This window comes from Vipera berus (genome assembly GCF_964194415.1).
Source record: "Vipera berus genome assembly, chromosome: 4".
Classification (NCBI taxonomy): Eukaryota; Metazoa; Chordata; class Lepidosauria; order Squamata; family Viperidae; genus Vipera; species Vipera berus.
The window spans coordinates 13753019-13874914 of NC_138206.1; the positions used below are offsets into that span (position 1 = coordinate 13753019).

At 42.1% G+C, this 121896-nt stretch overlaps 3 protein-coding genes across 8 annotated transcripts; 1 reads left to right on the plus strand and 2 right to left on the minus strand.

Annotated features, from left to right (window-relative positions):
• Nucleotides 1-17004: 17004 nt before the first annotated feature.
• FAM76B (family with sequence similarity 76 member B) lies at nucleotides 17005-37294 on the minus strand. Of its 4 annotated transcripts, XM_081326872.1 has the most exons (11): nucleotides 36917-37294; nucleotides 33807-33871; nucleotides 32972-33026; nucleotides 32272-32427; nucleotides 30506-30717; nucleotides 29211-29258; nucleotides 28547-28627; nucleotides 25339-25474; nucleotides 23823-23924; nucleotides 20352-20478; nucleotides 17005-19728 (listed from the first exon to the last, which is right to left on the minus strand). In XM_081326872.1, exons 1-10 carry the CDS (start codon nucleotides 37070-37072, stop codon nucleotides 20389-20391), a joined length of 1101 nt encoding a protein of 366 aa, XP_081182998.1. In that variant the 5' UTR covers nucleotides 37073-37294; the 3' UTR covers nucleotides 17005-19728; nucleotides 20352-20388. The 4 variants fall into 4 exon arrangements, with proteins under 4 accessions (XP_081182998.1, XP_081182999.1, XP_081182997.1 ...); XM_081326873.1 differs by having other exon boundaries at nucleotides 17005-20478; nucleotides 25339-25471; XM_081326871.1 differs by having other exon boundaries at nucleotides 17005-20478.
• Nucleotides 37295-37366: 72 nt separating this feature from the next.
• CEP57 (centrosomal protein 57) lies at nucleotides 37367-71588 on the plus strand. Of its 3 annotated transcripts, none has more exons than XR_014026320.1 (11): nucleotides 37367-37717; nucleotides 47982-48138; nucleotides 52469-52648; nucleotides 54591-54712; nucleotides 56319-56435; nucleotides 57329-57406; nucleotides 59012-59128; nucleotides 60483-60563; nucleotides 64049-64234; nucleotides 66694-66838; nucleotides 70328-71588. XR_014026320.1 is itself a non-coding variant. In XM_081326869.1 (11 exons), the coding sequence occupies exons 1-11, from the start codon at nucleotides 37382-37384 to the stop codon at nucleotides 70523-70525; spliced, it is 1758 nt and encodes a 585-aa protein (XP_081182995.1). In that variant the 5' UTR covers nucleotides 37367-37381; the 3' UTR covers nucleotides 70526-71588. The 3 variants fall into 3 exon arrangements, 2 of the variants coding, with proteins under 2 accessions (XP_081182995.1, XP_081182996.1); XM_081326869.1 differs by having other exon boundaries at nucleotides 64049-64275; XM_081326870.1 differs by lacking the exon at nucleotides 37367-37717 and adding an exon at nucleotides 37931-38039 and having other exon boundaries at nucleotides 64049-64275.
• Nucleotides 71589-77808: 6220 nt separating this feature from the next.
• MTMR2 (myotubularin related protein 2) lies at nucleotides 77809-121313 on the minus strand (the record flags this gene model as incomplete). Its single annotated transcript, XM_081328073.1, has 15 exons — nucleotides 77809-78307; nucleotides 80161-80337; nucleotides 80650-80763; nucleotides 82308-82400; nucleotides 83950-84156; nucleotides 88703-88888; nucleotides 91314-91502; nucleotides 91788-91937; nucleotides 92816-92899; nucleotides 98216-98317; nucleotides 98898-99008; nucleotides 101361-101455; nucleotides 103838-103913; nucleotides 110596-110701; nucleotides 121228-121313. 15 exons carry the CDS (start codon nucleotides 121311-121313, stop codon nucleotides 78146-78148), a joined length of 1938 nt encoding a protein of 645 aa, XP_081184199.1. The 3' UTR covers nucleotides 77809-78145.
• Between the last annotated feature and the right edge of the window lie 583 nt (nucleotides 121314-121896).

The window sequence follows — 121896 nt, forward strand, 5'->3', positions numbered from 1 at the left end:
TTTAGATTACCTTGCTAGGCCCCAAACATGGGACAAATCTTTATTTCTTGTTTCAGCCTAACCGAAGGCCATCGACAGGCAGTAGTCACAACAGTGACAGCTCATATTTGTGTAAATTTTTTTAGATTGCTAACAAAGAATTAAAGGGAGACTGATATGCATTTCAAACTTATTTGTTTTCATCAGTCAGCCATACCCTTCTGAGATTCGAACCTGGGCTGATTGCACATTAGGCAGTTGTTTTTACCTCTAGGCCACAAGCTCTATCTCACTTTGTTAGCTGATCAGAAGGTTGGCCGTTTGGCGGGTCAAATTTCGAGTGCCGCGTAACAGAGTGAGCGCCTGTTACTCGTCCCAGCTTCTGCCAACCTAGCAGTTCGAAAACACGTAAAAATGCAAGTAGAAAAATAGGGACCACTCCGGTGGGAAGGCAACAGCGTTCCGTGCGCCTTTGGCGTCTAGTCATGCCAGCCACATGACCATGGAGACGTCCTCGGACAAGCTCTGGCTCTTTGGCTTTGAAACGGAGATGAGCACTGGCTCCTACCTTTTATATATATATATATCTCCTCCTTCACCTTTGCTTGCCAGGGGAAGCTTTTCTCACATTCTAAATGGCAATGGTTTGGGAGGAGAAAGTTGCTGAGAAGGGCCAAGGGACAAAGCCTTTGCCTCTTCAGATCTGGTTCCCTTTTAAATTTGCAATAGGAAGACATTTCAGAGCGGAATTGGGAGAGACAGATGTTACAGCCTCATCAAGGAGCCACCAAGAACACTTCCACCAACACTGACAAGGCAAGCCACTAGTACAGGTAGTCCTTGACTTATGGCCACAATTGAGCCCAACACTTCGGTTGTTAAGTGAGACATTTGTTCAGTGAAATTTGCCCCACTTTACCACCTTTCTTGCCTCCGTTGTTGAGTCAATCACTGCAGTTGATAAGTTAGTAACCTGGTTGTAAAGTGAATCTGGCATCCCCCATTGACTTTGCCTGTCAGAAGGTCGCAAAAGGGGATCACATGACCTTGGGACACAGCAACGGTCATAAATATGAACCAGTTGCCAAGCATCTGGATCATGGGGATGCTGGAAATGCAACTGTGAAAAATGGTCGTAAGTCACTTTTTCCGGTGCTGTTGTAACTCTGAAAACGGTTACTAAGCGACCCGTTCTACGTTAAGGACTACCTCTATATAAACAGAGAACAAATCTGACTCGTTTTTGCCACTGATGATGTTTGATAATGAAATGTCTGCAAGAAAACAACCAAGCTCAGAGAGCACCAAGGACTCCTCATTTCAACCCTGAGCTACAAATATTCTCTTCTGTGTATTTGGAAATGCATTGCATCGTATTGCAAATCACATCACATTTGTAAAAGAAGCACGTAAATCACCTTTCACTACCCAAGCACATTTCAAATTTTAGCAGGGAATCAATCCTGTCAGGCCTAAAAAACATGGAGTGCACTAAGACAGAAGAGACCCATTTAAAGGGGTCCCTTTCACTGAATACAGATAGCAACTTTCGTTTTTAATTTAAGATTATAAGCAGTGCCCTGCTGGTAAGACCCCTGGACCATCCAATCCAGCCATCAATATTCACAGTGGCCAACCAACTACCCCAAATATCCTACTATTCTTCCAGCAGCTTTTTTGACTCTCTACCTTGAGGGTCATGCCTGTTCATTCTAGTTTGCAGCCAACTGTTCCACATAACTTTCTCTTTCTGATACTTGGCTGATTTCAGCTTTTCTTAGCACTTATTGCTGGATCTGCTTGTCTGCACTGTGTTTATCTAGTTCTCCCAACAAACTCCTCAATGCATGATGTGAGGAGTAGCTGGGCTTTGCAGATGTAGTTTTTTTTTCTTTTCTTTTCAGAGCCTGATGCTGTTTTGGAACTGAGAAGGAGTGACTGGTTAATGTTAAACTTAGCTGGTTTCCATGCCTCAGGGAAGATCAGAACTTGGCAACTCTCCTTCAAGTCCACATGGGTAACCATTACACCACACTGGTGCTCATACATACATACATACATACATACTACGTACGTACGTACGTACGTACGTACGTATGTATGTATGTATGTATGTATGTATGTATGTGTATGTGTATGTATGTATGAGCCCTCTGGAACCAGCTGCCTGCGGAGATTAGGACCGCCCCCGACCTTCGATCATTCCGCCGAGACCTGAAGACCTGGCTCTTCGAGCTTTCCGGCTCAGGCTGAGTTTTAATTGGGGTTTTAACTGGGGTTTTACATGTTGCAGGGACTTAGTTTAATCTTTTTTAAATTGGTCTTAATTTTTGTATTAATGTTTTAAAAATTATACCCTGTAAACCGCCCTGAGTCCTTCGGGAAAGGGCGGTATATAAATTCAATAAAATAAATAAATAAATAAATAAATAAATAAGACACCAGCCTGAAGATGATGAGTGGGACATCGTCGAAACGACGCCAAGACACCCTCAATCTTACACGGGAAAAGACCCAAATACGCCAAGACCTACATACCTGTACCTGTGAAAATCTACGAAAACAAATATATATATATATATATATGAATGACATCATATTTTCCTGAAAGCAAGGACTACCCCGAAAATAAACCCTAGCTTGATTTTGGGGGGTGAGCCTAATATAAGCCCTACCACAAAAATAAGCCCTAGTTTTGGGGTGAGGCACACACCTAAAAATCAAGCTAGGGCGGGGATGGGAGTGTGAATCTGCTCCATGCCCCCCACACCCACTTACCTTGCAGCCAGGCCTCTCCTCGCAGGCCCACGTCTTCTGTGACGTCTTCTGCAGCCAGGCCTCTATTTCTCAGTCACAGGCCTTTCCGCAAGGCCACTGTAGCTGAGAACTGAGCTATGAATTCAATCCATAGCTCGGTTCTGCGCTGAGAACTGAGCTATGAATTCAATCCATAGCTCGGTTCTGCAAGAACACTGCCTGGGAAATGCAAGCCGTAATGCAGCTGCAGAATGAAGCTGCTTCTTTGGCTGCAGAAAAAGTGGGCCAGCTGGGCGGTGCCGGAGGTGAGTATAAAAGACACCCCCCAAAAATAAGACCTGTGCCTCTTTTGGAGGCAAAAAAAAGACCCAGTCTTATTTTAGGGGAAACACGGTATTATACAGGTAGTCCTTGACTTACGACCACAATCAGGCCCAACATTTCTGTTGCTAAGCAAGACAGGTGTTAAATGAGATTTATGACCTTTCTTGCCATGGTTGTTACAGTTAATCACCGCAGGTTGTTAATGACTGTAACATGCTTGTTAAGCGAATCTGGTTTTGATTTTTCCTCCCTGTTGTCAGAGGGCCACAAAAGGTGATTACATGATCCTAGGATACTGCAACCGTCATAAATACATGCCAGTTGCCAAGCGGTCAAATTTTGATCAAGTGACCATGGGGATGCTGCAATAGTTGTAAACGTGAAAAATATTATAAGTCCCTTTTTCAGTGATGTTATAACTTTGAACGGTCATTAAATGAATGGTTGTCAATCAATGACTTCTGGTACTAGTTGCTCTTTTAAAAAAAACAACTTCCAGCACAGGCCACTGTTTATTGCCATAGATCAGGAGTCCTCAACCTTGGCAACTTTAAGACTTGTGGACTTCAACTCCCAGAATTCCTCAGCAAGCTGGGAGTTGAAGTCCACAAGTCTTAAAGTTGCCAAGGTTGAGGACCCCTGCCATAGATCACCCCAAATATATTATTAATGTATATTCTTTTGGAAAATTTCAAAAACTATGAAGATAGTCCTTAAGTGTTTTTGTCCTATATTTTCACTGTTTGCATTACTTGAATAATTATCTTATTCCTGCCCCCCCACCCTCCCTGGCACGCCCCCCAAATAGAAAAATACTTGAGAATTTGCCATGAAAAAGATCGACTCTCAGGCAGTTGTTTATTCTAAGAGGATTGTGTATCGTTGTGTGGGTTGGTCTTTGTACATGCTGCGATGGGTGCCAGAATTGGTCTGGCCCCATGCCTCAGATGTTGCACAGAGGTAACCACAAAATATATTTCCTCCTAGTCACCAGGACTCGCCATATTCTGCTCTGAATAAAATAACATCAACAGTTCACAGAGCATCATGGGAACTTAGTGGCATTATTTTTTTTAAAAAGCTTGATTTTTCTCTTTCTTTCTTTCTTTCTTTCTTTCTTTCTTTCTTTCTTTCTTTCTTTCCTTGTTTCTTTCTTTTTCTTCCTTCTTTCTTTCTTTCTTTCTTTCTTTCTTTCTTTCTTTCTTTCTCTTTTTCTTTCTTTCTTTCTTTCTTTCTTTCTTTCTTTCTTTCTTTTTCTTTCTTTCTCCTTCCTTCCTTCCTTCCTTCCTTCCTTCCTTCCTTCCTTCCTTCCTTTCTTTTCCAACTTACAACAGTTCATTTAATGACCGTTCAAAGTTACAATTAGCTCTTGGAGATTCATGCTTTTGGATTCATGCTCTTTCCTCTCTGGAGGAAGAATTCAGAAACTTTTGATTTCAGCTAGCTATGGTTTGTTTCGTTGTCCAGACAACCAGCAGTGGCTAATTTTAAAGTGGCTTGGCCTCAGTTTAGCCCACTTTGGGCTAAATGGATGGTGTGTGATCTCCTAGAAGTTGTTGGACTGCAACTCCCAGCATTCCTCAACACCAGCTATGTTTACTAAGACCAGTCGGAATATGAGTTCGAAACCAAACTAAAGGGCCATGATCCATTAGCCAACACTGGGTTGCCTCAGTGTAGCCAATAAATTCAGGACAGTCTCTGAGTGGCCATTTTGGGTTGTATGTTATATCTCGATAACTTAGGAAAGTGATGCAGATGTTTACAAAAGATGGGTTTGGGCCTGCATTTTTAACACAAGCTACAACAATGAACTCATTTCTGGAAAAAGTGTGTCGTCTTATAATTGAGGAGCAGCTGACTTTGTGGGAGGGAGATGCCCATGGAACAGCAGCATTTAGAGGATGTGGGTGTTGTTGTTGTTGTTGTTTCCCCCCTCAAAAAGTCTTTGCAAACTTTGAAAAGATGCTTTAACAAGTTAGGACACTATCTTTTCTAGGCAATTATTGAGCAGCATCCTAAACATGCACCTGGAGTTATTTAAATTCTTGTGGAGGGGGTTTCTGCATCACTGCTGGGGCTGGTGGCTATTCCCTGTTGATTAGTGATACTCAAGATGTCCTACACGTACAAAATCACAACTCCACCATTCCATGATAACCCAGTACAGATAATCCTCGACTTATGACCACAATTTAGCCCCAAATCTGTTATTGAGACAGCTGTTAAATGAGCTCGGCCTCATTTTATGACTTTTCTTGCCACTGTTGTTAAGTGAATCACTGCAGTTGATAAGTTAGCAGCCCACTTAATAGTTGTTAAGTGAATCTGGCTTCCGCATTTGCTTGTCAGAAGGTCGCAAAAGGGGATCCTATGACCTCGGGACACAGCAAGGTCATAAAAATGAACCAGTTGCCAAGCATCTGAACTTTGATCACATGATCATGGGGAGGTGCAAAGGTCGTAACACTGAAAAAACGTTCACATTTTTCAGTGCCGTTGTAACTTTGAATGGTCACTAAACGAACTGTTGTAAATTGAGGACCACCTAGAGTATTTATTAGTTAAAATAGTAATGTATTAAATTATTTTCATAAAATAAATGTTTGGGGCTGTCAATGAACAATCTGAAATTTTATGATTGGGTCGATGAGTTAAAAAATTTGGGGACTCCCCATATATTGTTACCTCTGTGGCAACTGGGGGGTGGCTGGGAATTAGAATGGTTGACCTCTGTGCAAGCCTCCGTGAAAGTTTTAACCAGAGCAAGTCCTAACAGTTTGAATTTGTCATGATGATTATATAACTTTCAGATCCCAAAGTTTGAAAAAAAGAATAGAAACCAATGAAACGTTTTGTCTCTTCAGTCTTTTTATTTATACAATTGACATGTATTCCCCCTGTGAAGTAAATCTACTGGTTTTATAAAAGCATTCAAACGAAATTTAAAAACAGCATCACAAATATAGCAAGATCACTTTAAAACACTTAACTATAACCGTTGCTCTGGAGTTTTCTTGGTGAGATACAAATGCATACAAATAAAGTATGCTTCTCTCTTTTTTTTTAAAAAAAAGATGCATTTTTCCCCCATTTATTTTCCTTATCAAACAGCAGATACATATTTCTGGAGCGAGTGTTTATACCAAAACCCTGCTTATCTTTTTTGAAAAATAAACATTAAATTCACTTGGACAGAAAAAAAATAAAAATAAACTCTTACTTCCTTTAGTTACCCATGTCCTAACCAACTTCTGGAAAAGGTCTCCTTTGAAATTATTTTGCTTGGATATCTTTCCTTGGCATATGACTAGATTATGGGGGAAATGGTGTGGGGGGAAAACAGTTAAGTTGCCTTCTCTCTATAGCAGACGTGTCAAACACAAGGCCCGGGGGCCGGATCCAGCCCGCAAAGTGGTTTCATGTGGCCCGCGAAGCCATCCTGGAAACAGTGAGGGAACGGCCCCCACTGCCTTGGCCCTGGCCCAGAGACCCTCCTTCTGCCAGAGACCCTCAGTTCTGTCCCACTCCTGCCCAGGCCCCCATAGGCACCCTTGATGCAAACGATGTAGACCTGGCCACGCCCACCCAGTAGGCTATACGCACTCTAGCCACGCCCACCCAGTAGGCCACGCCCACCCTGGCCATACCCACCCAGCCCCTTGAGGGCAACCGCAATGCTGATGCGGCCCTCAATGAAATTGAGTTTGACACCCCTGCTCTATAGCCTCCAGACATTTTGGAGGCTGATGGTACAACCAATGACACAATGTCCTTCAGATATGTTGAGGTGACAGCTCCCAGATTCCCTATCCATTTGTGGAGTACATTGTGGAGACCCTGGAGTCCCAGCACACTGGAAAGTACCGCATTGGTGGAGGAAAGTTTTCAGAGATGGCTAAACCAGTTATTGGTTTTGCTCTTTGAGACGGACAAGCAAAACAAGGAGGAGTCAAGGCACAGAATAAGCTCTGGGTCTCACATGTAGCTGGTTATATTTGTCCCAAAATCGCAAGACGAGTCTTGCCCTTTCGTTTGTGTGTTGTGGTCTTGCAGACTTTGAATCACAACAAATGTTTCATTGCTTGCCATCCCCTGTGGATGCCTCTGTCCTGTTGGATCAGATCGGCAGTGGCCAAGCAGATTTTCAAGCAGGAAATGGAGACACAGGCATCTCTTGCTCTTTTCTTTCTTGCATGATAACTCTAGCTTAAAAGGGAGCATATACAGGATGGAGGAATTTGGCACACGTGGGAATACACTTGGGTGTATTTGTGGATAACAAGCTCAACAAGACCCAATGGTGAAATGCATCTTGAAAAAAGGCCAATGATATCTTGAAGAGCATCTTAGAACAGAAGTCCCCAACCTTTTGGGCACCAGGAATCGGTTTCGTGGAGAGAGGTTTTTCCATGGACCAGAGGGTGCGTGGTTTTGTGTGCTGCCTGCATCTCACAGATGGTTGTTTGTGCTTGTTTGTGCAGACCGGTTGCTGGCATCCCACGGCCCGGTACTGGTCCACAGACCGGGGGTTGGGGACCCCTGATCTAGAGGAGCACAGAGTCCAGAAGATAATTATCTATGTATACTCTGCCTTGTTCAGACCTTACTTGAAGTATTGTATCCACCTCAGGTTAAAAAGGACACTAATAAACTAGAGCAAGATTGAAGAAGGTTCTTCAAGCAATGGTTTAAAAACCTACATATGTTTAGTTTGTAGAAGAACAAGTTGAAAGGGGACATGATGACTGTCTTCAAATATCTGAGGGGCTGCCACATCATGGAGGGTTGAAATTTATTCTCATTAGCTCCAAAGGTTAAGATTAGGATTAATCAGATAAACGTCAAGGATATAGATACACATTTTCATATTTTTGTACCTTCAAATCAAGGACTGCAGGGACATGTCCAGTCACCAGAGGTCAACATTGATATAAATGAATAGGAATAATTACTCTTTTTCATTTAGGTTGTTGGTTTTATTAATGGTTCCTTGCATGCATCATCAAGGGATATTTTGGTGATATAGCATTATTCTAGCATTATGATAAATCTTAGAAGTGGAATATCCTGCAAAATAATGAAATCAATACTGTGGTGCTTACTCTTATTCATTCTACTAGCGGTTCCCAATCTTTTCAATACCCCGCACCCCTAGAACGCTTCTGATATATCCTTGCACCTCTTATAAAAGTTCAAAATGATGGCAACGTATTATGCGTGTACACTATAATTTTGAAAACCCAAGTTTTCGTGCCCCCTGGGGGTGTGAGCACCCTCGGTTGGGAACTCCTGTACTAATGGGATATAATGGGGGGAGTTTGCAGGCCGGAAATGTTCAATAGTCTTCCGTGTTCTTGAACAATGTATTTGGGGAGTTGGATATACAAAGGAAAGATTGCTCTTTGCAAACAGTCCCGAGTATTATTGCTTTTTATTGCACAATATAATGCCTCATATAATTAGGTTAATTACATGGTTTTGTTTTAATTTAGATTTGTTTGCTTATTGCTCAAAGCAATGATTTTTATTAATCAGAGGCAAATCTGGTGTCATAAAGTTACAAATGGATCTTAAACGTTGCACTAGAGAGGGCTCCTGTTCACAACTTGGGTCACCCAACCTGCTCTTCCAGACTTGTTCATATTTTCCTCTAGAACTTGAGTGATAACACAAAGGCTACATAAAAATCTGTCCTCTGCAAGTGGATACCATGCCATGAACCAATAACCGAAAATCCTGTTTGCTTCACTGTCCACATTAGAAGGGAAATATATTGGTCTGGTAGATATTTGTAGCATAGGAAAAGTATCTAGACAAAATTAATTCCAATGGAAGAGAAGATCTCTAGCCCAGGGTTGTATTATGTAGTCCTTAGTGCTCTCTCATGTAGCACTGATGAAGTTACCTAGCCAGGTAATGAAACATTTACAAGTAAATAACTAAGCTCAGAAAGCACCAAGCACTCCACAAAATTCATTGCAATATAGTTTATGTTTACATATGATGTTTATCTTGCATTATGCTTACATGTTATGTTTAATATAGTATATGTTTGCAACATGAAAGCTAGAAGCTATATTAGATGTGTCATCTAGTAGTAAGTCATGTGCTAGTGTACAAATTGCACATTTTTTTTAACAATGCAAATCACCCAATATTTGTTGCTTGATACATGATTTTTCTGATGGAAATTTTAACACAAATTGCACCACTTTTGAACTCTTTTTTCAGGGTGTCTTGAGCATACCCAAGCTTTAGAAGTGTATGTTCTTTTGTAGACTTTATTCCTTTAGATATTTGATACAACACAAAATGCTAACTGGACATTGTTTGCAACCGGAATTCAAGGCACAGTGTAGTAATTAATATGAGCATACAAATTAACTCCTGTTGTTGCTGAACCCAGCAATCTTATACTGACACAATCTGGAAGTAGGTCCCACTGAATCCCATTTGATTTACTTCAAAGCCAAAACCCCATTTCTAAAGGACCTGGGTCAACATCAAAATATTCATTCAGAGATCAGCGGAATTATAGAAGTATTTCTGTGGAAAGATTATTGCATTTGAGGTGGAGAAATTGAAAAGCCCAAATGGATTTAAGTTCAAGTCTGCCTTTCGGAATTATAATGGGATATTTGTCATTACATAACAGATAATCTGCCAGGCGAGAGATGCTTTTTGTCAGCCCTACCCCAAAGCTTTCAAATTGCACAAGCAAATAAATACTTCAGCCTCACCGTTCTAGCTGTCTCCTTCAGACTTCTGTTGGCGATAAATCCAGATTAGCTGGGCCTTTGTTGTTGCCAGTGAAGCCTTGAAGGACTCTTTGTTGGTGGAGAGCTAATGAGTTGCATAAAATAACCTGCTTCTAAGTTCAGCAGAAGGTCTACATGAGTGCACGCTGATTAAGGGTGTATGTGGGAGGCAGTGCAGATGGCTGAGAATATGTTGCTGGTGAAACAGCAGATGAGGCTTCTCCCAGGACAGAAATTGTCATCTACAAGGATTCAGCATCACCAAATGCTGCGTTGCCATCAACACTGAATTATTATTCCTTAGGGATGATGTCCGTACATGATAGGGTGCCAACTTTGGATCTCATCCCTAGAGAGATCCTGTGGACTTTTGTGCTGCCCTACCTGCAACTAAAGGGACGCGGTGGCTCAGTGGGTTAGGACGCTGAGTTTGTCGATCAGATGGTCGGCAGTCTAGCGGGTCGAATCCCGAGTGCCGCGTAACAGAGTGAGCGCCTGTTACTCGTCCCAGCTTCTGCCAACCTAGCAGTTCGAAAACACCTAAAAATGCAAGTAGAAAAATAGGGACCATTGCGGTGGGACGGTAACAGCGTTCCGTGCGCCTTTGGCGTCTAGTCATGCCGGCCACATGAGATGTCCTCGGACAAGCGCTGGCTCTTCAGCTTTGAAACGGAGATGAGCACTGGCCCTTAGAGTCGGAAACGACTAGCACTCATGTGCGGGGGAACCTTTACCTTTACCTTACCTGCAACTATTTATAACTATGTCCATGTTCCTAGTGCTATTTTTTTCAATGAAAAATGCCTTTAGTTCTCTGGATAAAATGTAGAATGCACCTCTATCTTAACTTCTAGAGATACTGGTAAACTTCTCGTGCCTGTAACCTTTGCTGGGCAAAACGGTGCATCCTACGGCACAAATTTTTGTGGTTACAAAAATATAAAATGCAGAAAATATAAAGAAACATGAGAGTAGTGGGGGGGGGGAAGCGAAGGGAAAGAGGTAAAAGTATAGGATAAAAGGGAAAGGGAAGCATTGACTTCCGACTCTTTTTGGTGCAGTTTATTTATTTATTTTATACGTCATACATTTGTCGGGGAGATCTACACTGCCATATTACAGAGTAGTCCTGGCAGCCTAATTGCTAGTTTATTTGGTTTTGCACTTGTGCACATATCCACAGAGCATCACGTGGTGTGTGTGTGTGTCTCTCTGTGTGTGTGAACTAGCTTGTTCCAGCTGGCTAGCAAAAATGTTTGAATTGTTAACATCTTTTGGGGCCTCTTCCGCTGATCTCACCTCGAGTCTGAGCAGGTCCAGTACTGGCTCCTGTTCTTCTCATGCAACTAGCCTATCCCACTGGAGTGGTACCCATTTATCTACTCACAATAATGCATCCGAACTGCTGGGTAGGCAGGGCAGGAGCTAGCAGCGAGTGACAGGAACTCAATCTGTCCTGCAATGCTGCCAGGGCTCGAACAGCTGGGCTGTTGACCATTTCGGACTGGCAGGTCCAGCGTCCTTTAAGTCACGGCGCCACTGCGTCTCCTTTTGGTGCAGTAGAACAAGGTAATAACATGCAACCTCAACTTTTACTTTTACCTAAGAATATATGCTAGCCATTTCTATAACAGCAAAGCCCAAAATTAAAGCTTCATTTTGTCCACCTCAAGCACAAAGTCCAGAAACGAATTCCAAGTAGAAACCAAATTAATTGTATTCTTTTCTTTAATCAAAGCAGTCAGTTTAACTGCTTCTGCTAACTCCATCAACTTTTACAGCCATCCGCCCATTGTGGGAATCAAAATATCTTTCCATTTTTGTGCAGAGTATTCCTGCTGCTGTCAGCATATATTGGAGCATCAAAGGTCCAATTTTTTTTATGGCAATAATGTTTGAACCAAAGTATCTCAAATGGCAATCCTAGGAAGAAGCAGATGTTTCTCTCTCAGGAGAAAATATCTGCTGCCAACTTTGCAAAGGCATCAGGAAGGGCATCTGTTCAGTAAATGCTCAGCATGATTCAGTCACTTTGACTGTACCCTTTCTTAAGGGATTATAGGATCATAAAAAGAAAAAAAAAAGGAAATGTTAGGACAGGAGGTTCCTTGGCCCAGCTTCCCCCTCCTCCACATCCTTCAATAATAGCAGGAAGTAATGTGTTATGCAAATGAACTTGGGATACAGCTGTAATAGCCACAGCCTCCACGGGTAGGGAGCCTTGGCTCTTTTATGACTTGTGGACTTCAACTCCCAGAATTCCTGATTCAGCATGGCTGGTTCAGGAATTCTGGGTGTTGAAATCCACAAGTCATAAAAGAGCTAAGGTTCCCTACCCCTGAAGGCTGGGGAACTATGGCCCTTTTATGACCGGTGGACTTCAACTTCCAGAATTCCTGAGCCAGCAATGAATCCAGAATTCTGGAAGTCCACAAGTCATAAAGGGGCCATAGTTCCCCACCTCTGGCCTAGACAACAGTTTTGACAAAAAAACAAAACTCAGTCCACAGAAGGAACGAGGACGTGGGGAGCATCTCCAAAGGGACCTTTTCCCATCTTCTGGAAAGTAAAAGTAACGGAGGAGTGAATTACTTTTCAAACTTGCAAGATTCTGTTACTGTAACTTAAAGGTAAAGGTTCCCCCGCACATGTGTGCTAGTCGTTTCCAACTCTAGGAGCCGGTGCTCATCTCTGTTTCAAAGCCGAAGAGCCAGCGCTTGTCCGAGGACGTCTCCATGGTCATGTGGCTGGCATGACTAGATGCCAAAGGCGCCCAGAACGCTGTTACCTTCCCACCGTAGTGGTCCCTATTTTTCTACTTGCATTTTTACGTTCTTTCGAACTGCTAGGTTGGCAGAAGCTGGGACGAGTAACAGGCGCTCACTCTGTTACGCGGCACTCGGGATTCGACCCGTCAAACTGCCGACCTTCTGATCGACAAGCTTAGCGTCCTAACCCACTGAGCCATTATTAAAGTAATAATAAAGATTTGTGCTTCTTGTCAGGACTACCTTGAAGGGAGGCACAAGAGCAGAGGGTTTTTTCCCCCCGGGGCAGATTGCCATTCCAGTTTGCTGCAGGGCATGCATGAATTACCCACAACCAGTGGGTCAGCAGTCATGCATCCTCTACAAGCTTTCATTTTTCTGACACCGTGTCCAAAGTATATTTGCCCTTTTATGCTGGCATGGCCCATGCAATCTGGCTTGCATGCCACCACCCTTCAGTTCCTTGCCAACAACTCCTATCCTTGCGGTAAGAATGCCTCCCTCCCTCTGATCACTGGTTGCTGCCCTCCACTGCCATTTTTTAAAATGTGTTTTTATAAGCTCACCAATGAAGGAGTGAAAAGCTTTTTTTGCCCCCAGGTTTGTTAATGAAGCAATGCACCTGCCTGTTGTTACCTATAAAAAAGACATAGACCCCCGTGGCCCTTTATCCATCCCTTCAATTTGTGACTCAGTCCTAGTCCCTAAAAACCCATAGGATTGAAAGCAGTTTTGGATACAGGCTTAGAATTTATCATACTGAATTACTCTGATGCCTTGCACGGGATTTAAGCAGCATCTGGTGGCCGCTTGTATTAAAGCACTCATTTAGAAAAGGAAGAGCTGGAGGTGGGTAAGCAAAATGGCACAGCAAATGGTTAATACTTGGCTAGAAAATCACCAGAGAAAGACCAGAGTCAAAGGTTAGTGTAGAAAATTGGGGGGGAAACAATTTGGGAGGAAAATAACAGAAAATCAGAGTTTCCTGGCAAGAAAACTTCATGGAGACGTTCAGATTGACTCAAAGGAGTCACTGCCTTTTTTCCCCACAAAAAAGTGGTACAGGTGAAAAATCAAAGTCGATATAAGTCAGGCAATAATATTACCATCTGCCTGAATTAATTAAAGGTTGCCTTTTGGCTTTTTGCACAATATATCAGCCTGGAGTAGGGTTTCTTTTATAAAGACACCTACCTACTCAAACTTCATAATCTACATTGGGAAATCTCTCAGGATTATCAAACAACATTGAACAGAACTATATTTGTGGACATTTGAATGTAAGGTTGAACTGTGTAATCCTTGGTGCTCTCTGAGCTTGATTGTTTGCCTGCAGATGTTTCATTACCCAACCAGGTAACATAATTGGTGCTGGAGGGTGTGTTTTTCTCCTTGGTAGATCAACCTAAGCCCAAAAACAATAAGAGAATTCCTGGAAGCTTGGCACTCAGTCACATCAGTCATCAATGGACACATAGAGATAAACCACATTTACATACCATTCAAGAGATAATAAAAAAGCTAAGACCAGAACACATCCTCTCCTGCAGCCTACTCTCAGACAAGCAGGGATTAACACCAGACAAACAACCAAGCAGAAAACAATATCCTTATTGAGGAATTACCAGGGAGAAAACCACAGCCCCATCAACACTGGCAGGGCAAGCTATTGTAATATAAAACAAGACATTGTAATATAAAAACCACGCCCGCTAGCATCCATTGTACCTGGTCAGGCAATAAAACATCTGCAAGCAAACAGCCAAGCCCAGAGAACACCATAATACTGTAGAATTTGACTCTGGACATGACAACAGCTGCTTGAATGTTTCTTACCAGAAACAACACAAATGATGCACCTATAAAGCCCTTAATGGCTTGGGTTCGGGATATCTGAGGGAACACCTGCTGCCGGCATCAAGTTCCCTTCGTCCAGTGCGCTCTCACAGGGAGGGCCTTCTCAGGGTGCCGCCGGTTAAAGATTGCCGGCGGGTAACACCCAGGGGGAGGGCCTTCTCGGTGGGTGCACCTGCCCTCTGGAACCAGCTGCCCGTGGAACTTAGGACTGCCCCCGACCTTTGTTCATTTCACCGGGACCTGAAGACCTGGCTCTTCGAGCTCCCCGGCCCAGGCTGAGAGTTTTTAGTTTTTAATTGGGGTTTTATTCTCAGGGATTAAATTTAATTGTTTTTAATTGTTTTTAATTTTTGTATCACTGTTTTTAAGTACCCTGTAAACCGCCCTGAGTCCTTCGGGAAAGGGCGGTATATAAATCCAATAAAATAAATAAAAATAATAAATAAATAAAATATGTCAAGAATCTTTAAAACCAAGACCTATACTGAATGTCCAAACAATTTATAGTCTATCACTTTGCACATGGATTTGTACTGCAACCAAAGTGTGACTTTGTCTTAACATAGCTTTAGATCTTCCCTGATTTGTGGTATGGATAGATTTTCTCAGAATAGTCAGTTCAATCAGAATACAGCAGGAAGGGACCATGGAGGTCTCTAGTCCAGCCCCCTGCTCAGGCAGGAGACTCACAATTTCAGGCAAGTGGCTGTTGAGTCTCTTCTTAAAAGCCTCCAGTGATGAAATTCCCACAACTTCTAATGGCAAGCGTCTTCCACTGGTTAATTGTTCTCACTGTTAAGGAGGTTTCTTCCTTAATTCCAGGTTGCTTCTCTCCTTGATTAGTTTCCATCCGTCGTTTCTCGTCTTGCCTTCTGGTGCTTTGCAAAATACACTGACCCCTTCCTCTTTGTGTCAGCTTCTCAAATACTGGAATTTATTTATTTATTTATTTATTAATGGGATTTATATCCCGCCCTATCTCCCGAAGGACTCAGGGCGGCTAACAACAAAACATATAATAAGTACAGAAATTAAGATAAAAATAAAATTAAAATCATCTGTGCAATAAATTAAAATTAAAAATAAATTAAAAATTGTAAATATAATTAAAATGCCTGTCAGTCCAGGTCAGCCAGGTGGAAAAGGAGTGTTTTGAGGCCGCGGCGAAAGGACTGGAGATTTTGGGCCATCCGAAGCTCAGGGGGGAGCTGGTTCCACAGGGCTGGCGCTCCCACAGAGAAGGCCCTCCCCCTGGGGGTAGCCAGTCGACATTGCCTAGCTGACGGTACCCTGAGGAGGCCTTCTCTGTGTGAGCGTACTGGGCGATCCCTAGTCCCTTTTCTTCCATACCCAGTTCCTGCAACTGTTCCATGTTTTAGTCTCCAGGCCTTTAGTTGCTTTTCTCTGCACTTTTTCCAAAGTCTCAACATCTTTTCTGGAATGTGATGACCAAAACTGGATGCTCTATTCCAGATGCGGCCTTACTAAGGTTTCACAAAGCAGTACTAATACTTCACACGATTTTGATTCTATGTTGGATTGTATTAAGTTTTCAGTGCTGCCACACTGCTGGCTCATATTTAAGTGACTGTCCTAACAACTGTGTGTTCTGATTATTTTTATAATATTAGCTTCCTTTGCTAATATTGATTTGATTTTATCAGTTTTAAATTATTACTCTGATGTAAGATCATTTTATATGCAGAGCAAATCTAATGCTATTTTGAACATTCTTATACGTTTTATGTAGCTTTGTAAATCTTTTTTTTTGTACTATTTTTTTCTTTGTTGCAATTTCAAATGTTCAAATAAAGTAAAATGAAAAGGCGTGGGGAAAGATAAATCAGAGAACTAAATTCTAAGTCCTATAAAAATTGGTTAAGAAGTCTAAGCATAAGATAATAGCGCCCTTTAAAAATCTGAAAGGATGCTATGGGGACAAATGCAATTGCTCTAGAGTAGGGGTGTCAAACTCTTGGCCTGCGGACCAGGTGCGTCATGCGGTAGCCGCGCCCACCCCTTTGCCGCCAATGGCAAAACCGTCCCGAAACGTTGTGCGTCACGTGACCTCGTGAGTTTGACGTGTCTGCTCTACTGGATCTGACATTAATAGATCTTAACTTATACAGGCAAAGCAATTTTGACTGAATATTGTAAAAAAAAAAAAACTCCCAGCAGTGAGAACAATTAGTGGTGGAACCTATTATCCCAATGTGTGTTCCTCTTCTTTGGATGTGTTCATACAAAAACTAAGTAGCCATCTGTTGTAAATGATTTTAAATTAAATTCCTGAGCATCGGACTAAATAAGGGCTAAATGGTACCTTCCATCTATGTGAAATCAGCTCATATATGAAAATCATTTTTTGCAGTTCAACTGCCAGAATGTGATCAAATAAATCAGGCTTTTTCAACCTTTTTCAACCACACATAAGGTTTATGGACTTCAACTCCCAGAATGCTGGCTAGGGAATTCTGGGAACTGAAGTTCCGACAACTGAAAGTTTCAAGGTTGAAAACTACTGAACTAAACAGAATACTAGGAACAGCTTGAAATCATAACGTCAAATCTTTTTATTATTTTAAATGTTTATTCATTACAGGCAATCTGTGAAACACACAAACTATAGAACAGTAAAGATGTTGGCTAGAAAGGATAAGGTTTATAGGCATCAGTTTGGAAAAGGCTGGTGAAACCCCCAGATTAAAATTACCCCTTTCCCCAGTCTTGGAACCCAATAGGCAGACAGGCATACTTGCTGGTTTAAGAAGCTTTTATTGTGAAATATTGGATTTAGAAAAAGTACAAAAATGTCAAATGTGTGCCAGTACAGAATTTCAACACAATATACAAATGTAAGTAAGATGAAAAGCTTCACCTCAAAATGGAGATAGACATTCTAACTAAAAAAAACTGCAATTATTTACAGGCTAAATGTATATAAATAATTCAAGCCCAAGGGTTTTTTTTTCTTGCTTGATGCCAATTATTAAAAAAAACTGATTTAAATGCAAACCATAGTGTATCATCTTGGGTCTACATAACATCAAGCTCTTTTTGAAAGCCACCCAAATCTCCAGCCTTTGAAAGACTCCAATTAAAAATAAATAAGTTTCTCTTTAGACATAGTAAACTCTTGTAAATGTTCTGAAAAGGGATGTTCCACAGCTCTGGTACTTAAAAGCCAGACTGTTGGTTTTCTTCCTCTATATAATGTTCCTATTGCAGCATAAAACAGGTTTCAGTGACAATGCCTTGATCAGAAAGTCATTACGTTTCTTGTGAAAAGTTTTGACCGGTTTCTTTTTAAACAAGTCCACCAATGACAGGTAGTCATTTAATCAGAAAAAGTTATCAAAATACTCTGAAATGGAAGTCAGCAATTAAAAAAAAGTCTGAATGATAAAGCAATTCAACAGGATAGCAAAAGAGTATTCTACCCTATCTATATAATCATGTAATATCTGCAAATAGTATTTATAAATTTACAAAGTTCATCTTTAGTATACAAAAAATAAAAAAATTCTCAGTATTGTAGAAAGCAGCTTTTTGTGTGTGTTCAAATTACAAATTATTCAGTAGTCTCTTGGGAACAAACCCTCCTAAAACCGGTAGCTGGAGGCCCCAACACGGCTAGCTGATGTGCAATCCATGTGATAATAAATTGAGCACCCCTTTTATCAACTGGATTTTCCATTTAATAGAAACAAGTTTAGGTTAATAAATTTTAGGTTAATGAAACTATTTTCTGGAATGCCAATGAACTTTTCTAATGTCCTACATCGGGGGTCCCCAACCCCCAGGGCCGCGAACCTCCAACGGTTCGCAGCCTGCCAGCAATCGGGTCGTGCAGGCATAGGATGCGAAACTGACCCCTGGCCTGCGGAAAAATCGCTCTCCACGGAACCGGTCCCTAGCGCCCAAAAACGTGGGGGGGGGGGCCTGCTCTTTTGTATCATTCTCCTATAAAGAACCTTAAAAAATATCGAAGTGTTACTGGTTTTTTGTTTTTAAGCTTTACACCTCCAAATCATGATCTCCAACTTAACTTATTTCAGAGTCACTTCTTGCTTACCTGCGGGAGCAGTCTGTCTTTTTTCTTTTTCTTTTTTTTTCTTTTTCCAAATCTGGCAACTTTTTAAAGATGTGCAGGCTTCAAATCCCAGGAATTTCCCGGGCAGCACGCTAGTCGCCAAGCGGCCTGAAGTCGCCAAGTTTGAAGAACACTGTGCTAGAAACCTCTGTGCGTTTACACAGAAAGTTTGGAGAGAAACGTTCCAGGGTGCACTAGTCTGTGCAAATGCTGAGAGGTCTTCTATGCCCTGAAGAAATTGAGAGGGCCCGCAGGACACATTCAACAAACGCCTACAGATATGTATGCAATTGACGTTCCCGTAATGGTGATCCCTATGGTGACCGATCTACCTCCACAGAATCCCAGGCTCTCCCCAAAAATGCAGCTGGAGAGCCAGTCTCACTTTATTCCCTCTAGTGCAAATGGTGCCTCAGCCTGCATTACTGTCCTGTCACTGTAAAGACTGAGCCACGGTTATGTGGACAGCATGGTTTTATGTCTACACAGCTAGTTGTTGTTTTTTAAATTCTCAGTGTTAGGCATTCATCAGATTTCTCCATGGACATTTCTGTCTGCTCCGAATGTATTGGCCACAGAACATCTGCGGGACAGTGCCTTTAGCGACACAAAGCTTTCAGTGTAGACGTGTTACGTTCTCACTGTACAAAACGGCATTAAACTTCAATGCCATGTCATTAAAAGAAACACCTGGAGCGTTTTACATTAGCTCAAATATTGTCCCCCTCATCATTCAGTCAAGAACACATCACTGAGAATACAATGCAAATCAGCACTGAGATAAAATAAACCATCTATTCGTAGAAGCCCTACATTTTAAAAGCTCCCCACCCACCCCGGTTAAGTTAGGCACAGCAAGAGTTAAGACAAATACTCTCTACACAGACACATCTGTTACAGTATCTACAGCCAAAATTCATTGCCTGCCAGTACTTAGGACCTTCCCTATCATTCTAACCATTTGATCTTTGCATTTGATCCTTCTGTATATACATTTATAAATATATACATACAGGGGAACGCTGAAACATGGTTAAAGAAAAAGAAAAGTATATACAATTACCAACATCCCTATAAATAAACCGTTGGGAGAAAAGGCACTTGCAGGAGGAAGTCTACAGCGTATTTTCAGGAAAAAAACCAAACACCTTTTGTTCTGGTACTTACAATAGAGAATCTCTTTTCATTTCTATAACAGGAAATGCAAAACACCAGTTATTACTAAGAATAGAACTATTAAAATCTTTTACATATATTTATAGGTTTAAGCTTCTTGTAATAAAAGCACCATGATTTTAAACCTCAATGCACTCTTATTTGGACTGAAAGACCAAGAAGGGTTGCCAAGTCTCCAGTGCTCTTGCTCGTTGTCAAATTAGCAGCTGCTGCTGCTGGAACGTAGATCAGATTGAAAGTTGTCCTCAGATGTCTTTGTCCAGCTCCTCCGTGAGTTTTTGCTCTTGACCAGGCGACTTGCTGAAGTCCAACCCAATGCAATCAGTCTGCATGTTATTGCATGTTGTGATGACCAGGGACAGCACACTTACTGATCACCAGGGACTGGCCAGCTGCCTCCTTTTGTATGGCTGCATGGCTGCATTATATATGTATGCGTGCCTTCTTCAAACTTGTTGAAGTACTTTAGTAATCCAAATAATTTTTAATTTGCAAAAAAACAAAAACAAAACAAAACAAAAAAACAACAACCCACCTCCGTAACATTATTCAGTTAGAAAAAGGTATAGGAACTATGCCACCAACTCTGCACGCCAAAAGGTTTGTTTCTATGGAGTCTCCCCAGAGCTGATTTACCTTTCTGAGTTTAACAGCCACGAAGACCACCATCTTCTTATGGTGACGTCAGCATATTCCCGCTTTTGTCAAACTTCTTGCCCTTTGACAATGCTGCCACCTGTTTGAGCAGCTCTCTGTTCTTTGCCTACAAAAATCCAAAAGGGCCGGTGCTCCTAGTTATTTTGTACAATGTGCATTATTTTACATTGCTACATGAAGATTTGTAAAAATTAAAAAAAATTACAAAGTCTGCAAAAATACAGGGCAGTTAATACTCCATTTATATCAGGGGTCTTCAAACTTGGCCCTTTTATGACTTGTGGACTTCAACTCCCAGAATTCCTCAGCCAGTATGGCTGGCTGAGGAATTCTGGCAGTTGAAGTCCACAAGTCATAAAAGGGCCATGTTTGAAGACCCCTGTCCTAAATCCTTCCCCTAGGTGGGCTGATAAACATGGCCTTCTTGGTGAACCTGTGAAGGATTGAAAAGGATTCTCTCAAAAGGGGTGGAGGCCTCAGACACAACTTATCTCCCAATTTTATTGCTACAATTGCTACATGATTTTTTAAAATTAAAAATATTACAAAGGCTGCAAAAATATAGGGCAGTTAATGCTCCTTTTATATCAGGGGTCTTCACACTTGGCCCTTTTATGACTTCTGGACTTCAAGTCCCAGAATTCTTCAGCCAGTATGGCTGGCTGAAGAATTCTGGGAGTTGAAGTCCACAAATCATAAAAGGGCCAAGTTTGAAGACCCCTGATTTATATGAATCCTAATTTCAGGGGGGGGGGGAAGAAGAAATACACTATATTACAGATGAAGAACCCAACACAGAAAGCTGGTTCATCCAGCTTGTAGTACTACAATGGAGGACACCCCCCCTTCCACTTCTCAAATCAATTTCTACTCAGCTTGAATTTTGCTTGTCCCAATCTGCAGCTCTGAGGGAAAAAGGCAATAGTGAAGAAGGGTAAAAGGGTCTACTTCCCAGCACTCCTGCATACAGGCAGTTCTCAAGTTATGACTGTAACGGAGCTTGCCCATCATAGTTGTAACTGACCAACCCGATTTTCAACCTTTTTTTGCAGCAGTTGTCAAAACAAACAAACAAACAAAAAAGATGGTCATTAAGTAAACTGCCATTTGCTATGGGCCTGGTTTTGCCCAAAACCAGAAGTAAATGCCAGTTTTCAGCAAAACCATTGTATAATGCAGTGATGTGACTGCAGGATGCTGTAACTGTACATACAGCCCAACTGCCAAGTGCCTGATGTATAGTCACCTGTCTGCAGTGAGGTGGGAGTCTGGATTGTAAGTAACCCCAGTTAAGTTCCTCCAATTGGTTGCTAAGTGATGGGTTATAAGTTGAGAAGTAATGCTTTCAGGATAGGGCTTTTTCAGCCCACTTCTTGTACAGGCAAGGAAAAAGTGCAGGTGAAGCGTACACTACCCCCACTGAAGGACAAAAATCACTTTTGTAATGAGCCCTTGATACAAACAAAAGAGTTGTGGTGGCGCAGTGGTTAGAATCCGGTCTTGCAGGCTCATTCTGCCAACAGCCAGCAGTTCGATTCTCACCGGCTCAAGGTTGATTCAGCCTTCCATCCTTCCAAGGTTGGTAAAATGAGGACCCAGATTGTTGGGGGCCAATATGCTGACCCTCTGAACTACTTAACTGTAAAGCACTATGGAACAGTATATAAGTCTAAGTGCAATTGCTTTAAGTGGGGAGAAGGGGTAGGGGAGAAAAGTTTGGCCCTGCGGTTCCCCTCTTTCTTCCCCTGCTTCTGCACTTTAACATCTACATCAGGGGTGTCAAACTGCCGGCCCGTGGGCCGAATGCATCCATGTGAAACCACGCCCACCCCATTGCCGGCAATGGCAAAAAAGTCACAATATGTCACGTCACGTGACGTCGCACGTTTGACACCCCTGATCTACATGAAACTGCTGGGAGAAGACATCCAACGGTCTGGCATGGTGTTTACAAACCATCTAACAAAACTCAAGGGAAATCACTGAGAAATAACCCAGCTTGGACCTAGAAAACCTACTGCCTGCTTAACATTACTATGGTGTGAAAGGGACGCGGTGGCTCAGTGGGTTAGGACGCTGAGCTTGTCGATCAGAAGGTCGGCAGTTTGGCGGGTCGAATCCCGAGTGCCGCATAACAGAGTGAGCACCTGTTACCCGTCCCAGCTTCTGCCAACCTAGCAGTTCGAAAGCACGTAAAAATGCAAGTAGAAAAATAGGGTCCACTACGGTGGGAAGGTAACAGTGTTCTGTGCGCCTTTGGCATCTAGTCATGCCGGCCACATGACCACGGAGACGTCCTCGGACAAGCGCTGGCTCTTCAGCTTTGAAACGGAGATGAGCACCGGCCCCTAGAGTTGGAAACGACTAGCACTCATGTGCGGGGGAACCTTTACCTTTTTATGGTGTGAAATGTCAGAATCCAACCAGCCTTACAACGCAGGAGGAGGGTCATGTTAGTTTATGGTGGTCCAAAATCAGGGAGGGGTCTGGTAGCATGGTGGAATCTGGCACTGAGTTGCAGGAGGGAGGAGTGAAGGGACAAATCAAACACTGAGTCACTGGTGTGGAGGAAGAGGCCCAGGGATGATCTTCCCAGCATCCATATCAGGGGTCTTCAAACTTGGCCCTTTTATGACTTGTGGACTTCAACTCCCAGAATTCCTCAGCCAGCGTGCCTGGCTGAGGAATTCTGGGAGTTGAAGTCCGTAAGTCAGAAAAGAGCCACGTTTGAAGACCCCGGATTTATACGACAGTAATGCAGAGTATGCTTTAGTCTGGTAAGATTTGACTAAAGGAGAACCGCAATAAAGAAACTACTAATTCATCATTAGTCGTTCTTGGTTTCCCCTACCTTGGACAGGTAGCGCCTTTTCAGATTAACACTCTTCATTATTTACCTCTTACTACTGAATGGTTATAAAACCATTTTTTTTAAATCACATTTATATCCCGCCCTTCTCCGAAGACTCAGGGCGGCTTACAATCTAAGAAGCACAAATCAAATGTGCTTAGCAATAGCCTTCATTCTATGTATATGCCTATTTATTAGGGCTTTCACACACACCCCCAAGCGGCATTATTACAAAGTCAGCTTATTGCCCCCAACAATCTGGGTCCTCATTTTACCTACCTCGGAAGGATGGAAGGCTGAGTCAACCTTGAGCCTGGTGGGACGCGAACCTTCACTAATTGCAGGCAGCTGGTGTTACTTAAGGAGGCATTAGCCCACTGCTCCACCAATCAAAAGGCGCAAGCTTTTGTGAACTGTAGCTCACTTCATCGGATGCCAACTTTTTTTAAAAAAATAATGTTTATGAAATCAGAAAAGGTGCCACCTGACTCCTCCTGATTTTTGGGTAATACAGTGCAACGGAGCAGTACTGGGTTCAAAATGTAGGCCTCTTGGCTCTCACTCATGGATGTTCTCAGCTATTACTGAATAGCATTTACCTGTAATTGTTCTACAGTGTCCTTATGAGCTCTTTCCATACTGTTCATCTTGGTTCTTAAATTCGACTCTTGGTATTGAAAGTCCGCCTTCAGCTCAGTCAGCTGAGAAAAAGAATTGATTTACCTCTTTAAAAATACTGCCCATGGTTACTTCAATCCCCTCACCCTCAAATATCAACAACACGCATTTCTAGGTAAATGTTTAAAGATAAAGTACCCAATTTTCTTCAGCTGGTTTAAAAGCCAGAAAAAAAAACATCAGGCAGCATTAAGTAATTTATCTGTATATATAAAAGAGGCTGAGTTTATCTCTAAAACACAATGCAGTGATTTAGAATTTTGTCCATGTTTTCTGAATTATAACCAATTATAATTGTTTCAGAAGCAATTTTTAAAAAAATACAGTCCTTTTTTCTAATTTACCTGAAAATTTAACCTTGTCAAAAAAGTCTGAGCTATTGTGAAGTGGTAAGTATACATTTAAACTCTTAAGAAAAAAAGAAGAATACTATAGAATTACAGAACTGATATTATCCTAATTGCTTAAACTTTTAATGAGGTTCTTTGGCTTAATTTCTAAAGTATTTCAGGCTTTTTAGTGCTTCCAAACTAAACTGTCATCCTTTTATGATCCAAATTTTTTCCCCTAAATTTATCCAGTACATTTCTCATTTACCCAGGTGATTACTAATTTAGGGCATCTTCCCTTTGAATCCTATTTCTTTTCCAAAAAGAAGATTCTCGGTTCTCAAGTTTGATGGAAGATAGGGAATTACACACACCCTTCCCTTTCTGATATAATATTCTTGTTGAAAATGTTTGAATTGTTTTCCTTGGCATTAGAAGCGTGCCATGCCATATATTGTACATTTGCTTTAGATAATATTGCTGGCTACAGCAGTGATTTTCTTGTGCCCTGTTGATTTTTGCAACAGATGCAACTCAAGACTATTTTAATATATTGAGGAAGTAGAAACTTGAGGAATATTAACCCTTTATCATTCTAAATTTGATGAAACTAAAATTGTTACACAGTACTTACTGTGGACATGTTACGGAACTCATCACTTCACTTGAGTATGCGTGTCTTAATAATCAAGCTGACTGTATAACAAACTTAAATGCGGCAGTGGAGTAAAGTTCTTTTCCAAGATGAAAAACTGTATATTAAAGTAATTTTCTAGACAACTTTCAAAACCACTCCCCACGTTATAATGTGCAGCCTTACTTATAGATTTTTAGGCACTCAGACTTATTTGCATCATTTTACGTTATATGAGTAATTACATAAATTGACTCAAATGACATTAATTTACATAAATTGTCTTAAAACTACTTGGGAAACAATGGAGTCTGTTTTCTGAGGTCAAGTCCCGATGCAGCTATTATCTGTTGTTTTTGCAAGTCCACGGAGGGAGGATCTGGAGGCTTAGCTGCATTTTTAAATATCTGACAAACACTTAAGATACAAATGGAATACTTCTAAAGTAGCTACTGAAATGACTAAACCATTCACCTTTTTATCCTTCTCCAGTATAGTCTGATCTCTTTGTTGCAAGAGACGTTTCAGTGACATCACTTCTTCTTTCAACTGACTTATTAGAACAAAGTTGTCGGTGCCTCCGCTGTCTGCTGACTGATTTATAGAGCTACTGTAAAAAAAAATAGCATCAAATGTAACTAAAGGCAGAAACAAACTGCATCCCAAGTATACGCATTTATCTGTTTGATACAGATAATCCTTGACTTGATAACCATTTGTTTAATGACCAAAGTTACAACCGCACTGAAAAAAAGTCACTTATAAACTGTGGTCATACTTATGACCATTGCAGCATCCTCAGTTACCTGATTAAACAGAATAACAAGAGTTGAAAGGGATCTTAGAGATCTTCTAGTCCAGGGGTAGGCAACCTTGGCTTTTATGACTCGTGGACTTCAACTCCCAGAATTCCTGAGCCAGCATGGCTGGCTCAGGAATTCTAGGAGTTGAAGTCCAAGAGTCATAAAAGAGCCAAGGTTGCCTACCCCTGTTCTAGTCCAACCTCCTCCTCAGGCAGGAAACCTTATATGATTTCAGATAAATGGTTGCCCAGTCTGCTCTTTAAAACTTCCCGTGTTGGAGCATTCACAGCTTCTATAGGCAAGTCGTTCCACTGATTAATTGTTCTAACAGTCAGCAAATTTCTCCTGAGTTCTAGGTTGCTTCTCTCTTTGATTAGTTTCCATCTGTTGCTTCTTGCCCTGCCTTTAGGTGCTTTGGAGAATAGTGTGACTCCTTCTTTGTGGCAATCCTTTAAATATTGGAGGACTGCTATCATATCCCCCCTAGTTCTTCTTTTTATGAACCTAGGTAAAGGTTCCCCCGCACATGCGTGCTAGTCGTTTCCAACTCTAGGGGCTGGTGCTCATCTCCGTTTCAAAGCCAAAGAGCCAGCGCTTGTCCGAGGACGTCTCCGTGGTCATGTGGCCGGCATGACTAGACGCCAAAGGCGCACGGAACGCTGTTACCTTCCCACCGGAGTGGTCCCTATTTTTCTACTTGCATTTTTACGTGCTTTTGAACTGCTAGGTTGGCAGAAGCTGGGACGAGTAACATGCGCTCACTCTGCTACGCGGCATTCGGGATTTGACCCGCCAAACTGCTGACCTTCTGATCGACAAGCTCAGCGTCCTAACCCACTGAGCCACTGCGTCCTTTTTATGAACCTAGACGTACCTAATTCCAGCAACCGTTCCTTATATGTTTTAGCCTCCAGTCCCCTGATCATCTTTGTTGCTCTTCTCTGTACTCTTTCTAGAGTCTTAACATCTTTTTTACATTGTGGCAACCAAAAACTTTGGGTGCTTGGCAACTGCCATGTATTTACAATGGTTGCATTGTCGGGGATCCTGGAATTGTCATCTGCAACCTTTCTAGGGAGCTTCTGACAAGCAAAGTCAACAGAGGGAAGCCAGATCCACTTAACAAACATACAATTCACTTAACAACTCTATAGTGATTTGCTTAAGAATCTGGGCAAAAATGGGGCATGACTCACTGAACACCTGCCTTGCTTAGCAGCAGAAATTTTGGGCTCAATTGTGGTCATAAGTTAAACACTACCTATGATATATTTATGCACTGCCTGCCATCTCCTCCATTGTAAGCAGATTTTATCCATCCTTTGTGTCAGGTACCGTATTTTTCGGACCATAAGATGCACTTTTTTCCCCCAAAAGTGGGGGGGGAAAACGAGGGTGCGTCTTATGGTCCGAAGGTGATCCGTATGGCCAGCCCCAACCTCTGCAAGTGGAGCACAAATCGGCACGTGCTGAGAAACGCCGATCTCGCGCTCCTGCAAACTCCCTTGCTCGGGTTCAGCTTCCCTTGCTACAAGAGAAAGCAGGCTGAAAGGGAGTGAGGGAGATTGCCAGGAATGCAAATCGGCTGATGTCGCGCTGCTGCAATCTGCCTCGTTTCAGCCTTTCTCTTGTAGCAAGGGAAGCTGAAACCGAGCAAGGGAGTTTGCAGGAGCGCGAGATTAGCCGATTCGCATTTCTGGCAATCTCCCTCACTCCGTTTCAGCTTGCTTTCTCTTGTAGCAAGGGAAGCTGAAACTGAGCGAGGGAGTTTGCAGGAGCACGAGATCGGCCGATTCGCATTTCTGGCAATCTCCCTCACTCCGTTTCAGCTTGCTTTCTGCAAGAGAAAGCCGGGTTGCAGGGCCGCCTCCGCGGGTACTGCTCTAATGCAGAGAGGGAAGGACAAAGAGGGAGGGAAGGAAGGAAGGAAGGAAGGAAGGAAGGAAGGAAGGAAGGAAGGGACAATGGGAGAGGGAGGGAAAGAGAGAGAGAGAGAAAGAGAGGGAGAGAGAGAGAAGGAGAAAGAATTTTTTTCTTGTTTTCCTGCTCTAAAAACTGGGTGCGTCTTATGGTCCAGTGCGTCTTATGGTCCGAAAAATACGGTAATTGACACGTTTTAAAAGGACCACTTATATTTGAGCATTAACTTCCAAAGGGTCGGAAACTTGCTTAATGAAGCAGTTGGGTTTTTTTATGTGAATAACAGTTAACTGAGAGATTCATTTTTCACATACGATGTACAGATAGTCCTCAATTTATAACCAGTCACTTAGCCACTGTTCAAAGTTATGACAGACCCCATAAAAGGTACTTATGATGGCCAGTGTTCGACGTTCTCACTGCCACCCCCCCCCACAGTCACGTGACCCTATTTTGCACACTTGACAACCAGCCCAAGTTGACAGCCATTTGCAGGATCCCTCAGTCGCATAGCCACAATTTATGTTTTCGCCAGAGCCCAGTGTTCACTGAATGTCCCAGAGCAAACAATGGGTTGCTTAATGACTGCTACAAAAGTCACAACATTGCGTGAGGTCATGTGATCACTCATTTAATGACTGTAATTGTGGGATCAATTTAGGTAAGTCAAGGACTACCCATATTTAAAATAAAATAGATTCACAAGGGTTAAATTTGCCACTGCTGCCATTAGACTGATTTTCTGATTCAATGTTAGTTCATTTATCTCAAGAACTGCTGGTAGCAGAATTTTCAACAAAGATTTAGGCTAGTTTTGTAGAAATCTCCAAAGATCAAGAACTGGAATAATATTCATGTTGAAATTGGGGAAAAAATGGAAAAAGTATGAACTCTATTTGTTCATACAATGTTTTATTTAACAGAGCAGAAAAAATATATATTCAGAACTGTATTTTTACCTATCTCCATTAGATGGCTTGGATTCCATTTTGGGCTTTTTCTTTGGAGTTTCATTCTGAATAGCTGAAGAGGATTTATGGCTGCAAAGAAACATTAAGAATATTGCGTGACATATGGTCATATAGCCACATTTTACCCAAAACAGCATGCAGTATTATATATTATAAATTTATTACATATAAATATTACAAATTTAAAGCTGAGGCAAGGATTCCCTTGCATCAGGCCCAATCTGTCCTCTCAGCTTCTCTCTCAACTTTTAAAAGCAAATGTCCATCATTCCTAATTCTTTTAATGCTTAACTGTCACTCAAGGAACATTTGAAGCACATTCTACAGTTAATGCAATGCTATCTGTGCCCTCCCTAAAAAAATCACCAGCCTTTTAGACAGCAATTAAGATTTTCAAAAAGCCTTCACTGTTGTCAGTGAAATATTTTTAAAAGTTAATACAGGTGGCAAAGTTTAACTTTCTCTTCTCTAGTGCTATGCTGTCAATCAGCCCGTTAGTTTCAAGGCTGATAAAGAGGCAATTCTGTCCTCGCCAGTTCTGATAACCACATTTTTCATTTGCTGGCATCTACCACTTCATAAGGGGAAAGAAACAACAAAAAGTTTCCAATCCAGACACAAAGCAAGAAATGTCTTTTTCAATACTATTTACCTCTGCTTCCATAACCCCTGATCTTCTTCTGGGCTCAGACTGCTGATTCTAAAATACAAAAATGCAGAACGTTGAACCAGCTTATGAGTAATATTCCAATATCTGGCTTTAGTCGGTAACTTCAGAAACTGAATGGTTTGAAAAGATGGAGACAAGAAAGCAAATAGGGTTGGGTTTTTTTTGTCAAATAAGGAGTCGGACAATTTTTGTGGGCCTCCATGCCGTTGCAGGTACCGTATTTTCCGGCGTATAAGACGACTGGGCGTATAAGACGACCCCCCAACTTTTGAGATGATTTTCATGGGTTAAAAAGTCGTCTTATACGCCGGAAAATACGGTAATCCTTGCTTAGTGACTACCTTGGACAATTATCTCTGCAATTACAAAGGTGATGAAAAAGTAACTCTGTGATTGATAGCCACATCTATGAACACAGCAGCATCTTCTCTCACTTATATGCTCATAATTAGTTAGTACATTTCTCCTATGCTTGATCTATTCTCTCTCCCCCCCAGCAAAAGAGATTGCCTAAACCAGGGGTAGGCAACCTTGGCATTTATGACTCATGGAGTTCAATTCCCAGAATTCCTGAGTCAGCATAGCTGACTCAGGAATTCTGGGAGTTGAAGTTCATGAGTTATAAAAGAGCCAAGGTTGCCTACCCCTGGCCTAAACAATCTCTTCTTGAGCTACTTTTGGCTTCATCCCAGCGCTCTCTAAAAAATGCTAACCCCAAATTAACAAGCTTAGTTCTGTGACCTTAACTAGTTTGATCAGAACTTTCCCTGACAATGAAAACAGTTGGGATAGGTTGAGGCGTGCGTGTTCCACACAGCCATATTCCTGACCAATATACAGTCTCTAACAGTCACACCAAGATCCTATATTGATAGGGGTCCCCAAACCCTGAGCTGTGGCCCAGTACTGGTCTGCAGACCACTCGGAACCGAGCCACAGAAGGGGTAAAAGTGTGCACGCATGCAGCTCCACTTGCATGAGCAGCAGGCAAGCGCAAGCAGCTCCGTTGGCGCAAGCTACGGGTGTGCCTCCACAAAGCTGGAAAGGTTGGGGGACCGCTGCTTGTATGGTCCAAGTTGTCCAGTGAGAACTGCAACCGCCTCTGAACAAAGTATATCTTTGCCACATCGCCATCTGAGTTCTGAACAATGTGTCTTATAAAAGGAATCTGTTGCATTCACAAGAAGCTACGTATTTCTTTATTTATTTAAATCCACCACTTCGCAAGAATGTGTCTCCTAGGATGGCTCAATTTCGAAGCTCCTCGTAGCACTTACTTGTGATGGCCGCTGCTGTGATGATGGTGGTGATGGTGGTGGTGGGAGTGACGGTGGTGATGGTGGTGTTTCAAATGATGCTGGTCTTTTTCAGTAATAGATGTAGAAGAATTAGAATGTGAAGACCCTAAGCTCTTCCTCTGTTCCTTGGTCTTCTGCAGTACTCTCTTGTAGGACAGAGTACAAAGCCAACACAACAGCTTCCCATCAACCTTTTGGGAAATCATTCGCAGCAAGTTATGTTACACGTACTGAGTGCTAAAAAGACACACAACAGCCAAAATAAAATTATCAAATACTACTGCTGTTATCCTTGCACACAGATCTTAATATAAACAAGAATATGAATACGTGTGTATATATACGGCATCGGCAGCATATCAAAGAAAGCATGCTAGACATTGTAGAAAATTTTGTGTGTGTGTGTGTGGGGGGGGGAAATCTAATTTGACTTCAATCTGTTTTATCTTTCCAAGGACTGTGGCTGGTTTAGGCAAAGAGATTATTTAGGGCATTCCGTTACCACTATCTTTGTTCATATAACAAAATAATGTATTCTTGAGGACAAAGGGCAGCCCAGGTTCTTGTGTTTTGATAAATATGTTGAGCTACGCAAATTGACATTTTAAATTGGTATCCTGCCTTTATTTTTAGAAATAACTCAAGGTGGGAAATACATCCAATACATCCTCCTCTATTTTCCCTACCACAACAATCCTGTGAGGTGGGTTCATCTGAGGACTGGCCCAAAGTCACCCAGCTGGCTTTCATGCCTAAGGCCATAAACTCATGACTTCCTGCTTTCTAGGCTGGTGCCTGAACCACTAGATCAGGGGTAGGCAACCTCGGCTCTTTTATGACTCATGGACTTCAACTCCCAGAATTCCTGAGTCAGCTATGCTGACTCAGGAATTCTGGGAGTTGAAGTCCATGAGTCATAAAAGAGCCGAGGTTGCCTACCCCTGCACTAGATAAACTGGCTCTTCGATGTATGTCCTATACATGATGAATTCCTAAGGCTACAGTACTACAGTACCCTGAATTCTATGAAGAACAAATAAATATAAACGACTACTGCAATAGCTTATAGCACATAAATAGTAACTGGGCAAATTATAGACCAAATTTTGACACAGACATTATTTGTACCTCGTTAACATGTAAGAAAAATCCGTGTAATTACTTTTGTTGTCCACTGTTTTGCCAAATCAAATTAATTAGTTCATAATCTTATGAACTCTGAGGTGATACACAGACGTATATAAACCCTAACCCAGAAACATACGAAGGGATTCCTTTTATACTTGGAAGTAGTCATTTTAAATGTAATATAAAAGGCAGTTTTCTTTTAGAAAACGTCAGATCAACAATCTAGTTTGTAATCTAGTTTTGTAAGACATAAGGAAAAGGGATACCATGCAGACCTTTTATATATATCAGGGGCGTCAAAACTGCCGACCTACGGGCTGGATGCATCATCCCAAAGCTGTGCCCACCCCATTGCCGGCAATGGAGAAAAAGCTCCGATACATTGTGTGATGTCGCGGGTTTGACATGTCTGATATATATCAATATCAATAGATAGATCGATCAAGATTTGGTCATTGCTATGGATATTCCTCCATGTAGGACTTAGTAGCCTAACTAAAGATTCAGGTCTGACTTGGCAGAGTGGAGCGTAAGTTGGATTTTACTCAGTTGATTTGAGATCAATTTTGCACCACCAATTTTACAGCAAACTTTTATTTATAATCACCAAAGCCTACCTTTCTTCTTCCTTCTTCTTTGCGGTCAAAAGCACATTGCTGCTTACACTGTTCACAGGTCTGAGGTGGCCCATATTTTTTTTCAGAGTTTGTACAGCGCTGACATTTTGTACCAATAAAAGCAGCAATGATGTTGCAGTACTGACAAGGTTTCGGCTGGAAAAAATGGGTTAGAAACTCTTAAAAATATGTTAAGTTGTTGAGAACTGAAAATCAATGGGGGGGGGGAGAGATAAAATAATTATACAGGGGGCTGAAGACAGATTGTCATCAAACACAGTACTTGCACACTAGAAGAGCGTTAAGTTTTATAACTGGAACAAGAGATAATGGGTTATAATCCCTTCGAAAACATTTAGAGCTTCAGTATCTAATATCTCATATAATTCCAATCAGTGTCTGAAACTGCTTCATAAAATTAGAATTGCATTCCTCTGGATGTCTACATTAGGCATAAAATCCTTATCTGCTACCAAAAAACTCAAAACAATCCCCTCAGTTTTGTTTATTAATGAATTGTCAGTATGCATGGATCACTTCTCTTCACATCACATAACCAAGGAAAATTGCAATTGCTATCCCAGAAAATTGCTCTATTATTTCAAACAAATAAGGGTAAAATGTCTACAATTTGTGTAGGAATCTAGACAATTGTAGTTTAGCAACCCAATCACAAATACGACTACAGATGTTAACTTACCGTTCCAAATTGTTTCACATTTTGGGCGCACTTCTTGCATATTGTATTAGTTTTGCTGAAAAAAAAGCAAAATTCGAAATTTTAGCTACTTAGCTATCAACCGCTTACCTATATATTATTGCTGAAAAGGAGAAAGTTGTGAATTAACATGTTGCTCTTAAGGTTCTCAAAGAATAGGTTATTGCCACATAAATTAAGAAGAGAACAAATTTTCCATACAGAAAAAAATGAGAATAGTCTAGGTATATTAGTTCTATAGGAATTTTCATCAAAACGAACAAATGTACTATTATAACTTCTCAGACACCATTAACCACTAAAGTTTCTACTCAGTGTGTCATTTTAAATCCTAATTTTTAAATTATTGAGGACTTAACTGAATATATTAATGCAAGTAAGCTACATAAATTCTTAACTGAGATTAAAGATAGTACTGCATTAGTAAAAAGTTTAAAAATGATATATTGGGAACTAAAGCCACATTCTACTATGCCATATAAGGCTTAAATTATTAACAGTATGGAAATTTGCTAGCACTCGGACCATCAAGTGGAGTTCGAGGCTACCATCTGAAAAAATATTAAGACATGCCACTAAATGGGAAAGAAAAAACACAATGCAGCCCTAATGAAACTCATGTAGGTATCTTAGGAAGAAAAGTAGGGCAGCATTTTCTAACATGGTATTTTCCTGGGGTGTAGAGGCTACAATTCCAAGAATTCTCAGCAAGCCGAACTAGATAGGAATTTAAGCTCCATGCATGGCATTTCCATAGCCACCAACATTTACTTTTCTTCAACAATCCTTTGTTCATTAATATATTTATTTAACTTACCTCTCTTGCTGAAACTCTGATCGGCAGTAAGTACATTTTACAATGGGGTGCGCAATCCGACATTCCTAGAAGAGATAACCAATATTTTATTGAAGTGCAACAAGCGATATTAGGTGCATTAGATTTTACCTTGCAAAACATTTGTCATCTGAGGTAGTAAAATAGGAAGCTATTCTTGATTATTGGACTAACAATATAATTTATTAGAACAGAACAGTACCCTTGGCAGACTACTGTACAAAATTAATTTACTGCAAGTTAATTTTTCAAATAAAGATGGACAGGTAGTCCTCAACTTACAACCATTTGTTTAATGACCTTTCAAAGTTACAGTGGTACTGAAAAAAAATGACTTACAACTAACCTTGACACTTATGACCATTAAAGAATCTTCAGTCACGTGATCAAAATTTGGGCTAGGCAACTAGCATGTACTTATGACAGTTGCAGTGTCCCAGAGTCACGTAGTCGCCATTTTCAACCTTCCCAGCCAGCTTCCCACAAGCAAAGTCAATGGGGGAAACCAGATTCTCTTCATAACTGTAATTCACTTTACAGCTGCAGTGATTTGCTTAACAACCATGGCAAAGGTCATAAAATCAGGTGTGACTGACTTAAGAACCAGCTTAGCAATGGGAATTCTGGTCCCAAATGTGGTCTCAAGTCAAGGACTACCCATAGGCAATATGTTTTAACAACTTTTGGATATTTTAAACATAAATATTGCAATAAAAATCATTCACAAAATCAGTAGTGTCACACACAGCTTAAGTACTTTGCTCTGCAGTGGAAACAATTTTTTTATTTATTTTTATTTATTTTTATTTTATTTATTTATTTTATTGCCTCTATACCATTTTAATTGAATGACTTTATGCAGCTATTATCATTTAAAAAATACCCATGCTGCTGAAGCCAAGTTTTGCTAAGGAGTTTCACTTCAAATATATGTATATGTATATATTATGTATATTATTACATAAGAAAGCACAGACAATACAGATGCAGACAGAAACCCACAACCATTTTTGGCATGTTTGTAATTTTCCATTTTTTTATTGCTTTGTTTTGATATTATGAATTCCTGAAACTACTGTAAATGCCTTGGAATGTACCAGCTACTAGATCCATCTAACAGTCTGTGATGATTTTGTAACTGCCTAGGAAAATTTATATCATAAAAGACCACAGCTTTTCTTTTTAAGAGAAAACAGATGTCTCTTCCTTGCTAAAATTGGATGCATACAACTGATTCTTTCAATTTCAAATATCTATGTAGCAGTGAATTTATGTTTTAAATCTCAGGATAAAAGCCCAATCTATAGAGATATCAGTATATCTTACCCTTCCGCTCCCCAAATGTAGAAATAGATACACTGTGCATTTTTCCATCCATGGAAATTTTCCAGTATATCTCATTTCCTAAGAAATTAGTTCGAGGGGGGAATAAAAACCTGGATGAGGTCAAGAGCTCCAACAGTAAGTGTCAAATTTGAAACCAGACTGCCATTCTGAACAGCACTACATGTCATACAGTTGTCCTTATTTTATTGATTTATGTTCTGCCTTTATTATTTTTACAAATAATTCAGGGCAGGGAACATATATAACACACCTTCCACCCTCTATTTTTCCCCACAACAACTGTCTGGTTTTCTAGCCTAGTGGCTTAAACACTAAACCAAACTTGTTCTTTTACTACCCAGAAATTTTGACATTTCCTGCTGATTTTCTACCCTGGGGGGGGGGGGAAATCCCACCCTACTTTCATCAGAAGGAACCACAGATGGCTACAAGGTGCAATTCAGCAGGCAACATGGCACAGCATCAGTTTTTGTAAGGTTTTGTAAGGCAGGGGTGGGGAACTACAGTCTTTTTTTAATGACTTGTGGACTCCAACTCCCAGAATTCCTGAGGCAGCCATGCTGCCTCAGGAATTCTGGGAGTTGAAGTCCACAAGTCATTAAAAAAAAGGCCGTAGTTGTTCGCAGGAATGGAAAAAGAAGTCCGCTCCTACAGTACAGTACAAAGCCTTGAAACCTTCTGCCCTAATATTATTACTAATACTAATCGCATTTCCCTTCTGATGACTTTTTTATACTTATACGGTGTCAAGAGTTTACTTTTAAGTAAAATTTTAATTGTTTTAAATTTTGTAATTGTGGTATTGAGGCTTTGGGAGGAGTTGGTGGTGGCAGCAGCATGCTCCAGGGGCGAAAAGAAGCAAGGCCTCTTTAAGGAAAGGGTGGAAGAGTCAGGATCAGAAAAAGGAAAGAAGGCGAGGTTGTCAGAATACAAGCTAACTTGAGGGCTAATCCACATGGAGCCCCATTTCCATCTGTCCTGTTTGCCATCGTTCACTCCCTAGAGACTAAAATGGACAATGTAAAATTTGAGCGGGTCCCCCAAACAAGGAGTATATATCGGAGGTAGTGACCCTTTGAGAGCTGTATGCCACGAAATTTCATTTTGATGTATGCCGATTGGTGTACATTCAAAGTGACAATAAAGTTATCATCATCATTGTTTCTTTTAAAAACCTTGTGAACCGCCCTGAGTCCTACGGGAAAAGGGCGGTATATAAGTCTAACACACTAAACCAGGGGTCTTCAAACTTGGCAACTTTAAGACTTGTGGACTTCAACTCCCAGAATTCCTCAGCCAGCAAGCCTAGCTGAGGAATTCTGGGAGTTGAAGTCCACAAGTCATAAAAGGGCCAAGTTTGAAGACCCCTGCACTAAACTAACTAAACTTTAAGTAACCATCTGGGCTCTGCCGCTGAATAATGCACGAAAAAGCAAAGTTGGGTTATTTTCACTGGGGTGGTGTGGGGTGTGTGTGTGTGTGTGTGTGCACGTGATCAAAGAAACACGTGTGTGAAAGTATACGTGACTATAGGTGTGTCTGAATATTAAGTGCGTGCTAATGTGCGAAAGCGTGGATCATTTTTACCTGGAAGGCTTCTAATCCTAATAAAAGCTCAAGTATTCGCTCCGGCCGGGCGAAAGCCTTTCTTCCAAGCCTCCAATCAAAAGCCGCCTGGCCGGTCGCAGCCACCCACGCAACCCTCCCTCCCTTCCTCCCGCCGCCTCCGCCCTCGGAAGCGGCACCTTGCAGAGCTGCTGTCCCTGGGAGAGCTCCTCGAAAGGGTAGCGCTGGTTGCACTTGGTGCAGGCGTAGAGAGCCGGGGCCGCGCCGGATCCCGCGCCCGCCGCCGTCGCCGCCGCCACGATCGCCGCCCCAGAAGCCCCGGATGTTGCCGCCATCCGCCTTCCTCTCGGCCTAGAGGGAGCCACGGCCGGCCGGCCGCCAGCCCGCCCGAGAGGAAATCCAAGCCAGACGAACCGCGGTTCGATCCTCGCCGCCGCCACCGCTTCCCGGCGTCGATAGGCCGCGCCTCTTCCTTGTGTCAGCGGCGGGGCCCGAACCCGTTTTTTTTTCTCTCCTCCCTCCTTTCTCACACAAACAGAGGGAGAGCGCGAGCGAAGGGAGCGAATGAACGCCCGGCGAGGCGGGTCCGCTTCCTCGGCCAATCCGAGCCGCGCGGCAATACTTCCTTCAAACCTCGCCGCCCAATGGCCGAACGGGACGGAAGGACACACGCGCGTCGCCGCGTGACGTCACGTTCAAGCCGACCAATCAAGAAATCGAAGGCCCCCCCCCCGGAGCGCTCTCGCTCGCTCGCTCTCATTGGTCCTCCGAGGGGCTCTTCTGAAGTTTGGAGGGCTTTTGCCTTCCCACCGTCTCATGGCTGCGATTGCGCAGAAGAGAGCGGGGATGCTTCCTGCCTTTTCTTCCTCTCGCTTCTCTGCCAACGGCTAGAAAAAACGACTCTTAACGCATGCCGTTCTGACTGTACGATTGACTTCCCGACTGATAGGTCCCAAAGAAACGCAGCGCCGAAAATCCAGGTTGGGCTTAAGAACCGCCGCCTAACCGCCGTCGACTATTCCTACTGGCTGTTTGTCGCGTCAATCGCCGCCTCCACTCTGTGACGCAAGCCTCCCGTAAGAGGCAAAGAGCCGGATGCGATGCGCTAGGCTAGGGAGAGGGCGTCGCGTCGTGGTTGGCCGCTTGCTATGTCACTCAATAGAGCTACCTTGCTGACAGCTGGAAGGCCGGGGGGGGAGGCGGGAGCGAGGCAGTATCAGCCGCTGCTGGCCTTAAAGGGACACGCACCCGGCACGGCCGCCCTTTTACGACATGGCGGTGGCCGGGGCCCCTGAGCACACGGTGAGCCGGTGGGAGACGAGGCCGCGGCGGTCCTGCTCCATTACGTGGGGCGGCACTCGTAGGCCGTCCGTGGAGGCCTGAGTGTACCTTCTCGGGAGGGGGACAACAACAACGCGCTCTTCACATGCCCAGAGACGCGTTTTCCGTTAGGCTAGTGCAGACGTAGGCAACCTCGGCTCTTTTATGACTCATGGACTTCAACTCCCAGAATTCCTCAGCCAGCATAGGCTGGCTGAGGAATTCTGGGAGTTGAAGTCCATGAGTCATAAAAGAGCTGAGGTTGCCTACCCCTGGGCTAGTGTCTATATTCCTTAACTTCGACAGCTTCCCCTGTATTCTCACCCTCTTCGTCTAGCATGGACAGGTGGCTGAGGGGAGATATAGCTTAACTGTAGCACTTAATTTGGGGGGGGGGCAGCGGCGGCATGGGGCTATTAGTGGCCTCAGTGTAAAATATGAGGATAAGCCATTCAAATAAAACTCTGCTCAGTTTCTAGGGGGAAAGTGGCTTTTCTGGGTGCTTCTTCTAACCCACAGCCTTGGGGCTTCCTGGTGGTCTCTCCTGGTGGTCTCCCTTTCAAGGCCTCTGCTTAAAGATCCTGTGAGCCACTTTTGCTATTTTGGGCTGGGTAGGGAAGGTAGATAGGGAAAGAAGAGAATTTCATTGAGGGCCTTCTCAGCAACAGGAAAGGCCGGTATATAATTGTCATGGGTTTATTTATATTTATATGAAAAGCTAAGGGACGCCGTGGCTCAGTGGGTTAGGACGCTGAGCTTGTCGATCAGAAGGTCGGCAGTTTGGCGGGTCGAATGCCGAGTGCCGCGTAACAGAGTGAGCGCCTGTTACTCGTCCCAGCTTCTGCCAACCTAGCAGTTCGAAAGCACGTAAAAATGCAAGTAGAAAAATAGGGACCACTCCGGTGGGAAGGTAACAGCGTTCCGTGCGCCTTTGGCGTCTAGCCATGCCGGCCATGTGACCGTGGAGACGTCCTCGGACAAGCGCTGGCTCTTCGGCTTTGAAACGGAGATGAGCACCGGCCCCTAGAGTTGGAAACGACTAGCACGCATGTGCGGGGGAACCTTTACCTATATGAAAAGCTATATATTTATATTTAGAATAACTTTTACATTAAAAGGTACATTTAAGGTACAAATTCCTTTTCTCGAAGAGTCACAAGTTTACTGCATGTCCCAAAGGCACTTCTTCAAAAGACAACTGGGCTTTCTTGGTTTTTCTCTTGAAGACTTTTTTTCTCTTCTTGTCCAAGAAGCCTCTTCAGTTCTGAAGCTGAACGGAAACCTTGTTGGATAAGAAGCGAATCTGTCTTCAAGCAAAACAAAGACAGTCCACTTAAGTCTTCTGAAAAAGCGCCTTTAGAACAACCATGACCTGGATGATTGAGATTCTTATATTTACTGTAATTCTAGAAATTCTGACAACTGCGTGTTCTATTAACTCCTAAAAGATTTTCTGTATTGTGCATTATTGGCGACAAAATTTCTCGGAATTTCACTTCTTATGCACCTCTTCTTAACTTTTGATTGTCTAGCTTTCCTCAAAAGGCATGCATGAAGTCTTTGGTATCAGAGAACAAAATTTTATTTTGTTCCAGATATTTTTATCACTTTGTCTTCTGTTCAATTTACATTAACTAGTCTACACAGAGGTAGTGGGTTGTTTCATTCCCTTATAGAGTTTCCATATGCAGGGTGCAAAAATTCTTGTGATTAAAAGATTACAAAGTTTTCTGCATCTCTTATCCAGATTTTTGTAGCCCACAATAGCCCTAGTTAATTGCATTTCATTTCCTCTTTTTAAATCTTTTAGAAACTTTTTTAATGCTTTTACAACATTTGTAATCTGTCTAGAGAAAAGCAATTTAAAAATGTGGTTATTTGTAATGGTTTATAAAGTGCAATGGCTGGGTTATCTCAACACGCAAAGCCAAAAATAAACAGTATTATGGATTAGAGTACAGTACCATAATATGTAAATATAACATTACCATTGACTTTCAGTTGGTTTCAGATCTTAGCAGGATGTTTCCTATACTTTCTTTTGTGTGTTTTGAATCTCTATGTAAGGAAATACTGGTTTCCTCTCTTCAGCAGTGTTTCTGCAGGAGCTTATTTGAAGGATTAGGGCATGCAATTTAAAACATGTAAAATAATAGAAATTTAGACATTGCAGCATTTTTATAATGTTTTAAAGAAGCCTCTTGAGAGCTTTTAAGTTCAGAGCATAATCTTTGGGGAGGCAGAATAATTCTGCAGTTGTTACTTTACTGTAATCGTATATAAATTTATTTGGGAGTTCCATAGAGGGTGTTTCTCAAACAAGTCTATATGATTTATATATTCAGGGATAAATTTTAAATAGAGTTGTGTTGAGTTGCTTAGCATCTGGGCCACCCTAGAAATCAGATACTTTTTTGTTGTTGTTGTTGTTAGCTGCGAAGTCGTGTCCGACCCATCGCGACCCTATGGACAACATTCCTCCAGGCCTTTCTGTCCTCTACCATCTTCTGGAGTCCATTTAAGCTCACGCCTACTGCTTCAGTGACTCCATCCAGCCACCTCATTCTCTGTCGTCCCCTTCTTCTATTGCCCTCGATCTTTCCCAGCATTAGGCTTTTCTCCAGTGAGTCCTTCCTTCTCATTAGGTGGCCAAAGTATTTGAGTTTTAGCTTCAGGATCTGGCCTTCTAAAGAGCAGTCAGGATTGATCTCCTCTAGGACTGACCGGTTTGATCGCCTTGCAGTCCAAGGGACTCGCAGGAGTCTTCTCCAGCACCATAGTTCAAAGGCCTCAATTCTTTGGCGCTCAGCCTTTCTTATGGTCCAACTTTCACTGCCATACATTGCAACTGGGAAGACCATAGCCTTGACTATACGCACTTTTGCTGACAGGGTGATGTCTCTGCTTTTTAGTGTGCTGTCTAGATTTGTCATGGCTTTCCTCCCCAGGAGCAAGCGTCTTTTAATTTCTTGGCTACAGTCCCCATCTGCAGTGATCTTGGAGCCCAGGAAAATAAAATCTGTCACTACCTCCATTTCTTCCACATCTATTTGCCAGGAATTGAGAGGGCCAGATGCCATGATCTTGGTTTTCTTAATGTTAAGTTTCAACCCAAGTTTTGCACTCTCCTTCTTCACCCGCAACAAGAGGCTCTTTAGTTCTTCTTCACTTTCTGCCATTAGAGTGGTATCATCTGCGTATCTTAGGTTGTTGATATTTCTTCCGGCAATCTTAATTCCAACTTTTGATTCATCTAGCCCTGCCTTTCTCATGATGTGCTCTGCATATAAGTTAAATAGGCAGGGCGACAGTATACAGCCTTGCCGGACTCCTTTCCCAATTTTGAACCAATCAGTGGTTCCATGTCCAGTTCTCACTGTTGCTTCTTGACCCGCATATAGGTTTCTCAAGAGACAAATAAGATGGTCTGGTACTCCCATCTCTTTAAGAACTTGCCACAGTTTGTTATGATCCACACAATCAAAGGCTTTAGCATAGTCAATGAAGCAGAAGTAGATGTTTTTCTGGAACTCCCTAGCTTTCTCCATGATCCAGCGTATGTTGGCAATTTGATCTCTAGTTCCTCTGCCTCTTCGAAATCCTGCCTGTACTTCTGGTAGTTCTCGATCCACATACTGCTGAAGTCTAGCTTGTAGGATTTTAAGCATGACTTTACTAGCATGAGAAATGAGTGCAATGGTGCGATAGTTTGAACATTCTTTGGCACTGCCTTTCTTTGGAATTGGAATGTAAACTGATCTTTTCCAATCCTGTGGCCACTGTTGAGTTTTCCAAATTTGCTGGCAAATTGAGCGTAGCACTTTTACTGCACTGTCTTTTAAGATTTTGAATAGCTCAGCTGGAATACTGTCACCTCCACTAGCTTTGTTGTTGCTCAGCTTTTCTAAGGCCCACTTCACTTCACATTCTAGGATGTCTGGCTCGAGGTCAGTGACCACCTCATTGTGATTATCAGGGACATTAAGCTCATTCTTGTATAGTTCTTCTGTGTAATTTTGCCACCTCTTCTTAATCTCTTCTGCCTCTGTTAGGTCCCTGCCATTTTGGTCCTTTATCATGCCCATTTTTGCATTAAACGTTCCCTTCATCTCTCCAATTTTCTTGAAAAGATCTCTGGTCCTCCCTATTCTATTGTTTTCTTCTATTTCTTTGCACTGTTCATTTAAGAAGGCATTCTTATCTCTTCTAGCTATTCTCTGGAATTCTGCATTCAATTGGGCATATCTATGTTTTTCTCCCTTGCCTTTCGCTTCCCTCCTTTCCTTAGCTATTTGCAAAGCTTCCTCAGACAGCCATTTTGCTTTCTTGCATTTCTTTTTCTTTGGGATGGTTTTGGTTGCTACCTGTTGTACAATGTCGCGAACCTCTGTCCATAGTTCTTCAGGCACTCTGTCTATCAGATCTAATTCCTTAAATCTATTTGTCACCTCTACTGTATATTCAACAGGGATATGATTTAATTCATACCTGAGTGGCCTAGTGCTTTTCCCTACTTTCTTCAGTTTAAGCTTAAACTTTGCAAGGAGAAGCTCATGGTCTGAGCCACAGTCAGCTCCTGGTCTTGTTTTTACTGACTGTATAGAGCTTCTCCATCTTTGGCTGCAGAGCATATAGTCAATCTCATTTCTGTGATGACCGTCTGGTGATGTCCATGTGTAGAGCCGTCTCTTGGGTTGTTGGAAAAGAGTGTTTGCTATGACCATCGTATTCTCTTGACAAAATTCTATCACCCTGTGCCCTGCTTCATTTTGTACTCCAAGGCCAAACTTGTCTGTTATTCCGGTTATCTTTTGGCTTCCTACTTTGGCATTCCAATCCCCCATGATGATAAGGACATCATTTTTTGGTGTTAGTTCTATAAGGTGCTGTAGGGCTTCATAGAACCGGTCAATTTCATCCTCTTCAGCACTGGTGGTTGGGGCATAGACTTGGACTACTGTGATATTGAATGGTTTGCCTTGGATTCGAACTGAGATCATTCTGTCATTTTGAGGATTGTATCCCAGTATTGCTTTTCCTACTCTTTTATTGACTATGAAGGCTACTCCATTTCTTCTGAGGGATTCTTGCCCGCAGTAGTATACCTGATGGTCATCTGAATTAAATTCACCCATTCCTGTCCATTTTAGTTCGCTGATACCTAAGATGTCGATGTTCAGTCTTGTCATCTCTTGTTTGACCACGTCCAGCTTTCCTTGATTCATGGATCTTACATTCCAGGTTCCTATGGAGAAAAAATCTTTACAGCATCGGACTTTCCTTTCACCACCAGACATATCCACAGCTGAGCGTCCTTTCGGCTTTGGCCCAGTCGCTTCATTCTTTCTGGCGCTACTAGTACTAGCCCTCTGCTCTTCCCCAGTAGCATATTGGACGCCTTCCGACCTGAGGGGCTCATCTTCCAGCGTCATATCGTTTTGCCTTTTGGTACTGTCCATAGGGTTTTCATGGCAAAGATACTGGAGTGGTTTGCCATTTCCTTCTCCAGTGGATCACGTTTTGTCAGAACTCTCTGCTATGACCTGTCCGTCTTGGGTGGCCCTGCACGGCATAGCTCATAGCTTCATTGAATTACGCAAGCCCCTTCGCCACGACAAGGCAGTAATCCATGAAGGGGATCAGATACTTATTCTATTCAATTAAATTCTTACTGACCTATCTTAAAATTTGCGAGCTTGGGACATTGAATTGATAATTGTTTGAGTCCCCATGTCACATTGTTGTCTTTGCATTGCCTCTAAACTTGTTTGAGTGCTTTTGTTGAATACATAATTTTAGGAGTATCTCCAGTTTACTTCCTATGTTATACTTTTCCAGTTTAGAACAGCTCTGAGTGTGCCAAAAGAGTAACTTAATCATAATGTTGCGTAGCAACCAGCTGAGAAACTTATTTCAAATAAACATTTGTCACTTAATTTAGATCTAAGTTGTTGTGGGTATGCAATACAGTAAGCCACAAAAGATTTATCTCCCACTCCATGTCACATGGACTAAACTATTTAGACAGGATACATAAGCAGGAGAGAGAAGAAAAAATAATAATAAAAGCTACATAACAAGTACCTGCCTTGGCTATATTGAAGCCATGCTAGTCATGTTTCCTTGGAAGCATACAGCCTGTTTTTGTGGAAGTAAACCAGAGTTGTTGGTTACAGGTAGTCCTTGACTTATGACCACAACTGAGTCCAGAGGTTCTGTTGTTAGGTAAGACATTTGTAAGTGACTTTTGCCCCATTTTATGACCTTTCTTGCCACAGTTGTTAAGTGAATCAAAGCAGTTGATAAGTTATTAATATGGTTGTTATGTGAATCTGGCTTCTCCATTGATTTGGCTTGTCAAAAAGTTGCAATAGGTGATCACACGAAACCTGCAACTGTCATAACCAGTTGCCAAGCGTCTGAATTTTAATCACATGATCATGGGGTCGTAGGTGTGAAAAATGGGTCATAAGTCACTTTTTTCAGTGCCGCTGTAACTTTGAACGGTCGCTAAACGAACTGATGTTGGTTGAGGTGTTGAAAGAAAAACCTTCCTCGTGGTTCAGTCCAAGCTGGGGATAAACAACATGGGGACTGCTTTAGAAAGAAGGTTGCAGTTTATTGAAGAGGAGAGCCAGACAGAAAGATGGCTCTGGAATAGAAGAAAAGAGAATGAGCACATGTAGGGAGTGGGTTTTTATACCCTCTTGAGCCTTTTGTTTGGAGTTGTTTCCTGTTCCTGTTTGAGGCTATTTCCTGTGTCATGTATTTGACCTGTGTCCCTTTGGTATCTGTGAGTTAATCCTATTGTGTCCTGTCTTAGACTTTGGGTGGGGTATGTAGATTTTAGGTGTCTCGGTCAGTCTTAATCTTCTAGCTCCAACCTTCCTGAATGGATTATTACATCTGCATTTCTATAGAGCTGGTTTCTGCTTGGGGGAGGGAGACAGAAAAACTGGGCATGCTTTTCTGCCTCTTTAAGTTCCTTTGAGGAAATATATTTTTCTGCCCTTTTTAATATTTCCTTCTCTGGGGGGCTGACTTCCCACAACCTGTATTTCCAAGCAGAAAGGTGGATAATATGGTTTTACATTATAACTATTTTTTGCCCTCTTGTCTTTCAAGAAGCCCAAGGCTGGCTGGCTTGCTTTGCTTATTTTATTATTCCACCTTTATTCTTTTTCATAAATAAGGTGATGAACATCTATAATATTCCTTCCTCCTCCTGCTTTCCCCTCAACAACCCTGTGAGGTGGGTTAGGCTGAGAGAGAGGGAATGGCCCAAGTCAGCCAACAGCTTTCATGCCTAAGATGGGAATAGACCTAACAATTACTAACCTGCTGTCTTAAACACTAGACCAAATTGGCTCAAATATTACTCCTTCCTTCATTCCTCTTCAGTAAATACTCAAGAGTATATTTAACTGCTAAAGAACAGTAGCAGGCCTGAGTTTCTTGATGAACAAGGATTTAATTTCTGGACCACAGTTCAGTTTGCTCTTTGGGAGTCATCTACTTTTGCCTACTTGGAACAGCATTTTTTTGTGGCCAGCTGACCTGCCATTGGTAGCGGATTTATTTTAAAAATGGCAGGCATTCTTTCTGCTAATAAAGCTGTATGAAATCCGCATTCTGATTTTTCACTACTCATTAGGTGAGTAGGCAGAGAGCCATTGGGTTGTAAGTGTTCCCATTAATTATGGATCTTCAAGTGTGGCTTCCCTAGCGAGCCTGTGAAGTGATTTTAATCTTCCTGTGGACTGATGAAAGAGTAGCATAAAAATTGGGAGATACGGTGTCTGAGGCCTCCACCCCTTTTGAGGGAATCCTTCAATCCTTCACAGGTTCACCAGGAAGGCCATGTTTATCAACCCACCTAGGGGAAGGATTTAGGACAGGGGTCTTCAAACATGGCCCTTTTATGACTTGTGGACTTCAACTCCCAGAATTCCTCAGCCAGGCATGCTGGCTGAAGAATTCTGGGAGTTGAAGTCCACAAGTCATAGAAGGGCCAAGTTTGAAGACCCCTGATTTAGGAGTTGGAACATTTATATCCTAATGACTCTCTGCCTACCCTCCTAATGAGCCTATTCAGGTTAAGTGGGAACTGAAACCATCCTGGAGGACATATATGGGGTTCCCTCAACCAACTTGCTCAGATTGAAGAAGCTACTTGAATAAACAGTGACGTGTTTCGAACCAAAAGGAAAAAAGAAAAGAAATCCAAATGATGATGATGATGATGATGATATTCCTCAGGCAGGAAACCCTATACCATTTCAGACAAATGGCTGCCAAGTCTCTTCTTAAAAACTTTCAGTGTTGGAGCATTCACCGCTTCTGGAGGCAGGTTTTTCCACTGGTTAATTGTTCTAACTGTCAGGAAGTTTCTCCTTAGTTCTAGGTTGCTTCTCTCCTTGATTAGTTTCCATCCGTTGTTTCTTGTCCTGCCTTCAGGCGCTTTGGAGAATAGCTTGACTCCCTCCTCTTTGTGGCAGCCCCTGAGATAGTGGAACACTGCTATCATGTCACCCCTCGTCCTTCTCTTCATTAGATGAGACACCCAATTCCAGCAACAGTTCCTTATATGTTTTAGCCTCCAGTCCCCTAATCATCTTTGTTGCTCTTCTCTGTACTCTTTCGAGTCTCAACATCTTTTTTACATTGTGGTGACCAAAACTGGATGCAGTATTCCAAGTGTGGCCTTACCGAGGCATTGTAAAGTGGTATTAATACTTCATGTGATCTCGATTCTATCCCATGCAGCCTAGCACTGTGTTGGCTTTTTTTGGCAGCTGCAGCACACTGCTGGCTTGTATTTAAGTGATTGTCCACTAGGACTCTGCAATCCCTCTCACAGTTGCTACTATTGAGCAAGGTACCACCTACTATACCTGTGCATTTGGTTTTTCTTGCCTAAGTGTAGAACATTACTTTTTTCACCATTGAATTTCATTTTGTTTGCTATGACTCAACTTCCAGAAATTGCCAAATCTTGCAGAAGTGCTCACGTATCTAGTTAGTTACAGATTGGAAGCTGGAAGGGACCTTGGAGGTCTTCTAGTCCAGCCCTCTGTTCAAGAAGGAGACCTTATATCATTTCAGACAAGTGGCTGTCCAGTCTTTTCTTAAAAACCTCCAGTGACGAAGCACCCACAACGTTTGTAAGCAAGCTTCTTCCACTGATTAATTGTCCTCACTGTTGAGAACAATTAACTGTTAAGGGAAGTTTCTCCTTAATGATGAATTGCTTCTCTCCTTGATTAATTTCCATCCATTGTTTCTTTTCTTGCCTTCCGGTGCTTTGGAAAATAGGTCGATGCCTCTTTTTTGTGGTAGCCTCTCAAATACTAGTACACTATTATCATGTCATCCCTAGTACTTCTTTTTTCTAGACTAGCCATATCCAATTCCTGCCACCGTTCTCCATATGCTAAGCTTGTAAGCCGCCCTGAGTCTTCGGAGAAGGGCGGGATATAAATGGAATTAAAATAAAATAAAATATGTTTTAGTCTCCAGACCCTTAATCATCTTAATTGCTCTTCTCTGCATTTTTTCAAAAGTCTCAATGGATGTTGAATGATGGAGTCGAGGGGGTTGGTGAGACTCCATCGTCCTTGATTAGCTCTCTGGAATAGAGCACAAAAATCTTGGAGATTTCAAGCATTGTGTTTGTTGGTGTGTGAGTGTGTGAAGAGAAGCCTAGCAGTGTAAAAGTTATAGACCCTGTCCCTGGTCTGCTAGAGTGTGACAGTAGCTGTTTTAGGGATTGATAATCCTTACCAACTCAACAGTGGTTTTTCTCTAATCAAACCATTATAGTCTAAAGATTCAGTTTGTTCTCCTTTCTGTTATGGATGAATGTGGGATAATATCTCCGTATTTTTCAAGGAGCTGAATTAACCTTTTTTTACTTGCTTTCAGGGCGTTCTCCATGCAAGTCACACGTCGACATCATACACTGATGGGCTTTCAGCAGCTTCCTTCTCTGAGTACCCCAGGCACAAACCATTCATTAATGCTGACCTATGCCGATCCCCTGCCAAGCCGGTAATTGCCTATCCGGAGAGTAACAGCAAAGGTAATATTTCTCCCCAGAGGAAATGGGGCTGTCGGGAATCGTTTTTACTTTATATGTAATCCAGTTCCAAACAATAAATCATCTTGGAAATGGTATTATCTTTCTAGGCCTTGATGTGCACTTCCCTTCTTAAAAACTACTATATGAAATTTGAAGAAAGCTACGTGTTGTTTTGTGACACAGATTAATAAAAATTGTGGGTGTTTAGGTAATAGCATAATAATAATAATAATAATAATAATAATAATAATAATAATAATAATAATAATAATAATAATAATAATAAGTTGGAAGGGACCTTGGAGGTCATCTAGTCCAACCCCATGCTCAGGCAGGAAACCCTATACCATTTCAGGCAAATGGCTGTCCAGTCTCTTCTTAAAAACCTCCAGTGTTGGAGCATTCACCACCTCTGGAGGCAGGTTGTTCCACTGGTTAATTGTTCTAACTGTCAGGAAGTTTCTCCTTAGTTCTAGGTTGCTTCTCTCCTTGACTAGTTTCCATCCGTTGCTTCTTGTCCTGCTTTCAGGTGCTTTGGAGAATAGCTTGACTCCCTCTTCTTTGTGACAGCCCCTGAGATATTGGAACATTGCTATCATGTCACCCCTCACCCTTCTCTTCGTTAAACTACACATAACCCAATTCCAGCAACCGTTCCCTATATGTTTTAGCCTCCAGTCCCCTTATCATCCTTGTTGCTCTTCTCTGTACCCTTTCTAGAGTCTCGACATCTTTTTTACATCGTGGTGACCAAAACTGGATGCAGTATTCCAGGTGTGGCCTTACCAAGGCATTGTAAAGTGGTATTAGTAATTCACGTGGTCTTGATTCTATCCCTCTGTTAATGCAGCCTAGCACTGTGTTGGCTTTTTTGGCAGCTAATGCGTGCATCAGTTTCACAGGCACAGAATGGCAGCTTAGTGGTGTTTCTCCTCCAGAGGACTAGGCACTGCTGGTTCCCCCGGGTGCCCTCCTGGCCTCAAATTTGCTTTCTTGATATTTCCTTCCCAACTCCAAGTAACTGCATGATTCCTGAGCCTTTGATTGGATGTAATCAGAAAATACAGTTAACCCTGTCTCTTCCTTCAGCCTGCAACTTCTATCTCAGCAGTGTCTTTGCATGACAGACCGCATGGCTTCAGCATCTGGCAATAACATTGTAGCTCTGATATTACTGGTCACCTCAGGCTTAGATTACTGCAATTTATAATACATGGGACTGTCCTGGAAGGAGGTTCTGAAGCTTTATTTATTTATTTATTTATTTATTTATTTATTTAGATTTATATACCGCCCTTTCTCGAAGGACTCAGGGCGGTTTACAGGATGTTTAAAAGAAAATCAATACAAAAGTTAAAACAATTAAAAAAGATTAAATGAAACCCTGAGAGAAAATAAAAACCCCAGTTAAAATTAAAAATTAAAAATTCTCAGCCTGGGCCAGAGAGCTCGAAGAGCCAGGTCTTCAGGTCCCGGCGGAATGAACGGAGGTCGCGGGCAGCTGGTTCCAAAGGGCAGGCGCGCCCCCTGAGAAGGCCCTCCCCCTGGGTGTTACCCGCCGGCAGTCTTTAACCGGTGGCACCCTGAGAAGACCCTCCCTGTGGGAGCGCACTGGACGAAGGGAGCTTGTTGCTGGCAGCAGGTGTTCCCTTAGAATCTAGAGTGCAGCTTCTTGCCTACTGACTATTACCATTATTAATAGCAGAATAGCACCAATCTTCTTGCAGTTCTGGTTTTCAGTAGACCGCTGGGCCCAATTCAGGAGGTCGATTATGACCTACAAAGCCCTTTGGGGCCTTGTTAGAATGATAGAATTGGAAAGGACCGTGAAGGTCTTCTAGCCCATCGCAGTCCTCCTCCTATTCTGAACAAATGGTTGTTCAGTCTTTTCTGGAAAACCCTCAGTGATGGAGCCACCCACAACTTCAAAAGGTAGATTGTTCCATTGCTTAACAGTTTGGGGACTCACTTGGCTAGAGTGTCTCCATCCACTCCAAGAGGGCTGGCCGAGAATCCTTCCCCTGAGAAATGTCAAGAGGGGGAACCCTCTCACATTGAACAGTTTTCCTCCAGAGATGCAGACAACCCCTTTCCAAAAGACACCAAGGCCCATCTCGGTGAACCTGTGGGGCAGAAGGTGTAACTTAGGTTGGAAGCCGTCAAATTTGAGAGGAATTGTTTGGATGGTTTTCATTTGATGGTGAGCTGCCTAGCTTCCTAGGGAGAAAGCAGCATATCAATTACTGTAAATAGCGAATGAGTTAATCTGTCCTAATTTTTGCATGCTGTATTGTTGCCTCTTTCCTAATCTCTGTTTTTTTATATATATATAACATCTGGTCTGATGGAGATGCGTTGCATTTTGATTTGGCCCTAGTAAAGATATTGTCAAACTCTGGTGGTTCATTTTTTCTCTCTCCTGTGAACTAAAGTGGGTGTGATTTCTGCTTATTAGTGGACTACCTGTGTGGGTACGTATTGTTTTTGCACTGTTCTGTCATTACATTTTCTAAAGGTGTTAAATGTACTTTTGTTCAGTTACGGCGACATAAACGAATAAATGGCATTAAATGGAACAAAATCCCACCTGGTCAAAATGTCTTCTTTTTTTCCCCATGCTTAATTTTGTAGTAACTCTGCAGTTTATATTTTAAAGCTGAGAAAGCGCTGACATTAGGTTTAGATAAGAAAACAGTATCTACAGCATTCTGAAAATAAAAATAAAGACTCTAGCACTGTTAATCCGAGATACGCCAGTTTGCCTGGCAGAGCATTGTAAACCAGTGGATAGTCTTCACGTCCACGGAGGAAGAAAAGGAATAGTCCCTGGGGGGAAAATTGAGACACATGTCATTTTTTGAGATCTTTTTAATACATTCTGCATTTTATAGTATCGGTTATGCCAGGGGTAGGCAACCTCAGCTCTTTTATGACTCTTGGCTGGCTCAGGAATTCTGGGAGTTGAAGTCCATGAGTCATAAAAGAGCCGAGGTTGCCTACCCCTGGGTTATGCAGAAAGAAATAAGTGCTAACTGCTTTCTCCTCCCTCAACAATCTTGACTGGTATCATATGCCTCAGCTGCCCTTTTGTCATAAAACCTATAATTTTATCTTTCCTCCTCAACCTGTTTTGATGGTTTACATGTCAGTCATTTAGATGAGTTTCCTGGTCCCTAATGAATTAATGCAAATGTTCTACCAGTTATCTTTTGTGTTGGAATCTAGTGGGAGGATCGTATTTCTGTCTCTCCCTATTTTGAGTGTGTCCCTTGAGGATCCCAAGTTCCAGGAAGCCGCATGGATTTTCATCCTCCTCTACCCATTTGGTCAGATGCGGCCTATTCACGAAGGAGAGCAGCCTTTGAAATTACAGGTTCCTTACCTGGAAGCACTTGGGAATCTTTGAGCTACATGTATGCCCCAGGACATTAATTACCTTTCCTTTTGGAGTGGCTGTTGATAACCTAATTAAAATAGGATTATGCAAGTAAGGCGCTCTCTGTTGGTTGCTGCAGAGAAAAAGAGCTCTTGCTAATTATCACCGACAACTACTTCCTTGCAGCACTGCCAGCACGAAGAACTGAAGTCATACTTTTGTTTACAGCTCTCTCTGTTCCCCTTTTAATTGCAGAGGCTCAGTTGCTCAAACATTAGAGCTGGCAATCTTCGTTAACGTTGTTATATTAGAAAGTGTGCAACTTTTTTTCAGGCCAAGAGCTGAAAAGTGACCAAGAGTAGGAGGGCAAAAGCTGATTTAAGAGAAAAATGTAGTGTGTGGAATTACATTAAACTGGTGGAATTGCCGAATAAACTCTTCCAGTGTTTAATACTTTGTTCATCCTGTAAAAGTTGGATGGTTTTTAATCATTTTTCTACTGGTCCTTGTGAAATAAGTGAGACGGAGAAAAATGTGCTTTATCCTTGTTGTTGTTAGCTGCGAAGTCATGTCCGACCCATCACGACCCCATGGACAATGTTCCTCCAGGCCTTCCTGTCCTCTACCATCTTCTGGAGTCCGTTTAAGCTCACGTCACCTACTGCTTCAGTGACTCCATCCAGCCACCTCGTTCTCTGTCGTCCCCTTCTTCTCTTGCCCTCAATCTTTCCCAGCATCAGGCTCTTCTCCAGGCCAGTGTTTTTTTACTCAAAACTTGGCAACTCTTTAAGATGAGTGGATTTCAACTCTCAGAATTCCCCAGCCACTACCTTTGATACTGAAGATAGCTGAACTGTCATTGACTTTTAATTTTTGCACCCTTTAAGTCCCTCATCTCCCCCTGTATTCTATCCGCTTGCTAACTGATGGATCTAATTTGATTTTATCTACCAGCCATATTTTCAGCTCTGAAGAACCTGCAGGAGAAAATACGTCGGCTGGAGCTCGAAAGGATTCAAGCGGAAGAGAACGTGAAAAGCCTGACCAGGGAGACCTCAGATTATAAAAAAGTTCTAAGTGAGCAGTTGCTGGAAAAAGAACAGTCGAAGTTGCAAGTGTTCAAGAAAAATGATGGTATACAGATATATCTCTTCTTTGCTTGTCCTCGTTAAGAATGTTACATGTATGAGGACAGATATTAAAGGAGGAAGAGGCATTTCCAGAAGCCATTTGCTGCATCTCTCCCAATTTTGGTTGCAATTGGCATGCACAACCACCCTGTTATACTGTTATTGCTAGGTTGAATGCTTTTTTTATATATAATCAGGCACTGTAGCCAAGTAGGATCCGTCCATGGGACGGGATACGAAGATGTTTTGCGTACACGTGCTGTACATAGACATCCTTTGCATAGGGGTTGAACTTGTGGCTTGCATGTACAAATGAATGGCTGCTGGATATAATTTTTATTTTATTTTTTTTTATTTTAATTCCATTTATATCCCGCCCTTCTCCGAAGACTCAGGGCGGCTTACAAGCTTAGCAGTAGCCTTCCTTCTATGTATATGCCTGCTTATTAGGGCTTTCACACACCCCCAAGCGGGATTATTACAAAGTCAGCTTAATTGCCCCCAACAATCTGGGTCCTCATTTTACCTACCTCGGAAGGATGGAAGGCTGAGTCAACCTTGAGCCTGGTGGGATGCGAACCTGCACTAATTGCAGGCAGCTGGTGTTACTTAAGGAGGCATTAGCCCACTGCTCCACCAAGGCTCTGGTGGAAAATGCCATGGCTTTCCTCAAATTTGAAATGCTGTGTGTGTGTGTGTGTGTGTGTGTGTGTGTGTTCATAAGCATCTCTGTTTGAAGAAACATTTTGAGTTAAGTTTATATTTTTAATAATACTGCATTTGTTAAGAATACTTGTAGATTGCAAGTAACTCAGTGCAATATTTGCAACCTATAGTCAAAGGATCTCTGATGATATCAGATGCAGGCAACAAATAAGAATACGAAGATGTATGGTTGGTTGGTTGGTTCTTTGGGCCATAAAGTCATGTTCACACGTATCAGGGAGGCAGAATGGGGCCTGGTTGTCACCTGACATTAATTGATCCCTGTCTTAGAAGTAGAAGGAGGGGGGAAGCAGCATTAAGAGAAGTTGTTTAAAATGTTTAAATAGTTTAAATGTTTAAATAGTTGCTTTAAGTTGGATAGAAACTTAACACTCACCCCCAAATAGGATCAGTATCCTTGATTTTGGAGCAGCCGGAGGCTTAAGGGGTATAAGGCGTAATACCTATTTTGCCTTTAAAACTTCAGAAAAAGCATTAAATGTTTTGGCCCTAAATACTTTGGGAACTGCCTTCACCAAGGAAATTCCACAGAAAGGGGCAAATTACCCTTCAGCATATCTCCTATTATGATTTTTTAGATTGACAAATATCTAAGAATCCCTGGAAAAACATTGAGAATTACTGTGGTGAAAATAACTGCAGTTCAGGAAAGCTGCAGTTAGAATGGAGTGTTCTCTGATTGTTTAGCCATCTCACCTTCTGGGACTAGAATATGTAGTCCGGTTCCAAAAAGCAGCCTACTTACCAGGATGCTCAGTTGTGTCGTGCTTGCTGGAGAACTGGCAGACTTTTCCACCAGGTTGCCATTAATCAGCCTTTGGCCAGGGCAAATATGTGATCAGCTTCCACAGCACTTTGACCTCTATCCTTCTGTTCCACACCGAGATGCATTTGTGGCTGGTCCGAGTACCTAAGGCAGTAGAAGCAAAGTAGCGTAGGTCTGCTGATATACCTGGGTACATACTTTTTTTTTTATTTTTGACACATCGTTGGGTGTTCAAGTGGGATATTTCTCCAATTTTCCCACGTGCTGGTTTCAAAGACCCAGTTCTGTACCTAAATGCAGCCACTGGGATAGTCTCGTTAAAACCCATTCATTGTTGGTTCTGGAACGTGAACCTTTGTGTCCCTTTGTTTGAAAATAGTAACTTTAAAGAGACGATTTGCAGCCACCAATCGGCCTGGTTCATGCTAGTTTTCTTTTGCTGCTCTGCCTCCAGAGTTGGCAGCACAGCTGGCAGCAGCCGAGACTCGCTGTGTACTTCTGGAGAAACAGCTGGAATACATGAAGGAAATGATAGCACAGGCAGAACTTGAAAAGACGACCGTCTTGGAGAAACAGGTACATGGGCCTTTTTAATTCTAGCGGTTGAGTTTTGTGTTTGGTCTAGTAGTGAAGGCACCAGGCTAGAAACTGGGAGAATGTGAGTTCTGGTCCTGCTCAGCATGGAAGCTGGTTGGGTGACTTTGGCCAAGTCATTCTCAGCTCAGCCCATTTCACAGGGTTGTTGCGAGGACAATAGAGGGAAGAAGGAGTATTAAGAGTATTAGCTATGTTTACCATCTTGAGTTATTTATTAAAAAAGGAATAAAATAAATAAATAAAATATCAAGGTAGTCCCGATCTATAGATCCCAGAAAAGTTGCCAGTAGCCATGGCATCTTTTTAAAAACTTCCTGGTTCACAGAAGTTGCTGTTACACGATTTGTCAAAGTCATCATTTAGCTGATTTTAAAGGGACTAGAGTGATTATTTATTTATTTATTTTATTATTTGGATTTATATACCGCCCCTCTCCGAAGGGACTCGGGGCGGTGTACAGGGCAATGAAAACACTATAAACAACACATAGTGTATAAAAATTAAAATGAAATTAAATCAAATAGCCCTAAACCATAAACACATGCTAAAATTTAAAATTTTTAAAATTTAAGATCTAAAATCCCAGTCCCTCAGTCCAGGCCGGCAAGTTCAAATAGCCAAGTCTTCAGGTCGCGGCAAAACGAGCGAAGGTCGGGAGCCATCTGGAGCTCAACAGGAAGCTGATTCCAGAGGGCAGGCACTCCCACAGAGAATGCTCTCCCCCTGGGGGCTGCCAGTCGACATTCCCTGACCGACGGCACCCTGAGGAGGCCCTCTCTGTGGGATCGCACAGGGCGATGGGAAGTTAACGCCGGCAAAAGGTGCTCCCGTAAATAACCCGGACCCATGCCATTTAGGGCTTTGTAGGTCATCACCAGCAGGGTAGAATGCCAGTGGTTATTGGTCATGATAGCTATAAACTACCTCCAGATTTAGAGAAAATTAACTCCAATGCTAGCTGTAGGGATCAGCAACTTTCATACAGCCGCTGAGTTCAGTCGACCAGCATTTCCCAATATAAACAGACATCCTGCAAATCTGTGTATTTTAATTTTCAAAATTAGCCATGACAGCCGGTAAAGGGTGGGAATTGAACCTGTAAGATTGAAAGATATTCTTGGTAATCAGGATGAAGATTGAAGGAAACTTTAAAATAAATGACAAGGGAATCTGATGTGTAGTAATATTCAGATTATCATGTAGCACTTCAGACTGCTGAAAGACTATCCTAGGATTATCTCCTTCACACAATATGTTTTCCTGCTTACAGTCTAAAACTATTAGTTTAAGAACTACTTTACTACTACTTTGGTAATGGCCAAAGATAGTCCCCAGACTAAAATGTCAGTGTTTAGCCATAGAATAAAATTTTGAAGCTGGGCTCTTGGAAACATTTTACCTATGCCCAAGAATTTTTTTAAAAATGGCTCTTTTCAGAGAAATACAACTAACAAATGTGGTTTATTTTTGTTGTGAACTTTCTCTCCTTTTATGACATCAGGTGGCAGAATGCAGTTTAACAGGGCCGGCTCTTTCTTCTCCATGACACAACGTGTTTTGTTTTCCTCTCCTTTTTTCCCCCCAGGCCACATTGGAAAAAGAGAGGAATGTTGATCACTCCCATGTGAAGTCCAAGTTGGAAAGGTTGGATCTGCTTGAGAAAGAATACACACGGATTACGTCAATGCAATCTCTTGCAGAGGTGAGACCTGGATTTGTGTTCATTGTGGATTGCAAGATCCATACTAATGTAATCCTCAACCTTTTATCAAACGTTCAGTTTTGGTAATGGAATTCTGTATATCAGCCTTCTCAAACTCGGCACCCTCAAGATGTACTGAGTAACTTAAGATTTCTCCATCTTGCAACTTCAGTGCTGAGAAATTTGAGTTTACAACTGTACAGATCATGACAGTTCTATAGGCTTTAAAACAAAGACTAAAAACTAATGCAAACTAAGAAAAACATAAAGAAAAAAAGTCCAGAGAACAGTAAAAAAATAAAAATATTTAAAGAAATAACTTTCCCCTTCATCAAGACAAGTACAAACCACGTCAGTAATTTATCTCTTTCTCTGACATTTTAACAAAATATCTTTTTTCCCCATATCTCATCTCTTATCTACAAACAAATTATTAATATAAGAACCCGGGGGATGGGGGGGAGGGGTAGAAACAGCCCCAAGGCTTGCAGGGTCCCTAAAAGGTGTGGAAAAGCAGAGCATGGGGTATCTTGGAGGTGAGGGCTTGAGAAGCCCAGGTCAGGCAGGCCTGGGCCTGTGCTAGGCCTCTCCCATCTCTGAGGCCCCCCGTTCTCCACTTAACAATCCGCATAGTTGCTTAACTACATCGGGAAGAGCAAGGATAGGGGGTTCATTAAGAGAGGCAATCACATGGTTGCCTCGCTTAATGACTGTCATGACTTGCAACCATAATGGGCAGGTTCCATTACAGTTATGTGTCAAGGACTACCCGTTCTATTTTTCTTAAAGCGGTCGGACTATGATTTGAATTGGTCACATGGCATCCCATCCAGGGCGGCATAGTAGCCGTAACGTTTTGCCTGTGATTGTCCTGCTTTAATGTTTTTAAACAGAAAAAAATGAAAGAATTGGAAGAGAAGCTCCAGGAGGAAGAACATGCTAGAAAGCTGGTGCAGGAAAAAGCTGCTGAGGTAAATCCTGTTCACCTGGGCTGTGGTCTACGAATGAGGTACTCCTTCTTTTGCTGAGGAAGTGATCATGGGGAACTGGGAAGGTTGTGCATTGCTTCAGCAACTGTCACAAAATTATCCACTTTACACAACATTTAAGTGTCTGATCTATCAGGCCAGCAGGTAGGATCAAGACCCCAGATGCTTTGTTTGGAAAACAGCAAACCCTATTGTGTTGAATGTGTTTATTTATTTAATGTGTTTATTTAATTGAACTTTTATATTGCCCATTCACACTTGTATGACTCGGGGGGGGGGGAAACGATAGCATATAAAAGATAGTTCAAACAAAGTTACAAACAGAATTAAAACAGAGTTCATAGGAACAGTCGCAAAGTTAAAGGGCAGAGAGATTTAACCATGCAATTTCTTCATAATTTGGGCCATAAAACAGTTGTCCACTAGTTACATTCGAGGTGAATCATTTGTTCTTCTAAACCAGACATGTCAAACACAAGGCCCAGGGGCCGGATCCGGCCCGCGAAGTGGTTTCATGTGGCCCACGAAGCCACCCTGGAAACAGTGAGGGAACGGCCCCCACTGCCTTGGCCCTGGCCCAGAGACCCTCCTTCTGCCAGAGACCCTCAGATCTGTCCCACTCCAGCCCAGGCCCCCATAGGCACCCTTGATGCGAACGATGTAGAGCTGGCCACGCCCACCCAGTAGGCCATATGCACTCTAGCCACGCCCACCCAGTAGGCCACGCCCACCCTGGCCACACCCACCCGGCCCCCTGAGGGCAACCGCAATGCTGATGCGGCCCTCAATGAAATTGAGTTTGACACCCCTGTTCTAAACTATAAACTACAAAAGTTGGGGGGGGGGGGAAGTAGAGTTCCTGCAGATTTTACTCCGCTAGTCATTGCCGACCAAAGGGGACGATGCTCATCTGCATTTCAAGGCCATCGAGCCAGTATCGTTTAAAGACATTTCTGCGATCATGTGGCCAGCATGACATCATGCAGTGCTGTTACCCTCCCACAGAAGTGGTACCTATGTATCTACTTGCGTTTGCATGCTTTTGAACTGCTGGGTTGGCAGAAGCTGGTGCGAAGACAAGAGCTCACCCTGTTGCGTTACACTTGAGTCTTGAACCCGGGCTGCCGGCTTTCCAGCCAACAAGCCTAATGTCTTAACCACCGACCACGCCATCCTATTAAGCTGGAAACATAGTATATATGTATTTTTTTTCAGAAGCCTTAACCAATCCAATTGCTCCCAAATTTCTGCTACCGTCTGGGAAAACCGAAACCAAATGGTAATAAAATAGAGAAATGCCAACTCTCCCATGAACTAAAAAAGCAACAGGAAAGGGGAATTTTGGGATGTGTTAACCTTTCTCTTTCCTGCAGTATACCTTCCCTCCCTCCCTCTTGCTCAGCTAAGGTCCCAAATGCCTGATCAGGAGTGAAATCACTCTGGAATTCAACTTCTATAGAATCCCACTTTTTAGGAATCCAAGTTGGACAAGCCAAGGAAGGGCTTGCTTCTGGAATGGTTTCATCACTAAGTGTCAGGTTCTGTTATTGTGATAAAATCAAATAATTCCCAGGCTTACCTTGGCAGCTTCAGACAGGATTGGAGACCAATAGAAGGTTGCTTCAGGCCCAGACCCAGCCAGCACCAGTCTTGATGCCTTCAAAACCCAAGAAGATGAAAAAAAAATCAAAGCAGTCAGACAAGGTAGGTGGAGGCTACCAGCTTGTAATCTTAGAAATAGTTGCTTGGGGTCTTAGTTAGTGAAGTCAGTAGGGTTGACTTCTTGGTCACAGTCTGGTTAGATTCATGAAATACGGTAGTACTATTACTGATTGGGCATTAATGAATTGTATATAAATGTGCTTGAGTTTAGAAGCAAAAGGGACAAGTACTGTAAGTCATGATGACTTTAGTCCCATTGCTGTTAAATCCCAAGTTTCCATCCCTGGAAAAGTACTGTTGCGAGGGGATTACCTGACACGCTTCATTCACTAGTGGTCTTTGGATCATGGACTTGGTTAACTAATGGCATGTTCCACTGATCTGATGTGAAGAAAGTCATGGGTGAAATACTGGGGCCCCGAAAGTAATGTGGAGCTTTAAAGGTCAAACCCAACGTATTCAGTGAAGTTTCAAAAGAGATACAGCCTGGCTTGTTGATAGCTCTGATAATTAAACAAAGCTTCCGTAGTAAGACCTTTTAGCAAGGAAACAATGATTGGAGCATCAGTCTTGCATTCTTGTTCTGAACTTCTGAAAGAACCTGCCCTGTAGCTGCTGGAAACTGAATTCCGAAATAGTTTGGTATCATTTAGTGAGGACATTCCTGCACTCTTTTAAGTTCTGTGACAGACATTTTACAAGTATGATTGTATGTAACCTGAACCCTTTTACTTGTCAACAAGGTGGCCAGCCTCACACTTTTGCTTAAGAGCAAATTGATTCTCAAAAGGTTTCTAGAAAGATACCACTGACGTTATCCGGCCTGTTAAGCAAACTACCATGAAGTTTCCTTAATAAGTCTTTCACTGGGTAACCAAATGCAGGGATCTGTATGGCTTAATTAATTTCTTTGGTTCAGGAATGAATTGGCCAGGAACTCCTCCTGAATTAGACTTGACAAGTCTTGTTTTATGTAATGAATTCTGACTCTTTGGGGATAGCTCCTTGTCTTACTTGGATGTCATTCTTCCAATAGATACAAACGTCGCTGTGGATTATTTTTCCCAACTCTCATTATAAGAAACATTTCTTTTAAAACAAACACTAAAAATAATAGTCCTCTTGTTTCACAAAGTTCTTCAGAAGCATAAGCACTGGCTTATTGTGCTATGTTACTGGTTTGCTCTCAAGGCTTAGGAGAATGCTGGCTGACGAATTCTGGGAGTTGGAAGTCCACAAGTCATAAAAAGGGCCAAGTTTGAAGACCCCTGCTTTGATACAAGTGCCAGAGACCTGAATGATCTCATTTAATTACCAGCTGTGTGGATTTCACTTGAGCAGAAATTGGATCTGGCATAATTCCTTCTTTTAAAAAAGCTTGTTCTCTCTTCCTTAGGCTGACTCGGGAATGGCCCACTTCCACTCCCAGCCCCACTACAGGCTACGACTGGGCGATGTGCCATTTGTTGCAGGGAAGGTAACGAAGCATTATTTTCAGAGCCTTGGACCATGTTTTGCTGTTACCGCAAACAGTGGGAAAGCGCGGCTGGTTTCATTAAATTCCCCTACTCATCCCAGAAGGATCTTTAGTAGTCCTTCTTGAAAGAGAAGATGGAATGAAATGGGTCTCTCTCTTCTGACCTTAGTTCTGAATTCAGAATTCTGCTGCTCTGCTCGTGGAGGCAAAAACCTCAGCTGTACACAAATAAAAACGAGAGATTTCAGTAGGCTTTTTGTTGTGTTGGCTGGGAAACCAGACGTTCTCCAGATGTTGCTGAGCTGTATAATTTGTGGCACTCCACATTGGCCATGCTTGTTTCCAGGCTTCTGGTTGTAGACGGAAGGCCCCAAAAGGCGTGGTGAGGAGGGTACAAAGAAGGAAGAGATAGGGAAAAAAGGAGCTTGAAGATGAGAAAGCATGGATTCATCAAACAACTGGCCTGCACTCCTCTGCAGGTTACTTGAAGGATAATCCAAACTTACCAATAAAGGAGAATACAGTCTTACCTCGGTACTCCTTGTCACTTGGTTCCAGGAGGCATGATGAGTACCAAAAGCGATGGTTTCATCATTTTGACAGAAGTCTTCAATAACAGAATAAGAGAGTTAGAAGGGACCTTGTAGATCTTTTAGTCCAGCCCCCTGCTCAAGCAGGAAACCGTATACCATTTCAGACAAATGGTTGTCCAATCTCTTCTTAAAAAACCTCCAGTGTTGGAGCACTCACAACTTATGGAGGCATCTCGTTCCACTGATTAATTGTTATCTCAGGAAATTTCTCCTTAGTCCTAGGTTGGTTCTGTCCAGTGATGGGATTCAAATATGTGAACAACCAGTTCTCTCTGTGGATGCCGCTTCCGGAAGTCCGTTCTAGGCCTGGGCAACAAAAAATTAGCTACCGGTTCTGCCAAAGTGGTGCGAACTGGCTGAATCCCACCACTGCATACCGAACAGATTTTTTTTCCCCCATAAGAAATAATAATGAGTCACAGGGCAGATGACACTGACGTCTTCTAGCTTGTGCGTTGTCTACCAAACAAATGATGAGTACTGGGACAAAATTTTCAAGTCGAAATGTGTTGAGTATCGAATTCAATGAGTTTCAAGGCAGTCGAGTACCAAGATACCCCTGTATTTGTAGCTTAGATGTATTTGTAGCTTGAAATGAAGGGACCTTGGTGCTCTTTGAGCACTGATGACGTTACTTACTTTGGGTAGCGAAACGTCTGCAAGAAAGCAAGCCCAGCTCAGAGAACACCAAGGACCCCCTAATCCAACCTTAATTAAACCTGTTTTAATGATCCTAGTTCTCTTGGCAACAATGCCATTGGGCACAAAACTGAGCACAAAGCAGAGCTGTTCCTAAAACAAACCAGGAAATATACAGTCTCACTGATTCTATTACTTGGTGGAGCAGTGGGCTAATGCCTCCTTAAGTAACACCAGCTGCCTGCAATTAGTGCAGGTTCGCATCCCACCAGGCTCAAGGTTGACTCAGCCTTCCATCCTTCCGAGGTAGGTAAAATGAGGACCCAGATTGTTGGGGGCAATTAAGCTGACTTTGTAATAATGCCGCTGGGGGTGTGTGTGAAAGCCCTAATAAGCAGGCATATACATAGAATGAAGGCTACTGCTAAGCTTGTAAGCCGCCCTGAGTCTTCGGAGAAGGGCGGGATATAAATGGAATTAAAATAAAAATTAAAAATAAATAAATGTTGTTGTCACATACTTGGAGTAAATAGATTGCTTCAAGGTAGGCAAAAGGACTTTAACATTATGTCTTAACATGTTCTTGTCCACTTTAACCTGCTGTGTGATGTTTAACTAGCTGGAATTGAGCCACGTTGCATGTTAATGGCAAAAAGGACATGATTCAGTTTTTATAGAACTCAGAAATTCCTGACCGTCTCTATTCCTTTTTTTTAAAGGATCCCAAATAGGAGACAGGGAAGGTCTTGAGCTCTGGGGATCCACTGACATTCAGGGTTGAAAATGGTGGCTTAGAATATTGAATTCTAAGGGCTGCACAGGACTTTGACATTTCAAGGGCTGCAGTCCAAACTGAGTGGGACGTCTCTTAATAATTTCTTATATATATTTTTTGCACGATTTGTTAGTAATGGCAAAATTCCATTCTCAAAAATGAGCCTCGCCTTATCTTGGTGGAAAGACAGCATCACTTCTTTTCCTTTAAAGCACTGCAGTTTTAAAGAAATTACTGTAAAAAATAGGGTCCACAAATGCGAGCCCTTCGCCCATTTCAATCAGAATAAGAGCTGGAAGGGACCTTGGAGGTCTTCTAGTCCAACCCCCTGTTCAAGCAAGAGACCCTAAACCATTTCAGACAAGTGGCTGTCCAATCTCTTCTTAAAGACCTCCAGTGATGAAGCACCCACAACTTCTGGAGGCAAGCTGTTCCACTGGTTAATTGTTCTCACTGTTAGGAAGTTTCTACTTAATTCCCGGTTGCTTTTTTCCTTCATTAGTTTCCATCCATTGTTTCTTCCTTGTAGTGCTTTGGAAAATAAGTTGACCGTCTCTTCTTTGTGGCAGCCCCATAAATACTGGAATACCACCATCATTTCACCCCCTATTCCTTTTTTTCTTTAGACTAGCCAAACCCAGTGCTTTTTTTTGTTTAAAAAAAAGTGCCAGAACTCACAGACGTCATACAACCCACCTTGCTTACCCTACAAGGTTCCATCCAAAAAAAAGTGCCGGAACTCCGTTCTGGGCGTTCTATGACAAAAAAAGCCCTGGCCAAACCCAAGTCCGTTCTTCGTATTCTTTAGTCTCTAGGCCTTTAATCATCCTAGTTGCTGTTCTTCGTGCTTTTTCCCAAAATGACTTGGGATTTTATAATGGAGTAAAATTAACATATAAGGGACGCAGTGGCTCAGTGGGTTAGGATGCTGACCTTGTCGATCAGAAGGTCGGCAGTTTGGCGGTTCGAATCCCGAGTGCTGCGTAGCAAAGTGAGCACCTGTTACTTGTCCCAGCTTCTGCCAACCTAGCAGTTTGAAAGCACGTAAAAATGCAAGTAGAAAAATAGGGACCACTCCGGTGGGAAGGTAACAGCGTTCCGTGTGCCTTTGGCGTCTAGTCATGCCAGTCACATGACCACGGAGACGTCCTTGGACAAGCGCTGGCTCTTCAGCTTTGAAACGTTGATGAGCACCGGCCCCTAGAGTCGGAAACGACTAGCACGCATGTGCGGGGGAACCTTTACCTTTAGCTTTAAAATTAACATTGTGGGTTTCTTGATACTCTCTGAGCTTGCTTGTTCTCTTGCATAAGTTTCCTTACCCAACTAGGTAGCATCATCAGTGACACTAATACATATATTTATATACAAATGCAAATAATTCTCTTCTATAGTTAACCTTGTTAAAACTTTAGCGTTTGGACCATTCAGTATATAATCTTCCTGCTCTTCATTTCTGCTGTCCATTCTTGCCTCAGTCTACCAGCCCAAGCCACTCAGTCACAGCCAACGTGCAGCATGTGCTCCACCTCATGAAGCAGCATTCAAAAGCCCTCTGCAACAACCGCGTGATCAGCGAAGCCCCGATGAGTAAGCAGATGAACAGGGGCAGGAGATCATCTACGTCTTCTCTTTCTTCCACGTCCCAAGGAGACCTTTCTGAGGTGCTTCTGACATTACAAGATGAGCTCGGGCAAATGAGTTTGTGAGTCAAAACTCTTGTGCAAATGTTCACCTTGCGATCTTCTTCTGACCATACGTGTTATTTATTAGATGGTGGTCCAGCAAGCACGTATAACCACTTCAAAAGCTCTTTGCAAATATATATGTCTTGAGTGTTTTGAGCACCTCGTCGACCCAAATATGGGCAAAGTCTTTTGCCTGTTATCAGCTGACTGATGAGAGCAAAGAAGCTTGAAATAGCTGTCTCAGTCTCCCTTTAATTCTGTCAGCAATCCAAATTTATTTAACACAAGTCAAGCAATGTGCAAGTTTTTATAGAGATACGTGAAGTTTACCCATTTGATCAAATTTACCAAATCGTTTAGGCCAGGGGTCCCCAAACCTTTTGGCACCAGAGACTGGCTACATGGAAGATCATTTTTCTATGGACCGAGTGGGGAAAAGGTTGCACGCAACCTAGGCCCCTTGGCGTGCGCGGTTTACAGTAGGGTTCACGCTCTTATGAGTATCTAACGCCTGATGATTCGAGGTGGAGCTGAGGTGGTGATGCTAGCACTGGGGAGCAGCTGCAGATATAGATGAAGCTTCACTTGCTCACTAGTTGCTCACCTTCACCTATGCAGCTTGGTCCTTACAGTACATGGACCGTTATGGCCCATGGCCCAGGGGTTGGGGACCCCTTATTTAGACAACAACTGTGCCTCCCTTCTGTTACCAGGTAAAACTTCAGCTATTACGCACCTTGTAGCCAAATTCTGTGCTGTAGGTGTAAGGCCCGATGTGAGATAATGTGGGCTCTTTATAACATTTAAAAAAAATATCAGTGAATCTGGTGGCAAAGTCAAATCAAATTGACTTTGATCTTGACATTGTAGTGCTGCTTAGAACTGTTTTTTTTATATGTTTTATTTTAATGTTGCTGGTCTTTGACTATGATCATTCATTCAATAAAGAAGTGGGTGTCAAGCCCCGTGGGCTCGACATCGCAAGGGGTGTCTGGGGAAGGCCGCGCAAACCGTCCGCCCACACAGCCCCGTTGCTGAACCCACCTGGGAGCGGCATATCCAGCAGCCGGCCGAGCACCAGACGCCACGGGCAGCCGTGCAGGATCCGCAGCCATTTCCCCGACGAGCAGCTGCTCCGGGGCCTGCAGGCTTGCCTGTGTCGGCGGGACTACCGAAAGGACCCGCAGGCATTCAGGAAGGCAGCCACCGGACCTTCTGCGTCTCCCCAGCCGCCTGTTCCTCGGTAGAGACACTGGGCGAGCTGGGATTAAGTTCGGATAACAGGCTGTTGTGGGGCCTGCAAGGGGGGGGGTGTTTGTCGAAGGGGCTATGGTGATTACACGCTGGGAGGTGGAGGGGAGCACGTTAGGAGGGCTGGGGGGGCACGACAGGAAGGTTAGGGACATACACTTACCTGATGCTCGGCAGGAAGTCATTGTGGGAGCTTGGGTGCAGGGAGATGGGAGACGGGTAGAGGGTGGGATTTATCCATGGCCAGCCGGATGCTGGTTTGCATGAGAAAGGGTGGGGCTGATTACCCACACTGTATTAAAGACGCGTTGGGGCGGCTAGCTCCCAACACTGACTTTGTAGATACCTGGAGTTTTCGTGAGTAAAGACAACCTCGTTGTCGACCGTACCACGTTTTGTCGTCTGGCTCTTTTAGCGCAGATGGCCATGACAGTAGGTTTTTTCTCTAGTTGTTTGTTTTTTTTAAAAAAAAAACTTCCTGTCTACCATAGGGTTCTAGTGTTTCCTGGAGATTGTCCAAATACTAACCTGACCCTGTAAACTTTTGAGTTCAGCCAAGGTGGGCCAGGTTCTGTCATCGAATTTTAAAGGGACTTCCTTCCAAGTATAAATATTTGGTAGTTACATATGTTAAATCTCTGCTTTGAACAATGTTACAAACTTTATCTGATTTAATTCCGAGTAGGCAATGATTTAAAATAACTTTTTTTTTGGCTCGGTGGCTGAGCTTTGTCCTTGCATTCTGTCTGGCAGCTGCCAGCGACATGGTTGATGATGTCATAAGATTACTGTGGAATTGGCATAGCATCTCAGGGATGGTTTGGTTTCCTTGTTTTAAAATCAGAGTAGGCACATTAGTAGTTCTGGAGTGAGAAACTGACGCCACATTTCCCTTTATGCTAGCCTCCGTGGACTTTTTTTTTGGAGGTTTCAGTGTTGGGAAATACTACAAGGTGATGTTGAATTAGGTGGAAAAAGAAGCAGTAATTATTTGCTAATCTCTTACAAAATGCTGGACTCTTCTGACATTGGAGTGCTCCAAAACAATAGTAGGGATTGCTGTTTGGGGGAAAAAATGTATTGTTTCTATTAGCAAAGTTGTTCTGAAATAATATGTATGAAAGAAATCCATTATCAGCTATTTTTTTTAACCTTGCTTTATTTGTTTCTGTTTTGCATACAAGCCAACACCAGCATTTGGCCAAACTCATCCATGAAGCTACAACGATTGCCTTAAGGAGAGACTTGGAGAAGGATTTGGAAGTGCTTGTGAAAAGGATGGAAGCCAAGGCTGAACAAATCAATAAAATCCAGAGGCATCGGGCACGGGTGAGTTATCCTGATGACTACTTTCAGTCCCCTGTGAAATCATTGGAGAGTCAATTTGGTGTAGGGATTATGCTAGGAACTGAAAGACTGGGAGTTCTAGTCCTGCCTTAGGCATGAAGCCAGCTGGGTGACCTTGGGTCAATCACCAGGTGATTGTGAGTTCTAGTCGGGCCTTAGGCATGAAGCCAGCTGGGTGACCTTGGGCCAATCACCAGGTGACTGGGAGTTCTAGTATGGCCTTAGGCATGAAGCCAGCTGGGTGACCTTGGGTCAATCACCAGGTGACTGTGAGTTCTAGTCCTGTTTTAGGCATGAAGCCAGCTGGGTGACCTGGGGCCTGTCTCACTCTCTCAGCCTTAGGAAGAAGGAGGCAGTGGCAAATGACTTCCTAAATTTTGCCAAGAGAACTGCAGGGACTAATCCAGGCAGTTGCTAGAAGTCAAGACTTATTTGAAAGCACCCTCCCCAACCACAGACAACAACAACAATGAAATCATTGCCCAGAATATCTTTATTATAAATATTAAGCAGAGAAGCGTACAGTTTCATAACATACAGTAAATTACAGAGCCCAGTTGGACTTGTGTAACAATTTCTAATTAAGTTAGGGAAAAAAGTAAGATGAAATAGAAATTAAAAAATAAAATAAAATGAAAGTGGTAAAAGAACACATATTTAAGGCTAATCATCGCATTATAAAATTGCCTTGTAAAGGCGTAAAAGAAAACATAGTTATAAAATAGGGTAGTGTAAAATGATATAAAAATTTAGATAAGAGTTGCCAAATGACATTGTTAATTGTACCATCTGGTCAAGTTGAATAATAATTCCCCCGGTTTCACTATCTGATTTATGTTGTTATAAGCTCTGAAGCAGAATTTGTAGCTTTAAAAAGGGCATCATCATTACAGCCTGTCTAGAGAAATGAGATATAAGTCAGGCTAAAGATAACATGTTAAAATATACCACAGTAAATGACCTATATCTTAGGCTATTTTGCAGCAATAAGATGATTGAGGTCAGTGTTTCTCAACCATGGCATGTGGACTTCAACTGCCAGTTGAAGTCCACATGCCATGGTTGAGAAACACTGGCCTAGATCATCTTATTGCTGCAAAATGATTCAGATATTTGGCTTTACCTCTTCTGAAAGCAAGGGAAGCTCCGAATAATTAGGTCTCTGCAAATCAATGGCCATTATTTGCTGCTCATCACCTTCTTCAGCTTTGGTAAAACCCAAAGAATGGAAGGCTCTGCAACCTTCTGGAATCCCGAATCTGGGTATCCACCGATTGCAAAATGCAGAGGACCTGCTTGTGGTAGGGATTGAAAAAACAGAGGACTCCATGAAGGCTGAGTTGCACGTATGAAGCTGTAGACGACGATTCAGTGGCCTCTGTTAGGGGCACGGTTCTTTTAGCTGGACATCCTTTCCGGCTGCTTCTAGATCTATTGGACTGGAGGATGACGGAGGTTATTCTGAACAGTTGGAGGACACTGTCCAAAAAAGTTGTTCAATTGTCTTCAGCAGCTTCTCTGCAAAGACGCAAGCATCTCAGGACATAACCCTAACCCACGGGTAGGCAACCTTGGCTCTTTTATGACTCATAGACTTCAACTCCCAGGATTCCTGAGTCAACTATGCTGACTCAGGAATTCTGGGAGTTGAAGTCCATGAGTCATAAAAGAGCCAAGGTTGCCTAAGGTAAAGGTAAAGGTTCCCCCGCACATACATGCTAGTCGTTTCTGACTCTAGGGGCCGGTGCTCATCTCCGTTTCAAAGCCAAAGAGCCAGCGCTTGTCTCCGTGGTCATGTGGCCGGCATGACTGGACGCCAAAGGTGCACGGAACACTGTTACCTTCCCACTGTAGTGGTCCCTATTTTTCTACTTGCATTTTTACGTGCTTTCGAACTGCTAGGTTGGCAGAAGCTGGGACGAGTAACAGGCGCTCACTCTGTTACGCGGCACTCGGGATTCGACCCGCCAAACTGCCGACCTTCTGATCGACAAGCTCAGCGTCCTAACCCACTGAGCCACCGCATCCCTACCCCTGCCCTAACCCCACACCAAACTGAGAAATTGCTAAAGATATCTACAGGGTGAGCCTTGGAATATTTTCCCTTAAAAGCAGAGACCGCCTGGCATTGCCATTTCTTCCAGCCCTGTTGTTTAATTTGCTCATGAACCATGTGATACATTCCTTAGCTTGACCTTGTTTCTCCCATTCCTTCCCCCCCCTCCCTTTATCACGTTAAACCTACTTTTATCATTGGTTTTAAGGTTCAGGAAGCTTGGATTGGTTGGCATTGGGAAATATTGTTACGAGAGTAATTTTAAAGCTGCAGGATTAGTACTGCCATGTTTTCCCCAACTTCCCTTTTTAATTATTTTTCTCAAGCAGAGGAGAAGCTGTTCGTTCTTTCTGTCAGTGCTTATCTTTTACTGTCCACGTAGATAGCCTTGCAGCTACACAATATTTCTGCTCCTTTTTGGTGTGGCTACAGACATTATAAAAAATGAATAGTAGTTGACAATGGGTAGTTGTCGACTTATGACAGGTTGCTTAGCAACCGTTTGAAGTTATGACAGGCCTCCCTAGGGCTGCTTTACAATCCAAAGTCAAAATTCTGACAACCGGGCCCTCCCATGGTGACATTTGGCCTGCATTTAGGGCTGTTTGCAGTATTACGCAGTCACATGAGCACGATTTACAATGGAGTTTTTTTTGTCAGAAACCAGCTTTTACTTCCACGGTGATTCATTTAAATGACAACCAGAAAAAAAAAGCTTATAAAATCGGGCAAGGTCATGTGGTGACCTGATTAATGACCAGTGTTACTTACAACCATAATTCTGGGCTCAGTTATGATCGTAAGTTGAGGATACCTGTAGAAATGGAGAGAAGAGAGAAGCTATGGATAAATTGCAGGATTAATTGCTGGGCAAAGCAGCTTCTGAGATGCTGGATCAACAGCCATCAGCTTAACCACAATCAAAACACTGTTGCACCCGTGTAAGAAATGTATTGTGTTTTAAACAAGAGGTTAGTACGCTGCATTTATTAACGGGTGCCCACCAAGCTACATTGGCATTGGAGGAAGTAGGCTTGCCTCTGAAACAGTGTAGTGTGCCCAAAAAGATTGTGCAGTATATATGTTTGCTTCTTGTGGAGACTTGCGTACCTTTAAGTATAATTAAAGACCTGAACATTATAGGAATGTTAATTAAAGATCTGAACATTATAGAACGTTCTGTGTGAGGAGTGAGAGAAAAAAAAAGTTAAGTGATTTGTGACTGGCTGAAAATAGAAAGAGACAGAGACCATTTGTAATAATGAGTGTGCAAGTGAACAAGAACAGACCTCTAAAAAAATTGATTAAAGAAATTACTGGAGTGTGGCACTTTGGGAATGAGGGCTCACAGTGGACGTTAAAACAAGTTAAGTTTTAAATGCCCGATTCTTATTGCTTTTTATGCGGGTACGTAGCTGGAGAAGCTCAAGGTCAGCAAGAACAAGCAGCACTGCGCTCGGGATTCCGGTAAAGTGGACGAAGACAGGAAGGCGAACCAGGCCGGTCTGAAGAGAAAGCCCAGCGGGCAGGGTAAGAAGAGCCTTCAGCTTCTGAGAGACATGCAAAGTATACAGTCCTCCCTTCAGAAGGATGACATCAGTTGGGACTGCTGACCTGTCTTCCCCGTGTGGCGGTGGCCCAACCAGCTACCATGCTGGATGAAAGACAATACCAGAGTGGCACCTTCTAAACAAAGGCTTCTCCTATTCTACCTGTGTGCCTGATCGTGTTACCATCGTGAGGGGAGCTGGGGATGGGGAGAGAGAGAGAGAGAGAGAAAAAAAAGCCTCCCTTTATTATTTCATTGCTAAACGCTCACATGGGTACCAGTGACGGTTATTTTGCTACAAAACGTAATCCTCGCCCTACGTTTCTGCTTCTGACAATTAATTGTACTCCTTGCTTGGGACAGCTTCCTTCTGTGAGTGGAGAAATTAGGGTGTTTTTTTTTTTAAAAAAAATCATTCGGAGAGTTGAAGGTCAACAGGGAAAAGCCTCAGAATTAAATTTGTTTTGCAGAATTTTTTTTTGGACTTTATAAACACGCAGGGACTTTGAAATGGAGCAATGGTATGAAGCCCCTGTGTCACTTTTGACTCTTTCAAGGTCTCATAAGCAGCTTTTTCTTTAAAAAGAATCAGCTCTTCCTTCTCAGCGTGGCGAACTCATGCTTTGATGTTTGAGCAAGACGCTCCTGTTTTGAAATACAGAAATTATGCACAGAGGTGAGAAGATTTTCTTTGGCATTCAATTAAACACCATTAAAAAAAACAAAAACAAAAATTTTATATCCATTTTAGCCACGGAATTGAAGTGATGTGGTTTCGGAATGAAACTGAATTGCCAAGTTAATTTTATCTCATTTCTACTGTTTTGCTGAAAAGCAGGAGGCTAATATACGTATTTTTCCCTCCCAAATAAATGGTGCCTTCGATCATGCTGTTTAATACTGGCAGGCAGCTTTTTAAAAACTAATATTCCCTAGACTAGAAGATCTGGTGGTGGTTCTGGTACTAGGCAATTTTAATGTACATGCAACAATATTATTTATTATATTAATAATGTAAAGGCTTTCCGAAGATTGGACTGTAGTAGTTAACTCAAAATGGCTTGTGCTTTTTGAGATCGTATTGGACTGCAATAAAGGCAAATGGAATAAATTAGTCGCGAAAGCCAGTTGGCTCTTTGATCTCCCACTTTCCATGAACTGCTGGACTCCAGGAACTGATCTGTGTAATCCACACACAAAGCAGGTGTAGCATCATTAGTTGACATCTTGCCTTGGTGACAGATGGCCCATTGCTGGCTGAAATGAGAATGGACACCTGGCAAACTAGCTGGTGGGCACTGCCTCTTTCCCTCCCCTGCTGAAGCAGAAGAAGGAGCAGGCCTACTCACGCCAGTCTTAATCCCTCGCTTTCTTTTTTTTTGCAAATAGAGACCAAATAGAAGGAACTACTAGAACAATCCTTTGCCGGGCTCGGAAGCAAAATATAATTAATATAAGGGGTCAAGATTGAAAACTGGCAAACCGGGAGGTGGGCGGTGACTTTTGGGTTGATATCCTGATTCTGCTTTAGGCTGCAATAAAAGGTGAAGTATAAAAGAGGCTGGGGTTAGATCTGGGGCTGCTTTAAAGCGGATTGGAAGAAACGGCAACTCAGCCTCTGTGGGCTTCCATGCAAGAGAAAAGCGAGAAGGAAAGAGCAAGAGCAGTTAGACTTACATACCGCTCTGTGATCCTTTACGGCGCCCTCTGAGCAGCTTACCAAGTCACCGGATTGCCCCCAACAATTTGGGTCCTCACTTTACCGACCACGGAAGGATGGAAGGCTAAGTCAACCTTGAGCCGGTCAGGATCGAACTCCTAGCTGTGGGCAGAGTTAGCCTGCAATACAGGCAGTTCTTGACTTGCGACCTCGAGACTGAGCCCAAAATTTCTGTTGTTAAGTGAGTCATTGGTTAAGTGGGTGTTGCCCCATCTTACGACCTTTCTTGCCACAGTTGTTAAGTGAATGGCTTGCAGGCGTTAAGTCAGTTAACGTGTTTATTACGTGACTCTGGCTTCCCCCCATTGACTTTGCTTGTTAGAAAGTTATGAAAGGTGATCACAGGACCCCAGGGACACTGCAGCCGTCATAAATATGAGTCAGTTGCCAAGCGCCTGAATTTTGATCACGTGATGCCGCAACAGTAGCGAGTCTGGAAAATGATCATATGTCAGATTCACGGTAATTCATTTAACAACTGGCAGGAAAGGCCATAAAATGGAGCAAAACTCACTTAACTGTCTCACTCAGCAACAGAAGTGTTGGGACTCAATTATGGCTGTAAGTCGAGGACTACTTGTACGGCACTCTAACCACTGCGCCACCATGCTTCTGCTTTTAAGAATCACGTCAGTGGCTGAGCTCCCTGAAGTAGCTGCAGTCTATCTTCTTTCCACGTTTCATAGAGTTAAAAGAAAAGATTGAGCTGTTTTAAGGAGTGGGGAGTGTTTGAGGCGTGGAGCACTGTTCCACATCATTTTCAAAACTTGCACAGCCCTAGTCCAAATACATACCTAAGTACATACATATAAATTATTTGAAAGAAGGAATCGGGTTAACAATGGAGACACATAACAATTTTTTGATTGTAGTGGCCTGAAAGGCAGCAGTTTGGAAAAGGAACACTTGTGTGTCAGGGAGATCGTGTGAGAGCAGAGTACTCACATTAATAACACACTTTTAGGTTTCTTTTCCAAGTATGCAAACGGGATCATAAAAAATGATTGTTCTGCCTCTAATCCGTGAGTCGAGTACCTCCTGGCCATACAGATGTGTCACTGGTACAGTTATTCTTCCTGCTTTAGATGTCTTGGACTACAAATCCCATTCCCCATCAGTCATGCTAAGGTGAGGATTGTAGTTGGTTTTAGACCACCTGAAATTGGGGAAGCTTTTTATGCTAGCTGACTGCTCCCCTTGGCATACTTTGAATAAGATGCTGAAGCATTGCCATACATCCTCAGTTGCAAAGCAAGCCTGTTGGCCAATTATTGCAAAGCTATTTTGCAAGACTGTGAATCTGACATGGTTTTGTTTTAAATCTGCCTGCTGAAAAATACAATGCACTCTTAATAAACTGGACCTCACTAGGTCTGCCTCACTTATCTAACCGCTTCGTAGCTCCCTTTATAAATGGGCTGCAAGTTGTTAGGTAACAGATGCCCACAGTCTCAACCAGAAGGGCAACTTCTACCTAACTTGTCCAAGAGCCATTTTGCATTCCTCTTCAGAAAGAGAACAGCTTGTTTTCCAAGGTAAAGGTTCCGCCACACATGCGTGCTAGTCGTTTCCAACTCTAGGGGCCGGTGCTCATCTCCGTTTGAAAGCCGAAGAGCCAGCCCTTGTCTGAGGACGTCTCCGTGGTCATGTGGCCGGCATGACTAGACGCCAAAGGCACACGGAACGCTGTTACCTTCCCACCGGAGTGGTCCCTATTTTTCTACTTGCATTTTTACGTGCTTTTGAACTGCTAGGTTGGCAGAAGCTGGGACGAGTAACAGGCACTCGGGATTCGACCCGCCAAACTGCCGACCTTCTGATCGACAAGCTCAGCGTCCAAACCCACTGAGCCACCACGTCCCTTTTTTCATACTATACTAGTTTCCTTATGTAGAGGATTCTTTTTATGCAATGTGGAATAAGTGGTTTAAAATGGCATCGGAATGTATTTAAGGGACAGTCTTCTGCATAATATACGATGGCACTTATTTTTCACGTTAACTAACCCTTGATCATTAAGAAAGAATTCTGATTGTTCTAAAAGCACGCCAAATTAAAGACACCTATTACACTTTCGTTAGGGACTGCTTTCTGCAAGTCGGGCATCCATTTGCCTTCATTTCTGCAGCTGAGCTGTAAAAGGTTACTCCCTCACCAACATCTGAAAGTCCCCAGGCCAGGAAGCCTGCTCACAAGCCTGGATAGCTGGCAGAAGAGTCTTGTGCTAGATGTCTATGGAGATTCTCTGTCATCCAGGTCATGGTTGTCCCATAGCTGCTTTTTCAAAGGCAACTGGACTCTCCCCCCCCCCCGGTTTCTCACCTAAGAAGCTTCTTCAGTCTGAACCAGCCTGTTGGTTTTGGGGCACTACAAGTCGGGCTGTGTCTCTCACTGAACTAATCAACCTAGTTGGGCAGGAGGGCATTTTTGTTCAAATGCCAGAGGTCCTAGCGCGAAAAACAAGTGACTGCTGCTGTTGCCCAGTCATTAATGGAAGTATCGTACTGCTTCTTAAATTAAGCCCGTTTGTAGGGGGGGGGGCTCCCACAGAACTCCCAAAGTACCGCCTCTCTTGATGAGAAGAGTGCTAGGCGTCTATCAATGGGTCATTGATTAAGAGTTCAGACTAGGGGTCTTCAAACTTGGCCCTTTTCTGACTTGTGGACTTCAGCTCCCAGAATTCCTCAGCCAGGCACGTGTGCCTGGCTGAGGAATTCTGGGATTTGAAGTCCACAAGTCAGAAAAGGGCCAAGTTTGAAGACCTCCGGTTTAGACATATAGTTATGGATGATGGGTTTTTGAGTTCTATGGAAATCTGCTCTTAAACATTCAGTACTGTTTTGTTGCAAACAGGTGAAATAGAGTATGCCATCGAGCAAGTAAGTGGGATTTTACTCTTCAATTTATAACATCTCTTTCCTCAAGGCAGTGCATGACTAATAATCATGTTTAAGACAAATATAGGAAAGCTATCACCAAGTTAATGCGGTTAAGGGGTTGTAGAGAAGGCTTGGCTTTACCTTGGTGGGAATGCTGGAACAGATTGTATGTCATCAACTGCTCTTGTGAGGATTCCGACTGAATTTCCTGGAATATTAGACATATTTGTCCTTATAGAAGCAGTGCTCCCCAGCCAAAGCCTACGGATCCACAGGCCCGTTCTGTTGCACGGCCACTAGAAACAGCTCAGTACTGTCCCACCCCGTCATGACTTCACACACACACACGAAAAAAAAACTACGCGCTTTGACAAAAAGGAGGAGTTATATTGTACTTTGTAAGTTTGGCACATCCTTGTAATTGCCTGCTAGGTCCTGCATCTCAAAAAGGAGCTGCTGTTTAAAGTCCAATTTAATATACAAAGTAGCTGGAAAACATACAAGATGCTCGAGCTACACACCTATTAAATCCTGGCTGTTGACAATGCTGGATGAGACTGCTGGGAGTTGTAGCACAGACACCATACTTGAACTTAGCCAACACCCCACCCCCCTCGAAACAATAAGAGGTTGTATGAATGCAACTTGAAAAGTAAGTCAGAGGCAAGGATGGTGGTGTGGGAACTATAAATCAATCTTGCCTTGCGTGGCACCCGCCGTGTGTAGTAAGATTATAATTGCCAGCGTTCCCTTTTGGGAATTTTGGGGCTGCTTAAACCCCTCTCTCCATCTTCTGAAATTTAGCCTATTACCCATAGCCCTTGACTTACGACCATTTGTTTAGTAACTATTAAAAGTTACAACAGCACTGAGAAAAGTGAACGTACAACCAGTCTTTACACTTACAAGCGTTGCACGCATCCCCCAATCACGGGATCAGAATTCAGGCACCTGAGACCCCGGTGTCCTGGGTCCATGTGATCACCCTTTATGGGCTTCTGACAAGCAAATCCAATGGAGGAAGCCGGATTTGTTTAACGTAATGATTCACTTAATAACTGCAGTGATTTGCTTAACAACCATGGGGAAAAAAAGGTTGCAAAATTGGGCACGAGACACTTAGCTGCCTTGCTTAGCAATGGAAATTCTGCTCCTGATTGTAGTCGTAAGGCAAGGACTACCTTATGGATCAGGGGTATCAAACTGCTGGCCCACGGGCCTGTTGCATCATACGGGGGCCGCGCCCACCCCAGCTCTGGCAATGCAAAAAATCGCGATGCATCGTGACAGGTCATGTGACGCAGCAAGTTTGACACCCGTGTTACAGATAAAAGAAGAACTGCCTTTACCAGAGAAAATAACAGGCTCATCCAGGAAAGCATTGTTTCCTTCTCTGATCGGCGGTGGCCTTGAAGACTTATCATTTGGAAACTTACCTGGATCAAAGAATTTTTAAAATGCAAAACATTTCAATCTATTCCATCTATTGGTGTATTCATACAATATGCTAAATCAGTGGTTCTCACCTGTGGTATGCAGACCCGGTGTGTGTGTGTGTGTGTGTGTGTGTGTGAGATGTCATCGCAGGGGATCCACGAAAGCTTAAAAGAAATGTTAGGATTTAAATCTTAAGCCTTGGTGGTCCGTGGCCATGCTTCGTGGCCACAAAACGTATTTGAACAGGGTCCGTGGTGAAGAAAATGTTGAGAATCACTGTATTAAATCATATACCGTGATTTACAAAGCTAAGTAGCCAAATCAAAAGCGATCAAACGATATCATTTTTACTGGGGTCCTTTGGGCAGCACTGCGTGAACGAGATTATCATTTGATTTGTTTACCATGGTGTATGGTTTAACTCCTGATCCACAAATCACAGCACCCAGAGATAAAATAAGATACATTTGGCCTATTCCCATAGATCAGGGGTAGGCAATCTCTGCTCTTTTATGACTCGTGGACTTCAACTCCCAGAATTCCTGAGCCAGCCATGCTGAGGGAAAAGGGAGAGGTTTCCAAGCTGAGCCATGCTGGCTCAGGAATTCTGGGAGTTGAAGTCCACGAGTCATAAAAGAGCCGAGGTTGCCTACCCCTGCCATAGATACTTCTAAGTTACCTTTCCCCAGCCTAGGTGTTGGCTAAATGTATGGCTTCAATTTCCAGCATCTTCAACATTTTCAGTGACCTTTCATCTCAACTGAAATCCTGCAGCTGTTGAATCTAATGAGATCTGGAGGGCCTCAAGGTTTTCCTCTTTACACCAACGCCACTAGAAACATACATATATCCCTGTATAAAGCAATTAACCTCAGAGGTTTTGAATTCTTGTTTTTTTTTCCTTTTAGAGGCCATATTTCTGTAAGAATCGAGGCACCACAAAAAAAGTCTGTGACTGATAAGTGTTAGAAAGCCAAGAATGCATAATTTTCTTGTGCACAATTGCAATTTCTGAATGTTCTTCTTCCGTAGCATGCAAACTCATTGTGATGATTTGCATTCTACTTGCAAATCCCTTTGTGTTTTGGTGGAGCAGTTTGTAAGTGGGCAAGGTAAAATGGGAGATCAGCAAAGCCCGCCATATACATCGGGAATCCCTGTGAAGATCTTTGCATTCAGGTGGCTGAGGTTTGAAATAAGTATGACCCTGTTTAAGTGCATCTTTCCACAGCAAAAGCCAATGCTAAACACTTTGAACTCATTAATAAACGTCCTATAATTGTGTCTTGAGATGCCATGCAGTTAGTTTCCTCTTAATTAGCCCACAAGAAAATTAATTATATAAGAGGTTCTTTTTTTTAAAAAAAACACGATTCCGGCTCTTGTAGTGTTGTTACAGCTGCAATAAAATACCCTGGAGAAGTAGAACGTAATAAATACAGTGTCTAGTTTCAGGACAGCCCTTTCTAACCACGTCAGCTTATTTCTTAGAAAAAGGGGTCACCACCACAGAGTCCTGCTCCAGCTTTTCCTCAATCCGTTGGTTTTCTGGCTGCGTTGGGCTACAGCTCCCATCAAGACCAGCCAGGGGACGCGTCAAGAGATTGGGGAAAGAGCATCAGGTTTGGGAAGACGGGTGTGCACGATGTCATACAATCGTCTGGACCGGTGTAACACACTGCGCAGGGGAACTGGCCCTCTCAGAGGAGGAAGTGGAGCGATTGGTGATTTCTCGCTGAAGCTCGTCCACTTTTTTCTGAAGTTCTGCTCGTTTTGCTAGCAGTTCTTTGTAGCGATTGTGGACCGGTTCCTAACGGCAAAACAAAACACACCTTGCTCAACTTTGGGACAGAAAATTATAATAACCTAGTTGTTGTTTTTTTAAATGACCTAGCAGAGTTCCACAACCTGTTTCAATACCCAAATTCTCTTCTGGACAAGCAATAAAGGTGGTCCTCGACTTACAATCATTTGTTTAGCGATTGAAGTTACAACGGCACTGAAAAAAGTGACTTATGACCTTTTTTTCACACTTATGACAGCACCCTCATCGTCATGTGATCAAAATAGAGACGCTTGGCAACTGGCTCATATTTATGACGGTTGCAGTATCCCGGGCTCATGTGATCCTCTTTAATGACCTTCTGACAAGCAAAGTCAATGGGCAAGCCAGATTCACTTCACAACCGTGCTACTATCTTAACAACTGTGATTAAGTGATTCACTTAACAACTGTGGCAAGAAAGGTCGTAAAATGGGGCAAAAGGTGACTTAACAACTGTCTTGTTTAACAACAGAAATTTTGGGCTCAGTTGCGGCCATATGTCGAGGATTACCTGTATTAGGTACAATTACACAGCCAATTCCCTGGAGCAGGGGTAGGCAACCTTGGCTCTTTTATGACTCGCGGACTTCAACTCCCAGAATTCCTGAGCCAGCCACGCTGAGGGGAAAGGGAGAGGTTTCCAAGCTGAGCCATGCAGGCTCAGGAATTCTGGGAGTTGAAGTCCGCGAGTCATAAAAGAGCCAAGGTTGCCTACCCCTGCCCTGGAGTAATACAATTTCAAATATGGTTGGTTTTGGATGAGTCAAAGCACAATGTGAGGGGAAGACGCCAGGCTAGAAACTGGGAGATTCAGAAACTGAGACTTAGCCCTGAAAGCCAGCTGGGTGATTTGGGGCCAATCTCTCTCTCTCTCTCTCTCTCTCAGCCCAACTCACCTCACAGGGTGGCTGTTGTGAAGAAAATAGGAGGAGGAAGATGTGTTGGATATGTTCACTGCTTGGGAGGTATTTGTAAAAATAACAAAGGCGGGATACAAACAAATAGAAAAATAGTAATAAAAAAATCATTCTTGCCATGTGGTCATCATAGAACCGTGGCCCCCCACCCTTTCTGACTCTGTGGGCTGGTAGCAGTGGGGGGAGGGGATGGTTTCACCCATGCGCCCGCTGCATATACACAAATGGAGCTTCGCCTGCTTGTGCGCTCACCTGCCCCTGGCACAGTGTGCTTCCCAACAAGCCGTGGACCGGTGCTGGCCCACGGACCCGGGGGCTGGGGACCCCTGTCCCAAACGAACATCTTCTAGTTAGTCTTGCGAAACACAGAAAGTCCACTGACCATAATTACAATGCTAAGAAACATTGGGTATGTGTAGTTTAACGAAGAGAAGGGCGAGGGGTGACATGATAGCAGTGTTCCATTACCTCAGGGGCTGCCCCAAAGAAGAGGGAGTCAAGCTATTCTCCAAAGCGCCTGAAGGCAGGACAAGAAGCAACGGATGGAAACTAGTCAAGGAGAGAAGGAGAGAAGCAACCTAGAACTAAGGAGAAACTACCTGACAGTTAGAACAATTAATCGGTGGAACAACCTGCCTCCAGAAGCTGTGAATTCTCCAACACTGGAAGTTTTTAAGAAGAGACTGGACAGCCATTTGTCCAAAATGGTATAGGATTTCCTGCCTGAGCAGGGCGTTGGACTAGATGACCTCCAAGGTCCCTTCCTCCTCCTCCTCCTCCTCCTCCTCATATTATTATTATTATTATTATTATTATTATTATTATTATTATTATTATTATTATTATTATTATTATTATTATTATTATTATTATCTGATTTTGACCCACGCCCCCTTTCTCCTCCCCACAAAATCGGTTCACCTGGGGTTTCATTCGAGGATTCCACCGGATGTAGTATCCTACCCAGAGCTCTAAGTGACGCATGCTAGCCACTGGATATAACACGTGGTTGGTGTAGCTGGCATAGAGAGGGTTGGTGAAGTCTTCAAGCTGACTGTTGATGTAGGACCACAGGGATACTGTCTTTTCTGAAAGGCCCTGTAAAGAGCAATGAACGAACCTTTATTATCAAAGTACAACAACATGTGTACAGTCAGATTGGCTGAGCCTCCCTTCGTGCCCCCCTCAACTCACAGCGACAACAAACCCACCATCTTGTTACAGCATGTGAGCTAATTGCACAACACACCGGCCTCGCAAGTCAATCATACTTAAGAGTTATTTCCCGTTTAGGAGCCTGACAGCCCATGGATAGAAGAAGCATGTTGTTCCATTGGAAAAGCATACATAAATGAGTAGGGAGAATTATTATTACTATTATTATTTTAAAAAAGCATTGCGACTCTTTACCTCTTTCACTCTCTGCTGCTCACTGTTACACAGGAAGGTCCCAAAGAGACAGCTGTAGAGATGGTCAAGGATGGTGACGAGTAAGAACTCATTGAATTCAAAAGCTGTGGGAAACTTGGGAGGAAGGAAGGAAAAATGTTACAGTAGATTTACACAGGATTTTTCCACACAACACTTGAAAGGGCATTTTCCTGCCAGAAAATTATACTGGAGAAATGTGTATGTATACTGGAGAAGTGTGTATGCGTGTGTCTGTGGAGATTCTCAGTCATCCAGGTCATGGTTGTCCCAAAGGTGCTTTTTCCAAAAGGCAATTTAAATTTGTTTTTCCTTGAAGATTTTTTGCTTCTCATCCAAGAAGCTTCTTCAGTTCTGAAGCTTCCTGAATGAGAAGCGAAACATCTTCAAGGAAAAGCAAAGTCCAGTTGCCTTTTGAAAAAGTACCTTTGGGATCTTGATGTGTACAGTAGTCCTCAGCTTACCACAGTTCATTTAGTGACCATTCAAAGTTACAATGGCACTGAAAAAAAAGTAACTTATGACTGTTTTTCACACTTAAGACCGTTGCAGCATCCCCATGGTCACCTGATCAAAATTCAGACGCTTGGCAAGTGGTTCATATTTATGACGGCTGCCGGGGCCTGGAGTCATGCGATCAGCTTTTTGTGACCTTCTGACAAGCAAAGTCAATGGGGAATCTAGATTCACTTAACAACCATGTTACTAACTTAATAAACACAGTGATTCACTTAACAATTGTGGCAAGGAAGGTTGTAAAATGGGGCAGAACTCACTTAACCATTTTTTCACTTAGCAACATAAATGTTGGGTTCAGTTGTGGTCATAAGTTGAGGGTTGCCTGTACAAATGGAGAACATGTTCAGCACTGAAACCCATTGAGTTTACCAGGCTTATTTATTTATTTATTTATTTATTTATTAATGGGACTTATATCGCGCCCTATCTCCCGAGGGACTCAGGGCGGCTAACGACAACAAAAATTAAAGGTCTCTGTACAGTAAATTAAAATTAAAAATTGAAATAAATTAAAGATTGGTGTTAAAATTGTAAACATAATTAAAATCCCTGTCAGTCCAGGTCAGCCTGATGGAAAAGGAGTGTTTTGAGGCCGCGGCGAAAGGACCGGAGATCTTGGGCCATTCGAAGCTCAGGGGGGAGCTGGTTCCATAGGGCTGGTGCTCCCACAGAGAAGGCTCTTCCCCTGGGGGTCGCCAGCTGACATTGTCTAGCCGACGGTACCCTGAGGAGGCCTTCTCTGTGTGAGCGCACTGGGCGATGGGAAGTCGTTCCCGGCAGCAGATGGTCCTGCAAGTATCCCGGGCCTAAGCCATGTAGGGCTTTAAAGGTAAGTACCAGCACCTTAAATCTCACCCGGAAGGCAACCGGTAGCCAATGCAGCTCACGCAGGAGGGGTGTAATATGGGAGTATCGGGGTGCTCCCATCACTACCCATGCAGCTGCACTCTGCACCAGTTGAAGCTTCCGGGTGGTTGCCACTGAAATACTATTGTTTTTATAGAACTGCAACCTATCGACCTTTCCAACCCATAAACATTGACGCATGTACTTTATATTGGCTCGACAATAAAAAGGGAGGAACATTACTTCTAGGGTTCTTTGCTGTCCCCAAAATGTACCTGTCTTGTCATCTGCCACACACAGTCCACAAACTGGAGGAAAACAGGAGATCGGTCGGCATCAGCGTGGTTTTTGTCTCCATGGCCAACTCTCTGAAAAAAAACACCCAGAAAGGTAGAAGGAAAAACACACAGACACAGCGACACAGACCTATGACAATTACCCTCATCGCAGAGAACCGAAGCAAGCAACTTAACAGGCCTGCAGGTGGAGCCCCAATTTCTGATTTGCAGCCTGAAGAACAATCAGACAGCAGTTTTGTATTTCTCTTCCTCCACCCTCCCCGTTTAAAGTTCATTGTGGCTTTCATACACATTTTCACCCTTCATCCTCCTCTAATAACATATGAAATTAATACTGTGTAGAATTAGGCAAAGGGTCATCTGAATCCAACATTCCCAGGGGCCAACTAGATACTCTTCAAGTTCTCATAAGGTGAAAAGACATAACTCTCTTCTGTGTTGTTTCTTCACAACTGGTATTTTTTACATATTGACACCCCCCCACCCCCATCCTAAAGTAACATGAATCTTCAATATTGAGTCTTAGCATCCACTCTTAGCAAGATAGCTCTTTATATACATGTCCCCACAACTTTACTCAATCTCCTTTTGGAATTATCCACGTTAATGTCCATCACTTACATGGTGATGGTCACCTAGAATTACACCTAGAAATTAATGAATTCTACATGCAAATTATATACTGTTTGGAAAAAAAATTGCTTTGTTTTAAATCTTCTATTTGGCTTCTCTAGATACTGTCTAAAAATTTTGCACGATGAGAAAACGTTATGCTGTTCCTTTTTCTCCCCCCTTCCTTTTTTTTTTCTCCTGCATTACGGTTCCAGGCAAGAGTTGGAAGGGAACTTGGAGGTCATCTAAGCCACCCCTCTGCTCAATCAGGAGAACCTATTGCATTCCAGACAAGTCACTGTTCAGTCTCTTAAAAGCCTCCAGTGAAGGCAAGGTGTCCCACTGGTTAATTGATCTCACTATTAGGAAATTTCTTCTTAGTTCTAAGCTGCTTCTCTCCTTGTTAGTTTCCATCCATTGTTTCTTGTCATGCATTCTGGGGATCTGGAAAATAAGTTGACCCCCTGCCCCTCTTCTTTGTGGCAGCCTTTCAAATACTGGATCGCTGTTATCATGTCACCCCGTCCTTCTTTTCCCTAGACTTTGTTGTTGTTAGTTGGGAAGTCGTGTCCGACCCATTGCGACCCCATGGACAATGTCCATAGGGTTTTCATGGCAAAGATACTGGAGTGGGTTGCCATTTCCTTCTCCAGTGGATCACGTTTTGTCAGAACTCTCTGCTATGACCTGTTCGTCTTGGGTGGCCCTGCACGGCATAGCTCATAGCTTCATTGAATTACGCAAGCCCCTTCGCCACGACAAGGCAGTAATCCATGAAGGGGTTTCACTAGACTAGATACACCTAATTCCTGCAACCGTTCTTCGTATGTTTTACTCCCCAGCCCCCTAATCATCTTTGTTGTTCTTTTCTGCACTCTTTCTGGAGTCTCAACATCGTTTTATAATATGTAATAGTTTTTATAATGTGTAATAATTTTTATTAGACTTTATAATATAATATTTTTTTTTATAATACGTTCTACCCAAAAAAAACAACTTAACTCACCAGCTGGAACCTGTGCCCGAAACTCAGCCATTCTTTCTCAAGCAGCACCTGGAAGCCTCGTATTGTCCTGTAATAGCCATCTAGCATGAGCATGGCCAGGGATGTCAGCTGAGCAGTACGGTCCCAACCATCGCTACAATGCACGATCACCGAGGTCTTCCCTGATTCAACCTTGTCAGCAATCCGAAGAGCTCCAGCGAGAATCAGCTGGGTTAAAAGAAAAAAAGAAAAAAAAGATATTATGTGATTTTGGTGTTTATCCCCAATAAAAGTAGTCTTGAGAACAATTGGGCTCCATCCGTCATCTTCACCTTAAAAAGGCCCAAGCTAATATCTTTGCGTGACGGGAGCAGTATGGAAAAAATCAGCCAGGGATATTTCAGTATGTTTTTTTCATACCTTCATGTTGATTCATACATTGAGTAAGAAGGCAACCACTGTCTATTCTCAAAGTTCTGTCATATTCCAAAGATTATATCCAATTTATTTGCTAAGGTTTGCATGCTTATTATTTTAGTACACAACACACTGCATTTGTGCTCATACTTTTATCGTAAAAAAAATCAGGAAAGGCATTTTTTTGCCTAGATATTTTGGATCGTATTTCCTATAAATCCAAGGCTGTTAGTCTCACTGATTGCAATTTCTAGTTTATGCCACTGGAGTTGGATAGAAGAATCTATCCATTATTCTCTACCCTTGGAACAGTCCCAACAAAACCATAGCTAAGTTAAATTCTGTAGGTTAATGGGTTTACATCACACAATCTAGTTATGGTATCAACCTACATTTTGGCTTTACATGATATGTTGAATCTTCAAGTACCAAACAGGCTGGATTGGCACAATATATTGATCTCTTTTTAATAAAAGAACTAATAACGTTAAAACCAAGATTTGCAGATTATGAAAATGCATTGCCAAATCTAAGTGACCTCCTTCAATCATTGTATGAACATAGCCAATGAATAAGGACTTGATCTAAAATGTTTTACAACTATAGCTTCCGTCAACCTGTTCTAGCAAAGACAGTCTGACATGAGGTCACTATCCCTCCCAATTTTATGACATTGTCCCAACTCTTTTCTTTTAGAGAAATATAAATCAGTTCTATTGGCAAATAGACCCAGTCACCTAGGTTTCAAAGGACAAAGAAATGAGTCATGTGGAAAACAAAGGACAAAGGAAAGATAAATCAGTTCATCTGTAATTTTTCACTTGCAGCCTTTTGTTTCCTGCATTCTATGTAAGTGCTTTTGCCAATCAGTGAATATCATGAATTTGCTTGATAGAACCTGTGTAAACATAAATAAAAGTCTCTTCTTGCTGATGACCTCCTGTCACATTGTCTTTGCTAAAAGAGATTGACAGAAGCTACAGTTGTAAAACATTTTAGCGTCAATCCTCAGTCATTCATTGGCTATATTCACATCATTGAACTTTTAATTACATTTTTAAATTTAAAATCTGTATTTATTGTTCTAGTGTTTTATACGGCATTTTATTCAATGACTGTAAGCTGCCGGAAGTCACCTCTAGTGAGAAAGACAGCATATAAGTTTAATAAATAAATACAGTAAATAAATAAACATTGGTATGTGGAACAAATCCAGTGATTGCTGATAAAGAAGCTTCGGATAAAAAAAAACTTTTCTCTTGTTGGTGCAGTTTATTTGAGTAATGGGATTTAATGTATGCTCAATCAGATTCATATATAAAAAGCTTAAATCATCTTAAGATACTAAAACAGAACATCTACAGGTGTTTTAAAAAGTCAGAGATGTAGTGAAGCCATCCTCAAGATCAAGGCTCTTCAAACTTGGCAACTTTAAGACTTGTGGACTTCAACTCCCAGAATTCCTCAGCCAGCCATCAAGATGCTTTGCCAACAGGGATGTTGGCTGGCAACTGTAGTTCAAGAACACTTGGAGGCCACCTATGGACATGGACACCTCTCAGGTTCAAGGGAATGTCAAAGTTTTCCAATGCAAATATAATGCTGGGAAAGGTTGAGGGCAAGAGAAGAAGGGGACGGCAGAGAATGAGGTGGCTGGATGGAGTCACTGAAGCAGTAGGCATGAGCCTAACTGGACTCCAGAAGATGGTAGAGGACAGGAAGGCCTGGAGGAACATTGTCCATGGGGTCGCGATGGGTCGGACACGACTTTGCGACTAACAACAACAGGAAGCTAGCCCATTTTCCTTTGTTTTTATTTGTAAGATATTTGTTTTACTGTACACTGTGCCCAGAGTCAGGTCTGTGAGATGGGTGGCTATTTAATTTGATAAATGAATAAACTGGATAAGTGGTATTCATGCTGAATCGGAGACAAGACTATCGTGAGGATTTATCTAATTTATCTGATGACATCATGATGCAAATTGGAGCATGGTGGCTCGAGCAAATGTTAATTATTAATGAGTGAATTTATGTCATTGTCATGAGTTACAACAGACATGTCGAACCTGCGACGTCATGTGACGTTGCGCAACGTATTGGGAGAGTTTGGCCATTGCCGGCAATGGGATGGGTGTGGCTTCCACATGATGCGTCCGGCCCACGGGCCGGCAGTTTGACACCCCTGATTTACAATTACATAAATTGCAGCAGAAGTTCAGTCTGAGGCTTGCGAAATCTGATCGGTCAGGATCCAGTAAAATGAGCTTTTGCTGTATTTTACAAGCACCCCCGTTTTGCATATAAGAATATAAACAATCAGCAGAAGACAAGTCTAGTTGACTGCAAATCATTCCAGACTGTCATTCCAGGGGTCTTCGTGGACTTCAATGCTGGCTGTGGATTCAGAACTTAGAATAACAGAGTTGGAAGGGACCTTGTAGGTCATCTAGTCCAGGGGTCGGCAACCTTAAACCCTAAAAGAGCCACTTGGACCCATTTTCCAGAGAGAAAAAAACACTGGGAGCCACAAAACTCTCTCTCGCACGCGCATGCAAGGGGTGCTATGCATGAGTTCTCTCTCTCTCTCTCTCTCTCTCTCTCTCCCCCTCCCTCTTTCTGTCCCTCCCTCTCTCTTTCTCCTTCTCTCCGATCTTCTGCTCACCTGGCTTCACGCTTCCTGCTTCCTGTGGAGACGCAGCAAAGGCAGGAGCCCTTCCCAATAAGCTTGTCAGCTTCTCCGAGAGCAGCGTGAGGCCACTCTCTTTTTTACACACACACACAGAGAGAGAGAGAGAGAGAGAGAAAGAGAGAGAGAGAAGGGAAGCGCAAGTGCCTCTCTCTGTCTCTGTCTCTCTCTCTGCAAATGGCCGAGCACGACTGGGAGCTGCAGGAGAAGGCTGAAAGAGCCGCATGCTGCTCCAGAGCCGCGGGTTACCGACCCGTGATCTAGTCCAACCCCCTGCACAAGCAGCAGACCATATACCATTCCAGTCAAGTGGCTGATAAAGCACCCACAGCTTCTGAAGACAAGCTGTTTCAATGGTTGATTGTTCTCACTGTCAGAACATTTCTCCTTATTTCTAGGTTTAATCTTTCCTTGACTAGTTTCCACCCTTTCCTTGACTAGTTTCCACCCATTGTTCCTTGTCTGGAATTTTGGGAGTTGAAGTCCACAAGTCTTAAAGTTGTCAAGTTTGGAGACACCTGCACTGAAAGATCTCTTTTACCCTCTCCATGTCCTCAGTCCAACTGTCTCCTTGCAAAAGTGTCATGCTCAGCAGATTTATTCTCTCCTTTCTTTACAAAAGAGACAAACTACTGACCCTCTTCAGTGTAAGAGTGGGAGGAAATAAAGGAGAATCACCTTATCAGAACTGCCTGCTTCATTTATTTGAAAATAAGATCTCTCTGGAATACACGTGGGATGTCCTTCTTTCAGTTTGGACTGAGAACAGATAATCCAATGAACCGGTATCTCATAGCCCTAATTAACAATTATTCATTAGAAGGAAGGGAAAGTTTATAACAGGGAAAATTCTAGCTAGTATCTGAAGTCTCTATCACTGCAGCCAACAAGCATGAAATGCAGACTCTGCTCCTGGATAGTGGAAAACCTTTACTTGTTTAACGAAGAGAAGAGTCAGGGGTGACATGATAGCAGTGTTCCAATATCTCAGTGGCTGCCCCAAAGAAGAGGGAGTCAAGCTATTCTCCAAAGCACCTGAAGGCAGGACAAGAAGCAATGGATGGAAACTAATCAAGGAGAGAAGCAACCTAGAACTTAGCAACCTAGCAACCTACACTTAGGCAGGAAAAATCAAATGCACAGGTACTGTATAGGTGGTACCTTGCTCAACAGTGAGAGAGATCTCAGAGTCCTAGTAGATAATCAGGGGGTTGGACTAGATGACCTCCAAGGTCCCTTCCAACTTATTATTATTATAACTAAGGAGAAACTTCCTGACAGTTAGAACAATTAAGCAGTGGAACAACCTGCCTCCAGAAGTGGTGAATGCTCCAACACTATAAGTTTTTAAGAGGAGACTGGACAGCCATTTGTCTGAAATGGTATAGGGTTTCCTGCCTGAGCAGGGGGTTGGACTAGATGACCTCCAAGGTCCCTTCCAACTACTTCTTCTTCTATTATTATTATTATTATTATTATTATTATTATTATTATTATTATTATTATTATTATTATTATTATTATTATTATTGGAACAGTTGCGACGAATCCATGCCGGTAACACCCCATCACAATGCATTTTATTCATTCTGTGGCATTTCTAGGGCACCCATTCCCAATGGACTCTGTGTCCTAGTACAGACAGATACAGAATACCCATCAACCGACCTTTATGTGCTCCAGCCAATGAGTGGATTCCAAATTCGACAGCCAGTGTGTCTCTTCTATGTTGGGATATATAATCTCTTTTAGCTTCCTCAATGACTCTCTCATGACGTGGATATTATGGATGTCCAGGAAAACCAACTCGGCATTCTGATAGGCGTCCTCACTTTCATAACCTCCTCCTTTGGCCTGCAAAGGCAACGAATATGGGGCTGTTTTGGGCTAGCTAAAGATTTCAGACGTGCAAACTTAGCATCCCTGGCTGCACAGGCCGCACACGGTCTCCTGCCACAGCTGCTAAGGCTGAAATGAGATTCTGTGGTTTGAATCCCATCTCCTTGAGGTTGTTACTTCAAGGTGGGGAGAAGCAGAGTACAGGTGGTCCTTGACTTACAACCATACATTTAGTGGCCGTTTGAAGTAACGACGGCACTGAAAAAAAAGTGACTTAGGACTGTTTTTCACACTTACGATGATGGCAACATCCCCATGGCAACATGGTCAAACTTTGGACACTTGGCAACCAGCGGGTATTTATGTCGGTTGCAATGACCTGGCGCCCTGTGATCCCCTTTTGCGACCTTCTGACAAGGAAGGTCAATGGGGGAAGCCAGATTCATTTAACAAGCAATAATGGCAGTGACTCACTTAACAACTGTGGCAAGAAAGGTCATAAAACGTAGCAAAACTCAAGTTATCAACCGTTTTGCTTAGCAACAGAAATTTTGGGCTCAGCTGTGGTCGTACGTTGAGGACTATCTGTGGCAAGTTCCATTAGATGATATATCAAGTTAACCCCTTTTTGGTCTTGGAGGAACAATCACAAATCTTGCTTTTTTTTTTAAGACTACCTTTTGAAAGAAAAGAAAAGAACTTTATCTAGCTGTTTTGATTCCACAGCTATTTTTAACGTGCCATATCAATTTGGAAAGTCACCTCGGAACTTTTCCCATGAACTTCCCTGCTCTGAAGATCAACCACGCCATCTCGGCACTGGGGCCTGGTGCTTCCTAAGAATAAGATCTGCCTACCGCTGGGCAACTTTTTCTGATTTGCAAGTATTATTGATCTTCCAGATGTCAAGTTAGAACCATACTGTTCCATCAAGTTTTTTCCACCTGCGAGTTCCTGGATTTAGCTGCTATTGTTACACAAGAACTTTTATTAGCCTTTTAGCAATATTGGAACTAATTGTTACGGAAAACTGGGGGATGGAAAATTCTTCACACGAATGACTTAGTTGTTAAACCACAACAGAAAAGCAGCATGGAGAATACCCAGAGAATCCTTCACTCTATTTTGACTAAAGTAGTAGTCCTCGACTTGGTTGTTTTAGTGAATGTTTGCAGTTCCAATGGACCTACCTGGTGGGTACTTACAACCTGGATGCGAAGTTCCAATGATCACCCCATGACATCATGTGACCAGCCTGGTTGCTTAGCAACCAAATTTACAGCCATCAGCAGCATCCCCCAATTATATGACTGCGTTTTATGACAGTTTTGTTGAAAACCTACAATTTACTTCCAGTTTCTGGAAAATCCATGCCAACCATTGGTTCATTTAATGACTATAGTGATTCACTAAATGACCATTGCAAAACAGTCGTAAAATTGGGTGGCTCACATAACTGACGGGAGTTGTAATTTAAATCATCTGCCTGTCTGTAAACCAGAGGTCCCCAACCTATGGGCTGCAGCCCGGGACTGGACTGTGGGCTCTTGGCCAGCAGGCTGCAGAAATGGCTGGCTGGTGCACGCATGCATGGGCACGCAGTCCCCCCCCCACTCGTGCTAGCACCTGCGGCCCCATTTGCGCACAAACTATGGACACGAATGGGACTGCTAATGCCAGGCTGGTTGCGTGGCCATTCATGCATGCACACAGCGCCAGTGCATGTGCGAACGGGCCCGCTAGTGCTGTGCCAGTGCGCATGGCCGTTTGCGTACGTGCACGCACACCAATTTGGAAGCTGTTCTCCTTCCCTCCGGTCTGCGAGCCCGGAAAGGTTGGAGACCCCTGCTGTAAACCATCAATCCCATAAGATATTGGAATACTGGAATACTCAGAACTTGCTTGTTCCTAATTATCTGTCCTCCACTTGCCAGCTGAAGTTTCCTGGACTTCTTGCCAGAATATCCTTCTGCTAGTTAAGATCTGAAGCACCCAAATGCAGGTAGTCCCTGACTTACAAAAGGAACTTTAGTGACTGTTCAAAGTCATAATGCACTGGAAAAAAATGACTCATGACCGTTTTACATACTGCAGCATCATCAGGATCACACTATCAAAAGTCAGACGCTTGGCAACTGGCATGTATTTATGACGGCTGCAGGATCATGTGGTCACCTTTTGCGACTTTCTGACAAACAGAGTCACTGGGGAAGCCAGATTCACTTAGCAACCGTGTTACTAACTTAACAACTGCAGTCATTAACTTAACAACGGTGGCAGGAAAGGTCGTAAAATGGGGCAAAATTCACTTCACAAATGTCTCGCTTAGCAACCAAAATGTTGGTTTCAATTGAGGTCTTAAGTTGAGGACCATCTGTACTGGAAGCTGCTATGTGGAAGCTGGCTGAAATACTTGTTGCAAGAGGGATGAGAGTCCAACCTTGTTAGCTACTGCGTTCACACTTGGTCTGGCATCAAAAATGAGTATTTTGTGGGACTGGGCATTGGAATCCATGATAGCCTGAAGGTATTTTTCATCTTCTTTGCTCCTCTTGCCACTGACTCCAACCATTGGCTGGCTGCAGCGAGTGATGGTGGCTTGGCTTTCGGGATGAATCCATGATAGAACCTGGTAGAAGACAAGAACGGAAAGAAAAAGAAAAAATAAGTAAGAGTGGGCCGAGGAGATAATTGAATATCGTGACTCTGTAATTTAACTACTCCGAATCAAACCACTGCAACTGCAGTCTGAGGTATTCCTGCTGCTAGGATGGCTGATGTCCATAAATAGTAAAATAATTCCCACTGGTTTTTCTTGACTTTCTTCTTCCAAGTCCACTTGGCGAAGGATGCAGCCCAACACATTTGGCAGATACCAATCTGCAGAAGTCATATTGCTAGTGGCAATACTTACAGGTATACGGCCCCTTGACCGGAAGGCAGCCACTTTCCTCAGCTCCTCATCTGGAATATTGGCTGGAACTACCAGAAGGGCAGGGTAGGTATCACAGAGCTCATATTGCTCATTGATGCTAGTGACTCTCCAGCTTTCATTAGGAATTCCCTACATAGGAAAGAGAAGCTGTTCAGATTTTAATAGGGAAAGGGAAGGGAAGGGAAGGGAGAGATGAGAGGGGAGGGGGTGATGGGAGAGGGGAGAGGGGAGGGGAGGGAGGGGGTGATGGGAGGGGGAGGAGAGGAGAGAAATGAGAAAAGACAGAGATGAGAGGAAAGAGAAGGGAGGGGAGAGAAGAGGAAATCCTCTCTCTGCATATTAATCTCTAGAAATTAGATATTTGCAAAACATGGACAAGTCAAATCCATTTCACTGTCTACTTCGCAGAGCAGATTTTTCTTTCTATCAGTTTTACTTCTAGATTTTTAATTAGCAACCGAGAGGGGGAAAAATCACCTTCTCCTATAAAGGCAGCAGATAGGTTTCGAAATGTACAGGGTGGCCTTTTATTTTTTTGATCCACAAAAATGTTTCACATCCTCTGCAGTGGTGGTCATTCTATAGATGCAGCATCGTTGCTGCAGCGTTTCCTGGATAAGCATGCGATATGCTATGGTTTAGATTAATCTGGCTCAGACACACTTATGTGGGAATTGTTTTTATTTGATTATCCCATTAGAACAGGGGTCTTCAAACTTGGCCCCTTTTATGACTTGTGGACTTCAACTCCCAGAATTCCTGAGCCAGCCAGGGCTGGCTCAGGAATTCTAGGAGTTGAAGTCCACAATTCAAAAAAGGGCCAGGTTTGAAGACCCCTGCATTAGAACAATGTTTCTCAATCTTAGTGGCTTTAAGATGTGTGAACTTCAACTCCCAGAATTCCCAAGCATTGCATTAGAATTTTTTTTTCCAGCCAGCAGGTTTGTAATAAGATAGTTTGCTAGAGAGCAAAACATGCAAGCCAGAAGTGGAATAGTGAGACTCACCTGTCTTCTATACTCCAGAATGGCATCATAAACGTTCCAGCCATTTTCTGGGAAAACTTCTTTATACTCAAATGCGAATAGAGGCTTAAAAAATTGAGAGATTCTTTAGCAATGCATTTTCCATTTTTATATATAATTCCAAATAACTATTCCCATGCAGCCTTTTTTGTTTGTGTACCTTAAGAAAAGCATAAAAGAAAGGCAGAGAATCCCAGAACATGCATCTGTTGGAGTAAGCTAATCAATAGATGTTTCTCCACATTCCTTTATTTTCTGATCTATGAAACTGACAAGAAAATGGTAGGGAAGAAATAAATGGTTCTTAAGAAGAAACCTAGTAAGACCTTGTTTTTTAAAGCAGCATCATAGGACCGAATTTCAATTTCTTAGTTTTGCACAGAATTGCCATCTATGTAAGTGATGGGTCTCCAGATGGTGTTTTGTTTGTTTTGAGTGACATGGAACTTAAAGCTAATTGTGGGATCTATAACTAGGGAACAATCAACAGTTCCCATTTAGATTAGTGCACAATGATGAATAAGGCTCAAACCCTTCCCCCACCCAAACATCGGTGCATGCCATGGCACATAAATCTTCACTGCCCACTTTCTCTTTTGCGGGAGAGAAGGACTCTGCAAAGGATTCTCTTTTATTTATTTATAGTCACAAATGCTTAATATTTTATCAGCAACATATTGTCTGGGTTCCAACATTTAACTTACTAATACATGTTAAATTCCTTTCTCTCTACCTCATTTTTCTAGCCATTGATAAAAGATATCCCATGTTCTAATCTAAAGTATACTGAATCTTCTTTCTCTTTCATTTTCAACGTGGACCTGTCCATTTCTGCACAATCTAAAATTTTTAATTAACTCTTCCTCTGTTGATAAAATCTTCATTTTTTCAAAGCTGAGTGAATACAATTCTCGCTGCAGTTAATACATGTACAATTAGATATATATACTCTTTTTCATAATTTCCTACAATTATGCCTAACAAAAATAATTCTGGCTTAAAAATCTATGTTTTTTAGTAATTTTCTCTAACCATATGTGTACTCTTGACCAGAATCTTTTGGCTTTGGGGCATGCCCACCAAAGATGGCAATAGGTGCCTGGGTTTTGTCTACATTTCCAACAGTTGCTAGATATGTTTTTAAACATTTTTGCTAACCTCAGGATTCTTTTTTTTCACTTTCTCTTTTGCATCATCGAGAGAAGGATTCTGCAAAGGATTCTCTCTCTCTCTCTTTTTTTTTAACTGTAAAAGCTCACAAATTAAAGAGTAGCACTGTTGCAGAATCAAGAGACTCAGACCCCGGAATCAAAAGAAGTTTGGTTTATTTTGCACAAAAGGTTCAGAACAAAAAGCAATGTCAATGTCTGAACACCTTGTCATGGAAAAGCAAGTACATATATAGTCTCCAAAAGTAGCAAAACACGGAAATATAACTTATGATCTCTGATTGGTTACATGAATTCTAAGCCCCCTTCTAGCTCATCTCTAGCCCCCCTTTGCGTTGCTAAATTATGGCTTAATATCTTACAACCCTGTCTCAAGCAAAGGTCACAGGTGTCTTGCTAAGCATCTAAGTTTCCGGCACCATTTGTGGTTTAGCTACAAGCGAGACATGTGGTTAGCGGTAACTGAACTTTGTGCTGGCCTACGAGGTGTGACCTACAGTTGAACTTGCGCTTTGGCATTCTCCATTTCCTTGTTCCTCTTCTAACTAATACACGCATTTTTCTTCATGCCTCACTTTTATGTCCTACCTCACTTTTATGACATGCAGCATTTTTATGTATTCTTTGTATCTTTCTTTATGGCCTGCCTCAGCACGGGTCCCAACATACTTGCAGTTTCCCTAAGGAGAACAGGAAACAGAGTTCCCAATTCCTCTAACAAAATATTATGTGAGACACCAGGAACTCCTTTTTCCGGACCTACTGGGACAAAGGTTTTGGTGTTTGCATCCTGAATATGAAGCATTGAGTTTAATAGAAGTCCTAGAAATTAGCTGCTCCTCTTGGTGATCCCTTCTCCCTTTCAAAAAAATGTTGAGACTGGAAAGATGTGGATAAATTCTTCCAAACGTGATGATCTCTTTAAATTTTCTCAGGGAAATGGCTGAAAGCATCCTAGATTTTCTGAGAGTTCTTGTGGAATTTAAAAACAAACAAACAAGCAAGCAAGAACAAAAAAGAAAACCTTGAACCAATTATGGGTGAATTGGAGGTGCTTCCCTGATACTATTTGCCATGAAAATCTTCTGAGCTGATTCTGGATGAGGGGGGCAAACCCTACAAGATCCTCCATCTTGTCTGGGTTCTCCCCTGTCTGGATCCCCTCCAGCCTCCAAAACGCCAAGACAGATTGCACTTTAGAATAGAATAGAACAGAGCAGAACAGAGCTGGAAGGGACCTTGGAGGTCTTCTAGTCCAGCCCCTTGCTTGAGCCTATACTATATCAGACAGGTGACTGTCTAGTCTCTTCTTAAGAACCTTCAGGGATGTAGTGCCCATGATTTCTGAAGACGAGCTGTTCCACTGGTTAATTGTCCTCACTGTCAGGACGTTTCTCCTTAATTTCAGGTTGCTTCTCTTCTTGGTCAATTTCCAACCATTGTTTCTTGTCCTGCCTTCTGGTGCTTTGGTGAATAACGTGACCCCCTGTTCTTTGTGGCAGCCCCTCAAACACTGGAATACTGCTATCATGTCATCCCTATTTCTTCTTTTCTTTAGATTGGCCAAACCCAAGTCCTGCAGCTGTTCTTCATATGTTGTAGTGTCCAGGCCTTTGATCATTTTAGTTGCTCTTCTCTGAACTTTTTCCACGGCCTCAACATCTTTTTTGTAGTATGTGACAAAAACTGACTGCAGTATTCCAGGTGCGGTCTTACTATGGTTTTATAAAGCGGTACTAATACTTTGCGTGATCTTGATTCTATGCCTGTTTTTATACAACCCAGGATTGTATATATCACCAGCATACTGGTGGTTCTTAACCCTAAACTAATGGATGACCATCTTGAACTACATCTACTAAGATGGTATAGGAGGTTCTCCTGCATGAGCAGGGGGCTGGACTAGAAGACCTCCACGGTCCCTTCCAGCTCTGCTCTACTCTACTCTACACTCTACTCTACTCTACTCTACTCTACTCTGCTCTGCTCTGCTCTGCTCTGCTCTGCTCTGCTCTACTCTACTCTAATGATGGCTTCATAAGAAAGGGCCAGAGCACAGCCTCCTTCAGAGCTGGGAGAACAAACCTTTTCTTAATGATGCATTCAGCACTGCATGACTCCAACTACATGTCACCTTCCTAGAGGTCTTGACCAACCAGGAACATCATTTAACACGCAGGAAGCCATCCTGAGAGCAAATCTGAACAACTTCATATGACAAATGCCTAGAGTAGTCCTCATAGGGGCTTAATAGGGGCTTCCCTGGTCCTCCCCACCCAGTAGTGATAAGGATGAAATAAGGGTGTTGCTGGCAATACACAGAAACGACGAGAGCAGAGAAATAATAACAAATGTCATATATAAAGCCTATATTCATGCATATGTGTTATAGTATCAAATGGCTGTGCCTAGGCCAGGGGTAGGCAACCTCGGCTCTTTTATGACTCATGGACTTCAACTCCCAGAATCTCAGGAATTCTGGGAGTTGAAGTCCATGAGTCATAAAAGAGCCGAGGTTGCCTACCCCTGGCCTAGGCATTAGAGACAAAATGCACTCTCTTTCTGGCTGAGACCGCTCTTGTATACCTGGCTACAGGCATATCAATTTCACTCTGTAAAAATAGTTTCCAGTATGGAGAAATGTCCCTAAAATGATGAAAGTGGAGACATTTTGAGCTCCCTTTAACTCCTGTTTGATTCGCACTTTCAAGGGATACACTGAAACTATATCACCGATGAAGCTTCTTGGATGAGAAGCGAAACTTCTTCTTCTTCTTCCACGAGGGAAAGAACCGTCCAGCTGCCTTTTGAAAAAGCAACTTTGAGACATTGTTCTTATGATTGTAGCACACACCCAACCTTGACTGATCTTAAAAAAGCCAAGCAGGATAAGAACAAATTTGTATTTTGATAGGAGATCAGTAGGAGATTTTAGAGCTTAGGCTAGAAATGGAAATTGAAAAAACATCCTGGAAGAGGACAATGGCAAAAACTTTGGTATTGTTGCCTAATGGATATTTCCCTCAGGTCACCAGGAGTTGAACTCAATCCAAAGGATTTTTTATCCTTTCAGACTGCTTTCAAAAGAAAGGAATGTTTTGACACACATATCCCCCCATCAATTATGGGAAAAGTGACTAATCCCAACGTTTGAGGGGGGGGGAGGGAAAAATTGAACATTCTGATTCAGCTCTTGAGTCTCCCTCTTTTGCAATACGAAAGGATTACAGCCTTGTTTTTAGACTGGCTTGAGTTCAAGAACCTAATAGCCCAATGGTGGGATTCAGCCAGTTCGCACAGGCTCGGTAGAACTGTTAGCTAAATTTTGTTGAGTTCAGAGAACTGGCTGAACTGATGCTGCTTTTGGAAGTCCGTTCTAGGCCTCGGATGCCTAGAGGAGGTCTCCCAGGCCTAGAACGGCCCACCAGAATTGCGTTGATGTCATTTCCGGAAGTCTGTTCTAGGCCTGGTGGAGGCCTCCCAGGCCTAGCACAGCCCGCCAGAAGTCCTTTGATGTCACTTCCGGATGTCTGTTCTAGGCCTGGGAGGCCTGGAGGAGGTCTCCCAGGCCTAGAACAGCCCACAGGAAGTGCATTGATGTCACTTCTGAAAGCCCATTCTAGGCCTCGGAGGTCCAGGCCTGCATCCACGCAGAGAACCGGATGTTAAGGAATTTGAATTCCACCACTGCAATAGCCCCCACCAAGATCAACATCACTCCACTTTCCTGCATTTTCATCTTACAACCACACTATAGAGGTGGTCCTCGACTTACAATCATTCGTTTAGTGACCATTGAAAGTTAAAACGGCCCTGAAATAAGTGACTTATGACTGCTTTTCACACTTATGACAGTTGCATCATCATCATCATCAAGGTCATGTGATTAAAATTTGGACACTTTGGCAACTGGCATGAATTTACGACGGTTGCAGAGTCCTGGGATCATGTGATCATCTTTCGTGAACTTCTGACCTGCTAAGTCAATGGGGAAGCCAGATTCACTTGACAACTGTGTTACTAACTTAACAACTGCAGTGATTCACTTAGCAACTGTGGTAAGAAAAGTCGTAAAATAGGGCAAAACTCACTTAACAAATGTATTGCTTAGCAATGGAAATTTGGAGCTCCATTGTGATTGTAAGTCAAGGACTACCTGTATATCTTGGAAAAGATCATGTTTGTCAGATTAGCCAAAAAAATAAATACTTACCAAGTGATTGGATACCGGAAATGCATATTTTGTCAAGTTCTCGAATATGGATCTTCTCGTGCGACCTTCAGGTCTATGAGCAAACCGAAGATTCCGGACATCCTACAGAACGTAGGGCAAAACTGGGTCTTACCAGAAATCCTGCTGCACACCATACTGATTCATTTGCTGAGAAATTAGTTTATTAGTTGCTGCCAAATTCTCTCTGTGTTATGCAGTGGGGAGGAGGGAAATTACTTTGTAAGAGACAAAAACCTCAAGTCTGTCAATTTAAACTGGGATTCTTAACCTGGCGACCATGAACATTTTTCAAGGGATGCACAAACTTGGATGGAAAAAAGATATGGCTTTTATTCCCCACTAACCTCTAATTGAAATTTAGCTTTTCATTCAGTCATGAATGTAGGCAACAGTTGCCTCCAGACTCAAAAAATGTTTAACTTCAATGAACCTCATCTAAAATTATTATACCTTAAAATGTAAAACCAGAATAGTCCATTCTTCAATTGGACAGGGGGTTGGATTAAATGATCTTCAGAGTCATTTACATTTTATGATTATATGAATTTTCTGTCAACATGCATTACTGAAGTCCATTAAGACCATTACAAGCCATAGCCATTACATGCTACGGATCATGAACTCAATACAGTATCTTCCCATTCTTGACAAACTAGTTTACCTTGCACACAATTTCTAGGCCGTATGAGTTTTCACCACGACTAGAAGCTCCTCCAATTTTCTCCACTCTGTTAATCACTCCAAGAGGGCCATCTAGAACAAATGGAGGGTTCTGGAGAAAATGGAAATGCATCCAAACCAAAGAATTATTGTTAGACAGAGCTAACAGAGCTCAGGGTTTGATTTTTTAATACTTAGCCGTGTAATAAACTTACAAATACATTCAGAAACCTGGGGTTATCTTTAAGATTAATGCAGCGGCTCCCAACCTTTTCTATACCCTGCACCCCTAGAACGCTTCTAATATATTCTCGCGCCCCTTACAAAAGTTCAAAATAACGGCAACAAGTTATGCATATACACTACAATTTTGAAACTTCTAAACCCAAGTTTTCGCACCCCCCGGAATATCCCCCGGTTGGGAACCCCTGGATTAATGCACTAATTATTTTATACACCCTTAGTACCTTTATATTCCACCATTCCTCAGATAATCTGTTTTCATTTTACCACCAAAACAAGATCCCTGTGAAGTACGGTGGTGAGACAGAAAGACTGGCCAAAATCACTCAGGAAATTTCCACAACTACGTAAGAGTGGATAAACATGGATCTCCCCAGTCTTAATCCAATACCTAAATGGCTACTCCGCACAAAGTATATTTCCCTTTGTAATATATTTCCCTTTGTAATATTTCCCTTTCCATTTCAGCACAGGACAGTTGTCTAAAAAAATAAATTTTAAGAGAAAATGAAATTTACATTGTGGCTTTTTGTTACATGCACGCTATGGAAACATGAATATTACAGCTGTGCTTTGAAGTGTATGCCTGTTCCTTCTTATAGCAATCATAAATTTTGCCATCATTGTGCAAGAAATAACCGACTTGCTCTTTGGAGACTGAATCTAAAGTGCTTTAAGGCTCTAATGAATATTTGAAGTTGATGAATATCCAGTACAAGCTCTGGTTCATTTAGCCTACATTTGTCTATGCTGCTGGCAATGTCTCTCCAATGTTTTCACAGGTGATTTTTCTTCTCTCCTCCCTTTTCATTATATAGTCGTAAATGCTGACACATTATATTGTTTCAACACAATGATACTTATAAAATATTTATTAAAAATCATTGACATTCTATTATTTAGTTAATCTAGGACAGCGTTTCTTAAAGTATGGTTCTAGGACCCCTGGTGATCTCAAGGCTGTCTCTGAAGTCCTCAAAATAAGAATTATTTGCCAACCCTATGTTTAAAAAATAATCCAATATTAAAATCCCATCAAACAATCATGAGAAAAGGTAGAGACAAAGATTGTCCCAAAGGTGCTTTTTTCAAAAGGCAACTGGACTTTCTTGTTTCTGAAGAAGCTTCTTGGATGAGAAGCGAAATATTTTCAAAGAAAAGAAATCAAGGAAGTCCAATTGCCTTTTGGAAAAAAACACCTTTGGGACAACAATAACCCAGATGACTGAGAATCTCCATAGACACCTGAGACAGAGAATGCATCCATTTTAATTTTTAATACAGTAAATATTGATAAAAATAACCCATAGGAACAAAAGCTCTTTTGAGGGTCCTTGGTAATTTTTAAAAGTGGAAAGGGATTCTGAGATTGAAAAAAAGTTTAAGAAACAATGACTAAGCTGGCTGGGGAATTCTGGGACTTGAAGTCCAGCCATCTTCAAGTCACCAAGGTTGAGAAACACTGAATTGGAATATTGGAAATAAAGAGAAAGAAATATTTTATTAAGGTGAATTAAAATGTAGGATGCTGATAATACAAGCATAAAATTATTCGGCTTTTTCATCCAAAGTTTGGTATAATGTTAGACAGTGGTTGGATTCAAATACCTGAACAACCGGTTCTCTGCGTGGACACCACTTCTGGAAGTCCATTCTGAGGCAGTGAGGCCTCCTAGGCCCAGAATGGCTTACCGGAAGCCTGTGGATACCACTTCCGGTGGGTTGTTCTGGGCGTGGAAGGCCTCCCCAGCTCAGAACGGACTTCTGGAAGTGGTGTCCACGTACTTCTGCTCAGCCGTTCTGGCCTGGGATACCTCCCCAGCTCAGAATAGACTTCCAGAAGTGGCGTCCACGCACTTCCAGTGGTCTGTTCTGGGCCTTGCAAAAAAGGGCTAGCTAGGGCATCAGCCGGTTCACCAAAGTCAACAAAAAATTAGCTACCAGTTCTACTGAACCGGTGAGAACTGGCTGAATCCCACCACTGATGTTAGATTAAACAAAATGCTGCATCTACGTATTTGTTGTAGAATGAAAACTTCAGTTCTGATTATTTCATGTTGAAGGCTATCTTGTGTAATCACTTCATGTATACAACTCCACTTTGAAAGGCAGGAGATTCCATCATGACTCACAACCCATGTACTGAGCTATGCCCTCCCTTCAAATAAGAGCTGCGAACCCATCAAAAACAATAAGGAAAAAGCAATTTATTAAGCCTTACCCTTTCCATGCTTTTAAAGTACAGTCTGTAATTTGTAACTGTCAAAGTTCCTCGAATACCTCCAGTAAACGGGCAGATATGAGTAACATCTTTTGCTACAAAAGAAATTAAAAGTATTATAAATATTTCCAGAGGGAAGTATTGCCATAAAGGTTTAAAATCCTCCCTCCCCCACCCCTGTTTTTATAAGATGAAACAAGAGTAATGCCGGATTTATGCCTTCTGGAGAAGAAAAAAAAAGAGAGCTTCTTCTCACAACTTCTGCAGACTTGCATGGAGAAATGTGTGGGAGAATGACAAAGGATTTTAAACTTTTGTGGCAGGAACAAATAAATATGGCCTGATGGGATTGTTTTATGGACAGATTTGAGAATGAGAGAGGCACCCAGCATGACATTATTTCGCCTGGAATCTCTGACAAAATGCTTAACCTTTAAACTTTCCCGCAAAGCTATTTTAATGAGCCCCATGCGCAGCTAGAAGCTGAATTCATATAAACAAAGACTTGAAGCCAACTATCACTCCATTTCATTTGTTTAACCAGTTTACTAGATCTATCCTATCTATCCTACACTCCAGGTCAATTAATTCTTAATGACCTCTGAGGAGGTCCAGTCCTTTTCCATTTCTGCAAATTTTGTCTAGCAAGACTTCCTTTCTTATTATGCCTGGATGGAATAGATCAGGGGTAGGCAACCTCGGCTCTTTTATGACTCATGGACTTCAACTCCCAGAATTCCTGAGCCAGCTGGCTCAGGAATTCTGGGAGTTGAAGTCCATGAGTCATAAAAGAGCCGAGGTTGCCTACGCCTGGAATAGATAGATAGATAGATAGATAGATGATAGATAGATAGATAGATAGATAGATAGATAGATAGATAGACAGATAGATAGATAGATAAATAGACAGATAGATATAGTAGTGGCCAAAATTGTGGAAACCTTTTGGGAAAAAGTGTATTTTTGAGGTTTGATGGCTAATAACACCACTTTTTTTTGGAGTAGTACCATAAAATTATATATCAATGGAAAGATAATTTAATCAAGATTGTAATGCAACATAGTTTGTTCAATTATCTGTACTATATTCTATGGAAAGTTATAGCCAAATAACCAGGAAAAGAAAGCACAACTTATTATTTATTATTTATTTAATTTTTGGGACTTATATGCCGCCCTATCTCCCGAAGGACTCAGGGCGGCTAACAACAATAAAACACAATAATACAAATGTTAAAGAAGATTAAACTAACAAGCCCCAGTGATAAAATATTAAAAACATTTTCTTTTAAAAAAAACCCTATCATCAGTCCAGGTCAGCCTGATGGAAAAGAAATGTTTTGAGGTCTCGACGAAAGGACCAGAGATCCGGGGCCATCCGGAGCTCAAGGGGAAGCTGATTCCACAGGGCAGGAACTTAGGTTAGGAACTTGCTTAGGTTAATATCAGGTAGGTTTCCTTCATCTGATTGTAGCCAATGAGCAGGAGTGTTTAGAGAGCCAATCAGGTGTCATCTTGTTTTGGCAATGCGCCAAACGGATCACAGTAGGATTCAGTTATTTATTTATTTATTTATTAAATTTTTATACCGCCCTTCTCCCGAAGGACTCAGGGCGGTGATGTCATGTATTGAAGCTGAGAGGAGGACATTTGTCAGTGTGTGTTATGTGATTGCTATCAAGTTGGCTGGCTTTTCTTTTTTCTTTCATTTAGTGAGCTTGTAAAACATAATAAAATGAAAGTAATGGTGCAAAGAGTTGATTGGTTGCCCAGAAAGTGATGTAAAATAGTATTATTAGGTGAACAGGGCTACAGTTATAAAGAAATTAGAAGAAAAATTGGTGGACATTTTCACAATTTTGGCCACTACTGTAGAGATAGATAGATAGATAGATAGATAGATAGATAGATAGATAGATAGATAGATAGATAGATAGATAGACAGACAGACAGACAGACAGAGTAGAAAGAGTAGACAGATAACACAATAGCTATCAGTGTATATCAGTGGAATGGACCTGTTTTAAGACTTTCAACCAAAAGACCTCAAGGCTAGCACACAGAAGCCAAAATGCCAATGGTACCTCAGTGTGTGCCTCACTTGGCAACCCCCCCCCCACAGTTACTTATCACATGATCAAAATTTGGGCGCTTGCCAACTGGCATGTATTTATGACGGTTGCAGTGTCCCGGGGTCATGTGATCACCTTTTGCGACTTTCTGATAAAGCAAAGTCTGTGGGAAACCAGATTCACATAACATCCATGTTACTAACAACTGCAATGATTCACTTAACAACAGTAACCAGAAAGCTCATAAAATGGGGCAAAACTCACTTAACAACCGTCCTGTCTAGCAATGGAAATTTTTGGCTCAATTGCCGTTGTAACTCGAGGGCTACTTGTAGTCGTCACATGGAGACTTTCCACAGCTCTTGTAGTTTACTTTGGGGAGAAAATACAAGTAGCTGCACTTACCCATATCTTTAATAGTTTCTCCTGGTAGCAAAGGGGGCTCTTCCATTTCAGCTAATTTATTAGATTCTCTGAGTATCTAAAACACAAAACACAATTATCAGGTGTACTTACCTTCACTGCTTAAAAAGTTCGGACATTTGAAACTTACTCACCCCACATGTAAAAAATAACATGGGAAAAAAGTGAGCCCAACTGACATAGCCTGGAACTAAAATCTGTCTCTTGCACTCAGCTTCAACCTACCTGATTCGCAGCTTCTAGGTAAATCTATGAGGGGGGTCTCCAATTTTTTTGGGGGGCAGGGGTTGTGTTGTTTTTCTGGGGTCATGCCAGTATGATGAAATTGTTTTGTCTTCTCCTCCAAATGCCGCCATCTTTTTTACAGCTTTCGATACACAATTGTATAATTTTACACTGTGATTCAGTCATTCTTACAGGACGTCAGTGATTTATACTGTGGAGAATGTAAGTAGCTGAGATTGACTGGTAAAAAAATTAATCAAATGAACGAATCAAATCAAATCGTATCAGCCTTATATTTGAATGCTGCAATTAATCAATTAGCTATACTTTTAAATAAATCTTCTGGTCTATCCAACTAAAAAGAGATGATTTTTTTTTCTTACAAAATTAAGGAAAGGCTTGCTGAGGAGAGTCAAACAATTGTTGGCAAGAGGAAAAAGAGTATAATTTAGACATTCATGAGGGTTTGGGTTTGGTTTGTGGTTTTTTTTTTGAGTTTTGGTGATTGGTTTTTTTTGTCCTAAAAATAGAAAAAATATTCCTAGTCTTACTCCTGTTTTTTAAAAGTAGTAGATAAAAGCATCAAATTTGCGTCTGCCATAAATCATATTAACCATATACAAGATTCCTGCAAGTCCCTACTGAAAACGTCTGTAGTTTGCACACCAGGCAAAACCCTTTATTTAATAAAAGGTCTTCATTTTGTGTGTGTTTGATGATTAAAAAAACAGATAGTTGAATAACTGAGTTTGGAATGACTGAAGCCAGAAGAAAAGACACCAATCCTATAGACAAGGCATTAATCAAAATCATTACATGAAGGAGAAATAAAGTAGAAACACTGTAAGTAGATAGGGATTTTATAAGGATTTAAATCTTCAAACTATCAAGTTAGGGTACAAGGCAGAGTACAAATGCCTTCTTAAGATAGCACATTTTTAAAAAAAAATCAGTTTTCTGCCATATCCAGGCAAAAGCAAAAGGGTAAACATGTACCTTGACATATACTGTAGGCTTTACCTGGCATGAAATAAATAATGAACTTTCTCTTCCAAATGAACAGCTCATAGCTCTGTCCGTAGGTTGGCCTCACAACTCCACCCATGGCAGCCTCCCGCTTCCCCAAATGTTAAGTAGAGCCCCTGTCTCTCCCGCCCCCAGTTCCGCCATCTTACTTTTGGCAAAAGCCATTTTTCCCCCCACAAAGAAGATAATGATGCTCTCCAAATATATATATATATATATATATATACATACATATATATATATATATATATATATATATATATATATATATATATATATATATATATATATATATATATATATACATATATATATATATATATATATATATATATATATATATATATATATACATATATACATATATATATACATACATATATATATATATATATATATATATATATATATATATATATATATATATATATATATATATATATATATATATATATATATATATATATATATATATATATATATATATATATATATATATATATATATATATATATATATATATATATATATATATATATATATATATATATATATATATATATATATATTTCTGCCCTTAACCCAACGAGTTCCCTGTTTTCTCTTATTTGGTCTCAATTGTTCCGCTCTTCTGAATCTTCCCCACCCATCCCTTGCATAGGTCTGGGGCACGGAAGAGGAAAAAGAGGAAAATCTGTAACAATTCAACTCAGGGGTCTTCAAACTTGGCCCTTTTATGACTTGTGGACTTCAACTCCCAGAATTCCTCAGCTAGACATGCCTGGCTGAGGGATTCTGGGAGTTGAAGTCCACAAGTCATAAAAGGGCCAAGTTTGAAGACCCCTGATCCAACTCCTGCCCATTTTTATATGCGGCTTGTACAAAAGGCACCGGGTTTCATGTGTGTGGCTGTGGCTGCAGCCCTGACTTTTTTGACCCTCACCCCATTGGAGGCTCCCAAGCAAGGGTTTTTATGAAGATTTCTTTACTCAGAAGAAATTAAGGGACTGATCTTACTACTGAAGAACACTGAAACACCATTAAACAACTGCTTGTTTAATCACGGGGATTAAAACCTCATGACTGTATCCCCGCTGCCCACAGGCTTCAATTCCCTTTTAAACCCTGTTCCTTCCACGAAGTTTGCCATCTTCTACAGCAGTTCTTAGTTTACCACAGTTTGTCAGGATGTCTTCATTTGATGCGCTCACATATTGCATTAAGCCACGTTTGCACTGTGTGCATGGTGAGCCAGTCTGGTTCTCATAAATTAAGCTATTAACCTTGGTTTACAGATTGCAATGGCTGGCTTCATATATCATGCAAGCCCCAAACCCATCAAAGCACAATAGCACTGTATGTAACTTTAGGCACCATCATTTACTGAAATTACAATAATCAGTTGTGTTATCAAAGTGTCACTTGATATGTCCAGTTGTAGTTTGCCAAAATTAAACCTAAAACTTTCCAAACCACTCTTTCAAGCTGTATGGAAAGGAGACAAGGCAAGGATTTGATACTGAAGATCAATGTGGCTTCTTAAAATAACAAACCTATTCCAACATGGTTTGTTTAACCACAGTTTGCTGAGTAAGCCAAGGGTCTTCAACCCTGATAACGTTAAGACTTGTGGACTTCAACTCCAAAGCTGGCTGAGGAATTTGGGAGTTGAAGTCCACAAGTCTTAATGTTGCCAGGGTTGGAGACCCCTGGAATAAGTTATGACACTCTGGATTTGTACAACATGGTAAGCCGTAGAACACATTTTCTGAAGTCAAATTTCTAGGTTATATATCAGGGGTCTTCAAACTTGGCCCTTTTATGACATGCTGGCTGAGGAATTCTGGGAGTTGAAGTCCACAAGTCATAAAAGGGCCACGTTTGAAGACCCCTGTGATAGAAGAACAAAATCCCTAATCCACACGCACTTTGCAATAGGAAGATCGAAAATCGTAGCTAAGTCACAATAAGAATGAACACTACAGCCTCAAAGAGGAACTAATGGATCATTGCTCCAAAGGTCACTCCAAGGCCTCCAGCTTGCACCCCCTTCAAACTTGGTTCTTCTCAAATGACAACCAGAGATAATTGCAGGACAGCATTCTTGCCCCAAGATGGGCACCTATGCAAATACTCAAGGACCTTGACTAATTCTGAGATAATTTTTTTCTATGGCTGCCTTTGAGATGCCAACCCACTCCAGACACTTTTATTTTCCTTGTCTCAGAGACAAAAGATTGAGCGAGGCTGGCTTTCCCCGATCTAATGTGCACTAAATTTAAATTTTTCCCTGATCTAATTTGCACTAAATCAATACACTGTAACCTGGTCTTTGACAAGTCTATGACGAGAGAGCTATAAAAAGAAGACAGAGGAAGGGCAAAACTAAAAGAAGATCCTGCTAAATAAGCTAAATTCTTTTGCATTGGGAGGCAGTTGTTCAATGGAGAGGAGGGGAAAAGGAATGGGAGGGTTTATGAGCTTGGATATCTTTTAAAAAAATAAAGGGCAAAGAAGATTTGGTGTATGAACTCAGCTTGCCAGTTCCAGGGGTGCTGATGCAAGTAGAAATTCCTGCATGCCCTTCACGCTTTCAGGGATATTTACCATAATATCCCCCCAAAGGAAACTCCTGCATTTGTGGTGCAGGTTTTTGCTGTGCCGTTTTTATAACTTTTATCTCTGGAAAAAACTCATGCTATCACCTTTCATGCAAACATTAAAACACAGTCAATGTAATTTTAAAAAACCCGCATGTGCGCGCATGCGCATGCACACACACACACAAATATTCCAAAACCCAGCTGAGACAAAATGAAAAAGTAACATTATTCTTAAAGTAAGCAATGGCCAAAGAATTGAGGCCTTTGAACTGTGGTGCTGGAGAAGACTCCTGTGAGTCCCTTGGACTGCAAGGCGATCAAACCGGTCAGTCCTAGAGGAGATCAACCCTGACTGCTCTTTAGAAGGCCAGATCCTGAAGCTAAAACTCAAATACTTTGGCCACCTAATGAGAAGGAAGGACTCACTGGAGAAGAGCCTAATGCTGGGAAAGATTGAGGGCAATAGAAGAAGGGGACGACAGAGAATGAGGTGGCTGGATGGAGTCACTGAAGCAGTAGGCGTGAGCTTAAATGGACTCCAGAAGATGGTAGAGGACAGGAAGGCCTGGAGGAACGTTGTCCATAGGGTCGCGATGGGTCGGACACGACTTCGCAGCTAACAACAACAACAAGCAATGGCCATGAGTAACAGTAGAATGTTTTCCACGTGGAAATGTGAAGTGTCATTTATTCATAAGCATGTAGTTATCCCTGCTTGGGATAAAAAAAAGCATCTCACCATCATCAGAAACAAAAATTAAAGTCTAGGGTTCAAAAATCCAGATGACCACTAGTTGGCAGCAAAGACCCTGAACAAGTCAAGCTTTGTTCAAAGTTAGCTGAACAATGCCAATAAATTGAGGGCAAACCGGCAAACCACATTCATCTGTCAGCAACTGGACATAACGAAAACTTGAGTTCCCTCAAATGGCCACTCCTTTTTCCTAATCTAAATAATCTAAAAGTGTTGGTACATCTTCAAGATAGTGGAGGATTTTATTTCAGAGAATGGAGGAGCTAGGGTGAAGAAGCCAACATCACTTTTCAAAGATGCAACTTATTTGGAACAAGAACTAAAATTTCAATTTATACTGTTTCCCGAATTATACTTATCTTTAATTACAAGGACTAGTCAAGGGCAGATAAACAATACAGATATCTATCTAATATTCCCGCCTCCTATTTTCCCTACAATAACTACTCCTTGATGTGGGTTGGGCTGAGAGAGAGTGAATGACCCAAGGCCACCCTATCAGCCTTCATGCCAAAGGGAGGACTAGAATTCATGGTCTCCAGCACTTCAGCCGTTTCTCCTATCTGGCTTTCTTCTATGTTAGAAGGCATAAGACTAGGTTTAAGATGGTAGAGAGGTACAAAGGGATTTATTTAGTCTTTCTCACTTTGGGCTTTGTTCCACCCAAGTTCATTATTCGGACCCATTATTGGTTTTGTCTAAAAAAAGACTTTGGAACAAAGCTCAACAAACTGGATTTAGACATTGATATGAAATTGGAGCTTTCTTCTCTTGTAGCTTAGCTTTTTTCTTTTCTTTTCTTTTCTTTTGCCCAAAAGTAATGCAGCTGGATGGAAAATTCCTACAACTATCTGAAAAAGAGAATAGCAATTTTTACTTATTTGTGGAAAGAACTTATATGGAAGCTGCACCACTTCAATTGCTAGTTGATAAGCAACACATTAATTTTCAGTAATAATTTCTTGTATTGTGAAAGAACGTTTATTTTGCACTACAGTAGCTTGCCTTGTTTTACTTTCAATCATAAGCCATAGAATATAAATGAGGCTTGCATAAAAGTTATATCATATGGTCTCAAAATGAAATACATCCAAAGTCCAAAGCTAACAAAGGATCAGCTGTTAATTCAACTAATGTGGCGTTCATTCCCTATTCCTATTCCTAAGTGCCAGGTCAAAACATAACAGGAAGTGATCATGGAAAAGTAGTTACATTTTCCTCTTTGGCCAAGTAGCAATGAGGATGTGAACACAGTGAACGGTGACATAAACAGATAATAATATCAATTATAGCATATGGCAGCATCTGGTGAATTTGGCAAATCTCCCTAAAGACAAGCAGAACTGGACACTGTTGGTACTTGGATGGAAAACTACTAGAAAAGCCCAGGATTGCATCCCAGAGGAAAGGCTAAACTACAAATATGTAAAAAAAAATAATCTCAGAAAAAGGGGCAATAGGAACCCTTCTATAAGTTCTACGATGGACAAATAAGTGTTGACATCAACACATATTTGTCCATCAAAACGAACAAAGTGAAATATAAACATTCCTTGCACATTAAAATAAAGATATTAGGAAAGGGGCTTTCTGAATTTAGGTTGAGTGTGTGTGTGTGTGTGTGCGCGCACACACACACACGTACACATACATACAGATACACACACACACACACACACACACACACACACACACACGAGGAGTAGAGCGCCGAAATTCAAACAGCTGTCAACGAGCACGACGGAAACAACAGAGCAATTAACTATGGGAGGACGGGAGCCGAATAGACCGGTAACACACTCGTTAGCCAAACGATTAGCATCACAGAGACTATAAGAACGTGATTCTCAATCCTGGCTAGAACTCTGAAGATGTCAGCAGATGCTGACGAAAGCTAAGTTTTTAAATATTCTTCAGTCTCGGTGATCTGTTTTAATTTTTGAATATGACTATACCCGAGACTCGTATCTTGTATGTATGTATGTATGTATGTATGTGTGTGTGTGTGTGTGTGTGTGTGTTGTGTATATACAGTACATATAGATGTATTCTTTCCTCCCAATTTAATTGTACACAGTAGACCTAATTTACCCCATGCCTCTGCTAAGGCGTTGATCAAATCCAGAGCTTACCCTCAAATCAGGAGAAAAGTTTTCGGTAGAGGTGGAGATAGAATCCGATGAGATGACCGAAGCTGATTTGGTATGTGCTGAGTGATCCGAATGAGAGGTAGAAGCACTAGAAAAACGAGAAGAAAAAGAAGAAAAATCTAGAAACAACAGATTTTGTGGAGTTGCGTAGACCAAAACCAAAAAAACCCAAACCCTTTATCGTCTTATCTTACCAGACTTGGGAACAAGCTTAAAGCTTTCACCTATGAGGATATGGAGAAACTCTCCTTGAAATGACATCCATTGGATAACAATAGCAGTAGCATTTAGGCTTATATACTGCCCTATAACTCTTCACACACTTTCTGGGTAGTTTACAATGTAGAAGCATTATTTGCATTTCCCCCCAACAATCTGGGTCCTGGATGCAATTATGATACTCATTGGCCAAATAAAATCTCAACTGAACTGTCCTTTTCAAGCACACTGAATTAATCTCTCATAAGCACAACCCTAAGGGACGCGGTGGCTCAGCGGGTTAGGACGCTGAGCTTGTCGATCAGAAGGTCGGCAGTTTGGCGGGTCGAATCCCGAGTGCCGCGTAACAGAGTGAGCGCCTGTTACTCGTCCCAGCTTCTGCCAACCTAGCAGTTCGAAAGCACGTAAAAAATGCAAGTAGAAAAATAGGGACCACTATGGTGGGAAGGTAACAGCGTTCCATGCGCCTTTGGCGTCTAGTCATGCCGGCCACATGACCACGGAGACGTCCTCGGACAAGCGCTGGCTCTTTGGCTTTGAAACGGAGATGAGCACCGGCTCCTAGAGTCAGAAACGACTAGCACGCATGTGCGGGGGAACCTTTACCTTTACCTTTTAAGCACAACCCAACCTGTAGTGAACTTCTTGTAGCAGTATCAGAATGGATTAGCTGATGGTCTTTGAGGTCCTGTCTAGATCCAACCACTCATCTCTTCCATATCTTTGCTTACGAGAAGAGATGTTGCTGAACTACAGTTAGCAGTATCCCTCCTTACTCCCACTAGGGGGATGCTGTGACCGTCCTTGGTGTGAAAAACCATCATAAGTCCCTTTTTTACAGTGCCACTAAACGGTCAGTAAATGAATGGTTGTTAAGTCGAGAACTACCTGTATTGCAAGTGAGTGAGCTTTTTCTAAAAACAACCACGTTTTTTTAAAAAAATTGGAAACCCTATAGGGATTTTTTTTGCTGGAATAAGAGAAAAATGAATCGAATTATGCCTTTGAAGATTTAAAGGGTGGGGGTGAAGGGATTTGTAAAATACTTAAGAGACAAAAGAGACCATAATATTGTAATGATCTGTTGAAGGGTCAAAAGTCATTTCTAATATTTAACTTGGGGGGGGGGGTTGCACATCTTTTCTTTTCTTTTTCTTCCTTTCTTTTGACTTGTCTTTTATTATACAAAAATTCTTAATAAATATAAATTACAAAAAAAATTAAAATGTTCATTTTATGCTGGCCGTTGTCGTACAATAGCCTACAGTATTCCAAGAATTGCTCAGATTTGATTGGCTGTTCTTGTTTTTAATATTGGTGGCCGGGAAGAAGAGCCCAAGTTAAAAGTCAGTCTGTGTGAGTTGCTTAGTAAACAAAGCTCTGATTGTTGCCCTCCCAGAAGAGAAGACTAACCAGTCATTGAAATTCAACACATGTTTCCTATGGTTGCTGTTGAATCATGCTATTCATGAGTCAAAGCGGCCTAAACCCAGCCCCTTGGTACTGGCTGTTGAATTATATTCCCCTTTAAAAAAAACCTCCTTTTCTTACAACATTGGGGGGGAAAAGACGTTGCACTAACAAAATCTGCTTAGAACTTTAACTTGAAGAAGAATGTACACATAACAGAAGTTTAACTAAATTTAAGCAAGAATGCCTTCCCGGTATATTACAGTATAACTCATACAGAAAGGGAAATACAAACCCCTCCTAAAGTAAGGTTTCTAAAGTCTGTGTTCATAAACACTATAAATCAGTTGGATTACAATGAAGGGGGAAGTCAGAAACCAGATAACTTATCTATGCTATTTTTAGTAGATATTTTTTTCTCTATTTTGTTTTTCATCTTTCCTTCCTTTTTTTTTAGCATCTATAAATAGCAACACAAAGGATATTTTGGCTTTCAATTCCAAGTTGTATATGCCTTTTAGGCCGTAACAATGCACTGGTCTAGTATGGTCAATCTTTGATTAATGTTATATTGAGCATTAATTTTTGTCTTTTCAGCTGTTAGGAAGCATGTTCCTGTATACCATACGGAATTGACAATATGCTTGAATTTACAGATGGGAGCATAAGACTAAACTGCCTAAATGGATCTGGTACTTTTCCCCCCCCCTTTTAAAATGAAAAGTCAGAGATTTTGGCAGAGGAGAGGACAGAAAAGATTTTTTTTTCTTGCCAACTGAATGTGTAAAATTGCCCACTTTCTTGACCTGAGTTTTAGGATGTCTATTCCTCCTTTCCTCTTCATTGTGACTCTTTTTTTTGGGGGGGGGGCTGGTTTTATATCATGAAAAAAAGGGATGCGGTGGCTCAGTGGGTTAGGACGCTGAGCTTGTCGATCAGAAGGTCGGCAGTTTGGCGGGTCGAATCCCGAGTGCCGCGTAACAGAGTGAGCGCCTGTTTCTCGTCCCAGCTTCTGCCAACCTAGCAGTTCGAAAGCACGTAAAAAATGCAAGTAGAAAAATAGTTCCGTGCGCCTTTGGCGTCTAGTCATGCCGGCCACATGACCACGGAGACGTCCTCGGAAAAGCGCTGGCTCTTCGGCTTTGAAACGGAGATGAGCACCGGCCCCTAGAGTCGGAAACGACTAGCATGCATGTGCGGGGGAACCTTTACCTTTTATATCATGAAAAATCACTTAGGGGAGGAAAAAAAACCCACCAATTTTTCTGAAGAGATTTCCAATTATTAGTTCTTAGTGCTACCACCTGGGGAACGTCCATCAAGTAGGTTTGCATTGGTTTAAGCTTTTAAATGTAAATTACTTAATTTCTGGTTACTTGAACGCCTGCCTCTCTTTGTGGGAGGAATAAAATCTGTAGAAAAGGCCTTGAAAATTCTGAAGGATAGGGCTTTTTCCTTTTGTGGGTATTCTCTTAAGAGTAGTGTCAGTCCCTCACTTTCTTTGTTAGAATCTCAGCTTTTTAACCAGGTACTCAGAGTTGATTTTTCATTGTTGCAAAGATATGTTTGTATATTGCAATGATTAGTTTCGCCTGATCTGTCTCTGGCTCTTCTTGGATTATTAAGTGCTTTGATCAATGTGTTTGAATTGAAAAGGCAGGAGCTCAATCCCAACAAATATATAATAACAACGTATTCCATTGTTCCTTCCTTAATGTATTTTCTACGCTAAGCAAGATGATGGATAGATAGATGGATGGATGGATGGATGGATAGATAGATAGATAGATAGATAGATAGATAGATAGATAGATAGATAGATAGATAGATAGATAGATAGATAGGATAGATAGATAGATAGATGATAGATAGATAGATAGATAGATAGATAGATAGATAGATAGATAGATAGATAGATAGATAGATGATAGATAGATAGATAGATAGATAAAGAAAAAATAAAGAATAGACAGAGGATGGATAGATCGATAGATCGATAGACAGACAGACAAATGATAAAGAATAGAGGATGGATGGATGGATAGACAGACATATAGATAGATAGACAATAGACAGAGGATGGATAGATAGACAGACAGACAGATAGATAATAGATAAAGAATAGACAGCGGTAGTTCTTGACTTAAGAAGACAGTTGGCACCAGAATTTCCATTACTAAGCCAGATAGTTGTGAAGTGAGTTGCACCCAATTGTTACAACCTCCTTTGGCATGATTGTTAAGTGAAACAGACAGTTGTTAAGGAAATCTGGCTCTCCCTATTGACTTTGTTTGCTGGAAACCAGCTGGGAAGGTTTCAAATGGCAATCCCATGATCCCACAACACTGCAACTGTCATAAAAACATGCCAGTTGCTAAGATTTGGATTATGTGACCATGGGAATGCTGCAATGGTTGTCAATGCGAAGAATAAAATGAATCAAGATGGGAAAGTGTATCAGAAAATTCTCTTTTAATGCAATTTATAGATAGTCCTCGATTTCTAAATGAAACATTTGTTAAGTGAGTTTTGCCCCAGTTTATGATGTTTCTTGTCACAGTTGTTAAGTGAATCACGGCAGCTGTTAAGTTAGTTACAAGGTTGTTAAGAGAATCTGGCTTCCCCATTGACTTCGCTTGTCAGAAGGTCGCAAAAGGGGATCGCGTGACCCCTGGGGACCCTGGGACCATCATAAACATGAACAAGTTGCCAAGCATCCAAATTTTGTTACAATGCTCATGTGAAAAACAATCACAGTTCACTTTTTTCAATGTCATAACTTTCAACAGTCATTAAACGAACTGTTGTAAGTCGAGGACTACCTGTAATTAGGTACAAATATCTCTCATTGGAAAGCTCAGGTTAGAAGGCAAGTTTCTTAGGCTCAGCACTGGCACGCTTGCATAAGAGAACACCTTAGATCAAATCTTCCTTATAGAACACTACACTCTGTCCCAAAATAGAAATACAGATGGCTTGTTTTTTGTGCGTCCTACACATGGCATTAAAATATATAAGAACCATGAGTTCTCTTCTTGCTGTTTTACTTCTTGAAAAGCAACAACACCACTTTCCAAACAAATACAGTATTCAGGTTTTATGTATCGATTACATTCCAAAAGTGAAAGAAATCCTTCAACAATCCTTCAGCAATCCAGTTTTGGTCACCACGATGCAAAAAAGATGTTGAGACTCTAGAAAGAGTGCAGAGAAGAGCAACAAAGATGATTAGGGAACTGGAGGCTAAAACATACGAGGAACAGTTGCTGGAATTGGGTATGTCTAGTTTAAGAAAGAGAAGGATGATGGGGGACATGATAGCAATGTTCCAATATCTCAGGGGCTGCCACAAAGAAGAGGGAGTCAAGCTATTTTCCAAAGCGCCTTAAGGCAGGACAAGAAGCAACAGATGGAAACTAATCAAAGAGAGAAGCAACCTAGAACTAAGGAGAAACTTAGAACAATTAATCAGTCGAACAACCTGCCTCCAGAAGTGGTGAATGCTCCAACACTGGAAGTTTTTAAGAAGAGACTGGACAGCCATTTGTCTGAAATGATATAGGGTTTCCTGCCTGAGCAGCGGGTTGGATTAGATGACCTCCAAGGTCCCTTCCAACATCATCATCATCATCTTCTTCTTCTTCTTCTTCTTCTTCTTCTTCTTCTTCTTCTTCTTCTTCTTCTTCTTCTTCTTCTTCTTCTTCTTCTTCTTCTTCTTCTTCTTCTTCTTCTTCTTCTTCTTCTTCTGCATCAGCATCATTACATTGTTGTAGACAGGTTACAGCAGTGTTCCTCAACTGTGGCAACTTTTAAGATTTGTGGACTTCAACTCACAGAATTCCTTAGCCAAGCACACTGGCTGGGGAATTCTGGGAACTGAAGTCCACACCTCTTAAAGTTTCCAAGGTTGAGAAATATTGTGTTAGAGTAAGGCAGTCAACGTAACAATGCAGCTGAAGAACTAGGTGAAACCAGGGATGTTACAGTAAATGTAAACGGCACTGGGGAACAGAATAGAATGGAACCGAATATTTAATCCATGATTGGCAGAACATTTAATCCATGATTGGCAGCCATTCACCTTCTCCAGAAAATGACTTTTGCATTCAGATAAACTTATGCAAGACGTTTCGAACTAGAAATGGGTAAAAGCCACATCTGTCCTTTACTAAGTCTAGATTCCCATCTTCTCACCTTTTACAAAAGCCGGGCACAGGGCTGGTGCCTCCAGCAAGTTGTTCACTGCACAAAAGTGTTGTCATAGGGCCCACCCATCAAATTAAGTTTTAAAAAATCAATTTTCTATTCCACACTCCAAACGCAAACCTTTTACATCAGATTTTACTTTTTTTCGAAATAAGTGATTTTCTAAGCAACAATTCTGAAGTTGATGCCTTTATCATTTCTGGGGTGGGTTTTTTGACTTCTCAATCTATCCTACTAACTAAATGCTTACAGTTGCAAGAAAAAGTATGTGAACCCTTTGGGATTACGTGGAGTTTTGCATGAATTGGCCATAAAATGCGCTCTAAACGTCATGTAAGTCACAACAATAGAAAAACACAGTCTGCTTAAAATAATACTACACAAACATTAGCTGTTGTCATGTTTTAATTGAACATAAGATGGAAACATTCAGTGCAGGGTGGAAAAAGTATGTGAACCTTTGGACTTAATAACTGGTTGACCCTCCTTTGGCAGCAATAACCTCAACCAAACGTTTCCTGTAGTTGCAGATCAGACCTGCACAACCATCTGGAGTAATTTTGGACCACTCCTCTGCACAAAACTGTTTCAGTGTAGCAATATTCTTGGGATGTCTGGTGTGAATCGCTCTCTTAAGGTCATGCCACAGCATTTCAATCGGGTTGAGGTCAGGACTCTGACTAGGCCACTCCAGAAGGCGTATTCTGTTCTGTTGAAGCCATTGTTTTGTTGAATTACTTGTATGCTTTGGGTCATTGTCCTGTTGCATCACCCATCCTCTGCAGAGCTTCAGTTGGCAGACAGATGGTCGTACGTTTTCCTGCAAAATGTCCTGATAAACTCTGGAATTCATTTTCCCATCAATGACAACAATCCGTCCAGGCCCTGAGGCAGCAAAGCAGCCCCAAACCATGATGCTCCCTCCGCCATGTTTTACAGCGGGGATGAGGTTTTGATGTTGGTGTGCTGTGCCTTTTTTTCTTCACACATAGTGTTGCGTGTTTTTCCCAAACAACTCAATTTTGGTTTCATCTGTCCACAGTATATTTTGCCAGTAGTGCTGTGGAACATCTAGGTGCTCTTTTGCAAACTTCAAACATGCTGCAATATTTTTTTTTTGGACAGCCATGGCTTCCTCCGTGGTGTCCTCCCATGTACTCCATTCTTGTTTAATGTTTTCCTTATTGTAGATGTGTCAACAAAAATGTTAGCATGTGCCAGAGATTTCTGTAGGTCTTTAGCTGATACTCTAGGATTCTTCTTTACCTCATTAAGCGTTATGCGCTGTGCTCTTGCAGTCATTTTTACAGGACGACCACGCCTAGGGAGAGTAGCAACAGTGCTAAACTTTCTCCATTTGTAGACAGTCTGTCTTACCGTGGACACATGAACATCAAGGCTTTTGGAGATACTTTTGTAACCCTTTCCAGCTTCATGCAAGTCAACAATTCTTGATCGTAGGTCTTCTGAGAGCTCTTTTCTGCGAGGCATGGTTCACATCAGACAGTGCTTCTTGAGACCAGTAAACCCAAAACAGGTGTGTGTTTTTAAAGGGCAGGACAGCTGTCAGCAACACATCCAATATCATCACACTGGTTGGAGTCAAGGTTGGCTCACTCCTGGCTCCAATTAGCTCTTGGAGAAGTCATTAGGCTAGTAGGGGTTCACATACTTTTTCCACCCTGCACTGTGAATGTTTCCATCTTATGTTCAATTAAAACATGACAACAGCTAATGTTTGTGTAGTATTATTTTAAGCAGACTGTGTTTTTCTATTGTTGTGACTTACATGACGTTTAGAGCGCATTTTATGGCCAATTCATGCAAAACTCCACGTAATCCCAAAGGGTTCACATACTTTTTCTTGCAACTGTAGTACTGTTTGATATCACCAAAAATTAGAGTAGAATGTTGTTGCATTCCTGCCTGCCTGCCTAGCTATCTATCCATCCAGCTAGCTATTCTCTCTCTCTCTCTCTCTCTCTCTCTCTCTCTCTCTCTCTCTCTCTCTCTCTCTCTCTCTCTCTCTTCTGTCTACCTACCTATCTACCTACTACCTATCTACCTTCCTATGGTATCTATCGATGACTGCACAGAGCAAATTGTAGCCCCCAGCAGCCTTGAATAATTTCAAAAAATGGGCTGGGAGACCACAAGAATTTCCAGGAATATGCACTAGATTGGAAAGTTGAGAAAATTCTCAAGGTAGCCATGACAAACCACTTCTACATTGTTGTCAGGACCATATGGATGTGTTTATGAAATCAGCAGGGGTTGAACTTCACTTAAGAAATCTTTCCTGTTTACTCAGATACATTCAGAATTCCCTGGCTCCAATTTGAGTACCTCTCCTGAGCATCATGTAATAAACTTTCAAGGAAAAATTTCAAGTGCAGTGGCTGATAGACTCAACAATCCATACTTTTCAAATACCTTTTGCGGAATTCTTGGCCTTGACTGAATTCTCTAGGATACTGTAGTAATTTACTGTTTTCTTGCCAGCCCCACTCTGTAATAATAGCAATAGCTCTATATACCACTTCATGGTGCTTTGCAGCGCTGTCTAAATGGTTCACAAAATCAGCATATAGCCCCCAACAATCTGGGTCCTCATTTTATTGACCTTGGAAGGATGGAAGGCTGAGTCACCCTTGAGTGCCATCAGGACTGAACTCTAAGCTGTGGGCAGTTTCCCTACAATGCTGCATTCTAACCACTGTGCCACCATGATTCTTAAACTCATGTTTTACATGTATACCCACTGACTTTACTCTTTTTTTTCCAGATGTTATGATACAGGATAGCGATGATTAGAAAACAAGGGATACAGTACAGTATATGAGTACAGTATCCAAGAAATAGCCATGGCTATCTGACTTCCAAAACAAGAGCTTTCCATGCACAACATTTTGTGGTAGGACTTGCTTGGGCTACATTCACACAATCCACTTAATCACATCTAGTACGGATAGTCCTCGAGCTACAACCATTTATTTAGCGACTGTTCAAGTTACAACGGCACTGAAAAAAGCAACCTACGACTGGACCTTGGACTTACGACCACTGTAGCATCTCATGATCAAGTGCCCATAATTTGGGTGTTTGGCGACGCCCATGTATTTTATGAAGGTTGCAGAATCCTGATCTGTTCATCATTTGGCTTCCAAAAACAATGGGAAAGATCGGATTCACTTAATAACTCCTTGACTCACTTAGTAACTGTGATAAAGGAGGTTGTAAAACTGGGCATGGCTCACTTAATTACCATGTTGCTTAGCAACAGAAATTCTGGTCCCAGGTTGTGGTCGTACGTCAAGAACTACCTGTAAAGCAGATGCATTCAAACTTCCGACCAATTTCAGTTAGAGTTAACTTGCCTTGTTTTTTGCGACTGGGTGAATACTAAAAACCCTAACCATTTGGTGACAATATTTGGTGAATCGTGAGGGGAAAAAATAAATTTAGCAACCCAGTAAACATACTGCTCTGTAAATGTGTTGGGGGGACATCTCCCACAATGCTCAGCAATGTATCTGGAGAACATAAATTTTGGGAAAGATTGCCAATCTTTCAACCTCTTTTATAACAGTGAAGCTACCCACGGTCTGTGGAAATTCTCAGTCATCCAGGTCATGGTTGTCCCAAAGGTGCTTTTTTCAAAAGGCCGCTGGACTTTGTTTTTTTTCCTCGAAGACGTTTCGCTTCTCATCCAAGAAGCAAAATTGAAGAACTGAAGAAGCTTTTTGGGTGAGAAGCAAAACATCTTCAAGAAAAAAAAAACAAAGTCCAGCTGCCTTTTTGGAAAAACTACCTTTGGGACAGTCAAGTCACAGGTTAAGTTCAAACAAAGCTAAATCCCATTTAATGGATTTTATACCTTCCTTGGCCAAAAGGTTACAGCTAAACATAAGGGTCAAGTCAGTGAAAACTGCTCGGAAATAAAATAACGTTGGTTGCTCCTAAGTGAGTTTGCAAAGCACGCCCATCTCAGCCTTCTGGAGTAATATCTGTTCACCCCACTAGCACCCTAGGGTGCAAACATTCAGAGGATCCAGCTGCAAGAAATCCCAACCCTGAGATTGGCCCTGGCTCTCAAACTGGAATACAGGTAGTCCTCGACATACAACAGTTCACTTAGTGACCGTTCGAAGTTACTGAGTACGAGACTGAAAAACAAGTGACTTATGACCATTTTTCACACGAAGGACCTTTGCAGCGTCCCCGTGGTCACATGATTTACATTCGGATGATGGTCAACTGGCTCATATTTATGACCATCTTTTGCGACCTTCTGACAAGCAAAGTCAGCGGGGAAGCCAGATTCGCTTAACAACCAGGTTACCAATTTTAAAAACTGCAAGTGATTCACTTAACAAACGTGGCAGGTCAAAGCGGTGAAAATGGGGCAAAACTCACTTAACTAACAAAGAGATGCAGTTGTAAAGGAAAGCATCAGAAAAGCATCCCCCAACCTCTGCAGCTTTCCCCCCCCCCTCAGCTCTTCCCTGCAGCTGGGAGAACATCCAGCCTTTCCAGATATCAGGGCCTCCAACGAGACCCGGATCAGGCCTCCATTCCCCATCATCAAACCACCAATCTAGGTCTAGCGAAGGAGCAAGACCCAACCTGAATAATGACTGTTTCTCTCCATCCGCGCCGCCGGTTTCTCCCCTCCCCGCCCCCCACGACCCTCCAGAACCGAGGCGGGTTCTTGCTAAGAGACCCGCCGCCCCTCCGCAGCCGCCTCCTCCGCTCTTTGCCCCGGGAGAGATGCGGTACCTGGAGAGGGAATCCGAGCTGGGCTGGCGGGTGGCCGGCGCCGCCGGCTTGGAGTCGAGGCTCTCGCAGCTGGAGCACTTCTCCATCTCGGGTTCCGAGCAGCGGGGCCGGCGGAGGGCCCCCCTCCCCGCCCGGACGCGCAAGGGGTCCAAGGCAGCGAGGGCGCCCGCCTGTCAAAGCGGCGGGGAGCCGAGAGGGGCCGAGGAAGCTGCCATCTTTCGCCCACAGTGCAGCGCGCAGGGACGGGAGGCTGCGACGCGCCCGACGGTCCCTCCTCCTCCTCCTCCAAGCCTTCGGGAGGCGGCTGCCCACCGCCGCATCTCCAGAGCGCCGGGAGAGGCCAGCGCCGGAGGCTTGCAGCGGGGATGCTCATCGGCAGCGCGCCTGGAGAGCTCGGGCGCGCGTGCCCGCCTCCCCGCTTCTTCTTCTCCCTCTTAGGAGCTGCCGGCCTGCGCGCGACAGGCCGGGGCGGGATGGGGCGGTCGGGTTTGCTTCCCTTCGCCTTATCGTAGCATCAACCGAATTATTATTATTATTATTATTATTATTATTATTATTATTATTATTATTATTATTATTATTATTATTATTATTATTATTATTATTATTATTATTATTATTATTATTATTATTATTATTATTATTATTATTATTATTATTATTAATAAT

What these genes read in the sequence shown, in the direction of transcription:
- FAM76B (XM_081326872.1), bottom strand. Translation starts at nt 37,072, where the DNA reads ATGGCGGCAACATCCGGGGCTTCTGGGGCGGCGATCGTGGCGGCGGCG. An exon ending in AGGGACAGCAGCTCTGCAAG is followed by an intron (nt 33,872 to 36,916) that starts GTGCCGCTTCCG and finishes TATCTCTTCTAG; the next exon opens with GAATGTCGGATTGCGCACCC. An exon ending in CACAGCAGCGGCCATCACAA is followed by an intron (nt 29,259 to 30,505) that starts GTAAGTGCTACG and finishes TTTGTATTTTAG; the next exon opens with AATCAGCAGTCTGAGCCCAG.
- CEP57 (XM_081326869.1), top strand. Translation starts at nt 37,382, where the DNA reads ATGGCCGAACGGGACGGAAGGACACACGCGCGTCGCCGCGTGACGTCA. An exon ending in AGTGTTCAAGAAAAATGATG is followed by an intron (nt 52,649 to 54,590) that starts GTATACAGATAT and finishes CTCTGCCTCCAG; the next exon opens with AGTTGGCAGCACAGCTGGCA. An exon ending in CGACCGTCTTGGAGAAACAG is followed by an intron (nt 54,713 to 56,318) that starts GTACATGGGCCT and finishes TTTTCCCCCCAG; the next exon opens with GCCACATTGGAAAAAGAGAG.